We start from the raw sequence: 144179 nt of genomic DNA, 5'->3' as shown, positions 1-144179 counted from the left end.
GATTGTTTTGAGAATCAAATGAGAAATTTTACCTAGAGCTCCTGGCAAAGAACCTGCCCAACATTATAATTTAATCAAAATTAATGTATTTTTTGTTTGTTTATATATAAATGGAGAAGATTTAGAGCTGGGATTTCAAATTGATTCTATGGCCCCAACCTCAAAATTCTTTTGGTAATAACTTAGCTGTATCTGATCCTAAGGCTGCCATAAATAAAGGATGTGACCTTCTGTGATTTTGTTTTCCTCTGAGGATCTTTCTTACCTGCACAATGGGCTGTGGAGACCTGTGGCTGTACTTGATGAACTCTGAGATTACTTCTAGCTCTACAATATCATTCATTCATTTGTTTATTTACTTCCTGGTGCATTCCTTCCTGAATGTCCACTATGTAAAATGAATGGCTCAAGGCCATACAGGACACAGAAATGGTCCATTTTTATCTTAGAAAAGATGTGTGAAGGGCACCATTGCAGGAACAGGTAGAAAATAAAATCTGCTATTAGAGGGAGAAAAGGAGAGACAAGTGTGGAACTCTGCAACTTCAGAAGGGGGTAATCTACTTTCAGAATTAATTAAGGGAGATTAATTGGAAAAGATAATTTTCAGGAAGGACCTTGAAAAGTAAGTGGACATGGGTACATGGAATTTCAGACAGAAGGCTTTCCATCCATGAAAGGACAGAAATCCATGGAAACCCTTGGCTCTTGTGGGAAGAACAATGAAAAATGAACCTGGAAAGGAAGCAAGTCCTACATCATGAAGATTCAAATGCAGGTAAGGTAGAATTGCATGAAGTGATGCTGAGAAGGGGTGGACTGTCTAGAGCTGCCAGGCCTGGGCTAATATGGATCTGTAATAAGGGAGGACGAGGAGAAAAAAGAAAGAAGAAAAATTCAGAGAGACTCTTTTCTTCTGACTGGGAAGCCTGGGGCTCGGGAATGTGCTAACACTGTTTGTGAGCCCCAAGGAGGCGCAGACCTGAGAAAAAAGGCACAGTTCTGCCAAGAACCTATGAACTGTGGGTGTCCATGGGACTTAAGGCTGGCAACAAACAGGAGCAGAACAGGTAAAATGAGCTGAATCACTCCAGGGAGGCCCTGGCCTTCCTCAAAATTCAGATTTTAATTTAGATTCACAAGACTATTGTGAGAATAATTCAGAAACTTTCCACATACTCTACAATCACTTTTCCCCAATATTAACCTCATACATTAATGTGATCCATTGCCACAACCAATGATGTACTGTTGATTCACATTTGTAAACTAAAGTCCATATTTTATTCATTTTCCCTTGATTTATACAAATGTCCTTTTTCTGTTCAGGCCCCCATCCAGGGCATTGCATGATATTTAGGCTTCATGTTTCCTTAGTCTCCTCTTGGCTGTGACATTTTCTCAGGATTTCCTTGTTTTTGATGATCTTGACCATATTGAGAAGTAGCAGCCAGGTATTTTGTAGACTGGCCCTCTTTTGGTATTTGTATGGTGTTTTTCTCATGGTTAGATTGCGGTTATGGGTTTAGATAACAGGGCTAAGTGTCATTTTCATCCTATCTTATCAAGGGTACAAACTGTCAACATGACTTGTCACTGTTGATGTTGACCTTGACCACCTGGCTCAAGTAATATTGGTCAGATTTCTCTGATGTGAAATTACTAATTTTTCCTCCTTTCATACTATAGTTTTTGGAAGAATTTCACTATGTACAGCCCACAGTTCAGGAATGAGAATTATGCTTCACCTCCTTGAGAGTCAAATATCTACATCATTTATTTGAATTCTGCAAAGAAAATTTGTTTCTTCTCCACCATATGTTTATTTATTCAGTCATTTGTTTACATCAGAATGAACTCATGCATGTTTACTTTATACTTTGAGTTATAATCTGGTGCTATTTTATTTATTTTTGTTGTTCACATTGTTACAACTTTGGCCATCAGGAATTCTTTCAGATGGCTCCTGTGCCCCTTTGACATACCCTCATCATTGTAGCTCTGTTATAACATTTTCTCATTTTCTGGAATTAAAAAATACTCTAGGCTTATCTTGTATGTTTTCCCAGTCTTTAAACCAGTTATTTCTCCAAGGAACCTTGAATACATTTGCTGATTTGTTGGAGAATATTTTCAGAAAACAAGTTGTGGATACTAGGTATGCTCACTCACGCCGGGATATCCTTATTTCCAGTCCCTTTTAGCTGAAAGAACAAGAAAGTATATATTTGTTTACTAATATGTTATCTCTCTCTTTCTCTCTCTCTCTCTCTCTCTCTCTCTCTCTCTCTCTCTCTCACACACACACACACACACACACACACATACACACACACATACACACACACACATACCTATGAATAATAAATTGTGAATATAAATAAAAAACCTAGATAGGGAAGAGGGATGGAAAGGAAAGGGGGGGCAAGGGGTTAACAAGGATAGTGGAATGTGATGGACATCATTATCCAAAGTACATGCATAAAGACAGGAATTGGGTGTCAACCTACTTTATACATAAACAGAGATATAAAAAGCTGTGGTATATATGTGTAATAAGAATTGTAATGCAAAAAAAAACCCCAAAACAAAGTACATGTATAAAAACATGAATTGGTGTGAACATACTTTACATACAAAGATAGGAAAAATTGTGCACTATATATGTAATAAGAATTGTAATGCATTCCACTGTCGTGTATTTTTTTAAAAAATCAATAAAAAATCAATTAATAAATATAAAATCTATAAATAGTAGGTTGTAGATTATTCTTATGTATCTCTGTATATCTATATTAAACTAAATATTAATTCAAAGTATTTCCCCAACTCTAGTCCATTACCACATGGATCATTTTAGCCTCCTCCCAATAACCTGTAAACTCCCACTCCAGTTGTGAGGAATCTGGTTCTTACCGTCTACATTCAGCAAAATTATCCTTCAAAAGTTAAGCAGAAAATAAAACCTTCACAAACAAATCTAAAGAAATCAATCACTGTTAGATATATCCTACAAAAAAATGTTACAAATATTTTTTAGGTGGAAGGGAAATGATATAAACAGGAAACCAGGGTATATATTAAAAAGAGAGTTGAGGAAGGAACACATGAAGGTAAAATACATCTTTTTTTTTTATTCTTACTTGATCTAAAGGACAACTCTTTAAAATAATAACAGTAATAATTATTGGGTTGTTTTAGCAAACAAATAAGTGAAATAAATGCCTGGTAGAGTAATCTCCTATAAAGGACCGGGATCTCCTTGACCATGGTTTGGAGCACCTTATTCTCCACGGAGAGCTGTCTCTATGGTGATATTAGCACCATCTGATAAACTCTGGGGCCACCGGCACAGGGACTTTCCGCTGCTGGATTTCTTCCCAGTGTACACCATAATTTTTCTGGGACCACTTTCTGAATTCACCTCAGCTGTGGTTCTCCTGGTATCCTCAATTGAATGAGTGACTTAGAGTACCGCCCTTCAAGTTCTTTTACGTTTAAGAGCTGAAGCCATGCAAATCTTAAATCTTTAATCTTAAATTAAAGGATGGGAATGGTTGGCCCCAAGGATGTTCTACTAGAGCAGTTGAAAAAGAAGAAACTGGTCTAACCTCACTCAATCCATATCATACAAATGTATTCCTATTGGTGAGTAGATAAAGGAATGGCCACAAAGAACCCATGCAGCTATTTGGAGCCAAATTTCGTTGTACGGACTTTTACTTCTGACAAAACACTGAGGACTAGGATGAAATATCTCGGGAACCTGAAAACAAATATCTCTTCTGAGATTCACATGTCATACATTGAAGAAATGCTTTCTTTTTTTAGGCAGTTGTTACAAGAATTTTTTACTCAGAAGGGACTTTGCTTTTGGGGGGGAGATTAGTTTTATAAGTCCACTGAGGCGATAGATTCAAGCTTCCAGGACCTGGGTTTTGGGCTGGTGCCTAGTTTCCATGAGGAAGAGAAAAACTTCTCTGCTTAATAAATAGAAGTGGGGGGGATTTGATGTTCCTCCAGAGAAAAATACGGGAGGCTAAGTGAGGGAGCAAGAATGATCAAGTCTCATGGGAAGGATGACTGAGAACAAAAGGCTGCTCTGGAGTAACAGCAAATCAAAAAAGGGCAAAGGGTGTTTTGTTTTGTTTTGTGGGTCTGGTGAGTTTTTTTGTTGTTAGGTTTTTTTTTTTTGGTGTGTGTGTGTGTGTGTGTGTGTGTGTGTGTGTGTGTGTGTGTTTGGTTCTCTTTTTATCATGATGAGGTTGGATGATAAGGCCTGCCATTGTCTTGACAGAATTTCTCCTGCTTTGGGGTTGTAGACATCAGGCTGCACCTGGGCAACTGATGCGCTGGACTCTCTGCAGATGTCCATGGGAGGACCAGCTGGTTTGTCTTTTGTTTCTTAATCAAGGCAAGATGGGTGAAGCCTAAAAGACCTTTTAGTCTTGACTGAATGTGAAAAACAGCTGCCACCATTATGAACTTACCGATGTGATCCTAAGTATAAAAATTCAAACAGTACCAGCATGTTTCTCAGTGCTTATGAGAGGTTAATAAATTTTCTCTTACATTAGGGAAATATGTGATTGGCTAATTTATCCATGGTGGATGTCTTCTTTCATGTCCCTGTAAATAAAATAGGCTCACCCAGAAAAGGAGAGGTGAGAGCCAGAGAAAGCCATGATTTCAGAATGGAATGGTCTCATTCGAAGCAGTTTTCATAACAATTGAAGGTTAAATAATTTTTCCTTTATCTTTCAAGGAGTTGGACCTTTAACAGAAATATCACCTGAAATTTATTGTCAATGCCAATTACTCACCACCAACCTGAACCTACTGAATCAAAAACTCTAGGAATAAGGTCCAGAAATCTGGGGTATAACAAGCCTTTCTACCATAAGTTAGTGTTTGAGAACAGATGCTCCAAAGAAGTGACTCTTAAATTGGTTCCAATTTAGGGATTTAGGAATATGAAGGGAAATGTACATACCATTATTTTTACTAAGATTTAACTGAAAGTTAGCATTCCCTTCTGTTGAAAATATGTAGGTAGTCCCCTACATATGATAGTTGGACTTTAAAGTTTTCAACTATATGATGAATTTGTTGGAGCATTAAATGAATTGTTTGGCTTATAATGTTTTCAATTTATGATAGGTTGATCAGGATATAACCCATGATAAGTTGAGGTGCATCTGTAGCCTAAAAGCACTAAAGCACTATGGTATTAACAGCACCTGGAATTATTAATTTTTTCAGAACTGAGGATTGAAGTCAGTGGTGGTCTGCCTCTGAGCTTCATCTCCAGTCCTTTTTATTTTTATATTTAGAAACAGGATCTTACTAGGTTGCAGAGGTTGGTGTTAAATTTGTGATTTTCCTGCCTCAGCCTCCTGAGTTGTAATTATAGGCCTGAATCACCATGCTTTGGTGATTATGTCAGGATATATCCTGGTGCTGTTTATAACTAAAAAGAATATATAATATATAGTGAACAATCTAAACATAGCAATTAAAAAACAGAGATTTTTCAGAATGAAGAAACATATGACCCGACTATATTCTACCTACAATAATGATATAAATACAGTATAAAGAAAAAGATGGAAAATATAGGCCATGGAATGGCTATATTTACATTAATATCAAAGCAGACTTCAGAATAAAGAAATTACCAGGAGCAAAGAGGGACATTACTTAATAAGAATCCAAATAATATTGGACAAATTATATTGTTATACTGTGTGCACATATGAATATGTAACAGTAAATTCCACCATTATCTACAACTATAATGAACCGATAAAAATACGGGGGAAAAAAGCTAAAAACAGAGCTTTGCAAAAACATCAATCAAAGTTGGAAACTTCAATATTCTGTCAATAATAAATACATCTAATAGAAAGTCAGCAAAGATATAGAAGACCTGAGGATAATGTCAACCAAATAGAACTAATTGACATTTGCAAAAATTTCCAAACACAGACAAATAGGCATATAAGGGGAACAATTTTGAACTGAACAAAAATGAAAGTACAATATATTCAATGTGTGGAATGTAGATAAAAGAGTGCGAGAGGGAAATTTTGAGAATGAAATGCTTACATTGGAAAAGAAGAAAAATCTTGAATAAATTGTCTAATCTTCCATCTTTTTGTTTGGAAGAATGAAATAATCCCAGAGGACCTAGAAGGAAAGAAATTAAAAGGCCAGACCAGAAATCAATGAAATTTAAAACAGGTAACAGAAAGAAATCAATAAAACCTGAAGATTGTTCTTTAAGATAAACTTCTAGAAAGACTGACAAAAATGAAAGGAGAGAATATATACATTATCAATCTCAGAAGAAAGGGGTTATCACTCTAGGTAACACTGTGTGCATTATAAGAATAAAAAGGGAATATTATGAACAACCTTGTCCTCATAAATTTGACAATTTAAAAGAAATACATCAATTCCTTGAAAACCAGAAATTACCAAAACTCACCTAAAATTAAATAATCTGTATAAAAACAAGCTGACTTTTAATATAAACCCTTCTGAAAAAAGAATTGCTCACATTTATTTATTTTTTATTTGTTCTTTTATAGACATGGCAGTAGAATATATTTTGACATATTGTACATACATGGAGTATAACGTCCCATTCTTGTGGTTGTATCAGATGTGGAGTTACACGGGTAGTGTGTTCATATAGGAACATAGAAAAGTTATGTCTGATTTTTTCTACTGTCTTTCTTATTCCCATCCCCAACCCTTTACAGCTATTTCTTCCTTTTCCAATCCCCTGACCCTGCCTACTGTGTCAGCATCTGCATATCAGAGAGAACATTTGGCCTTTGGTGTTTTGGGGATTGACTTATTTCACTTAACGTGATAGCCTCTGGTTCAAATGGCAAATGCCATAATTTCATTCTTTTTTATGGTTGAGTAATATCCATTGTGCATATATATCATACTTTTTATCCAATCATATATAATTGCCCAGCTTTAAATGGTTTCTAATAAGCATTTAAAGAAGAAATAACACCAAGTTCACACATTGTCTTTCAGGAAACAGAAGAGGGGCAACATTTCCAAACTTATTTTATAAATGGTGTTATCACCAGATCCCAAGGTTGTTCCTGGGGAATAGGACAGGACAAGAATTTTTTTTTTTTATTTTTTGAGTCTTTTTTTGTGGGGAGGGGGATTTTATTTTAATTATGTACATACATTACTTTAATTATACTTGTAATTACATATAAGCATCTTGGTTATAAGCCAAAGAAACACCCAGCACAGACCTATGGGTTGTATTACCCTGGACTCTACCCTAGGAAACCAGCTAATATTGCTATCATTTTCACCTTTGAAAATCTTTTTTTCTTTGCAACACCAGAGCTATTCCAGGGTACTTTCAATTGAAGGTCACCTGGCATGTCTCATCTTAGGTTTTATTAATTTATTAATTTCCTCCAAAAGAGGTCCTTGATCCACCAAAATAGGACGAGTTCAGAGTTTTTTCCACAATCTGCCTCAGGAGAACAATCAATAAAGTTTTCAGAAAAGAATGTGCTTTGAGGAAACCCCCTTTGAGCTGACTGTCCATGAACTCTAGTTCTGCTTGTGGTTCTGTGTTTGCCAAGCACCCAGTGCATATCAGGGGAATCAGAGATAACATGCGGATTGCTCAGGGGAGGTCATGCACCATGAATTGTGAAATGCACTGGCTGGCTGTGTGCTTGGCCTTGGGAAAAATCAGTTTCAGGTAGGTGAGAGGACCCTGGCCATGCTATGTGTCCCACTTGGGAGAATGATGACAGCATGGGGGCAGGATGGAGTTAAAGGTTCTTAGGGCATGAAATAATCCCGTGGCTCTTGCACAATTTGGATGGAGCCTGGGATAAAGAAGTCAGAGCCACAGAGAATGGACCTAGGGGTTTTAAAGGGAGGGGCATTGGTTGGCAAAAGTCTAGTCTTTGTCAAGAACAAGATGTTTTGAAAAACATTCTGAGCCTTTTTGTTCAGGCCAGATGTCTCTGGACAGAGCTCAGTTATAGTTCTCACTAGCCTTTTGCAGAGGCTTATGGGGCCTTTCCCAGGTTTTTACTGTTTTTCTGATTATCTGAAATATGTAGAGACGGTTGTAGGAGGCAGGAGTGTCTGTTGGTTTCACAACTTGAAACTGATCTCTCCCATGTCTTGTCCCAAAGTTGACTGTTGGACATGATCCGAGGCCCTTGGGCATCTCTCTGTGAGAACCCAATACCAGCCACACCACCAATAGCCCAGTGAGCATAGAATGACTCTTGGCATTCACACCATTTTATGGTGTAAGTCCCTGTCTCTTCTGCCCAGGAGCATCCAGAAGGCACAGCACAAAGAGCCGACCTTTCTTTCTCAGACCTCCCAGTGGATAAAGAGCAATCACATCTGAGAAAAGAGTGGACAGGCTCTGACAGAGCAGCAAAGGCCTGCAGAACCAACAACCATCCTCCTCTTCTGCAGCATAGGCAAGTTACAATATAGAAAATTCACAGTTTTTGCAGCAAATACATATAGGCTGTGTGTACCCTAAACTGTGACTTTTGGAACTCTCACAACCCTATGAATTGTTTCTATCACCATCTGTTAGATGTGAAAACTAAAGAACACAGGAGTTCAACTTGCTAGTAAAATCCCTCAACTAATACGTGCATAGCCAGAGTTCAAAACATAGAGGCTGACATCCATGTTTATAGAAGCTCAACTCATAATAGCTAAGCTAGAGAAACAACCTAGGTGTCCTTCGATAGATGAATGGATAAAGAAAATGTGGTATATTGTACAGTAGAATATTACTAAGCCATAAAGAAGAATGAAATCATGACATTTGCTGGTCATAATTTCATTATGGCACTGGAGAATATCATCCCAAGTGAAATAAGACAGTCCCAAACTAAAGGCCGAATGTTCTCTCTGATTTGTGGATGCTAACCCAAAATAAGGGAGGTTGTGGAGGGGAACAATAGAAATCCATTGGATTAGACACAGGGAAGTGAAGGGAGAGGAGGGGGGGCAGAGAGGAATAGGAAAGACTCTCTCCCTCTCACTTTTTTTTTCTCTCCCTCACTCCTTCACTTCAAGTGCACAACATCATTTTTGTTTCTTTACATTATCATCATTGGTCAGTGAGTGACCCTCTTTATTTCATTAGTCATAACTTTCCCAGCCTTGTATTTGCATACACAACCAGGGTAACTCCACATCATGTATGACCACAAGGGTGGAAACCTAAATAGAATAAATTATAAATAGAATAAGTTATATTTTATGTATGTATATTCTGCAAATACATTCTGCTATCATGTATAACTAAAAATAAAAAGATTTAAAAAATTGAATGGGCTGGTCCCAGAGTCTGCGTACTACGCCTGGTCTAAATGTCCTCTCTCCAGTTCCCTCTAGGATGTTCAAAAGCTCCTCTCCACTAACACCGTGTGTGTATGTGCGTGTGTGTGTGTGTGTGTGTGTGTGTGTGTGTGTGTGTAGAATTATCACATTGTAACTTGAGCGATGTGGTAGTACTTAAGAGAATACTTTCATTCAAAATTATTGTTCCCTGGTGATGCTCAGGCATATATGAGCAAACCTTTAATCTCAAGTGGTATTTAGCACTATCGCTGCACCCTCAAGACTTGCCGTATATGTTTTCTGTCCCTCCATCAGAGGGCTGGGTTGGAAGTAAGGTCATGGGACAGGATTCCAGGGCTTAAGTGTTCTAGGGAAAAGCTCCGATCCGTGTGGGTGTAAGTCAGGGCAGATGTGAATGCCTGAGTGGAAATACAGAGGCAAGAGCGTAACTGGGAGAGCAACGAGTGCCAAGCTTACAGCAGAAACACATGCCCAGAGCTGGGAGGAAGAATGGACAGACAATAGTCAGTCAATAGCAACTCAGAAGTTCAGGAAATGAGGAGCGAGTTGCAAACCAACGAGATGGCTGGTTCTCAGTGTCAAGGCAGTCCAGGCTCAGAGCGGCCTGCCCAAGGCCACCTTCCTTACATTCTGTGGCCAGTTGGACTCCACCACAGCAAATACAAACAGAATTTAAATGATGCCACCTTCTTTTACATAATGATCTTTAGCTTTTCTCCCCACCCGGGTGATTCTCCTTTTCTCTCTCTTCCTCTCACTTTCTTTTTCTCTCCCTCACTCCTTCACTTCAAGTGCACAACATCATTTTTGTTTCTTTACATTATCATCATTGGTCAGTGAGTGACCCTCTTTATTCATATGTTTATGTATTTAGTTAGTTTCATATTTTTATAATTTATATAAATTTATATGATTTTATTACATCCACTAAATACTATCTAACATAAAAATCAGGACCTCTTCAATAGCCTACATCTGCTATCCACCCCATTCTTTTACTCAGTACTTCATCCAGACTTTGGTGGGCTATTAGCAGTTTGTTTTGCTGAGTCCCTTCCACTGTTAAAAATTGTAAATGTGCATATAACAATATGTAATGATTTCAAGATAATGTATATAATATGTGTGGATACACATAAAGTTATATTTTACAACTGCATTGTTATAAAGATGCATAAAGGGAGTAGGGATGTAGCACACTAATAGAGTGCTTGCCTAGTATGTATGAGAGTTTCTAATTTCATTTTTGAGCATTGTCCTAAAATATAAAGTTTAAAATAAGTAAAAATGAGTAAATTCATGCTGAGTTCATTATCATGTACTTTTCTTCCTTCTGATCTTAAAAGAAATGGGATCCTAATATTATTATGGGCTCTATTGTGCTTATTGAGTTTGATGAAGAAGTTCACCCTATTTCTACCTCATTTAACCATCTTCCGATCTCTGGTTTAATTATAAATTTCTTGCCTTCCTTTTTAAAAAATATTTATTTATTTGTTGACGAATATCTATCTATCTATTTATTTATTTATTTATATGTAGTGCTGAGAATCAAATCCCGTGCCTCACACATGCTAGGCAAACACTGTACCACTGAGCTATGATCCCAGCCTGCCTTGCTTTCCTTTAAATTTAACTTTATTTACCTATTTGAATGTGTGTGTGTGTGTGTGTGTGTGTGTGTGTGTGTATGTGTGAATAGTTATGGATAAAGGGAGCATGTGGATTGTCTGATAGGTACAAATGTTTGGAAATTATCTCCGCTCTCCTGATGACAAGAAGAAATCTGAATAAATTGAAAATTAACAATGTTTCTTGAATGTATTAGAGAACTGAAGACACAGAGCAAACTGCCACTCTGAAATCTGGAGGGTCCAGAAAGTATAGAGTCACAGCTGAGATTTGCTGCTAGAGCCATGCGCTGGTAGGCACATGTCAAGGATAATTTTGATCAGATTCTGGAAATTGAATGGGGACTAGTGTGAGAAACTCCTAAGGGCACTGTCTTGAGAGGGGTTGTCGCAGTGGTTTTGTTGACTTTACCTCTTGTGACCTTACCAAGTCTCACAGTGAAGGGGCAGGAAAGCTGTAGTAGATATGGCAGAGGAAGGGAAAGAGTAATCATGTAAAAGAAATCCCAGAGAATTCTCCAAAAGAAAGGTCTTCTCTGGGGTAAAAGACTATCAGAGCCTAATCCCACGTGGACAGAGGATGCTTCTCCAACCCCAGTTTCTCCAGCTTTTCTGTTTCACATGTGGGCAGTGGATAAGTAACACTCTTGAGGTTTTAAACCAGGGACACCAGCCCCAAAGAGACCAAGGTTTAGTCACAGGACTTTAGAATGCTTCGGCCCTCCTACCACACATACCTCACCCCCACACCAATGGGCTGCAGTATAACAGCGGAAAGAACTCCAAGGCTCCAGCTCCATCTGAGAAGCAGATCTTAGAGGAGCCAGAAGCCAACAGGAAGGACAAAAGCAAAGATCCCAGAGGAATTATCAGTCCCTGGTACCTATAGCTATAGAAACCATCAAACACAATCTAACTCCTAGCCAGATTAACACAAAATCTCAAACTAAAAACTTATTCCTCTCAGCTCCTATTATCTAATACGACATCACCATCTTTCAACCAAAAATTACAAGGCATACTGAAAGACAAGAAGATAAGTCTGAAGAAATAAAGTATCAGAATCAGACCCAGATGTGACACAAATTTTAGAATTATCAGATAGAGAACTTAAAATTACTGTGATTTGGGGATGTGGCTCAGTGACAGAGCACTTTCCTAGCATGCCCTAGTCCCTCAGCACTGCACACATGCATACACATGTGCATGCACACACATACACAAGAAAACTGTGATTAACATGTCAAGACCCATGGTGGAAGTGTAAACAACATGAAAGAACAGATGGGTAATGTAAACAGAGATGGGAACTCAAAATAAAGAAAAGAAATGCTTTTCCCAAGGACATTTGAAGTACCAGTGCATAACTGCATCCACAGCTGGACCAAGAGTAAACATTAAAGCATCCAGTGTGTGTAAATGAGGTCTACAGAGGTTTCCATCCTTACCCTTATGAAGATAACAGCCAGGAAGAAAAATTGAGGAATATTTGAGGAGAAAATCCAAGGGATGTGTGGAACTGACATCATAAAGCAGTTCATGGAGAGAGGGGCTCAACAGGAATTTTTGAACACAGAATTAACTCAGGGCCCTGTGATATTGGAGGATAAGGTTTAAAGGAGAAATGAAGAGACACTGTAAGAGAGAATAAATTGAAGCTGGTTTGGTGGTAAAGTGAAACTGACTGTCCACAATTACAAGTTGAATTCCTGGTTACATACAGGAGAGAGGCCTTGCCACTGGGCCTAATATTTTAGGCCTAACTTTTCTAGAGCCTGGGATGTAATCAATGTTCATCATAAGCTTCCTACTTTCATTAATTCAGTCATCTTTGAAGACATAGAGCTATACACCCTTATAACCTCATATGCCATCTGTCATAGCAACCCAAATGTATATCTTCTTTGCTCAATATTAGATTGTAAGGGGACATTGTGATTAATTCAGAGCCATGACACTTAAAATAACTTGCAAAGGAACACCCACCATCTCTTGTGTCACCTTATGAAGGACATTTGAATTCTAACTCTGGGTAGTGTGGCTAATTTTCCTTTCTGTTCTTGGACTGGGTTGATTCACAAACATGAACTAATTGTGACTCTGTTTAGAACAACATCCTGAATATTGTAGATGTTGGTTAATTGTAAGCATAAAATAAAAACTCTGGCCTGAGCAAATAAGTTATTTCAGTGGTTTAAACACATTTTTCAGTAGTGACTAACTTTTTAAACACAACTTTAGGGGAAATCCCATTATTATCATAAGAACTAATATATTTTGCACAGTAACTCTATGCCAAGGGTATGATAAGAAGTCTTTTCACTAATCAATTAATTTCATCTTTACATTGGATTGTTGAATCCCATGAAATAGATTTCTACTGTCATTTCCAAATTAGAGTTGTAGAAACTGAGGCCATAATAAGTAAACTGGCATGCCTTAGGATGCCTAGACAGTAGGTCTGAATGAGAGGCATGATGTTTCCCAAGCCAGCACTAATAATCATTATACACTACTCTCTGTCCTTTACTAGGTGTATTAGTCAGAATTCTCCAGAGAAGTACAGCCAATTGGAGAGAGAGAGAGAGAGAGAGAGAGAGAGAGAGAGAGAGAGAGAGAGAGAGAGAGAGAGAGAGAGAGAGCTGTATATAATATTTAAATTAGTTATAGGTCTTATTTTTTCTATTGAAAATTGAGGAATGAAAATACACACACACACACACATCCTGATAAGACTTTCATAAATTGAAAATTATAAATTGAAAATCCATTTAAGATACCTAAACTAGGGAAGGTCCTTAGCCTCACCTATCTCCTTTCACATTCTTAGAACAATTATATTAGCCTACAGTTGGATAAAATCCTCTAATTTTATAAACAGTATGTTGAATACCTCAGGTAATTTATTAAATACTCTATTGAAAATGAAAAACAGCAAGATACATGACTGCTCACCATGAGCGTACAGGGCAAATGAACGTAGGTGTTTTATGAACATGATGGGACATGAAAAGAAAACAACAACAGCAACAACAACAACAAAAACCCCAGAGTATCCAAAAATGCTGGCATGCTGCCACTCTTCATCATCATGAGAGTATTGTACAACATATTGGTAAAGTAGGAAAAGATTAAAATTCAATATTTGGTTTTTACTGCTATATTGATTTTGCTACCATTTTAAAGTTAAAAAAACATTAGCCAAACCATCAATCTGGGGACTATGCTTGTGTGTGTGAGTGTGTGTGTGTGTGAGTGTGTGTATGTGTGTGTGTGTGCGCGCGCACACAAGCATTTATTTCAAGGAATTGTTCCATGCAATTATGGAGGCTGACAAGTGCAAAATCTACAGTGTGGACTGGCAGGCTGGAAACTCAAGAGACTTGGGAAAAGATGTCCAAGGGCCATCTAATGGAGAATTCCCTCTTGCTTGAGTAGGACAGTGTTTTCATACTGTTCAGATCTTCAACTGATTTGATGAGTACTACTGACATTACAGAGGTTAATGGGCTTTATCCCAAACTCACCAATTTATAAGTTAATCTCATACAAATATACCTTCTAAGCTGACAAATAAAATTAGCAATCACACCAGCTTAAAGTGATAAAGGGGTTTCATAGGTGGTTCAAGTTCTATTAAATAAAATGTATTTTTCTATATACAGAAACCTAGAACCACCTGCCTGGAATGTAGGTGCTATTTCTCTTCCTTTCCTTCTACTCCCATCAGACTCACTTTCCATTCTGAATGTCTTTGTCTTAATCTTTTACAGTGCTTGCTTTTCTGAGCTGGGCTGCCAAGGTCATTTAGATTCACGGCTTCCAAACTTTCTGGTCTCTTATCAATATCAATAAAAAAACAGTTTGGAACATACACTCCTACTACTTCTAAATATATAAAAATACTCCCTCCAAATGTCATAAAGTGTACATTAAATAGAGAATAATGAAGAAAGAAACAGTCTTTTTAAATATCCAATTCTGAAGGTCTTCTCTCAAGCTCAATACACAATTGGCTAGAGGGTCACTCTTAATGAGGGTGTATTTTAATCATATTTCAGTTTGACTTCTTGATGAATTTAAACAAATTTTGGTTAACTATATGTCATATATGATTATATCTTTATTGTTTTACTTCTAAATATGGCTGATAACGAGCTCGTCTGAGAAGTATAAGAAATGACAGCTCTGACATTTTCTTGTTTGGTTGGCATTTTCAGTCCACAGGGTCTTTATCCTTGTAAGTGTTAGTTCATTTAAAACTGGATGATTTTTATCTGTAATTCTACTTGTCAGGATAAATTGTGAAAGACTTTGCAATGGGCAAAAAAAAAAAAAATTACTGGATATCCTGCCTAGTGCAACATTTCATTACCATTGTACTATTTTACATGTCTGAGTTGTAAAATCCTGGTAAGTACACATATGGTTCTCTTCTACAGAAATGCAAATGTTATGTCCAATAACAAGCACTTGATTATCAACCTAAAGATGTGAGTCACATAAGTTGTAAAATTTGTTTCAGAAAATTTTTCTGATGGCCTCTGTATGTGTCTTTTGAATTCTTCTTTGAAGAACTTTGAAAGATCCTAGGTAGAAGAGAAAATGGTTTGGTACCCAGGCTGGGAGAGTGGTTCTGCACCGGATATCTGTACTCGTCACCTGACAAAGGAAGCATTCCAACAACGGGCCATTCTTCTCCCAGATCAACTGGACTTCCTACAGCCATAGCAGGTAAGCATGACATTGCTAGCAAAAGTAAACCATGTGGTGCCCCGCCATAAATCAGCACCCCTCTTATTTCCCACACCTTTCTACCAGACATACTGAGGCTGCTGGAGAGCTGAGCAGGCCTGAGAGACCTGGCTACCCCAGGCAGTCTGCTCAGTAGGCCTCTGAGTCCCATGGGAGGAGACTCCCTTCCCACTTAGAGATACTGTGTGGATAAACTGAACTGGAGGAAGATACCTAGGTACAGCAAGCACCCAGTCCAGGAGATCTGTTGATCTCTGAGGACCTGAGACTTTCAAACTTACACATCACACATCGTGAGACATCAGACCAGACAGGAGAAGAACCCAGACATAGTATGTAGATAGAGGTCCAAGAAACCTCTTGGTTCCTGCAGTCCTGAGACTCTCTTCCTCCCTGCTGGAAGGTGTTGGGACTATGATAAAACATCCTACCACACTTCTTCCCATCAAAAAAATTCCTCAGTCCTGCCCTGAGGAAATCACACCTACTTTCTGAAGCAGGAACTCAGGAACAACAGGATAAAAAAAAAAAAAAAAAAAAAGAAGAAGAAGACAACACTAAGAGATTCTGAAAATGAAATTGCATTTGGAACTGCAACCCAGATGTTAACCTAAACAAGATGATGACACACTAATAAGATTTAACCAGGATTCAGAATCCCCTAACATAACAGATAAAACTCCAGAGTATCTATCAATATTTATCTATCTCTATTTACCATTACCCTTCATGCCAAGATGTAAGAAAATCATAACTTGAAGAAGAAGAGACATCTGTCATGGAGATAAACCATATGTTGGCATTTATATGACAAGGATTTTAAAGCAATGGTCAAAAAAATGCTGCAATAATCAATGAAAATTTTTCTTGAAATGAAATGGTATGAAATCTCAACAAGAAATAAAAATTACAATAAAAAATAGAATTATTATACTGACAAGCCGAATAATATGTTTTAATTGTTGAATTGGCTCAGAAGTACAATGGAGATATTGGAATATGGAATCAGTGTATTTGAGGGCATGATATAAACTTTATCTAATTTGAACAACAGAGAAAATGAATAGGCTGAAAAATGTGAACAGAGCCTCAGGCATCTGTGGGACATGTGATGAATGATTTGGCATTTATATCATTGCTGTGTAAGAAGAAAAGACAGTAGGGCTGAAAGAGTAACCCGAAAAATAGTGGCTAAAATTTTCACCAAATTTGGTAAAGGCAAAGTCTCGGACCAGAGCTTGCGAACTTAAATTCAGGCAAACTCAAATCTATGCCAGAACACATCATAACAAAACTTTTGAAAACTAAACATAAAGAAAACGTCTTGAAAGCAGCCAAGGGGGGAGGGGGAAGAAAATACATTTCATATAGGGAAACAACAGAGTTCAGAAGGAAGTGCCAACTATTTCCCAAGTTCTGAAAGAAAAGAAATATCAACCATAAAATCTATTTATAGCACAACCGCCCTTCAGAAATCAAGTAGGAAGAAACATTCTCCTATTGAATAACACTAACAGAACTTCTTACTGGCAGGTCTATCTATAAAGATGGGCCAAAAGGAAGCTCTTCAAATAGAAGATAATAAAAGGGGAGATCTTGGAATAACAGGAAGGAAGGAAAAAAAATCACAGAAAAGCAGAAATAAGTCAAAATGGGCTATCTCCTCGAGAGATTTACACAAATCATACTTGATGAAAAACAAAAATCTCGACACCTTCTGAAGCCCAAGATACGGTGGGAAGACAAAGAAATGTAAGTGGAAGGAAAGGCTCCACATTTAATCTGGGGTGATAAGATTGTGATACCGACAGGGTGCTGTGGGCCCCATCTGAAGCTTCTAATTCTCAGAGAAACCACTACATAAAGGTGCAAAAACACAGTGAAAATCCCTGTGAACATATCCAAGGGGAATCCTAGAAAATGTTCAAGACACCCAAAGAAAGGCACAAAGGGAATTGAGAACTTGAGGAAAAAGATTGAAAACAAAAATAAAATTGTCCCAGACTTAAGTGTTCGTGTCTCAGTAATTATCTTAAATGTAAATTATTTAAATACACCAATCAAAAGACAGATTTCACCTGAAAACATCAACTAATTATGGGATACTTAAAAGAAACTCACTTAAAATTCAATGAAATAAGTATGTTGAAAATAAAAGAACAAATGAAATATACCCTGAAGACATTTTTTTTTTACAAAAGAATCAATTACACTGATAATTAATAAAATTGTCTTCAGAGGGAAAAAATACTAGAAAGAGGGACATCACATAATGATAAACACACATAATGATAGATACAATCCCAAAATGTGTGTGCTAAAAGAAGCTTCAAAATATATGAAACAAAACCTGATAGACCTAAAAGGAGAAGTAAACCAAATCACACTTGTGTTGAGTATATAACATCTCCCTCCAGGCAAGACGGGAAATCAGCAAATATAGAGAAGTGCTGAACAACTCAATCAAAAGAATTCAGCTGATGTATGTAGGACACTCCATCCAACAGCAGCAGCATGCATATTTTCTTCAAGCGCCTGTGGAATGATCACCAAGATACAAGTTAGTATTAAATAAAGCAATAAGAAATTCTCTAAACATGGATGTTAAATAACACATTACTACATAATCAAAGAGGAAGTCTAAAAGGAAATTTAAAAACACACATAACTGAATGAAAATGAAAAAAGTAACATGGCAAAATATAGGAGATGTAGCAGGGCTGCTGTGAGGGAAATTTATAACACTAAATGCTTCTATTAGAAATAAAGAAAATGTCATTCATAGGTTTCCATCTCAAGATACTAGAAAAAGAAGAGCAAAATAGGTCCAAACCAAGCAAAAAAAGGAAAATAGTAAAAATCAGAAAAATAAACAATTAAAAGAGAACATTAGTGAAATAAGAAGCTGCTCCTTCAAACATATCAATAAAATAGAACTATGTAATGTTTTGAACAACTAATTAAAAAATAAAATAAATAGCCTTCCAGCAATACTGACAGAAATAAAAACAAAAGATCATCAATATCAGGAAAAAAATTAAGATTATCCTCATGGAACGTTTAGTCATTGAAAAAACAGTTACACTTTTTAAAAAATATTTTATTTGTCAATGGGTTTTTATTTTATTTATTTATTTATATGTGATGCTGAGAATCAAAACCAATGCCTCACACGTGCTAGGCAGGCCCTCTACCACTGAGCCACCATTCCAGCCACTAAAGTTACATGTTTGCACTCACAGATTTGATAACTTATTAGAAGTGAAATTCTTCAAAAATGTGAAACTACAAAGCATGTAAAGAAGATTTTTTTTTTACCATGACTGTTATGGTTTAGATGTAGTGTCCCCCAAAAGTTCATGTTTGAAACAAGGCAAGAAGGTTTGGAGGAGAAATGATTGGGTTAGAACCTTAGCCTAATCAGTGAACGAATCCCTGATGAGATCAATTGAGTGGTAACTGGAGGCAGGTGGGGTATGGCTGGAGGAAGTGGTTCATTAGGGGTGTAGCTGTGGGGTATATATTTTGTATATGGCATGTGGAGTCTCTGCTTCCTGATGACCACGTGAGCTAGCAACACTTTTCCTCCATGATGTCCTGCCTTGCCTCAATCCCTGAGGACTAACGCTTCCTGTCTATGGATTGAGACCTCTGTAAAAGTAAGCTCCCAAATAAACTTCTCCTTCTCTACAATTGTTCTGGTTGGGTCCTTTTAGTCAGCAGTGAAAAAGCTGACTAAAGCAATGACCAAATGGGAATATACCTCAAAATGTTTGACATTAAAAAACAATATAATTAATCATGTCAATAAATTAAGACAGAAAACTCATGTGATCAGATCAATCTCATGATTTGCCTCATTAGATGATTTCGAGAATGAAATAAATTTGTGAATATATCTGGTAATGAATGTTAGCTATTATTATTTACCCTTGAGTACCACTCTTAAATGGGCCTGATGGTGTTCTCCAGAAAGGAAGGATTGATTAAAAAGAGAGATTAAAGCAATGCTTTTGTGCAGAAATCTCCAAGAAGGGAAAGGGAGAACTACCTCCAAACTCCCAGTTCTCACCAAATTCTTAGGCCATCCAGAGAGCACACAGCTAATCGGCCCATCTGTAATCTACCAGTAAAATGCAGAGATAGAATATAGCATGGAAAACCCAAAACTTCACCATACCAGAGGGACTGCAGATTGGGAGGAGAAAAAAATGGTGATCTTGGTATAATCATTTAATACCATCCAGCTTCTCAGGGGTGACATATGCATTTATAGTCTTTGGACCCTGGAGATAGACCTCAACAAAGATATTAGGAATTGTCCAACAGAGTAAAAACACCAACTGCTATGTTGGCACCAAGGTGATGTGGTAAGACTACATCTCAGAACTTCCCAGGGATTTTTAGAATTGGGTTCAAGGGTTGTACAGTTGGGGGTGTAACCAGAGGAAGAAAGAAATGCTTCCGTTTTGTAAATGCAGCCCCAGTTCTACCTTAGATTGACCTGGCCTGCAGAATTGCAAGTGACACTTGGCATTTGCAGTCAAAACTAACCTGACCACCTCTGTTTCTGTAAGCTTCTCTTCTTACAGGCCTCCTTCATTTCCTCTTGTCTTCATATATATTTTTCAATAGGATCAATTGAATTATTTTCTTCATTTCATTTTGAGACTTTCCATTGTGTGTAGGTAGAAATCAATTGATTTTTGTATTCTGATCTCATATCTTGTAAAACTTGGCTGAATTTGTCTACAAATTCTAATCATTTTTATGTGAAATTCTTAGTATTTAATGGGTATAAGATCATACCAATGGCAAGGTGGATACTTTTACTTCTTCTTTTCCAATTTGAACACATCTTATTTCAATTTCATGCCTCATTGCCCTTGTTGGAACCTCCATTACAATGTTATAGAAGTAGTAAGAGTGAAGATCCGTGTCTTATTCCTGATCTTAGTAAAAAGCATCCATTAGGCACGATATTATCTGTGCATTTTGCAAACTTCCTTCATCAGAAGGAACTATCCTCCCGTTCTCAGTTTACTGAGTGTTTTTGTCATGAAAGGACATTTGGATTTTGTGAAATGTTTTTTCTGTGTCTATGACATAAATTATTTGGGTTTTATGCTTTAATCTATTCATATGGTTCCTTATGTTCAGTTTTATTTGTTAAAAATAACTTGCAGTTCATGGATAAGCCCCACTTGATCATGGTGTACTGAAATGGAAAAATAAAACGAAACAAAAAACCAAAAACCAGAGTAATACCATTTTGTTCTGACCTGACTCCATTTTATGCTTGCTTAAATGTTTTCTTTATGTTGAGAGTACAGTAGGACCTTCCTGACTATGGCCCTGATGTATAATAAAACGACTCTAAAATGCATAATCAAAATAATTCTCTCATGTAATCAAAATATCTGTCTCAACAGGGTCTTTCTGACCTACAGGTGTCTCCATTGTTCTTGTGGGTTTTGCCTTTATAAACTCCGTACTTTTAAGATTCAGGTGCTGGGAGTTCTTTGAGGTGCTAGCCTGCTCCCAGCCACTTGCCTGACTTGCTCATTAAAAGGTCTTTTCCCTTTTCAATTTGGCTCAGTGAGCATGGTGGTCTGTAACTCTTGTGCTCTCTGTGACAGTGCGATTCTTTTTACATGTTGCTGGATTTGGTTAGCTTGTACTTTGGTGAGGATTGTTGTGCCTATATTCATAAGATGTATTAACCAACAATTTTCTCTTTTTTTGATATCTTTGTTTGATTCTTGTATCAAGATAACATTGGCCTCATAGAATAAGTTAGAAAGTGTCTGCTCCTCCTATTTGGAAGAGACTGTGAAGGATTGGTTATCAATTCTCCTTCAGATGTTCTGTAAAATTCCCCAGTGAAGTTTTTTTGGGGGGGGTGGGGGTGGGGGGAGGGGGGGTGAAGTTGATAAATTGTTAATTCCGTTTCTTTATGTGTTACAGGACAACTTTGATTTCCCATTTTTTCTTGAGTCACTTTTAGTAGTGCATATCTTGCTAGGATTTTGCCTTGTTATCAAGATTGTCTCATCTTTTTGGCATAAAGCTGTTATAGGATTTCTTCATGTTCTTTTTTTTTTTATAAGTTTGTTAGTCCTTATGCTTGCATTCCTAATATTAGTAAATTGAGTCCTCTCTTTTTAAATTTTGGTTAATGTAACTAAATATTTTTCAATTTTATTAATCTTTTGAAAGAATCTGCTTTTTATTTAATTAATGTTTTCTAAACATTTCCTATCTTGTTTATTTCTATTCTAATCTTCATTATTTTCATTCTTTAGCATTCTGGGCTTAGTATACTTGTCTTTTCTAATTTTTAAGGTGGAAGTGTAGATTATTGATTGGAGACTTCTGATGTTTGCTTTAGTTTTATCCCACCATTTTTAATGCATTGTATTTTCATTTTCACTCATCTCAACCTATTTTCTAACTTCCCTGTGATTCCTTTTCTGATCCATTGGTTATTTAGGAGAGTGTCACTTAATTACCACATTATTATGAATTTCCCACTTCTTCTGTCATCAGTTTCTGATTCTATTTCATTTTGATTTTAGAATCTACTTTGTATGCTTCATCCCTTAGTAATTACTGAGTGTTTTTTTTTTTAATGACCGGATAGATTCTCTGATAGATATCTCCCTGGAGGATATTTCATGTGCATTTGAGAAGTACATACAACCTACATTTCTTGAGTAGAGTGATTTATAGAGACCTGCTATGTCTAGTTGGCTTATAATGTTGTTGAAGTCTTCTTTTTCCTTTTTATCTTTTTGCTGTACTGGTCATTTAAAAAGACATGTTAGTGCTTCTAACTGTCGACCATGCTTGAATTATCTATTTATTTTTTTAGTTTCCTTAGGTTTTGTTTTATGTATTGGGAGATTCTGTTGTTAGGTACCTGTATATTTATAGTTTTGTTTCTTCTTGATAAATTGACACTTGTATCATAAAATGTTCTTCTTTACTCTAGTAACATTTATTTTATTGAAATCTATTTTGTCTGTTATTTGTGAAACCACTTCCACTCTCTTTTAGTTTCTATTTCCATAATATAATTTCTGCATACTGTTATTTTCAACCTATATATTTGTTTGTTGTTGGTTATTGAACATAAGCACGTCTCTTCTAGGGAACACCTAGTTGTCTTATGTGTTTTTAAAAATCTATTTTGTCAACCTCTGCATTTTATTTATTTTTTTCCCACATTTTTTAATTGGTGCATTATAGTTTTACATAATGATGGGATTTGTTGTTACATGTTCCTACATGAACACAATATAACAATACAATTTGAACAATATCACTCCCCAGCACTTCCTACCCACTTCTCCCTCTCACATCTTGGTCTCTTTCCTCTACTGATCTAATCTCTACCTTTTAATTGAAACATTACAATTATTTATGTTTATTTGCTTACAATGTCTCTTTTTGTTCCTGTATTCCTCCATTATTACCTTCTTCTGTGCCAAATAGATACTTTTCCATTATGTTATCTTAATCTTCTTTTATTTTATTATGTATTATTGAGTTATTTTCTTAGTGGTTGTCCTGGGGATTAAAATTAACAGGATAACTTGAAATAATATAGTTTGAGTTTACAAAGATGAAGAAATTAGGGACAATTTAATGGATGGTGGTAGTAGTTGTATATGATACAAATGCATTTAATACCACTCAACTAATTTGAATTAATGTGACTTTGCAGATTGAATCAAAACCCCTTCCTGGGTGTGTAGCAAACAGCCTTCTGATGTTATTCATACTATTGGTTAAGTGACTTTTTCATAAAGTCTCTATTCCACATGTGGAGACTGAAATCTCTACTTAGTTGACATCTTGGGCAGCTAAAATTTAGAAGTAGAGTTCTTTAAATGTTTCAGTCAATCAAGTGTTCAACCTTTTGCCAAAGTATGTTAGGGCATGCCTTCAAAGATCCAGCATCTAATGACACTTACCTTCACTTTCTGATTGCACAGCTCATCAAGGTCAGCCAAAGGTGAGAGACAGGTCCTTCTCAGGTCTTTCCTGGGCATGCAGGCAGCTCTGCCCAGGCACAGGCCTTCTAAGTTCCCAGGAATGTGTCAGAGCTTTCCAAAGCCACTTATGGGTATCTTTTGAAATTTTTTAGCTAGCTTTGCATTTGTCACAGCTATCATTCCTACCTTAAGTTTCTTGGATGCTAAACAATTGCAATTAATTTTTTTTTCAACAAATGCCCTGGGGGATTGGATTCTATTCACTGAGTTAACCCTGAATTGGGCCAAATAAAGTAAAACTTTGTTATTGGAACTTTGTCAGAGAGCCATCGAGTCAAATAGTAAGAATTTTCTCAGAGGGTTTTTGGGGAGCTCCAAAACAATTTTTCCTTCATGTGTGTTAAGCACCTGTTTTCCACATGTACCATGACCCCATATCTTCTGGCTTTCAAGGCTGCAGTGGACTTTAGTACAGAAGGATAGGAGCAGGGCAAATTACAATGCTCCAAAGCTTACTGTTTTGATTGAGCTTCAGACATTTTTAAAATAAATACTCCTTGGGTAGTTTCAAGCCTTTGGCTAATTTCCAAAGTTCTGAAAAATGTTAATTTTGACATATTTTGCCAATATTCTAGTCTATCTTAGTAGAAACATATTTTAGGTGATATTTCTACATCATTTTGGATACGTTTTATTAAGAATATTTATAATAATAAAAATATTAATTTATTAGGAAGAAACTGTAGTCATTAATATGAGTTTCAAAATACAAGAAACAAAAACTGAATCAATTAAAAGAGTAATGGAAAAAATCACAATAATATTTGAGGTTTTTCAACATTGTACTTTCAGCAATTAATAAAGCAATGAGGAAAAATACAGTCGGTACACTTGATTGGATGGACTTTCCTAGGCTAATTCATCCAACAGTTGCTGAATACATTTTTAAAAGCACACACAGGACGTTTAACAAGAGAGACCATCTGTTGGATCCCAAGTATTACTAAGTGTATAAAATTAAAATACAAAATACCCAACCACAACAGGATTAAATTAGATAGAAAAAACTTTGGAAAGCCTCTCAATAGTTGACAATTAAACAACAGCTTAAAAGTAATTTGTAATTGGAGAAGGGAATTTATAATGTGCTTGCACTTTTATAACAATGAAAATATAATGTATCAACATTTGTAGATGCAGCAAAAGCAAGGAGTTGAGCAGAATGTGTAGCTTTGGATGGCTATGCTACAGAAGAAGAAAGATACTAAATGAATTCTCTTACTTTTACTTTAAAAAGTCAGAAAAGGGAGAAGAGCCAAGTAAAGCCAAAAGTAGTAGGCAGAGTGAAATAATAAAGAACAGGAATCCATGAAACAGAAAATAAGCACACCGTAGAGAAAACAAAGTCAAGATTCGTCCTTTGACAATATTAATAAAATTAGGAAGTTTCTGGCAAGACCAGAAAGAAAAAGAGAGTCAGTACAAATTGCCAATATCAGGCATAACCAAGAGACTATCAGTATAAATCCTAAAAACATCAAAAAGATAATAAGAAAACGTAATGAAAAATATTACACTATTAAATTTGATAACTTGATGAAATGGGCAAATTATGTAGAAAATACAACTTGCCAAAAGCAACAAGAGATAAAATAGGAAATCTAAATATATTCATATATACGTTTTAAAATTGAATTAATCATCAAAAAATTCCCACTGAGAAATTTGAGTCTTGATAGATTCACTGATAAATTCTGTCAAACATACAAAAAAAAAAAAACTTACTCAAACTCTGATAGAAAATGAATGTGAGAACACTTCCCAAGTGTTGAGGCCAGTGTAACGCTGATACCAAAACCAAAAAAAAAGACATTAAAGAGAAGGAAACCACCATGTCCCTTATAACACAGACACAAAATTCTTAACAAAACTGAAAGAAATTAATCCAATAATATGTAAAAAATATAACCATAATTAATGTGGTACTATCCCAGGATTTTGGATTGGTTTAATACTCAAAAATCAATCCATGTAATTCATCACATTAACAGAATAAAAGAACATTATCCTGGCAGATTCAGGGAAACAATTGGCACAATTCAGCTGTCACTTATGATTTAAAATTGGACTCAAAAAAATAGAAAAATAGGTAAGTGCATCAATATGAAAAAAAAGGCTAATGTAATATTTGATGGTGAAATGTATCTGTTCCTGTCAATTCTAGTCAAAATGGTTCAGGAGGATCTATCATGAACAATAAGACAATTAAAAGAAATGCTTAACAAAAAGAATGGATAAGGAAGGAAAATATAGTGATCCATCATTAAACAGGATAGTAAATGGATATTGCTTTAAAAACTAGAGAATCAGATATTGTTCTTATGAAGAGTAATTTGGGATACTAATCAAATTTAAATGTACTTTGACTTTATTATTTATTTTTAAAATTATTTATTTTTAAAATTGATATGTAAAAATGGTACAAATTTATGGAGTATCGTGTGATGTTTCAATAAAAATTACACTTCTAAAAGTTTTTCCCAAAGATATACTTGGAACACATGGGAAATGCTGTATGTATAATAATACCATTGTTCTTTCTCTAACTCCAGCTCTTTAAATCTAGCAAATGTTTGGAAGCAAGCTAAATATTCATTGCCCTGGAACTGTCTAAAATATATTAGGAGATAATCTGCAGCTGTAAAAAGAATAGCAATAGGCACCTCAATGTGTTCTGATATGGAACAATCTGAGAGACATTTTTATGGCTTAAAAAAAATCCAGTTGCAAAATAGTGAGTAGATTCTGGCTCACTTCTCATTGAACTATGCACATCTAGTCCAGTAAGACTTAGTAGAAACATATCCTCTCTCCATCCTTGCTCTCTTCCCCATATATTGTTATGCATACCTAATAGGTGAATGAATGAATGCTATAAATCCTGTTTTATTCCTTCTCCCACAGGGTTCTGGAATGTTTCTGCTTCATTGTTCACAATCAGCTAGCAACTATACTTTCTCTACAGCTCACGGCAACAAATGCTGTGCAAAGGCAGTGTGACGACTCGCCAGAGGGCAAAAATGCTCTTCTGTTTTTGGCTTGAGTACAACATGGAAATGTGGTGTCCTTTTCTGTGCTTTTGTTCACACATCTGCTCAATGGGTGAAATGACACCGTAGGGATAAAATATAGAAGCCAGTGAAATTTTTCTTAAATGTCTGGTTTTAGATTATACCCTAAGTACTTTGAAGTCATCCCCAAAGATTCAGAAATGCTCTTAGAAGAAACAAAGCATTACTTCTCAGTTTGTTGGGATGATTAATCCACCATTTAAGTTAGATGTGGCTTTCTTTATTGCTTAGGGTTTTATTGCAAAACACAAGTGAATCAACTTCTCTTTGCATTGAAAACTCACCCCACATTCATTTCAATGAAGCTAGTACCTGGAGGATTGACTGTGTACTACTTTTAGGTGAAATGTAGGGCTTGGTACTATAGGAATGTCAAGGTAAGTGAGGAAGACATAGGCTCAGTTTACAAAAATCTCCTAGTAAGAGAGAGGCCCATGACCTAAATAAAGGCAGGGTCTGACAGCTGTAAGAGCAGTAAGAGGCACAGGAAGTCTCCATGCTGAGGTGAAGGGAGGGATTTGAACTCCATTGAGGGGAAGTTCAGACACTGGGTGGAGGACCTAAGCTCAGCCTCACAGTCAGACAGGTTTCAGGAGAGCAGCTTAGCACTATGGCAACAAGGAACATATCACAGATGGGAAATCAGAAAGTGTATTCAAGGTCTGATACTTGGAGTACCAGGGATTGAACCATTGATCTACATTCCCAGCCATTTTTAATTTTTTTATTTTGAGACATGGTCTCCCCAAGTTGCTTAGGGTCTTACTATTGCTGAGGCAGGCCTTGAACTTGTAATCTTCATGCCTCAGACTCCAAAACTGCTGGGATTACAGGCATGCAACACTGTGCCCAACATGTGGAACACTTTAACAGATGACCAGGGCATGTGTGGGAGGGAAATGAAAGATAAATCTAAGATGGACAGGGTTTTAGGTGGAGACTTCTGTCAACTTTATGAAAAGCATTTGATTAGATCTATGACATCCAAAAGTAGGAAAAAGAGTCTCAGAGAAAAGGTTTCAAATGATTAACCATATTTGCTATATTTTCTACCATACCACCAGTACCTTTGAGGCTCCAAAGGGAGAGAAAATAAAATATCTCTTATGATCATCATTGTGCACAGTTGGCATTTAACAAATATTTGTGAAATAAACCATTAAAAAAATAGAAACAAAATTTGAGAGAGAGAGATCTGCTCCTTAGTGTCATACTGTGACACTGAACAAGGCTGTCACTGCTGGAATCCATGGTTCTCCCCAAAGTGAGCAAAGACAGGATGAGTGGCAGAGGCAATTTTAAAGGGAAAAATTTGATCATAACATATTTGGTCTTCAAATACAATACTGCAGCAGAGAGTCTGTTTGAGAGGAAATACACCGAGTATCCTGGAGCTCTCTGGATTGTTGTGCCAATGTCACTCTAGAAGTTGGAAATGAACAGAAGGAGGCCAGCAGAGCTCCATGCTCTCCTGTTTTCCACATCCTGGTAAAAAGGAAGCAAATGATTGATTGCTTCATTGAGTACAGTCCTCCTTCATATCTTCAGGGGATTGTTCCAGGATCCCCACAGACACCAAAAATCTGCAGATGCTCAAGTTGCTTATAGGAAGTGGTTTAGTGTTTTTATATAACCTATTACTTTAAGTCATCTCTAGATTACTTATAATACCCAATACAATGTAAATGTTTTGCATACAGTTATTCAATGTATTTTAGGGAATAATAAAAAAAATATCTGTACATGTTCAGTCCAGAGTGTACAGATGTGGAAGGCTAACTATATTATTTTTCCCAGTTAAAATAAAAACTTTAGTATCTCTCATATCACTAGAGCTTTGTGGCTTTTTAAAGTTCTTTTCTAACATTATTTCATGAATTTTCACAATCCACTATTTGTGGTAACAAGGGGAGGAATTGTTTTCATTTGGTTTGACAATGCAGAAGCTGAGGCCTAAAGGAATTTCATGACTCTTCTATAATATAGTTGCCAGATGGAGAAGGTGAGATTCATCCTGGGTTTTTTTTTTATTTAGTAGCCAAAAGAAAACTGTTTCTTCTACATTAAAGGCTTCTGAAGAGACTGGATGTACCACATGTCCTGATTCAAAGACTCAGAGTCCAGTGGGAAGATTCTAGTTCATGAAACTGGAGGACAGAGGTAATGTGTTGGATATTTCCAGTCATACATGCAGAAAAATATTAGATAAAAAACCAAAATAAAGTTTTTTTCCAGACACATAGCCTAGCCTTGTGAAAGAAAGAAAAATCCCCATATGATAGGAATGAAAAAGAATCTAAAACTAGAAAAGTAAACTTGTGGTCAGATGCTTCATTTGACAGGGAAGTGAAATCTGGATGCAGGTTCTAGCAGCCAAAGATGGGAATCAGATGCCTTTGTTGGGTGGAAGATGGGGTGGAGTATCTGCAGAAAGCGGAAGGCTGAATGAAGATGTCTCACCAAGAGCCTGAAAATCTGAAAAGACTGATGTCCTTCCATAAAGGACAAATCAGAGCACAGAGGTGACAAAGAAGCTTATTGTCAACCTAGGGCTCTCAAAGGGAAAAAAAGAAAAAAGTGTTCATTTTGCATGACATCAACACATCAGACCTGTACCATATACAGGGGTGGCATAGAGTTCAAGTGCATAGTATGGGAATCCCCTAGAAATGAGCATGAACTGGACCTGGGCAGGTGCCCTGCAAAAGTGAAAGCCAAGCCACCTCTATGAAACTTTCCATAGTCCAGGGTCCCTGGAGAATCCATAGATAAAGAAATCATGTACAAGATGAAGTTTTAAACAGAATTATGATTAATACAAGAAAACTTTCGACTATTAGTAAGAATCATCAGATACAACCACCAAAAAATAATAGTATGCATGACCTTGAGAGATGAAAAAGAATAAAAGTCAGCATATTTCAAAGCATTAAAGAGTGAAGAAAGGACTGGAAGTCTAAATGGAGTAATAAATGTAGAAAAACAAAATCAATAACTGAAAGTTAAGTAAACTGATTTTCCAGAAATAAAAATCTAGTAATCAAGATAATGAAAAGACAATGTACTAATAGGCTAGATTTAACTGAAGAAAGAATGAATGTTTGCGTGATTGAAGGAGGACTATATCCAGAGATAGAAAAGAGGAACCAACACGTGAGACATATGGAGTGGAGAATGAGAAAATCCAAAATACACCTAACAGGAGTTCTGAGTATAGACAAGATCTAGAATATGGGAGGGGCCGTATGAAAGTTGTTATACCTGAGAACTTTCCTGACATCATAAATCCTCAGTTGACTATGTATCCCAAATCTTGAGGATAATGAACACAAATCCACACATAGCAATGTGATAGTAATACCATCAAACTCTACAGATTTCCAGGTATGAAGAGGAGATAGTTAAAGGATTAGTAGATAATGAGGTACATGGTTAACCCTCAAAGAAAGGAGAGAGCAACCTCCAGGGGTTATCAGGAACAAGCTGTCAGGTTTCCATTACTGTAACAAAGTGACTGAGGTGATCAACTTAAAAATGTACAAAATCTATTATAACTCATGATTCTGGAGGTTTCAGGACAAAATCAGGTGGATTCACTGTTTTGGGGTTCTGGCAGGGATGGCAAATAAGAGGGGAGTATGCGGCATAGGAAAGTGCTTATGTCATGAGCCAGGAAGCAGAGGGAACAAACAGAAACAGGAGAGAATGAGGTCTTACAGTCCCCAATGACCTAAGGACCTCTCACTAGACCCCACCTCCTAAAGGATCTACTACATCTCAGTAGTACTACCCTAGGGAACAGATCTTTCTCAAAGGTCCCCTAGGGACCTTTAGGGGATATTCATCCAAACTGAAGTCTAGGCTCAGTGAGACGGGTACTCTAAAAGCACACGGGAGCAATGTGGGAAGCACATAGAGCAGGGAGTTGGTCATGGATAAGCATGACAGGCTTAGAGGAAATGCAACCTGTCGGCATGCATGTGTGACAGAAGTGTCCATGGCAGGAAAGAAAGCTGTAGGGGGAAGTGGGACTCACCATGGGGCATCATCTCTTTCTCTAAAACAAGGAGAGTCACCTTTTAAGCAGAACAGGACAGGGTAACCTTCACATTTTAAAACTAATCTGGCTGCTCTGTGGAGGATGAACAGGAAAAGGATAAAGATGGCAGCAGGGGCAGGAGGGGAAAACAGTTTCCACAGTCCAAGACCAGGTGTGGATGCTAAGGGTCAGAATACAGCCAGCAGCTGTGGGGGAGGGGGCGTGAAGAAAAGGAGCCAATCCTGGAAGGGGCTGGTGGACATGCAACATGAAGGATGCAGAGCATGTGGGGAGAGGGGACAGGGGCCGAAGAATGACTTCCATGTGTCTGGCTGGGAGCAGGATGCCTGGTCCCCTGCACAGATCACACAAGCTTCTGATCTTCACAGACATGAGTTTTATATGCTACTGCCTCATCACTATTTCATTATTTCTCTTTTTAGTACCCAATGCCAAACATTATTGATTGACAAATGATTAATGCACTATCATGGATCATCTAGAAAGATAATCCATGTTTAGTTTGACTATGATGTTCATTTTAGGTAACGTTACATGAACAGGTAGCAGCAGAATGTTTAAACTGTTTATTCATTACATAGGGATACCTCTTTAAGATGGAAAAAATGATAATTCTTATAAATATGCAGAATCCCAGAACAGGAAAGCAATGGTATTTGTGGTGGAGAGTTGTGGGGAAGATGATGTTTATAATCATAGCTATTTCTTAGCATCCTTAGGATTTGGCTGAAATCTCATCTGTTCTTATCAGAGCATGGAGGCACTGTGTTGGCCCTGTCCATTCTCTCCTGGCTTCCTGATGGGCTCATGGCAGAGGCTGGTTCTTAGTCCAGGAGTAAGAGGAAAAACTAGTCTTTTAGCTGTGAGAAGTTGCAATGTCAGAGGTGGACAGCACTGCTGAACTCCCACGACGTATTAGAGATTCTTCACGTACAAGTCTAAAGGAACTGCATTTAAAGACCATTATGATTTTTAACTATTTTAAAGGTGAGGAAATGGGATTCAGAAAAGAACCTTGGCCAGACCCCTGAGTGGGGAGAGATGCTTTGAAGGCAGGAATGTGGAGTTCCTGCTAGGACCCTACTCTGAGTCAAGTGCCCTGGCATTGGCAGTGTGGCGTATGGCCCTCCAGCCAGCCAGCACTTCTTCATGAGTGAACTCATGGATATGGTCAGTGGAGTTCACGGCAGGGGCCAGGCCTGGCTCCTCCATATCCTCATTGTGTGGTCTCCAAAAATCAGTTAACCTCTTGCTGCCTTGTCCTCCTCATCTGTGAAATGGGGATCGGATTACTTCACTGCAGGTCCCTCTGCCCATCTGAAGTTTGGATGATTAATGGTATAATGGAAGGGATGTGTCAGCCTCAGGGCAGACCCATTTATTATAGAGCTGAGTCCACTTTTCTTCTTTCCTCCACACTCTGTTAAAGACGTTAAAAAAAAAAAAGTAAAATAAGCTAAGGGGGAAATTTTCCAGAATCTCATTGCATAACATTTAATAATTACAAACTAATTTAATCTAAAACCCATTATCTTAGTTAATAATGTCAGATTACTCTGAGAAAAACTGACTTGGTTTTGGCACTAGCATGATTGTCAAGAGCTTAACCAGACTTAGTTCTTTTTATTCCCTAAATAAAAGGGATTATGTGCAAAGTGACATTTCAGATTACCATAGTTTCAAAACACCTATAGGGCTCTGAGGTTTAGTCATTTCTCTAGGGAGCGTGTGGGGAATAACTTAAACAATTCCAAACCAACTTCAGCTTGCTATGACATTTTCCATACATTAAGTCTGCATGAATTTGTATGTTTCTCTTAAAAGTTAAAGCTAAGAGTTAAGCACAAGGCAGTGTTATCAATCATTAAAAATATTAACAAATACTCACAAGAATCATTAAATTGGATACTTAGTCATTGTTCTACGTGAGGTGAGGTAAATGCTATTTTTCTGAGGTTAGTTCAGAACCTAGAGGGACATATATGCATAGGTCCCCATTAGTGTCTATTGGGGTGTTTTTCTAGACCTCAGCCAAAATACCAAAATCTGAGGATTCTGATGTATTATTTTTATATAACTTACATTCATCTTTCCATATACTTCAAATCATCTCTAAATTATTTGTAACACTAAATACAATGCAAATGCTATGATGAAAGTTAAATATATAATTTTAGGAAGTAATTTAGGGAGAAAAAAATGTCTGTACAGATACCCTTTTTTTCCCAGTGTTTTCCATCCTAGTTGATTAAATCCGCAGACATAGAATTTATAGACATTTAGTGTTGACAGTAGACAGATCATATCAATCCAAGGTGTATGGTGCCCTAAGGACAACTCTGCTTTAAGAGGGCAACATGAGGTTAGAATTCAGGGGGCTCCTTTGTGTGTGATTTTGGTCTGAGAACCTATTTTTGCAAATAGTATCTGATACTTTCCTGGATACCACAGATTCTCTCAAACATTTAACACACTCAATGGAAGCCCAGCTGTGTGCCAGGGCTGGTTGTGGAGACCAATAAGGCACTGGATTGCAGAAATCCCAGAAGCCTGCAGGTGGGATGATTGGTGGGGGCTGGGCAGGGGCACTTCTTGTGAAGAGGACAGCCCGTTTCTGTGCTGGCAACACCACAACCAAAGTGAAAAGTGCTTCGAGAGATCGCAAAAGTTTAAAGTTTTCTATGAAGCGACCCGATTTTCAAATATGGGTAATAGATAGCAAAAACGTAATTCTTTCAACACCGTGCACTGTGTTGGGCTAAATCAAGCTACTTAGGGACCTCTGGATGCTATTCCTGCCCACAAAAGCTCTACTTCCATCAGGATCTCCCATCATTACTCACCAGCGGCCATTGGGCCTCTGGGTAGAGATGCTGCACGTGCATCTGAACACATGATAACTCAATCATGGTATTATTTGATGACATAGCTGCATTATTTCTTAAAGAGAGCGATTCTGTTATTAAGTAAGAGAAGGCATTCTAATCTGAACATAGTATTTGAGGGAACCAAATTCAAAATGAATATATTTCATCAATCCAGCCAATGTATTCCTGTGCAATATCTTTTAGTTTTTCCTTCTTCCTGCCACGGAAGCCCATAATGCACTATTTAATCTCTCAATCTGTTCATTCTAAGAGCTTTTTCTTTAAAACAAAATGGAAAGAAGGGAGTTTGGAGTCATTATTGGAAGATGGTTTCCTGTGCGTTTCTGTGTTATTTCCCTCTGTGATAGACAAATGGAGAGGCAGAGTCCTCACCAGCAAGTCCATGTCCAGAATGAGACATATGTCCCCTAAATGGCAGTCTGACCCACTGTGGCAATCCTGGTATTCTGATGGTCTTGGCTTACCATCTGTCAGTGACTGTGCCTGCCCCAGTGTGGCCAAAGCAGACAAATATGCTGAAGGACACTGCACACATCTTCCTAGTATCCAGTTAGGTCAATTTGTAAGTTTTGTGTTGGGATGCAGAGAAGCAAAAGATTTAGTAATTCTATAAATATATATATATATATTTTTTTTTTTTCTTATTCTTGTGCTTATTTAGATACACTGGGCTGGATACCCTGGGAGGGTATAGCAATCTTCCTACAGCTCATAAGCTAATCAATAGTAAATGCACTTGAAGAAGTCTTATGCATATTCACAAAGGAAAGTCTATGTGAGACAGAGAAAAACAGAAGGTATTGACTGTGTCTCCTTTGAGATGGAAGACCACCTGTCTCATGGAAACACAGCTGGTCAAGATCTCTGGCTTGTCTCCTGATGGGTGTCTAAGTTTGAGGTGAGGAAGAGCAATTTGCAAGATGGCAGCAGCTTAATGTTAGCAATTCTTTTGAAGGAGAATATTTGCTGAATTGATGCTGTCTTTCTTTTTGAGTAACACCATCTCCTGCTTTGAGAAGCTGTGGGTAGAAACAAGAGTTCAGAAATATTTCAAAGCAGTGAGAGTTTATTTGCATGTTAGTGAAACACAAGAATATATATTCATATTTGAGAACCACAAACCTGATTAGCCTAATTTTGAAGTCATTTGGGCACTCACTATATAACCACTGCAACTGAATATAGATATTGACAGAAACCTCTGAGAAACCAAGGCTATCTGCCACAAATGCAGAAACTACTCATGGTTTAACCAGTTTCTCCAGGAAATAGGTTTACTTACAGGAGCTCTAGACAGTTACTTATTTTCTCTGTCACTCAGACATCTTTTTTCTTTTAGTTTTAGCAGGAAAAAGCCAATGATATTGATATTGCATTTACCAAATATTGTTAGCTCTATTATAGAGAATCAATAGCAGATTAAATCACAAACCAGACTATTATCAGTCTTTGCTTAAGTAATGGACTTTACATAAAATCAAGCTACTCATTCATATGTCAATCTTTAGTAGCAAAAAATACACACACACACACACACACACACATATATAAATGGATTTTAAGGTCTTTGGAGGATTAATGCAGGGACAGAAAGATATGTGCTTATTTATGGTATTTCTGAGTATGCTTTTAAGAGCGAATGCCCAATCTTTGGCAAAATCCCTTACTTGGGGGATCTTAATATCTTGTGGTTTCAATCTCTCACATTCTACTTGCCTAAGTCCTCCTTAGGGTCTCAAGTTTCCCAGTCACCACACAGCTACGACAGCTCAGATTTAATCAGCAGCAGATGCCCATGAGGAGGAAGGAAGGGCCATCCCTGCCCTCTGGTAGCCCTCCCATTAATGAAATATTCACCAAGAAAACAGTGTCCGAATGCAAACAAATAGCATGGACCAAATCCTTGCTCCACTTCTAACCTCCTGTGATCTTTGGCTTCTGTTCAGTAATTGCATTTATTTTTACTTCATTAAAAAATGTGAGAGATGGAATTTCATTGAGGTCTAAAGTTCAAAGATTTACAGCTCTGATACAGCAGGGAGAGTTGTCTTGGCATTTGTATCAGTTTGGGGTTAGAAGCCCTGGTCTATTTAATATGTGTTCTTGCAAAGGAGCTACCACTTCTCATATTTTGTCAGCAATTTACCAAAAATTTAGAACATTCCGTCACAATCATTTTTCTCACTTGATCTTTTCAATCACTCTGAGTTAACTGTGGTCATTTTCATTTTATAGATTTCAAGTCACCTCATTTTCCCAGACTTTGTAAGATTAAAGATAAAGTGCTTCTAAGACATCCCAGATTGAAATAAGCAGCTATTTCCATTCATAGGTGTCTATAAACTCAGAGTGCCCCTTCTTTGTACCAAGTCCTTCAAGCTTAGCTGACAAATACAAATATTTAAAGCCTTAAGCCCAAACTGTGTTATTTATAATGGACACGTCAAAAAAGAGGCAAGACATTGACAATTTTACTATTACACATTAAATTGAAAATCCACTTTGAAAATAATAATTTACAAGTTTAAATTGTTAGATATAGCTTAAAAACTATAATATATATTTGTGAATTTTTATTTTCAAGATGAAAATTACCCTTGCCAGGTATCTCCCATTCTGTGTCCCCCTATTTCCACATGTAATGGAGCAATGTCTCTATCATTAAATGGGGAATTTATCCTTGTCCTGAGTCTAATTCGGCAGCACTCTATCACCAAAAGGGAACCAGACTGTTGCCCCTAACAGTATGGCATTCTGAAGAAATTACTGTATCATAAAATAATGTAAAATATTTACCAAAATCCCAAACAGAGATGACAAAACTAAGGTTTAGAAAGATTAAGTATCTAAACCAAGTTAAGATTACTATATATGACAGAAATGAAGGGTATTTAGATTAGCTTGATGATGAGTCAAGAGCACAAGAGAAAACCACTGAAAACCACCCTAAGATATCATCTCACTCCAGTCAGAATGGCAGCTATTATGGAGAGAAACAACAATAAGTGTGGGTGAGGATGTGGGGAAAAAGGTACACTCATACATTGCTGGTGGGACTGCAAGTTGGTACAGCCAATATGGAAAGCAGTATGGAGATTCCTTGGAAATCTGGGAATGAAACCAACATTTGACCCAGCTATCCCTCTCCTTGGTCTATACCCAAAGGACTTAAAAAAAAAAAAAGCATACCAGGGACACAGCCACATCAATGTTCATAGAAGCACAATTCACAATAGGTAAACTGTGGAGCCAACCTGGATGCCCTTCAGTGGATGAATGGATAAAAAATGCGGCATATATACACAATGGAATTTTACTCAGCAAGAAAAGAGAATAAAATCATAACATTTGTAGGTAAAATGGATGGCGTTGGAGAAGATAATGCTAAGTGAAGTTAGCCAATCCCCAAAAAACAAATGCCAAATGTTTTCTCTGATATAAGAAGGCTGGCTCATAGTGGGGTATGGAGGGGGAGCATAGGAGGATTAGATGAATTCTAGATAGGGAAGGGGGATGGGAGGGAGAGGGAGAAGGCAGGGGATTAGCAATGATGGTGGAATGTGATAGATCTCATTATCCAAAGTACATGTATGAAGACTCGAATTGGGTGTCAACATACTTTATATATAACAGAGATATGAAAAATTGTGGTATATATGTGTAATAAGAATTGTAATGCAAAAAAACCACAAAAGTACATGTATAAAGGCATGAATTTGCATGAACATACTCTATATACAAAGATATGAAAAATTGTACTCTATATGTGTAATAAGAATTGTAATGCATTCTGTTGTCATGTATTTAAAAAAATCAATAAAACAAACAAATAAATAAATAAATAAAATTTTTATAAAGAATTGTGAAAAAAAAAAGAAAAAGAAAACCACTGAAATTGGACTTGAGATGTGTTCTGGGGACAAGAAATAGGCAAGTGCTAACCACAGCAGATGCAGACACTGAGTACAATGAATATATATTGAAAATATGTATTGTTGTATTGCAGCAAGTGTGAGATACTTGTTGAGAAAAGAAGGATGCTGCATCATGCAAGAAATACATTTTGTGAGCTTGTATTTTAAGCATCTTGATGTCCTCAGCTGCCAACGGAGTGTCTGGCTCAGAAGGGCACTGATAACAAAGGCCATGAATTCTAGGTCAGCTGAATGGCCAGGACATCTGGGTCAGAATTCTTTCTCAATAGAAGCAATGCATGTGCTTTTAGATCTTTCCCCATTATGGTCATGAGACTGACACACTCAATGATCATTTTATCATACTGAAATTATTATTACCAACTATTCTCTCCTTAAAATGTTTACCTTTTCTTTTCACTCTGAGTTGAAAGCAAATTCTCTAAATATCAATCTTAACATTTTTTTCTTGTTAATTATTTATATGGCTTCCAAGAGTGGCTCTGAAATTCAGTACGAAAGTGATTGTTTTTCATTTCCTCTGCTTATTTTTATCAGATGACAATTTTAAAAAAACCTTGTCCTTACTTGTCCAGATTGAACAAAATTGTTCAGATCAGGCATAGTATTAGCACCAATTTACGGCTTCATATTAATGCATGTCACACTTAGGATGACAAATTTCTTTGAAATTCAGGACTGTGTGAGACGTAAATAATAGTGTCATTGGTAACTTGTGGAGATTGTCAATGTCTCACCCCACGAAGCTTCACAAGGTTGAACTTATTGAGACTCCAGCCAGAGGGAACTGGCCTCATTATTTCTTTTCTCTTCACATGGACAACTCTTTTACCATTTCTCCCACAGTAGAACTTTGTAATGACTTACATAAACATAAGAGCTGGCACTTTAGGGAAAAAAAATCACAATTATAGGAACATACTTGGCTAATATAAAAGAAGAAATAGGGGGAATAAATCTAAAAAACTAAGAATGTAAAAGAATTTTAACCATACAGAGACCTCACAATTTAAAAAAAAAGAAGAAGAAATCCAAATTAACATGTTTTAAAACATTTGTGAAGGGAGCTATTTCCCAGGAAAAGAGAAATGACTAAGATTAGCTAAAGAAACATAAAACTTGAAAGAATTATAGTAATAGAGATAAGGGTGACAAGAACATGGTAAGAATGTCTCTCTGGTAGCAATATTGATAATTTAAAAAAAATACTGGCAATGTTTGCATTATATTAACTGTTCCAGAGAATATAGAAATGTGTAAATTTTCCCAAATTACTTTTCATGTTAGCATAACTATGGTATCTAAATCTGAAAAAGTAAAACAAACGAGAAAACCTCAGGCATACTTCAGTTATAAATGGCAAAGCACAAATTTTACATTGAAGACTAGCAAATAGCATTCAGCACAGATTTCCAAAATAACACCCATGTCTCGGTTTTCCTCAGGAATGCATTGCTGACATATTAAAAATAAATCCATTAGTAGACTACTTACTGTAAACGGGCCGAAAGGGAAATTATACAAGTTCATTTGAAAAACTATCAAGGGTCATTCAATAAATTTCAACATATATTCATATGAAAACTGTGGGAAAATCAGCAACGTGAATGGAAAGCAATATGTAATGAAATTCTACATTATGATGGGAACTTCTTGAGGCATTGCTTTTAAAATCAAATGCAAGGAAGACCGTCTATTATTATCTACTGTCCTTCTGGAAGTTCCAGACACAATGTGGAGACATGCAGACAAAATAAGAGATACAGCAATCACAACATCAGTAAAGGTGAAAGTGTTTGCAAGGGTTAGCTCATGGATCACAGTGGCTCTGTGGTTGTCATGGTCTGTTTTCCACTGCTATAACTGAACACTAGAGAGTGGGTAATTCATAAAGAATAAGACTTTATTTGGCTCATGGTTCTGAATGCTGAAGTGCAAAAGCAGGCAACTTTATTTGGGGGATCCTTCTTGCTGGAAGGGACTACACTGAGTTCCAAGGTGGCACAAGACATCAGATGGAAGTTAAGTGTAAGTGCTTGGGTCTCTCTTTCATTGCTTCATCTTATAAAATCTCTAATGGAATCATGGAGCTGCAGCCTCATGACCTCAGCTGATTCTAATTCCCTCCTAAGGGTCCCACCTCCAAATACTGCTAACATATGACTTGGATGCACTTGGATCAAGTTTCTAATACATGGAAGTTGAGGGGCACATTTAAGCCATAGCAATAGTATGAACAATTATATATATATTCACATATGATATTTCACGTCCGTGTGTGAAGCTGGTCATCCTAGTCCTTTCCCCATCATGGGGAAGTAGACAAGGAAAGGCAAGTGGTGTCAAACTCCTGTTTACCTTTGGTAATGATCTAAATTGTGTTTTCTCCAGGTTTCTATATTAAAGACCTAATGCCTAGTACCTTGGAATATGATTGCATTTTGAGAAGGGAGTCTTTAAAAGAAGTAATTAAGTAGAAGTGGGATTATTACAGGGGGTCCTAATCCAACACGAGTGGACACAGACATACACAGAGAGGAGGCCATGTGAAGACACAGGCAGAAGACATCATCTGACAGCTGAGGAGAGGGGCCTCAGGAGGAACCAACCCTGCTACACCTTAAATTGGACCTCCAGCCTCCAGAACTGTGAGCAATAAGCTTGTTGTCTTCAACCCTGTCTGTAGGGCTTTTTGTATGGCAGCCCAAGCACGTGAGTCTATCCATTTCCCTCAGTGTGCCTATGTGTTGTCCATAGGTGGTGTTCAGTATCTTGGCTCCAGCTGCTCTGTGACCCAGTGTGCTGCACAGACATTTGGTGGCAGAGCCGTGAGATGCTCTCAAGCTCAGTGATCACCAGCTGGCCCAAGAAGTCCAGGTTCAGAACTGCTGCCACAAATCTATTGAGCCGCGTTGATGCTTTTTTGTTGTGTCACAACCATGATTCCAATGAGAGTAGAGAAACAGTCTCTTCCTTTCCAAATTCACACTGCCCTCTGTAATTCCAAATTTTCTGTCAGAGTCATCTGGGATGACTTGTGTGTGGTGGCAAGCATCTGGTGGCTGCAGTGTGGTCAAAGTCGACATGGGTTAGTCATTTGGACTAGTGTCTTGTCAAGCTCCACAGGTTCTGTCTACTCCCTGACCCCATACAGTGGGTTCCGTCAGTATCTCAGGGTCCTGAAAGCTCCTTGTGTTTCTGGAATATCTCTGACACTGATGGTGTTAAAAAAAAAAAAGTATCTTTAAGTTCTGACTAATGCACTGAAAACCCCTCCCCAAATGAGAGACAATGTGGTCCTAACGAGGAACAGATGAAGGGCACAAATGTTTTAGCGAAAACTCCGAGAAAGTTGAGAAAGAGGAAAATACCAATATTGCCAAATCTTTTTGAGCTACAAGTTCAAAAAAACAGGTTTCCTTCCGCTATTGGTTTACATTTGGTAATTCAATAAGAATAGCATGCTTTTATAATTATGTCAAAATGAATTCTATTCTCATGTATAACTAAAAAAAAAACAATTAAAAAAATAGCATTTCCCCATTGAGGAGTGCTGAATCAGGTAGAGTCGAGACAGAATTTAATCAAGAAACTACCACTCAGACACGTTGAAGAGAAGGTATCTTCATTTTTTCATGGAGCTTAAGGTTCACTCTTAGAAAAACTGCAGAAATCCAGATGAAAACCTGTGACTAATCACCATGTTTTAGCTGGGTGGGAAAAATACAGTGTAGCAAGATGCCAACTGAGAGTGTGATGTCTTTGTTCAGACAATGTCACACATAATTGCTTTGCCATAAGAGCTCTGAGCTGTGTAGGATGCTCCAAATAGACATACAGCAATAGATTCCTTCCCGTCTCTCTTCATTTGCTTAGCTTTGCCGAGCCGCCAATTCTTGTTAGTGCTTTTCCCTGTGAAAGTGTGAAGCATTGTTGCTGGAGGGGTTCTGATGACAACAACAACAACAACACAAAAATAACAAAAGCTGTGAAGTTTCTTCTCCCAGCTCTTGTGCAGGATCACAGAGACATGTACATAAATCTCTATAATGCAAAACCCAATCGTTGGATAGTCAACAACAATTCTGGTTTTTATCAAATGACAGAGGAGGAAGTGGTATCAGAGATGTAGGTTTAGGGATGAGCATGTGGCTCAGGGGTAGAGCACTTGCCCAGCACTGCAAAATAAATAAATAAGATGAAAAGATAAAAGGGAGGATGGGGGGGGCAGGCCCAAGTTTGCCTTTATTTTTTTTTAACCTAATCCCACCTCTTCTTTTTCACCAGTCTCTCTACCTCAATTCTCACCCTGAATTTTGAAAAAAATTTTCCAGAAGCTATAAACATTGGCTTAAAATGAATTGAAAATATTTTTAATACATTTATTTTATTTAGTTATATGTGCTGCTGAGGATCGAACCCAGGGTCTCACAAGTGCTAGGCGAGCGCTCTATCACTGAGCCACAACCCCAGTCCATTGAAAATATTTTTTAAAGAAAATGTTTTTCAAACACTTCTTAATGATCCAGATCCTTTCCCCTTGTAGTACATATATATTTTTTCTTTTTTAACTGATATGAAAAGAAATCAAGTTCATTAAGAAAATGAGAAAAATATAGAACAGCAAATGAACAAGAGTAAACAATCCTATAGTCTCACTCAGGTGGCTGACATCCACTAGGACTCACATTGTGCATGTCCATACACAATTTTCTTATTAAAATTAAATTACATAGATTGGATTACTTGTCTGAGAAGAATGTTCCAGAAAATGTGCTGAGGGACATCATTTGTTCTAGCTGTTCACTACTTAAAGTTTCTACACAGCAGAGAGAATTAGCTAAAATGTAATTATAGACATCAGGGAAAGTTTCTGAAAAACCAGCAAAACTCTTTAGAGATTTTGATAGTGTGCAATATGTATATTTGGTCTTCATCTCAGTTTCCTGGCATACAACTCCTAAAATCTTCAGACATAAGTTACTTTTATATGCTAATGATGGACTCAGGGCTGGCAGCCCTTAGGTAGCTTTAAGATGTGGTTGGTCACCAGAAAGATTAGTAGGATTAGAGAGCTGGGACTTTAAGCCCTGCTCCCAGACTCAGAAAAAAAACAGTGACTGAAAGGTCAATTGATCACCAATGGCCAATGATTAATCAATCTTGCCTTTCTAATGAAGTCTCCATAAATATGAAAAAGGACAGGGATCAGAGAGGGTAGCACCCAGAAAAGATGGGAAAGTTCTGCCCCTTCCCACATCACCTGGCCCTATGCACCTCTCCATCACGTGATATTCCTTATTTCTTGTGTTCTCTAGTAAATTAATCAAATTGGAGGGGGATTACAGGAGTGCCTATTTATAGTGAATCAGTCAAAAGCCTAGTTAAAACAACCTGGGACTTGTGATTGGCATCTGAAATGTGTTGAGGCTGGTGTTGGAAACTGAGCCCTCAATGGGTGAGTTCTGATGTCATCTTCAAGTAGGCAGTGTCAGACTGAATTGAATTAGAGGACACATACCTGGTGTCCGCTATGGAGTGTGTGTGTGTGTGGAAAACCCCCATGTATCTGAGGCCATACAAGTATGGGAGAAATGGAGTTGGGTATTTCTATATTCTCAGAGTGATGGATCAAGATTTATAAAACTACCTACCAGGATGCATCCAAAATGACCCAGTAGTTAGATGTTTGTTCCTGACCCAGGGGTTGTTTGACTAAATTGTGTTTCTAACTTGAATAAAGCTGGTTTGTTAGGCCAACCCACCTAAAACTGAACCAATGTTGCCAAAATTGTGTGCAACACATCCAAGAGGCTTTCTCAATTTTTATCTTAATATTCTTTTCTAGAAAATTTGATCTCCTTTGTCACTGTCTTCTCCTTGGCTCCATGGGAACATCCCCTGATTCTTCACCTGGCTTTCTGTTTCAATTTATGTGTCTTCAAAGTCCCTGCTCCGAGAAACTCAAATCTGTTGGAGAGAAACCTAGGGTTGTTTGTGAAGTTTGTAGTACTAGTAAGTACCAACCAACACCCCCCCCCCAAAAAAAAAAAACAAACAACAATAGGATGTACCTACTGTTATTAGTCTCTTTTTCAAGGATACATATAAGGTACTTTAAAAATCTCTTTTAGAATTTAAGAATCATGATTTGTAAGCTCCTTTTCCTCACATAAGAATTGAGGTTACCAAGATGAAGAGGGTGCATGTGATTTGCCTGTGTACAGAGGTAGATTTGAAACAGGTCTAACTATTAGAAAGTTGTTTTCTGTACAGAGCTGGTTGCACTATTAGGATATGGCAGGCGGTTTTTGTATGACAATGAAGGAAATTTTGAAAACTAGGCACAAGGTTAAAATCTCGCTGAGTTTTCAAATTCAACTATGGCAAGTTCTTTCATAAACCTTAAATTTACAAATGTAAATAACATTCCTCTGGTCACTGCAGAGCTATTATTTAGTAGTTAAGAAAACAGACTTCCAGAGAGGAGCAATTGTTTTTGTGAACTTGGTTGGCACAACAGTATGTGTTTTGTAAAAAGTCAAAGAAACATTATTTACAGGGGGCCTGTTGCACAATGTGGCTTCATATGTGTGTTCACCCAGTTGAGGTTCAAAGGCCAGGGAGAAAGTACCTAGATCAGGATTGGAAGGGACCAAAGTGCCTCTGCTAGACACCAACAGCTTTGGATCTGTGCTAATAGATAGTAATGAATGATAATTAATCTGAGGGGCTGTTATTACTGGGTGCACTTCCCTTTCATTTAATCCTCAAAACAAACCTGTAGCACACATCTTTGTGATTTTTGGAGATGGAAAGATTGAGGCACAGAAAGAATAAGGACCCAGCCCAAGATCACCAGCTAATCCATAGAGCTGAGCCCAGGCAACCTGGTTTAGAGTCATTCTAAGACATGGCTTTTTCTGTGGTCCAGTGTTGTCAGATCCAACGCCAAGAGTATTAGTCCAGAAAAGCAGTCCCTCTAGTTCTTATAAATAAAAGAAAATGATTTTGGCTAAAAGAGTCCATGTGAATTCAGTGGCAAGTCCCAAGCACCCTCTTCCAACTGCATGGTCAGTAGAAGGGAGAATGGCCCTCAATTGAATCCACAAGTGTGGCCCCTTGGCCTATCTACATCATCAGATCCATACCCTCAGTCTCTGCATTTTCTGACCTGTACCTGCCTCTTCTTATTCCTCTCACACAGGAACCCCCTTCCATACCCAGAGTATGGTTTCACTTGTTTACAGAATCAGAACAGAAAATGCTGGGAATACCACTGTGGTTCCAGGAGGAAGCCCCACCTTCTGCTGGGGAGGGTCAGGGAGAGCTGCCTGAAGAAGGTGACTTGGTCCTTGAATGCAGGTATGATATCCATCAGGCAGCCGTGAGTAAGGAGAGATTTACTTTAGGAAGAGCAAAAAAAAAAAAAAAAAAAAAAAAAAAAGATCTCATGAGAAGAAATCCCAGCTCTGAAAGATTGGCACAGTCAGAAACAGATGCATGAGAGCTCACAGGAGCCCAGGAGGGTAGGAAAGGGCTCATTGAGAACAGTGGAGCCAAGAGTGATGTGGTTTTCAACCTGTCTTCTGCATCCTGCCCTCTCCAAACCTACATAAAGCATATGCTTACATGCTCTGTTATGGAGGGTTCCTTAACTGCCTATCCCCTTCTAAAAAGGTGATGAGGTTAGGAAGGCACACAGTGGAATAACCCAAATGCCAATCCAAAAAGTTTCAAGATCTTATAATAGGAGCAGCACGTGTGTGGCAGGGGGACTCCATAAAGTCCTTTGTCCCAAAGAGTGATACGATAGAGGCAGGTATTAGTAGACCTGAGGCATGTGAAATAAATAGAAAAGGGAGGAAGGAAGAAGAGGAAGAGAGGGGAGAGGGAAAGGGAGGTAGTAAAGGAGGGAAGGTAGGAAAAAAGGGATAGGAAGGAAAGAAGACAGTGAGGAAAGGTAGAGAGGAAGGGAAGAAAGAAGAAAGGAAGGAAGCCAGGAGCCCTGTGCAGAGGTAGAGGTCATATTCAGGCAGTGGAGAGAAAATGGAAGGCACCAGAATCTTCTGGATGCTTCTCTCTAAACAGCTCATCCCTTGTGGAAACTGTACTGTCCCGGGTCACCCACTCCACTTCCATGTTCCTCTCCACATCTCACAGGGGGAAAGGGAAAATTTGATATTTTGCAAAAGAATCAATGATCTCATAGGAGGGAGGCCAAAATAAGTGTTGAAATTGGTGAAAGATGGGTCGTCAAGCAAATGCTTGAGAAAAAAAAGAGATTATGTTCCATCACGAATACAATGAATGCAAATCCTGTGAGGCTATTCACCGTTTTCATTGTCTTGAAATATAAAACAAACACACAAAAAAAATCCGGTTCATAGCCTTAACCTCTGTCTTGCCCCAGCTTTGTGCAGATGTTATACTAGGCATGACTGGAAACACAGTGATGAATAAGATGCAGGCCCTTGATTCATGTAAAAAAAGGGGAAGGGTTCTCATAAGTGGTGGGAGAATGAACCTCTCAAAGTCCAAACACTGTCAATACCCACTGAATCCATCCCCTCATGTGTAGTGTGGTTTTATTGTGGGTAGGGATAGAGAACGTTTTGAAATATTTATATAAGACAGTCTGCAGCTTTGCAACCTTCACCTACATATTTGCCAATGTTGGTCTGATCCTTGTGTTAAGCTAATTGCACGTGAAGGCCTCTGGCGAGACATTCCAGATCCAGTGTCAACCGCTGGCAACAGCACAAATGTTGGAGAAAAACCCCAGCACAAACGTCGTCCTTTGCTGTCCATGGGAAGAGGCCTTTTCAGAGAACTGGAGGGGACAATGATTCTGGCCAAACTCTGGGAATATGTTGCAAGACAGGAAAGAGTCTGCAATTCCAGCTGGAGATCCCACCACCTTAACCCAGGATTATGCTGGTTTCCCATTTCAAATGCTGGCTTTTGAATTTTAATAAGGATGTCCAAGCCTAGAGGATTGTTTGTTCAATGCAAAGCCCAGTGTCCCAGGCTGGGTAGATCTGCTCAGGAAATGGACATCACCTTGCAGAGGCTCTTCCAACTTACCTGGAAGAGGAGGTACAGAGTGGGCCTTGCCTCTTGTTCATGGAGCATCATTTATTTAAAAAATTTTTTAAATAAATTTTTAAAAATTTCCCTTCTACATTCACATTGTAAAGGGAAAAGTTGGCTTTGATTTCTTTAAGAAGGAAAGTCTGGCTGCAACCAATTCAGTAACCCGTTGTGAAGTTGTTCCTTCAAACAAAGGCAATGGTGATCTTTGTACATCTCAAGGTCATGGGCTCACCTAGGCAATCCTTTGGCCAGTGGGCCTTTCTTCTTTGTTTTAACTTGAATAAAGGAAGTCCACACCCATAAACAGGCTGAGTGGTTTGCTATTTGTCAGTTTCTTGATTGCATGAGAATCCTCCAGTACCACACATATACCCCTCCTAGTACCCATCTTACAGCATCATGGTGTCTGGAAAGCAAGTTAGCTTAAGGCCAGAGGCAAAAGCACCATTAGGGGCTCTCTACCTGCATCACCCATCACCAGAAGCTTTATTTTGAAAAGAATCTTAGGGAAATGGCAAGGGTGGGGATGCTCATTGGCTCTCCAGAGAAAGATGGTTTGTGCAAAGAGAGGCAAGGCCTGACACTTTCAAAGAGGCTCCACAACCTCATAGAGTCACCTTTCCCATGGAACACTTGGTCTCCATGAGCTGGAGACCACAGATGCTGGGTATCCCCTCTAATGAAGGGCATTCTGAGGCCCTGTTGCTGGTAGGGACAGGGTCTCTAAGGAAAGGTAGAGGGACAGAGTCATTGGGCAAGGTCCCCTCAGACATTTCCTACTGCAACCCAGCTTTACCACCTGGTATCTTTATAGGGCACTGGCTTTACCAGTTACCCAACAGTGGACTCCTTGTTCCTTCCTCCCATCATTAGCCCACTTTTCCCTACACTCAAATCTATACAGAGCATCATGGTGCATCAACTACTAAATCTCCCTCAGGAAAACATGGATAATCTGAATCTGGAGGAATTGAATGTGTGGTGAAAACCTTTCCACAAAGAAAACTCTTGTTCCAGAAAGCTTCCCTGGTGAATTCCATCAAGGAAGAACTAATACCCATTCTATAAAAACCACTTTCAGAAAATGGAAGAGGATGTAGTTCTTAACTCAAACTCTGAGGTCAATGGTGATTCCAATCCAAGCAAAGGCATGACAAAAAGAAAATGAATCTGCATATCAATATTCCCCAAGAAATAAGATACAGGGATTCTAAACAAAATGTCAGCAAACAAAATCAAAGATATACAAAAAATATATACATAGTAGTCAAGTAAATTAAGGTTCATCTCAGGAAAGCTGTGTTGGTTAGTGTTTGAAATCTATCAGTGTAATTTGCTATACCAACAAGAGAAAAGAAAAACCATACGATCATTGAAATGAATGCCATATTGTTGTTTTTGTTACAATTTCTTACCCCTCTTCCTGATAAACTTTCAACACACTAGAATAGAAGGGAATTTCTCAATTTTATAAAGAATATCTACAAACCTCATGCTATTATTATACTAATTAGTGAAAAATAAAATGAGCTTCTTCTGAAATAAGGATAGGAATCCCTGTCTCACGAGTGCCACTGAGAGCTGTAAGGAAGTTTCTAGCCTGTGCATCCTTGTTGAAAAGGAAGAAGCACAATCGTTTGGTTTTGTTTAGTTTAGCAATTTTACACACAATCTGACCATGTAAGTAGAAAAATCTAAGTAGTAGGAATCTATTCAAAGCTACTAGAACTATTAAGTGAGGTTAAGAATATTTGTTTAAGACAATATAACATACCAATTGTAAAAATCTAAAATATTTCTATATACTACCATGAATAATCAAAAAAATTTTTTTAAAAATTTAAAAACAGCACTGTTATACTACAGTAATGCAGCCACATTCATGTTTAAAGCAGTACAAGTCACAATAGCTAAGCTACTGAGCCAACCTAGGTGCCCTTCAACAGATAAATGAGTAAAGAAAATGCAGTGTATATACACAATGGCATATTACTCAGCCATAAACAAGAATGGCTTTATGACATTTACCAGTAAATGGATGGATCTGGAGACTATCATGCTAAGTGAAATAAATCAATCCCCCAAAACCAAAGGTTGAATGTTTTCTCCAATATGTGGATGCTGACCAACAATAAGGAGGCAGGGAGAAAAGAAGTTCAGTAGATTAGACAAAAAGGAATGAAGGGAAGGGAGGAGGGATAGGAAAAGGAAAGTAGGGGAATAAATCTGATATAACTTTCCTATGTACATATATGAATACACCACAATGAAACTCACTATTGGGTTCATCTGCAAGAATAGGGCCCTAATTAGAATAAGATATATTCCATGCTTGTATAGTTATATCAAAATGGAATCTACTGTCATGTATTACTAAAAAAGAATCATAAAAAGAAATATTCTATATTCTAAAGATTCTATATTCTAAATTCTATATTAATTTAAAAAAACAGCACTCTTTATAAGGGCATTGAATAATGTCAGTGATAAATCTAACAAAATATATGAGAAATCTATACACTGAAAATTGTGGAGAGGTGTAATTTGTTCATATTAGAAGGTTATATATTGTTATAATTTCAGTTCTTCCCAAAATTGATTCATAGATTCAAAGTAATTCCAATAATAATCCAAGAAGTTTTTATTTTTTAAAACTTTACAAACTAATTCTCATGAACTTATGGTAACACACAGGATCTAAGATTTTTCAAACACAAAAACACAGGTGGCTGGCCAATGGAAATTAATTTGAAGAATCATTATAGAGGTAGAGTAATCAAAAGAGTGTAGTATTAGAAAAAAGATAGAAAAGTAGTTCAAATGTAACAGAATAGAGTTCAGAGACAGACTGAAAACTATAGAAACAACTGATTTTTGACGTAATGTGTAATGTCAATTTGGATCACCTCCTACAAACGGTGCTGGAATGAGTGGAACCGTATAATGCAAACAACTTTGATCCATATACAAAAACTAACTCAAAATGGGTCATAGATCTAAATGTAAAACTCCACATTAAAAAATTTAGAAAAAAAATTTTTGTGAAGTTGCATTTTGTAAAGCTTTCTTAGGTATAACAGCAAAACCCCACCCCATTAATAAAAAGAAAGATAAATTAACTCCCTTAATATTAAATGTTCTGTTATTCAAAAGAAGAGAATGAAAAGACATACTATTACTGGATGAAAGTACTTGCAGAGCAAATATCTGATGAAGGAATATACACAGTATATAAAGGACTCTCAAAAGTTAATCATAAGTATGCAAAGAACCCAGGGAAAGGATAGGTAGAAGATTTGAATAGATTCTTCGCCAAAGATCAAATAACACAAGAAAAGATGCTGGACATAGCCATTTGGAAAATACAAACTAAAGTCATTAAAATCCACCGTAGGCAGAGTAGATGGCTCATAGAAAAGAGTGACTGCACCAAGTGCTGGGTACATGTGCAGAGGCCAGGGCTTTCACACACTGCTAGGTGTGAGATGATGAGACTTGAGAAAACAGTTCCAGTTTCATACAAAGCTAAACACAAATCTTCCAAATGATTCAACCATTTTATGCCTAGGTATTTGCTCAAAAGAAATGAAAGCATATTTCTATAGAAAGATGTGGATAGAGCTTTATTTGTAGCAGATAAACTGCAAACAATTCAACCCTCTATCAACATGTCAGTGGATAAGCACATTATGGTATATCTGCTGGGTAAAAACTACATTGCAGTAAAAAGGAATCAACTATTTACCTGCAACAACATGGATGAGTTACAAAATATGCTCTTTGCACCTATAGTTATTTTTTAAATATTTTTATTAGTTGTTGATGAATTTTTAAATTTTATTTATTTATGGGATGTGGTGCTGAGAATTGAACCCAGTGCCTCACACATGCTAGGCAAGTGTTCTACCACTGAGCCACAATCCTGGCCCTGCACCTGTAGTTCTTATGCCTGGAGTACCCTCTTCAACATTTTTAATTCTATCTAGGTCTATAGGTCAAAGGTCTATATTATGGACATGAGAGTCTTTCCTTTCTCCACTCCTAGGCTGCATTTGATTGCTCGACATCAGCCACAGACTTCAGTTTCTGATTCAACACTAATTTGAAATCACAGTACTGCCTAAATACAGAAGATGAAACTTGGCCTTTTCATTTCATCTCATTTGCAAAACCACCCCAAAGTGTCGTGGAGGTCTTTGAGTAAAAGCCAATACCAACCTGCATGGCTGCCTGACCCTGTTTTGCATCAGGCCCCAGCTACCCTTAAAAATAACACAGTGAACACAAAACTTGCAGCAAATTACCTGCCCTGCGTGGTTGTGACCTCCAGGGCAAGGAATTCCCTAGATCCTCCTGACTTGCTGGGTTCATAACCAGGTTGCTGCCCATTGCATTATAATGAAATGAGTTACTGTAATTTTGAAATCTGAGTGCAAAGAGCAGCAACTTCAACAGTGAAACCCGAACTCAACACAATTCCCCTTGGAGGCTTGTGGGTTCTTCTCTAAAATCCAAGAGCTCAGCTTCCTGGCTTTGCCTTGAGTCTGTCTATAAATTACTTTTATAGGAATGTTATCACATTATTGAAAAATAATAAAAATCCTCCTAGACATGTAATTCTTCTGTTTTTGTAGTCTTGCTGTGGATGAAAGCCTATGCGTTGCCTCTCCTGTCCTCATCCAGTCTTCTCAAGCCTTTTAAAACCTCCTTCTATATCTTTCCCATAGTCACCTTTTAGCTAAAGAACATAAAGTATGCTCCAAATGAAATCATATTACCACCAGATTATTTCTATACCTCAATATCTATATAGGGAGCTAACAGCTGGATCAAAGAATGCAATAACATGTGGATTTTATTTGAGAGTGGATTCTTATCAACAGGGAAGCTGCTACCCTCTTTGAGTTGCTATAAAATGGTTTTCAAATGCTTGAGGTCTCCAGCGCTCTTCCAGCTTTGCACACTGCTTTTCTTTTTCCTTATGAGAGTTAGAGAATCATCCCAGGATTCTATCATTTCTAATCATTCCTAGGAGCTGGGCAAGTTCCCTGAGAGTGTGGTTGCAGAACCCACCTGCATGTCCTCCCCTGGACTCTTTAACCTGCTACTCTGGGAAGCAGTCTGGAATTAGAAGGGCAACATGGCCTGTGGTCATCACAGGCACCTAGAGCATTATTTGTGACTGGGACCATTGGAGCCATCTCCCCTGAGGCATGCACTTTGAGTCTCCACACAGAAATCCAAGTCTCTCTGGCCAGAGTGAACTGCCCAACACTAAATCTGACCATGTCACTCCATACCTAATATCCTCAGAACACCTGCTGTTTGCAGGATAAAATCCCACTTCTTTCTTGATGCATCAAGACCTGGCTCTGCCTACTTCTCACCTGACTCTTGACCCACTCTGTCTTGGATATCCCAGGCTGTGAGGCTTGTAGTGACCCCCAGCCCCTGCCAGGCTGACAGTGCCCTAAGTGAAACACACACACAAATTATATCTATATAATATATATAATTTTCTGAAATATATCTTATATATTTCCTATTATACATATAATTTTTCACACTAGAAGAGAATAGAAATCCATCCAGGTGAAAATGAGACTGAGTGGGTAGAAGTCTTGGGCAGTGGAGAGACCTGGAGGCCCAGGAGCATTTCCACTCACACCTCCTGCTGTGTAATTTGGAGTGTGTGAGTCTGCCATGACCATGGCACCAGCGTGCCATACACTAGGTGGCCTTAACATCACAAATTTATTTTTTCACAACTCTAGAGTCTGGGAAGGCCAAGATTAAGGTGTCAGCAGGATTGGTTTTTCCCAAGGCCTCTGTTCTTTAATTACAGATGGTGTTTCCTTGTGTCTTCACATGGTCTTCCCTCTGTATGTGTCTGTGTCTTGATCTCCTCTTATAAGGGCGCCAAGTCATGTTGGCTTAGGGCCCACCCATAGGACCTCATTTTATCTTAGTCCTATCCAAATCCAGTTACATCCTGAGCTTCTAGGGCTTCAACCTAGGAGTTTTGTTGTTAATGGTGTTGGGGGTGGTGGTGGGCACAGTTCTGCCCATAATGACTCTATGTATATAGGTGGGTCCTTTCTTCTCTCTAGTTTCAATTAAATCTCTTCATCTATAACATGGAAGAGACAAATATACAGGAAATCTTGTGGGTCTTTTACATCTTTAGATTTTTTCTGGATTAAAAATCAAACAATGTGAAATAGAAGTTTACATATTTAGATTCTTGTGTGTTAGAAAACAAGCCAGGTGCTTCAGACCCAGTTACTTATGTAGATGCTTAAATTATCTTCTTTTCATATTGTGTAGTTTTTCTGTTCGTATGGAGAGGCGGGGGTGGGGGGGTGGGGAGAGAGAGAGAGAGAAACAGAAGGTGAAAGGGCAAATGCTTAGATTTGCAGGTCATCCACAAGCAGGAGAGCCAACCTTTTTTAAACCGTGAATGGCTAAGAGATACAGAGCAAGTAAAGGAAAGAAAGTAACAGTGCCAGCAGTGTCCATGTCCCAAAGGGACCACAAAATGCCATTTGAGATCCACAGTGGCTGGAGAAGTAAGTGGCCACTCAAGAGGGGCCATAGTCATTTCCTTCCTTTCTCCAGTATTTTGGGATTGCTCCAACATATTCCTCTGTCAACAGTAGAGAGGTCCTCCGTCACTGCAGCCGATGTCCCTCTGGAGTGCCTGAGGTTGCAGGGCATGGGCTGGGGAAAAATCTCTTTTTGGATTTCTCTGAGTCATCCTGGCAAGGTATCTGCCTTGGAGAATGTGAGGCATGGAGCCCAGGGGCTGTGGTGTGCACTTTGGGATGACAAACACCTAACTCTGCTTTTTAAAAGATTTCTGGTGTATTTACTTTGGAAACTACCTTGTAGTCTATCCTAGAGGGTTGGCAGTAACTTGCTGGTTTTGAAAACAGGTAGTACTCTGCTTCCACTTCAGGTCTAACTATAGAAACATGTTTCTTACAAGGGCCAAGGGAGTGACGGTGGATTCTGGATTCTGTCAGGAATAGTATTGATATGGCCACAGTCACATAGATGCCCATTATTAATTCCCCTCTGTTCAAGCCCATATGTGAACTAAACACAGAATATTCTGCTAAGGTTATTTATACAAAGGAAAGGCTAGCCTGGTACCTCCTGAGGTTTCCTCTTGGGGGATACTCTTTGACCCTTCCCCCAGCTTGGACAAGCCGCTCTGCCTCTCCTGTTCCTTTCTGAAGTCTCCGTGTATAGTAGAGGGGACTGTGCACATAGCACAGTCCATATTCATGTATCAGAAATATGTACCATGAAATGAGTTGTTTTTCATGGATGCAAGTTACATGTCTGTGACTGGGGCAGGGGTAGTCTAGCCAAAGTAATTAATTCTAACCAAAGTATTTATAGGCTGCGTATAGGGCTGAGTACCTGGTGACTTGCCAGTCTCCTTATGGACTGTGAGCCCAGCAAGCATCAGCGACCTGTGCAAGAGTCATGGTGAGGTCCCAGCTTGTACCTAGGGCCTTGGGTGAAACAAAGAGATTGACAGGGATCTGAGTAAGAGTTCCTGAAGTGAGGGCAGGAGAGGGAGTGAGTGGGGCTCCCAGAGTTGGTGTGAAAGCAGAGGACAGAAGGCCTAACAGGGTGCCTGAAAGCATGGGACAGATGTGTGACTTCCAGCAACATTCTCACCTTTGGTGTCCTTGTGTTCCCTCGTTTAAGAAAAAAGTTCAAGAATAGCAACTTTGGCAAGAGGGTCTATAGGAGAATCAATTGAGCTCATAGTTTTTTTTATTCACTGCTCATTTTACTGAAATTAACAGTATGTATTAATTGTGTACAACATGATGATTTGAAGCATACAAATTGTAGAATGACAATAGTAACATATGCATTACTTCACATAGTTATGATTTTTATGGTGAGAACACTTTGCATTTTTCAAGAACACAATATTGTATGTTGTTATTAACTGTAGTCACTGTGTTGTCCAACATTTCTCTTGAACTTATTCCTTCTGTCTAACTGAAAGTTTGTATCCTTGGATCAAGTTTTTCCCAGTCCCGTTCCTCATAACCACCCTACTACTTGACAACCACCATTCTACTCTCTGTTTCTATGAAGTCATTTCTTTAAGATTCCACATATGAGTTAATATTTCTAAAGTGCATAAAATACCACTTGGCATAGAGATGGCAGGATACTAGTGTTGAATAAACAAATAAAAGGAAAAGAAAAAGAACATTAGCCTTGACGATATAAAGTTAAGCAAGAGCTAATATGGAACTGGAAGGTAGTATGGAGTGGGGAGTTTAAGAGAGAGGGAGGTGGAGATGCAGCTTGCCCAGAAGAGCCTTTGAGGAGACCCCAAAGATGGACTTAGCTTTCCTGGGCATTCATAGCCTCCAGAATGGATGTCGATCTTCTGTGCACAGGCATCACCACTACTTCCCTTACTGGGGCAGGTGCTAGCTAAATAAACTTTTTTTCCAAATGCATTTAGGTAAGAAACTTAAGGCTATCTGACTGTAAAAGGCCACTTATCTCCCTGAGTCTCCTGGTGTGAGCATAGCTACTACCTCCTCACTTCCTGTGGTCTTCTTCCTGACCACTGATATCACTCATGTGACTTCTGGGTTTTCCGTGTAAAGAATCTTGCAGCAAGCCTACCCCTGAACAAACCAAATTGCTAGGTCTGAAGGCCAAAATTCATGTAGTTTATGAGGACTGAATTTTCTAGTTTGCAAGAGGTAGATAAGAGGCAGACACAGATGTGCCAGGAATATTGTGAGAACCAGCAACTGTGGCCAATAAATCTCCTTTTTCTGCCCCCAGGAGGCTGGAAACCATGCATGACCCTGCAGGATGCAGCCAGAATGTCATGAAAGCAGGGCATCATAGCAGTCTTCGGTTCTCTCCTTGAGGATATGTACCATTTTAACCAGGAAGTCTCCCTCCATCCTCTTCTGTCTCAGACACTCCATGCGTTCTCACTCTAGAACTTCCTCTAAAGAGAACAGTCTCTGTCTTTCATAGTTGAGGAGATTCATCCTTTCTGAATGCAGTCGTTTCGTCTTATAAGGCAGCAGAGGAGAGAGGTATCCTCCGACCGTACCACTGTGGGGCCCAGGCTCAGGGCAGGCCAGAAGCTGGGGCTCTGAAGAGCAGATTTGGCCTCAGATCATACAGGGTGTCTGCTTAATCTTTCAGAGAGTTCCTGGGTACATGCTAGAGTTTGAATATGGGTTGTCCCCTCCAAAAGTCATATTGAAGTTTAATTCCCATAAGAGAGAGTAAGAAAGAGGTGGGTCTTTCAAGAGGTGTTTAACCCACTCATATGATTAACGGATTGATAGGTTAGTGGATTATCTTGAGAGTGGATTTGCTAATAAAAACAATTTGGCTAGGTCCCTGTGTGATTCCTGCCTCTTGCCATGATGCCCTGTGTTGCCTCAGGACGCTTCTAGCATGAATGCCATCACCACATGTGACTCTTTGACCTTGAACTAGAAACAAGAGCCAAAATAAACCTCTTCTCTTTATAATTTACCCAATCTGTGGTATTGTGTCAATAGCAATAGGAAACAGGCTAAGATGGGTTGAAAGGGGCTTTGTATACCCACAACCATAACCTGTTTTTGAAATACCTAAGTTGTTTTAAAAACTTACATTGGGGAAAAATGAAGGAATACTATAAAAAAAAATACCCAGGGGGTTGTCAAAATAAAAAATAAAACCCATGCTAGAGCCTGGTTCATTCAGTTCTGTACGGTGCTGAATACAGCTGTGTGGGTGAGTGGGAAGGGTTGTGTCACACAGACTGAATAGGCCAGAAAGTCCCCACTCATCTTGCAGGAAATGTAAGAGACAAATAGCTTCCAATATCACAAAAAGCACAATCTGTGAGTGGGGACAGCTGGGTCCTAGGTTTAGCAGTGAGAAAGCAGTCACTAGCCCTGGAGCTCTTAGCCAGGAATGTTGTCCCTGGGCTCCAAGCCTGTGCCTTCTTGCTTAGGGAGGCTGGGGACATGGGGCTTTTGCCAACCTTTGAGCCTGTTGTGAATGATAGAGTTTAATATTCTGCCTGATTAATACCATGCTTCTTCCTTGCACTTCCTCTAGAGCAGTCTGGAGGTCTTCCTACTTCATAAGTGGATACGTAGGACTCCTCAGAGATGCTGTTCTGGCCTTATTTGACCTTCCCCCAAGAAAATGGCCACCCATGGCTGACCTTTCCTCCTGTCTCACCCAGCGATCATGCAAACAGTCCTTGGTGAAGAGTGAAGATGTGTGCAAATGTGGGTAGTGACCTTGCCTACCTCCTGATGGCTCTCTCTCCTCTTGCTTCTCCCAAAGGTAGGATCACAGAGAGCAGGAAGGGAATAAGGACACCTTAGCAGAGCTAAGGCAGATCTTCTGTTTTCAGTCTTGAACAAGAAATCCCCTGACACCTCTTTAGGTAGCACATGGATAATGAGGACATTATCCATGTGCTTCTATGGGAATGGGATTCAAACTCGGGACATAAAAGATCCCCTCTTCCACCCTGACCCCCTCGCCTTTGGCAACTCAGCCCAAAACCAAATGAGCTTGGAGACAGGACCATTTTCATAAAAATAGTGGCTTTTCTGTACTTAGAGAATTCAGCCAGTGTCTGGTGAGTACAGAGCTGGCTGGTACTGGGTGAGTAGGTGTGCTTGGGGTTGGAGTCATTACTCTGGGGGGCTCTGAGAGGGCTGGAGCAAAGCCTAGAAAGAGGGCCTTTGGTATTAATTTGTCTATGAACAACTTTATCTTGACCATGAGTTCTCCACTCTAAGTGAGCATCTCCACTCCAAGAAGGGCAGCCCTCCTCATGGAGTGTTCCCATGGTACCTGGCTGGGGGACTTCGTGGCAGAAAAAAGACCCACCCACCCATCAATAGTAATAGTGTTTGTGGTGCCACGATGTGGGCCCTGGGGAAAATGAGACAGAGAATGAGTTAAAGTCAAGTGGTAGAAAAGAGGAAAGAGGCACCAGCAGATGAGAAGAAATGGGATAACCCCATCATTACATGCAACCTCCTCCACACCTCTGTTAGTCCAAGGTGGGTGGCTGCTTACAAAGAAGGTCCTACAGAAGTTGGAGCCACTAAAAAATGAGGCAAAGGTGCATGTGAATTCCTCGGATGGGAACACAACCCTTGAACCGAGTGCATTCATCCTCTTCTACCTCTTGGTTCAAGGCAGTCAGTAGCTCTGCCAGAGTCAGGTGGGCTGATACAGTGAGAAAAACCTGCAGTTCACAGAAGGAGTTCTGTTCTTCATCATCTAATCCTACGACACATCCATGTATAACATAAGTTGTGTTTTCCCAAAATGAAGTTTAGAGGAATCTAGTTAATCAGTAGGTAAAAAAAAAAAAATCAGGGTTTGAGATGTTGGAAGATGCAATTCTCAGAATTCATCAATTCTCAGTGATGTTTTCTTCTGAGACTCAAGACTTCACATGATGAATAGATGATGGCTGCAAAGGGTGGAGGGGCTTGAGTCACAGAAAAAAATCATTCCTGGATTTTAGGTTTTGCTTATTTCCAGAGACCTAGAGCCTGAGGCAATGAAACAGGATTAACACACAAGGGCAATATTAAGGGTGACATTGCATCCTCCCTCCAAATTTATATGTCAAAGTTCTAATCCCCACTACTTCAGAAGACAGGGTCTTTACAGAAGCAATTAAGTCAAAATGAGGTCATTAGGGTGCACCCTAATTCAATATGACTCTTCATAAACAGGTGAGCTGTGGACATAGAGAAAGATGTACACAGAGGGAAGACATCTCCAGTTCTTAAATGGCTTTTAGCAAATAGCCTTTATTATTGTTATCTGAATCCCTCTCTTGTAGAACTGAGTAGTTCACAAGGTTCAGGACAATATGCATAGAGTCCATTAGAATGATCTGGAAAACAGCTCTCTCTGCCACACTGGATCATATCCTTCCTCCCAGTTGTCATGGTCCACTCACCATTCACATGAAATGGAAATAAACCTGCAGATGCAGTCGTTTAAGGGTGAATCAAAAAACGTTTTAAACAGGCTTAGCCTACCAAGTTGGAGCTATTATTATTATCTCTATTGCAAAAATGAAATTCAATACCCACAATAAGAAGAAACAAAAAAAAAGTTGTTAGAAGTAGAATGTGTAGAGATGATAGGACTCAGTGCCTTTGGATAAGGAAAAAAGTGAAGGCTGAAGGTAAGACAAAGCAATTCCCAAACCTTGTGCATTTGTTTATTTCTTTGCACAAAAATAACCTTATTTGGACTTTATGCAAAGTATACATGAATTGAAACATCACATGTACCCCATATATATGTATAATTTTTATGTATCAATTTTTTTAAAAAAGTAACCACATAAGGAGATGGATGTGTTAATTAGCTCAATTTTGGTAATCACTTTACAGTGTATGCATGTATCAAAATATCATGCTATATGCTGTAAACATATACAATATTTATTTGTCCATTATACATTAATAAAGTCAGAAAATACAATTTTAAAAATAGCAGTAACCATTTATTAGTTCTCATCCATGTTACAGGCTCTGTCTTAGGAATTCCTCCATAGTTTATACTTAACCTTTACGTGATGCCAGAAGGAAAACGTTATTATTAACATCTTGCAAGTGAAGAAAAGCACGGCTTACAGAAGTCACAAGGTTTGTCCAAAGCCACAATTAGTAAGTTGTGGATCCTGGATTACTGTGGCCCTAAAACACATCTGTTTTTCTTCACACCCTTCAATAAATGCTTGCAGAACGAGTTCCCCTAATTCCAGATGGCAGAGTGAGAAACAATGGCCACTCTTGCTAGAATCTAGGAACTGCTACACAGGAGTTTTAGCTTGAGGAATCTGCAATTCAAGCAGAACCTGTGTCCCTGTGGATTGTGACAGTGAAGACAGTTCAGCATAAAGCCAGGCAGAGAGCACAGAATTTACAGAAGAGTGTCATTGAAGCTCAAACAACACAGGACCTTGGGAGACTGCCACTTTGCTCAGAAACCTAGCATGGTACCACTGCCTGAATTGCACAGGGCCAACAGGGACATCAGAAGGAGCCTGGCCAGCATAAGCAGCTCTTATTTTTCTAGTAGCTAATGTTTCAGTGGGCCTCAACAAATGTGATGAGCCTTGTGTGCAGTCCATACCTCTGTCCCTATATTTAAAGTGCTAGGTACTAGCCGGGTGCATTGGTGCACATCTGTAATCCTAGCAGCTCGGGAGCCTAAGGAAGGAGGATTGTGACTTCAAAATTGGCCTCAGCAAAAGCAAGACACTAAAAAAATCAGTGAGACCCTGTCTCTAAATAAAATACAAAACAGGGCTGGGATGTGGCTCAGAGGTCGGGTGCTCCTGAGTTCAATCTCAGGTACCCGGCCCAAAATAAAAATAAATACATAAATAATAAAGTGCTAGGTACTTTAAAATATGGGAGGGAGAAAAGTTTGGGAGCCTGGAGTACTCAGGTCCCTGAAAAGATTTAATGCTGATACTGGAAAATTCAAAAAGGGTGCAGTTGGTGCCCTACAGTTAAAAAGAAAATCTCATGTCACATATTTCAGCACATAGCATCTTCAATCCCTGTTGAAATGCTGTATCACAAGCTGGAAGCTGAGACTCAGAGAGATTTCAGTAGTTCGCTCAAAGTTCCATGGGCTGTCCATGCCTGATAGAGAATAGCAATTTCTCAAAGATGATATCAAACTGTAAACTGGACACAGCTAAGGAATTTCTCCTGCTACTGGGAGGTACCCCTCAGAACAAAACTAGTTATTGGAATGAACCAGCTAAGCTTGCTTTTTCTTACTTTGATTCATAAAAGGTGTAGTGAATCTGGGGTAGAAGACAGGACAAGCCCTGTGTCTGGGACTCGGCATCAAAGATAATGGAGTCCTGTGAAACTCTGTGAAGAAGACTAGCAAACTGTGAGCCCAGGGTTGTTGTGAGGAGAGCAGGGCTTCTGGGATGGTCCAAAGGTGGGAATGTCAGCTCTGCAGTGTCCAGGCTGCAGGGGTAATATAAGCAAATGCATGACCTCCAGCAAATTCTTAAACCTCTTTATGCTTCCATTTTCTTCTTGTAATTGAGAATTATTATTTATTCCTGATTTGTGTATGGGAAGATTTAAATGAATTACCTTATACTAATATAAGTATACTAATACAGTAACATTTAAATTTATATATGAGCTGACAACCCTAACTTTTAGGTCCTGCAGTGGTGAGAGGTGGTGGAGATGGGACTCGAACCCTGGAAGTTCAACTCCATAATCTGTGCTCTTTGCTTCTATTAGTTCTGCCCTAGGCCCAGGCTTTCCCTTTCTGTGTCAGAATGAGCCAAAGATGGGCAGAAGAAAGTGTCCCAGAGGCTTGCATTGCAGCTGACCATTGACCACAGTTGGCATATTTGAGGAATTGGGCAGAGTGGAATTTTAAAATTTAAAATTTGAATTTTAAAATTTTAAAATTCAATTTTAAAAACTGAAATTTCAAATGCTGCATGGCACAAAGCTATATGACAGGGGAAGGGAAGTTCATGTTCCTTGATCTACGCATGCAGCTAGAATTCTCATCTGCTGCTACCTAGCATAGAACTTGAGTGAGGGTGGAGTATCTCTGCAACTCAGTCTGCACCTGTCAAGCATGCTGATATCCAACCTAAAAGGTCCCTGATAAGATGAAGGGAATGTGTGTACAAAGTAGTAGTTACTCCTGACATGTGACAGGTGCTTGCTTGGTGAATTCCTAAGAAGCTAGCTGCCTCACTTCTTCTTTTTTTTCTTCCACATCTTTTTTCCTTTTATTTAAAAACAAAATTTTAGAAAATGGCAGTTAATAAAGGGTACAAACAAATCAACAGAGATATAGTAGTGGAAAATAGACAATATAAAACTCAAAATGCCACTGACTTCTTCAATTGGTTAAGAACCAAAAGTTAACAGGCAGGTCTGCTTTAAACAAAGTTAAAAGCTGTATATATATATATAGTGTGTGTGTGTATAACAGGCAGGTCTGATTTAAACAAATTTAAAAACTGTATTTTGTGTGTGTGTATGTGTGTGTGTGTGTATGATTTCACTCAAGTCAGATATACACAAACCCACAACAATGGTGTGTGAAGGAAAGCTCTCATACACAAGAAGTTGTATCCTAGATTCTTCAGGGAAACAATTGTTGAAACATAAATTAACATAAAGTCAGCAACAGGTTATACAATTTTAAAAATTGAATTTTCAAATGCTGCATGGCACAAAGCTATACGACAGAAAGTACTACTAAGTACAAAAGAAAAACAATCTTGTATAGCTTTAGCAAGAATGCTTTTCCAAAGCATGTTAAAACAACACAATCTGCAGACCAAGGAAGCTATAGCTAGACGAAAGAACTAGAATGTCTCATATCTGTGCTAGAAAATTCTATTTTTCCAGAATAGATGACAATTTCAGGCCATAAAAGGGAAATTTTAAACATTTCTTATTTTATTCATTTTAAGTTCTGTTTCTTTCCCCACCCATACAGTAATTCAGCATGATCCAGAAGAAAGAGACTGCTTTTAGAATTGGCTGCTTTATTTTTCTTTCTGTGGCAAGACTGTCATGGAGCCTGGATATTTTAGGCTTGTATGCATTCATGAACAGTGTCCTGCTGTGGTCAAAAACCTTAGCAATGAACTTGGTGAATTCAGCTTCCTGCTGCTGCTTTGTTCTCCCACTGATGAAGGTCAGCTTCAGGGTATATCTGTCATCAAACCCTTTGAGACTGGAGCATAGTGGCCAAATATCATCAGGATCCATCCCAGTAGGAGCCTTCCTGTGAGCCACAAGAAAGGTACTCTTCTCCTTATATGAGGTATGAATGGTCAGAATCCCCATCATCGCAAAATAGGATATGACTGCATAGAGCCAAACTGGCTTAGACTCAGAAAAGGCGTGCATATAATCTCCAGTCAAAACCGCTATGGCAAAGAAACAGGAGATGGTACAGATGGTAAGGCCACTGTCAGTTACCCCCAAATTCTCCACATACTTGTACCTTTTTGTAGAATCATCCAAAGAGTTTTCACAGCTGATCTACCCATTTGTCAATTTTTTCAGGCTTATCATCAATCTTCCACTTATCCAACAAGCTGCTGTGGCTGCTGCCTGTTCTGCAGCTGGGGCCACCACCCCTTCTCCCACCCTGTGCAGCCACCACCCCCTCCTATCTTCTGCATCTCCCTCCCTGCCTCACCGCTTCCCAGCATCCCTGCTCCCTATTCACTAGGAGCATGGGGTTTTCTGCCAATTATCTTTGCTCACTTCTGCCCAGGAAATTTCCTCAATGTTCCCACCCCCTCATTTGCTCTCCTCATTCGCTCGCTTCCCTCATCTCTTTCTCAAGTGATGTTTGCAGGCTCTTTCTCTTCTGTTCTTTCTGAACACTGGGGTTTCTCTGTGTTCCACCGTTGGCCATCTTCTCTAGTCCCGCCCTAAACACATTATGAGGGGTCACAATCTGCACATCCGTATCCTGACGGCTCCTGATCCCACACGCTCAGCCCTGTCTTCCTGAATGCCTTACCCATATTTCCCATGGCCATTGCTACTCTGATATCTTCTTTGTTATGTCGGAATGGAGACCCTCTTTTTAAACCCCTGTATTAGCAAAGTTCTCCAGGGATAGAACCATAATAGGGGACAGACAGACAGATCAATAGAGAGATGGAAAATGAAAGTATATTTATTAAAGGAATTGGTTCACTTGGTTATGGAAGCTGGGGAATCTCACGGTACGTCACCTGAAAGCTGGAGAAACACGGAAGGTGGTAGCCTGGCTCCATGATGGGAAGCAGGTTGTAGAACTTCAGGTCAAGACTGATGGCCTAAGAACCAGGACAGTGGTGCATGTCTCTGGTCTAAAGGTCAGAGAATCTGTAGTTCTTGTGTCTAAGAAAGGGAAGGCTCCAAGAGACAGCAGGCAGTGTGCACTGTGGGCCTGCTGGCCAGGCAGCTGGGGCCTCTGGAGGGCATTGAAGCTCTGCACCAGGCAGAGTCTGGAGGCTTCCCTGGGCATTTCACTGTCTGATTAGATAATATCTCTATTACCTTATTACATTTTATGAGTAATAAAATGCTTTAAAGAAAAGTTTTTATAGATTTTTTGTTTTTAACTGCATGTCTTTTCCTGGTTTTTGGACAAGGGAGCCTTCCTTGGCCCCACAAATAATGTAGATAACCTTACTGTCTAGACTTGAGAGAGTAGTTTAAACTTAAAACAATTTTTTAAAAACCAGCAAAGAATTAGAAAGTGATATGAAAGGGTGGAGTGACTTTGCAAAGGCTGAATAGAATAAAGGAAAATAAGTAAAAGTTATACTGTGTGAGAAAGACAGGCTGTATCCATAAAATGGTTATTGATTAAATTTTAATAGTAGTGATAAAGAAAGAGACAGTTTTTAGAACTGCAGGATCAGCAAAGAGCCTATGAAATAATAGAAGATACTGAGTTTAAAAAACAGCCTAGTGTGTGACCTTGGATGTTGGAAAATAAATTTCTTAGTTGATTTCACCAAACTGAATGATACCTAAGGGATAGGAAGAATGAGTTGTTAATAGATTATTTCAAAAAGGAGAGAAACCTGGGGAAGGAAGAAGTAAGGGGAGATACACACACACACATACACACACACACATACACACACACACACACACACACACACACTGTACTCTGTATTGTATTTACTGTACCAATCTGTACTCTGGTTGATTAAAAAGGGAAAAAGAAAAAGAAACTAGTATTTACTGCATAGTCAATATTTGAATGTGTGTTTACTTAAGGCATTTAAATATATCTGTAAGGATTCAGATAGATAAAGATACAAAAAATATTTATAAACATAAAGAATATTTATGTATATATATCTAGAGAGATCTTTATAAAGATCTTTATATATATAATGCATATGCATTTGTCCATGTATATACATGAATATATGACTCAAGATTAAACAAATAAGATATATTTAAAATTATAAAATTGATAAATAAATGTGTGATCTATGCATAAGCTATATGAATCAATTTGAGAAATATATATAAATTTACCCATGTATAAATAATAAAATGGAACAAAAATTTATTATTTAATAAATTGCCCTATATGACCCACAGAAACTGGAGTTGAACTCAGGATTCTCTGGTTCAGAATTCTGCAATTTCTGGTAATCTAGCTCCTTTGAATCTTCCACAGGAACTTGATAGTTTGACTTCATTGTTTTATTTTTTTGTGTGTTCAGATAAAACTTTATTCTATCAATTAATACTGAGCTCATATATTTTTTAGAAGAGATGATTTCAATATTTTGGAAAGTTTCAGTAAACAGATGATTTTTAAAAATCACCTAATTTATCTCAAGTAACTGGAATATTGAAATACAATGCAATTTAGAATTTAAAACTGAGAACTCGAAAACAAAGATAATACTAGTCATACCTCCAGGCACAAGAAAAGGAGAGGAGCTGCATGAATGAACAGCCAAAGGAAGGGCTCAGGGGAAAAGATGAAGCAGAGACACACTGTGGCTGAGCCTGGGGGAGCTGGATGGTTAATGGGCTGGAAAGGCCCAGGCTCTCTGCTGAGACTTCCTAAGCACAGTCCCACTTCCTGCCCTCTCCACATGACTAAACTTGAAAAAGATTTCTGCCTTTCTTTTCTTTCTACTCTTCAGTTCCTCATAATTGGCCACACAAACCTGCTGAAACTGTCCTTGTCAATGGTTCCAGCAATTTTCATATTCCCAAATTCAATGGTTAAGTTTTTTGCCCTTGTCTTATTCTGTGGCATAGCAGTATTTGACAGAGCTGGCTACCTCCATGTTCCAGAAATGCTCTCCTTTCACAGCCTGTGTGATGCCACAGTTCACATTTTTCACCTGTTCTTGTCTGGAATCTTTCCTACTTAATCCTGTTTTCATAAAGGTTGCTATTCATTCCACCCATTTGCATGACCTTAACCAGTATTTGTATGTCAATTTTATAGCTGTAATTCCTTCATATTAATAATCATATTTTGTAGAATCACATTGGTTACGCAGTCACATGTACAATCAGAAAAATGAGAACTTATACCCCATCTATGGATGATATATCAAGTGCATAAATGCCATGTATAACTAATTAAAACAAATTTAAATTTTTTTTAAAAATCATATTTTCTAATTTGTTTGTTTATTCTTATTACTTATCTTTTTCTCCATGAAAATATCAGCTCCAACAAAAATTTGACTGTAAACTTGGTCACTCAGAGGTAAAATAAACAGGTTCAAGTTCTTAAAATTAGTAAGTGGCTGAGCTATAAATGGATCACAAATCTTCTTAATTCTAGGGTTTTTGCTGTATTTTACTCTGCCACTCATAAAACAAAAATTAGAGGGGATTTCTGTGTTTGACCATACAGAGTAGCTTAAAGTAGACCACTACTTCTGCCAAGAAAAATTTAAAAATCCAGATACAATGCAAAATAAACAGCTGTTGAATGCATTGAAGGGATGCCAACATAGCAAAGAATTAAGTGGGAAAAATCCCTGAGAGAAGGAAACCACATAAAATAAGCTCAACACTTGGTGGTTTTCCCCTTAAGGTATCTGCTGAAATCTTAAGCTGTACAAGTCAAGAGAGTATGAAGCAAAGCAGAAACAATTGGATAATAGAGAAAAAAATGAGCACTGATATTGGACTAAGGAAACAAAAAAATGTAGTTCAGTACTCACTAAAGATGAGGAGCTCTGGAAACACCTAGTCTCTATCTTGAGACAAATGGAAGGCTACCAAGGAAAGGTCGGAAAACAAATAGATTTGACAATGACTGCAACCCTGTCTCATGATAGACACTCTATGGTTGAACTAAATTATTGTATCCTCCTCTAGTTGCCTGTCTGTGGAAAGGGTGATTCATTATCTCTGGGAGAAAATGGCACCATTCAGAATATCTTTAGTGTTTTATATTAAATGTTTTTTATTTAACCAGATTGTCAGATATATCAAGAAATAAGACCAAGGAAAAAACAATTAATACATTGGAGTTAACACAGATTTTAACATACTTGTGATTAGCACATTCTAAATAAATAGATTATAAGTTGGGAAATGCCATTAGACAACTGAAAGTTGTACTTAAAATGTGTCAAAACAAGATAAAATTAAACACTTCATGGGATAAAAGCAGTTTTGACACAGTTGAAGAAAATATTAGTGAACTGGAAGATAGATCAACAGAAAAATGCTGGTAGAGAGATCCTAAATTTAATAGAAGAAAAAAATAGGCCCTAATCTCCATCATGTGGGATTAGGCTTAAACTTCCTTAAGAAGACTCTGTGGTGCAAGAATGAAAATAAAGAATCAATAAATGGGATGGACTCAAACTAAAAAGTTTCTTCTCAGCAAAAGAAAAAATCTGTGAGGTGATTAAAGAGCCTACATCTTGGAAGCACTATTTACCCCTCACACATAATCTCTAGGGTATATAAAGAACTAAAAAATCTAAGCACCCAAAAACCAAAAAACCCAATCAATAAATGGGCCAAGGACTTGAACAGACACCTCTCAAAAGATGATATACAATCAATCAACAAATATTTTTTTAAAAATGTTCATCATTACTAGCAATTAGAGAAATGCAAATCAAAACTACTCTAAGATTTCATCTCACTCCAGTCAGAATGGCAGCTATCAAGAATACAAACAACAATAAATGTTGGTGAGGATGTGGAGAAAAAGACACACTCATACACTTCTGGTGGGGCTGCAAATTGGTGCAGCCGATAGGAAAGTAGTATGAAGAGATTTCTTGGAAAATTGAGAATGGAATCACCATTTGACTCAACTATCCTTCTCCTCTGACTATACCTAAAGGACTTCAAAACAGCATACTACAGGGACAAAGCCACACCAATGTTTATAGGAGCCAACTCACAATAGCTAAACTGTGGAACCAAACTAGATGCCCTTCAAAAGATGAATAGATAAAAAAAATGTGGCATATATACACAATAGAATATTACTCAGCAATAAAAGAGAATAAAATTATGGCATTTGCAGGTAAATGGATGGAGTTAGACAAGATAATGCTAAGTGAAGTTAGCCAATCCCCCAAAACCAAATGCCAAATATTTTCTCTGATATAAGGAGGCTGATTCATATTGGAGTAGGGAGGGCAAGTGTGGGAGGAATAGATGAACTCTAAATAGGACAAAGGGGTGGGAGGGGAAGGGAAGAGGTATGGGGTTAGAAATGATGGTGGAATGCAATAGACACTTTTATCCAAAGTACATGTATAAAGACACGAATTGGTGTGAATATACTTTATATACAATTAGAGATATGAAAAATTGTGCTCTATGTTTAATAAGAACTGAAATGCATTCTGTTACCATATATAACTTTAAAAATAATTAAAAAGAGGAAAAATGCCTGTAGTACAAAGAAAAAACTAGATGTAAAACACAGAAAGACTCAAAATATACATGTGGACTCAATATAAAATTTGGACCAGTGGTGTGTTCACTGGCCCATACAAGCTGGTGAAAACCAACTGGTGATTTTTATGAATTTGGTGAGTTTCTTATTAAATTGTTGATATCTTGAAATCAGAATGGAGTATATGTAGCCAATGTAACTAATTGTAATCTTTTTTTTTTCTTTCAGAAAATCATCTGGAAATATTGCTTATTGGTAAAGCACTAGGCTAACATTCCAAGGTCCTAAGTTTGACCTCTAGCACTCCCCCCTACCAAAAATATAATGCCAAAAGCAGAAATAAAGTAAAATTATTTCATATGAAAACATTTAATAGAGGAAGGTATGGAAAGTAATGTAAGGGGTAGATGGATATATGGGCAAACACAAATGAAAATTGACTATATAAGACAACAAAATAAATAATGAAAACACAAAAAAGCAAGTAGAGTGCAAATGAAAAAAAAGTGATCTAAATTCTAGCATTGTTGGCAATTGAGAAAATTTTGTTATATATATGAGAATCATGTTAAAGGTGTATGTGTTTTAATTTGTAGAATAATCACTAAAAAATAATGAAAGAATGCATAGCAACAAAATTAATAGAAGGAAAAATAACCTGAGCATAAACTAAGTAGAATAAATAAAAAAAGAAATAGACAATTAACACAAACCCAAATGTATTAGTAATGATGATTAATGTTAATAGTTTCAATAGTACATTTAAAAGACAAAGATTCACCCTGGTGTCATGCCATACACCTGTAATGCCAGCTATTTGGAAGGCTGAGGAAGGAGGATCAGAAGTTTGAAGCCAGCCTGGGCAAGTTAGTGAGATCCTGTCTCAAAATAAAATCACAAAGGACTAAAGTTGTATGTCAGAGGCAGGGCACTTGCCTAGCATGTGCAAGGCTGACAGATGATAGGTTTAAAAAATCTGTGTGCTACAAAATTGAGATATATCATATAAAATAAAAAGAAAGTTTCAATCTTATTTTATGTATAGGAAGTCCATCAATGTTAGATTAGGTTGTAACTCTAAATCATTATAACTTCTAGAAGAAAATTAAATCAACTCTTCATAAAACTGGATTGAGAAGCATGTCCTAAAACAGTATACACTGGTGACCAAAAAAGTAAAAGTAAATGCTGAATTGATCTGTGAAATATGATTAAGAATTTATGACTAGAATATACCATTAGCCATGGGTATTTCTTTTTTGCTTGTTTGTTTGCTTGTTTTTGTGCTGGGGATTGAACCCAGAGTCTTGTGCATGTGAGGCAAGCACTCTACCAACTGAGCTATATCCCCAGCCCAAAGCCACAGTTTTAAGAACATTTTCACTATCTATTTATGTATCTGACAAAACTCTCATATCCAAAAATACATAAAGAACTCATATTTAAGTAAGAAAAGAGAATCTAAAATTTATAAAATTGTTTAAAGTCTTAAAAAGAAGAGCTTCACACACAACAATTAAATGGCCAATAGACATATAAAAATGCACTTAGCTTTATTAAAATAATAATATCACTTCTAGGTCTAGCAGAATTACATATGCATGCATATATATCTTAAGGATATTTATTGCAACATAATTTGCAATAGTATGAAACTATAAACAAAACTAAAAACTAAAAAAGTATAAACTAAACCATCAGTAGCAGAATAGATAAATAAAATGTGATAAAATCATACAAAGAAATACTAGGTAGCAATAAGAAAGACTGAAATATTGCTACATGCACCAATATGCTTGCATCTCAAAGACACAATGTTTGAGTGAAGGCAGCCAGACCCCAAACAATATGACCAGTATGATTTCATTTTACATAGTGGAGAAGACAGTAACTGGAACTCACCCCAGGACTTTTAGGGTCCTGGCAATGTTTTTTATTTTTCCCTTTATCTTGGTAGTGGTTAAATAAATGCATTCATTTTGTGAAAATTCCATGAGTTGAACATCTATGATTTATACATTTGTAATTGTGATATTCTTCAATGAAAATTATTTCTATAAGTGTAGAAAAATTAGAAAAAATATGGAGTCACAACATTTTTTCCAAAATCTGGAATCCCGGTGGTAAAAGGCAAAATAATTCCATACAGGTGCATGCATTCAGCATATGCATTTCTCCATTTATAGAAGCAAAGGCATAAATGATGAGCATCTCTGAAAACATGAGTTGAATTCTGCAAATGAGCATTTTTATCTTTTAAGTTTTAGCTCTGCTACATATTTCATATATGCCATGCCTTTGTCAGAGCAGGAAAAAACTCAGGCTTCATCAGGTAACCTTTTTCTTATCAACATCACAGAGAAGAACTGGTGCTCAAGTACTTACTTGTCTTTCTTCTCTTGAGATACACAGAAGGAGGATAGGCTTTCTCCCTTTAGAGGCTACACTACCATTAACACACACCAACACTATGACAAGTGTGCAAATGAAAATGCTTATCTCGAGACAATTTTCTGAAAGTCTAGCTAAAAACAATCTTTCTGGTAATGAGTATTGGAGCTGAAAAGGTGAGAGGAGAAAGTTGGATAGAGGATGCTTAACAGGTAAGGGAAATGCAGTTATATAGAAGGAATAAGCTTTAAGGTTCATAATACAGTAACTCTGATTGACAACTTTTAATTATGTAATTCAGAATAGCTAGTTGTTATGGTTTGGATATGAAGTATCCCCCCACCCAAAGACTCATGTGTTGAAGGCTTAGTCTCCAATGAGCAATGTCCAGAGGTCAAGTTTTTGGGAAGTCATTAGACCAATAGGTCTCATCCATAGCCTTATGAGTGGATTAATGCATATAGCTGAAGGAACTGCTGGGAGATGGTGGAGGCTGTGGGAGATGGAACCTGGCTGAGTCGGTCACTGGAGGGCATGCCCTGGAAAGGTATTTCTTGTCCCTGACCTCTTTATTTCTCTGCTTCCAGGCTGCCAGGAGAGAGTTTTCCTACATCATGCTTTTCCACCAAGATAGTCTGCCTCACCTTAGGTCCAAAGCAGAGGAGCCAGCCAAACATGGACTGAAACCTTTGAAACTGAGCCAAATAAATCTTTTCCTCTCTAAGTTGTTTTTCTCAGGTGTTTGTCACAGTGACAAACAGCTCACCAACACATGAATAAAAAGGAGTTTGAATGTCTCCAATATAAAGAAATGATACGTGTTTTGAGGTGACAGGAGTACCATTACCATAATGAGCTGATCATTGCACATTTCATACATGTATTAAAATATCACACCATACCACATTGTGTATGTGTTTGCAATTGCACATAATGTGCAATTGTTATATGTTAATTTTTTAAAAATTAAAAGAAAAAAAAAACTTTTCCACCATTTGTTCTCATGGCCAGGGCCTTTGAGACAATCAGGTTAAACTACATTTCAAAACTCATGTGGGTTTTTGGGAGTTGGAGACAGTGCTAGAAAAGAGGTCCTGCTGTCACTCAAGTGTTGGGTATTTGGCAGGACAGACCAAAGTTGAAGCTCTTGAGCTTCAAAAATGGTGAGGATGACCCTGGGGGGCAGGGTGGGCATCTTTCACTCAGCTGTTTCTCATGACATGTTGTAATAGTTCACGTGTTCAGGTCTGAAACCACCCGCCGTCCCGACTGTTTTGTACTGAGCAACTTCAGTTGGTCTGGTTAATGTGATATCCATGTCTGGCCTGATTTTGCTTGTGTGACTTCTATGTCATGTCTGAAACTTGCCATCAAAAAAGGTCCTGGTGTGACCCAGGTTGCTCTCAGATCTATTGTCAATGAAACTTTATCCTAATGTCTACTCCCCAGTTTGTATCTGGGTTGTTGAGAGCCACAGCCAAAGGGGCCCCAGCAAACTTCCAGCTGCCAGCAAGCTTCAGACTGCCCCAGCAACATCTAGCTGATTGGCTCCTCTGCGGTGATGTTCATTGGGCTGTTTCCCTGCCCTTCAGACTGCCAGCTGATGATTGGCTCACAGCTGCCCCAGCAACATCTAGCTGATTGGCTCACAGCTGCCCCAGCAACATCTAGCTGATTGGCTCCTCCACGGAGCTGCTCATTGGGTGACTTCTTTGGCTCTGCCCACGCAACCCAGCCAATCGGCCTCAAGAGGAGGAGGATTGTGGGAGGTTGAAAGGCTGGTGTGGGGGAGAGAGGCTTGTGGAAGCCGGTGGTGGCAGTTGGGCTCTGAGGGTTTTTCCCTGGAGCTGTTTTGTTTGGCGTTTGTAGTTCTAAAAATAAAGTTAGTTTCCTTTTGACAAGTGGCTCCTGATTTGTGCCAAGCCAGACTTCGGCATTTGGTGGCTCGCACGGGGAGCAACTGAGGGTAAGTAAACTGCTCGCCCCTGAGGGCAGGGCGAGAGGATGGGGAGCCATTCTAAGTCTCCTCTTTTGTTTTGCTTCGTTTTTGTTTTAACTTTCCTGTCCCTGGAGATGAGTAAGAGGGAAGAAAAACCACTCACATCTGAGGAAAAACTATTTGCGTTTGAGGAACAGATAGGGAGAAAGGACGGATACATATGTCAGGAGGATAGAAAGGCTGTTATAATGATTTTGTGTGGTTCCCTTTTTATTGGATTCTGTCTCGGTTTTATTTGCTGTTATCTTGCTGGGTTGTATTATAGTAGAAATACGGGATCAGCAATTAGTAAAAAACAAACCGAAAGAGTGTTAAGTAAATTGTTAAAGGAAGGAAGCTTCCCAGTAAAATCAAGAGCAGTCAGGGCATACGTTGATATAATACAAGAATATAGCCCATGGCTTTTTAAGGAGGAGTTGTTAGATATATCACAATGGAACCATCATGGTGAAGATTTAAAAAGAATAGAAAAGAACAGCCCAGGGACTCTGCCAGTTGGCACATTGACATTGTGGACGTACATATCTGATTTGCTTAGTCCAAAGCCTTCAGTTCAGACAGAGGTAGAGGAAGAAGAAGACATATTGATTCAAGTAGAAGAGGAAGTCTCTCAAGTTAGTCAGACAGAGGAAAAGATTCAAGTAAAAGCTCGAGCTAGTCAGAAAGAGGAAAAGATTCAAGTAAAAGAGAAGGTCTTTCGAGATAGTGAGACAGAGGAAGAAAGTTTAGAGCAGAAAAATCTATCAGGGGAAAAGTTAAAACAGGAGACTGCTAATAAGACCCTTTTATTAGAGAGCGTAAGTGTCCAACCAACAGCACCGCCTCTACAGGAGACTGCTACTAACAGCATTCTATCACCAGAGGGCGTAAGTGTTCAACCAACAGCGCCACCTCTACAGGAGACTGCTACTAACAGCACTCTATCACCAGAGGGCATAAGTGTCCAATCAACAGCACCACCTCCATATGCTAAGAGACTCCCAACCCCCGCAGTTGATAGTTTGGATCCTGAGACAGGATCTCAAGTATGCCCTGTATTTGAGGTAGGAGGGCAGCGAACTTACCAGGGTTTAAATTTCAAATCAGTGAAGGAGCTAAAAGAGGCTGTAGCAACCTATGGTCCTCAAGCACCCTTCACTGTAAGCTTGGTCGAATCCATTACCAACTTAAGCATGACGCCAGCAGATTGGGCTAGTTTGTGTAAAGCTGTGCTAAATGGAGGACAATACCTGTTATGGAAGGTTGCCAATGAGGAATTTTGCAAGGAGACGGCTAGTCGAAATGCAGCAGCTGGTTATCCTCAGAGAAATCTAGATATGTTGTTAGGAAAGGGACCTTATGAGGATCGGCAGCAACAACTTGCATATGATCCTGGTGTATATTTACAAATTGCTGTAGATGCAGTTAGGGCATGGAAGACTTTACAAGAACCTGGAGGTTTACAAGGTCAATTATCTAAGATAATACAAGGAGCTAATGAACCTTACGCTGAATTTGTAGATAGGCTTATTCAAACAGCTACCAGAGTTTTTGGGAATACAGAACAAGCAATGCCATTTATAAAACAACTGGCTTATGACCAAGCGAATCGTTGGTGTAGAGATATCATTAGACCATGGAAACATGAAGATTTAAACACATATATTAAATTATGTAGAGACATTAATGAACAAGGGCAAATTGTGGCAGCTGCAGTAAAACAAGCTTTAGATGCCAGAGACATTAATGAACAAGGGCAAATTGTGGCAGCTGCAGTAAAACAGGCTTTAGATGCCAGAGACATTAATGAACAAGGGCAAATTGTGGCAGCTGCAGTAAAACAGGTTTTAGATGCCAGAGACATTAATGAACAAGGGCAAATTGTGGCAGCTGCAGTAAAACAGGCTTTAGATGCCAGGCCAAGAACATGCTACAATTGTCAACAAACAGGACATTTTAAAAGGAATTGCCCCATAGGAGGAGGGTTTAACAAAACTAGGTATCAAACAAGTAGAATACCGGGTATTTGCCCACGATGCCGTAGAGGGAGACATTGGGCTAATGAATGCCGTTCTCAAACCACCATAGAGGGTACTCCATTATATTGGGCTAATGAATACCGTCCTCAAACCACCATAGAGGGTACTCCATTATCAAAAAACGAACAAGGACAAGGTGTTTATCCACAATATCGTGGACAAAGGCATCGGGCTCCGTTGCCAAAAAATGGACAGGGGGCCCCAATGCTCCGGGGCCCCAAACCACAAATATACGGAGCACTGGAGGAACCCAGCAACCCCAGCAACCCCATCAGGGTAGTGCCCAGCACATCAGATCCCTCATCAGACAAACCAGAGGGAGCGCAGGGTTGGACATCTGCGCCTCCACCAAATCAGTACTAACTCCAGAGATGGGAGTTCAAATCATTCCCACAGGGGTAAAAGGACCTCTTCCCAAAGGAACAGTAGGCTTATTATTGGGACGCAGCTCTTCTACTCTAAAAGGACTTTTGATAAGCCCTGGGGTAATTGATTCCAATTATGAAGGTGAAATAAAAATTATAGCCAGTTCTCCAAAGGGTATATCAGTAATTTCACCAGGAGATAGAATAGCACAGTTACTAATAATACCAAGCCTACATGATAAATTTTCCAGTCATGTTGTAGAAAGAGGTTCCAAGGGATTAGGCTCCACAGGTGTAGATTGGGCTATGCTTTCTTTAAATTTAGATTCTCGCCCCATGCTAAAACTAAATATTCAAGGACATGAATTTAATGGGCTACTGGATACAGGTGCAGATCTTAGCATCATCTCTCGTCAAGAATGGCCAAAACATTGGCCATTACAACAAGCCACTCAATCGCTTCGAGGCCTAGGAGTGGCGACTAATCCCGATAGAAGTGCAATGCTATTAGATTGGAAGGATCCTGAAGGATGTGAAGGAACTATACAGCCATATGTATTGGATCATCTTCCCGTAAATTTATGGGGACGAGATGTCTTAGATCAATTAGGTTTGACATTAACAAATAATATCAATCAAAATGCACCCACTATTATGGCTAGACAAGGTTTTAGGAAAGGAAAAAGATTAGAAAGACAAGAACAATGTATAGCAGCACCAATACAAATAGATCAAAGAACAGACAGACATGGGTTGGATTTTCACAAAGGGCCACTGAGACAATAAAAATTACATGGAAATCAGAAAGACCAGTATGGGTTCCTCAGTGGCCCTTGACTAAAGAAAAGACACAAGTAGCCCATGATCTGGTCAAACAACAATTAGCGGAAGGACATATACAACCTTCTGTATCTCCCCATAATACTCCCATTTTTGTCATCAAAAAGAAATCTGGTAAATGGAGATTACTGCAAGATTTAAGAGCCATTAACAATGAAATGGTCATTATGGGACCTGCTCAATCGGGGATTCCTCAATTGTCTGCTTTGCCAAAAACCTGGTATGTTTTAGTTATAGATATTAAAGATTGTTTTTTTTCAATTCCAATTCATCCTGAGGATAGTCCACGTTTTGCATTTACTATCCCTGCACTAAATCATGAAGGTCCTGATCAGAGATATGAATGGAAAGTACTCCCTCAAGGGATGGCTAACAGCCCAACTATGTGTCAAATTTATGTTAACAAAGTAATCCAGCCACTTAGAAATCAAAATCCTGAACTACAAATATTTCACTATATGGATGATGTGTTATTGGCACACAAAGCTAAAAACACATTGCTAGAATGTTATGCCACACTTACAAACTTATTAAAAAATTATAATCTAGAGATAGCAATAGATAAAGTACAATTAAATTTTCCAATTAATTATTTAGGAGTTCTATTATCCTCAACCATGGTCCGTCCACCAAAAATTCAAATACGAGTTGATCAACTCAAATCACTTAATGACTTTCAAAAGTTATTAGGAGACATAAATTGGATAAGGCCTTATCTAGGTATTCCAACAGGAGAATTGGGACCTTTATTTGATATCCTAAAAGGTCCATCAGATCCAAATTCACCCCGAATGTTAACGCCTGAAGCAAGAAAGGCATTAAAAATCATTGAAACATATATGGAAAATATGCATTTGGATAGAATTGATATAAGTTTGCCTTTATTATTTATTGTACTACCAACAAAAAATATTCCTACAGGAGTATTTTGGCAAGAAGGTCCATTATTATGGATACATTTATCTTATTCTCCTAACACTATTCTTACTAGGTATCCTGAGGCTGTAGGACAATTAATACTCAAAGGAATAAAAACAGCAAAGGCAGTGTTTGGAATTTCTCCCCATAAAATTATTACTCCATATACTATGAATCAAATTGATGAATTAGCTAATGAGTTAAATACTTGGGCAATAATAATGTGCAAATCTAATGTTTCATTTGATAACCACTTACCATCTAATCCTTTATTGTCTTTTTGGTCATTGCATCCTGTAATTTTTCCAAAAATGACAAGAAAAACACCTATCATGAATGCTCCAAATATATTCACTGATGGGTCAAATAATGGTACAGCAGCAATAGTTACACCTGATCAAACTTTTACATTTTTAGTACCCAAACAAAACAGCTCCAGGGAAAAACCCTCAGAGCCCAACTGCCACCACCGGCTTCCACAAGCCTCTCTCCCCCACACCAGCCTTTCAACCTCCCACAATCCTCCTCCTCTTGAGGCCGATTGGCTGGGTTGCGTGGGCAGAGCCAAAGAAGTCACCCAATGAGCAGCTCCGTGGAGGAGCCAATCAGCTAGATGTTGCTGGGGCAGCTGTGAGCCAATCAGCTAGATGTTGCTGGGGCAGCTGTGAGCCAATCATCAGCTGGCAGTCTGAAGGGCAGGGAAACAGCCCAATGAACATCACCGCAGAGGAGCCAATCAGCTAGATGTTGCTGGGGCAGTCTGAAGCTTGCTGGCAGCTGGAAGTTTGCTGGGGCCCCTTTGGCTGTGGCTCTCAACTAATCTACAGTTTCTGCAATAGCCATCACTGAACTGCTTACAGAACTTGCACTGAACTGCTTACAGAACTATGTGTCATTTGTATGCATTGTGAACTATCTGTTGGTGCAGCGACTTGTGGTAGTGTTGGGGTATTTTTGCTGATGATTTCATCGGTGGTACAATTTTCCCAAAAGGAGCCGTCAATTGACTTGGTATATCTTCCTCCCTTCTGCTTGTCATGATCATTCAGCTAAAATTTGAGGGTCAACAGAGGTGAGGCAAAGAACCTCACCCCCCCCCCCCCGCTGAGACCTCTCCACAGGTGTGGCTGTATACTGGACCGGTAGTCAATGACGGGTAAGATCCAATTACAATGGTACCAACCTAAGACAGGAGGCTGACGCCCTGAGGTCAGCTCATCCGAAGACGGGTAAGGACCATATGTATTGGACAACCTAAGGCAGGCACGGTCCCTAAGCCACATGCTTGTTGTTTAAACAGAGAGGGGGAGATGTTGAGAGCCACAGCCAAAGGGGCCCCAGCAAACTTCCAGCTGCCAGCAAGCTTCAGACTGCCCCAGCAACATCTAGCTGATTGGCTCCTCTGCGGTGATGTTCATTGGGCTGTTTCCCTGCCCTTCAGACTGCCAGCTGATGATTGGCTCACAGCTGCCCCAGCAACATCTAGCTGATTGGCTCACAGCTGCCCCAGCAACATCTAGCTGATTGGCTCCTCCACGGAGCTGCTCATTGGGTGACTTCTTTGGCTCTGCCCACGCAACCCAGCCAATCGGCCTCAAGAGGAGGAGGATTGTGGGAGGTTGAAAGGCTGGTGTGGGGGAGAGAGGCTTGTGGAAGCCGGTGGTGGCAGTTGGGCTCTGAGGGTTTTTCCCTGGAGCTGTTTTGTTTGGCGTTTGTAGTTCTAAAAATAAAGTTAGTTTCCTTTTGACAAGTGGCTCCTGATTTGTGCCAAGCCAGACTTCGGCACTGGGTTCTTAACTGAAACTCATTGTCCTTATCCCAACGGGTAGATTTGGGTGCTCTTTTAATCTGGCAAGTTTAAATAGTAGACTTTATGAAGGGGAAGAACTGGGGAGATCATCTATCTACCATATGCTGGGCGCTTTGTATAGGGATTGGCTATTTCAACATTTAGCATTTTCTGTATATCATACATGTTGTTAGCCCCAAATTACAAAGAAGGATAAACTTTACAGTGGACGAGTAGAATAGCTAGGAGATGCTAGCTGGGATTTGAGCCCAGACCTGGGTAAATCTAAAGCCAGTTTCTCTACTGTACTGCCTTGCTATGCCACTAAGAAGAAAATCTGCTGATAGTTGAGACCTTAGCTGAGGCTTCCTCTCCCTCCTTCCCATCGTATTTTCTGCATTCCTTAGAAAGACTGCTCTGTGAAGAGAATTAAACTATCATGAAGATCTCATCTTTGCCTGACAAAACCTGTGGTGCTGCTTGGAAGATTCATAATGTTGCTGAGGTTTGAGAGTGGCCTCTCCTACGGCCCACAGGTAATGCTTAGGTCTGGCGTTAATAAGTACCGGGATTTAAAACACATGGTGAATGAGGTCAAGGCTACACCATCATCCCAGCCAGAAACATTGCAAAATGTTCTTCCAACAATCATGCTGACTCTGAAAAGTTGACAGCAAAATAGCTCTGGGAGTCTGCTCTACTTGGGGTGGTCAGTACCATCACTTTCATGCTCTAAAAGCAAGCACAGCCTCGTTTCAGGACTTTCTCACCAGGACTAGGCAGAGAAGGATTGAGTCCCAGAGGAGGTTTGCCTGCCTCTATCCCAGATGATGACCCTGGGGAATCCACTCTGACAGTTGAGGGAATGCATCTCAGCCCAGATTCCTAACATCTGTCCAGCTGTGTGGTCACAAGGGCCTTGAGCTGCCAGTCACATGGGAACTTCAAAGCCTGCGTGACCCTCAGATAAACAAAGCAAGAGTTGATGTAAGAACAAAAATCAGGCAAATATTTGCCATAGGAACTGCTTCTGAACTTTGCCCTGTTGTGTAGGTCCTAGTTTGCCAGCACAACCTGACCTCAGCAACCTCGCTCTCTGCTCCGTATTTTGAGATAATTTGTATTATTGCAGAGGTTTTCTACAGGCTTAGTCTGAATCAACAAGTGATGTTTTGACCCTAAAGCATGCCATTTGGAGATCCTCTACAGGGAGTACAGCAGCTCCTGAGCAGATTGGTAATGGTTTTGTCTTTTTTGCTAAAACTTGAGCTCTTATATGTTATGAAGGTTGTAATAAACTAGAAAATGCCCCAAGGAATTTTTTGAATGATAAAGTGGCTCAAATGAATAAACTAATATAAAATACAACCTATCTTCATTAATTCTTGGTTCTTACACTGTAGTTCTTAATTAATTAATGTCCTTGATTAATCAATTAATTGATTAATGTCTACTAGAAAAAAACCTTGATCCTTAAAGGGTGTGAGTTTATTATGAAGATTATCATTAAGAAGAAGGAGGGCCGGGAATGTAGTTCAGTGGTAGAGCACTTACCTAGTATGTGTGAGACCCTGGGTTCCATCCCCAGCACTGAAAAACCAAACCAAACCAAACCACAACAACAACAAACTAAAAGCAAAACAAATCCCAGAAGAAGAAGATTGGGAAGATGAAGAAAGAAGGGTGAGGAGGAGAGAAGGACACGAAAAAGGAGTAGGAGATGAAGACAGGAGGAAGGAAGTGGAAGAGGAGAATGGGAAGAAGACAACAGAAAGGGGAGGAGCAAGAGGAGGAGAGTTAGAAGAGGAAGGTGGGGAAGAAGAGAACAATTATTTACTGAGTGCTCAATCATCAAAACAATCTTATGAGTTAACACTAGTATTTCACTTTTTCAGATGAGAAATTCTGTCCTAGAGAGGTTTGACAACTTCCCCAGGCCAGGCATGCAGGAGTGCTGGGTCCGGAGATGCAACAGCAGGATGCTGTGAGTCCAGAGCTGCACCCCTGCCCTGTGCTTTTCCTGGCATCTCCCTCTACACAGGATGGCACTGTAGGGGCAAGATCACCCTGAGAGGGAGAAATTAATAAAGGGGCACACAGATCCCCATAATTATAAGCTGGGTAAAAATGAAAAGTAGACCCACCAAGAGATGGAGGGGACCCACAGAGAAGTGGAAGGATGAGGAGATTGTGTTATTGCAGAGATAAGAAAGGATATTTCCCAAAGGCTGAGGGCAGGAGGGACATTTTACTAATCTAGGAACTAACAGCTATGAGGACCTCTCTCTCACATCCTTTCTCCTGAGTAAGGCCTACTGAGCTCTCAGTGACAAAGTTTGAATAGTTTCATTGAAATGGATCTGAAAAATACTATAAGAAATTGTTATGTGTGTTGAAACTACTCACCAGAGCCTTAGAGCTGGTTATAGCATAAGTTTCTCTGCAGCCAGATAAGGTCTTCCAAGGCAGGAAGACACTCCTCTTAGGTAGGAGGCTTTGGGGACCTTGGACTCCTGCTCTCTCCTCTACCTTGAGTATCCTTGAGGTCACCAGCTCTGACTTCCTGAAGGACCAGGGTTGCGGAACTTTAAGAAAAATTGAGTAAATAGAACAAAACAAAACAATGGATAAGAAGCCTTGTGAGATCATCAGGTTTATGATGGACAATTACTTGTTGGCCATCCGTTTGGCACACTTTAGGTGCATAAGGTGGAGATTTCTACTTTTTAAAGGCAAGACCCCAAGTCATGGTGCTTGTGAGTGAAGTTAGAATCCAGGTGAAGTTGTCTGCATAATGGGCTCACCCTTCTGATCTACCGTGCTGTGACTCAGAAGTGAATAAGCTGTGCTGAAAATCAAGCTGTGGTTCCTAAGTGATAGGTAAAGATATTGAGGTATGCCTGGGTCAATTCATTTCTAAAACCATGCCTTGAGCCCCTCTAGCCAGGCATGTTGACATATGATCAGCAATATGGACACAGAGGATAACTCAGGTGAGTCACCTTCTGGATGACAAAGACAGTAAGTTAATGGGCAAATGATTTCAGAATGTGGTAAGTGCTATGAAACAATTAGGGTGAGGTAATGCAAAGTGACCAGATCGAAGGGCTATTAAAGACTTAGCTGTTTAAGAAAGTCTCTTCTTGGACCCTAGCCAGAACAAGACATGAAAAATTTACCTGAAAGATCATCTTTTAGACTAAAGAGGCCCAAGTTCTAGGAATCGACCCTGATGCTCTAGCATCTTGGAGCTTCCTCTGGGCTGTTGACTTGTTCTGATTCATTAATGCCGCATTCTGATGCTAAGCCCTAGCAGGAGTGTTAGTGCCTGGCCAGAGTCCTGGGGTCTTCTCACCTGTTATGTTTACCACAGGGACTAAATGGATTTCATTTCTAAATCAAGGTAAATACTACAACAGTCAAACAGAGCTGACCTATAATAAAGAAGAGGTAAATTTATAATAAAAACAATAGAATGTGTTGGCTTATCCTTAATCATTTCCAAGCTCTTTACACCAACAGAACTTTCAAAAACATCTTACTTCTAAGATATTGACTAGAATAAGACATTACACTTTTACTTTAAAGATAGTCTTGGAGACCAAAGAGACCCAGTGGCTATATAGTGCCTTTTAAGCAGAGATGGCACCTGTGAGAGAAACCGTTTCTCTGACAAAAATCCATATGCAGGGGCCAAAGCTGAGATGGTACCTCAGCTAAATCAAGAAAGCACAGTGGATTGGAGTCTCATGGGGTAGGAATGATGTGTAAGGAAAGAGGGGAGATAATGATTTCAGATAGCAGATCCTTCTGCAGAGCTCAGTGCAAATAGAGTATTTTCCCTCCTGAGTTTCATGGGGAAGAAAATATAAGGAAGGGAGATGAGAAGAGAGGAGATTAGAGGAGAGGAGAGGAGAGGAGAGGAGAGGAGAGGAGAGGAGAGGAGAGGAGAGGAGAGGAGAGGAGAGGAGAATGAATTCTCAGCAGATCAGAGATGGCAGAATGGGGAAAATTCTGACTTTAATGGCATGAGCTCAGAGAACCGCAGTGATTACTGGGAGAGGCAGGGATTTGTGGGAAAGCCTTGTGCTTGCTGATGAGGAAATTGGGTCTCACACACACTTGGCCCTTGAAGGAAGCTCAGCAGGTATCTCCTCTGTGGATGAGTCTCCTAGGCACTCAAGTCCCGGGAAAGAGCCTTCATTTCTTTGGGATTGGAGATGTCCTGGCAGGACTCAGGCCTGAGGTAGTGGGGAGGGAACTCTTGGTCCAGCCTGGCCAAGGGCAAGGGTCATCTGTGTGGAGGTGGAAGACACTGGATAGGCAGGATTTGAAGACTAACCAAAGTTCAGGTCTCCTTATCCCCCTAAGAAAATCCCCTTCTAAAATTATTGTCTCTCCTGAAGTGGAATTCTATTCTTTCTTTAGATAGAATTCATCTGTCCTGGTACAGGTGAAGAGGTGTTTCCCAGGACTTGAGGGTCTAAGTCATTGCAGCTGGAGGAAGTGAACAGAGTGAGCAGGCTCTCAGTGCTGTGGGAATGCCTGGAAAGGATGATGTCAACTCTTCCCTTCCAGGCCTGGCAGGTTTCCTGGAAGAAGGGCAAGTAAAAAAAGTGACAGGGTCCCTGGACACTGCTCTTAGATCTGCTTTTCTGGGGACTGTATCTGGGGACTGTATCCACCTGTTGAGGGAGCACCTGGAAGGAGGAGGTCCCACTGTCTCATGTGGACATTTCAGGCCTGGCACAGAGAGGTATGTTAAAGCAATCACAGGCTCAGAAAGTCCAGGGATGTCCTGATTCAGCCCCACGGGCTCAAGCAAGGTCTCACCTCGATCTCTCCATCTAGAGTTGGACTCATGGTTTTGTCATGGAGATAAGTCATTGCTAAATGGACCTACCTCTGCCTGACCCAGGAAGTGCTCACAAATGCAACATGTATAGCTGCATCCTTCCTGTCCCCACCTGGAAGTTTGGATGGAAAGTTGCGTGTTTCTCTGTGTCATCTGACTAGTGGTCTTGCTCACCTTTCCTCTCCCACGCTTTCTCCCTGACTCCTCAGACCCCTGTTCTCTGACCTCACTAACCTTGCAGGGGCTGCTCAGGTGTTCCACTGATGCCTCACAGCCTCCCAAGTATGCTCTTGGGTGTCAGCCAGTCTCCAATTTCTGAGGTCCTGACCACCATCTCTAGCTTTTTACCTCACAGTCCGCTTGTATTGGAAAAGGTCTTTCCTCAATCGTGGTGGGTAACTGATTGTGACCCTGCTGGCCTTCCTCCTGGTCAACTTCCCCCTGAGATCTTTCCTTGAAGTCTTACAGTTGGTTCTACTGGGTTATTAATTTAACATTTAACCGACACTGTCTTTTCTCCTTCCTTAAATAGAACCCTCTTGAGATTAGGGTCAATGATCTCATCTTTAAGTCATCAGCTGATTGCCCACACGACACATCTATGGCACTATGTCAAGAGAAGGATCCCAATGAATGTGACAATCCCCAGGAGAAAGAAAACAATACGTTCTAGAAAGTTTTAAGTTAACAAATGAAGATTCATATTAAGAAGTTAGGAATATTTGTAGAAGAAAGAAAATAATGCAGAACAGAAGTTAATGAAATAGAAAAATATACCCTAGAGAAGAGAAGTAGAACCAAGGTTGCTTTGAGAATACTAAGAAAAATGATGCATGCCCGCCAGATCGACCAAGGGATCAGTGAGCATCTATTGATGGTTCTTCAACCAAATGCCATCCAGATGCTGGGCTTAATTTGTCAAAACAAGTCTGAAATCCCTGAAAGACATTCCAATGGGAACCTGCTGGTTCATTAACATTTACTTGGCACTCCTCTCCAAGCATCATCCTACTGCTCCAGGGACTCAGGCTCACAAATCCAGTGTGCTGAGGAGAAGGAGGGGTAGGAAAAGGAGGGGGGAGGAAGAGGAGAAGAAAGAAGGGGATGAGGAGGCGGGAAAGAGAAAGAAGAGGATCAACAGGCAGAGCTCTGGAGCCTATTAAGCTCTAACCTTTCCTGGTTTCAGAGATCTTAAGCAACTTGGAAGGTAGAAATCCATCCCCAAGTCCCTGAATGACTACAGGTCATGAGAGATCAGAGAGGAGCCAAACAACTTTCAAGCAGAGAATGTAACTCAACCCCACACTTGAACACAAATGCATGCAGGCAGGCATATGAGGAGGTGATAAGCTGAAATGCTCCTAGAAGACAACACTGCCTTGGAAAGAGGAAACCAAGATCAGAGTTCCAGCCTGCCACCAAACTGAATAATGAGCTCCCACTGGCTGAGCTATGGAAGCAAAATTTCAAAGCTCTTCGTTCTAAACAGATAACTTGAACTAGAGAGACATTTGCAAGTTTTGCTAAACATTTATTGACATACTGTGAGCATCTACTCCAGGACTAATGGAGATGTTTCTTAATTGGTTAAAAGTAAAATAAAGACATATGGAAAGAACAACTCTAGTAAACTTCTTGGAAGTAGGTAATGTGAGAGTTAAACTTCAAATGGGGCCCTTTCCTTCCACTTGGGAAACTGTCTACCCAGTCAAAGAGACCCTGAAGTCCCTCTTCTCCCTACCATACACAGAAAGCACAGAGGAAAGGACTTTCTGAGTGTTCAACACTAATTCCTGACTTTCAGCTGAAACTAGGACATCTTGCAGTTCAGCTGGGGGCTGGGGACACGAGATGAAGCAGGTGTAAGTCTTGCCCTTGAGCAACTATGGTCCATCTGGGAAAATAGTCATCTTAACACAAATGTAAGGGCTCAGGGTAGAAGAACACAGGTGTCCTTTATAAGTGAGTAAATGAAGGAATAAGTGGATGGATGAAGATTCTGGCACAATGTGCTTTTCAGTGCCAGAAGACAGGTTCATGTCTTCTCCTACCAAGGAATATTGGATAAAGTGAGCATAAAAATTAACTCTCACAACACTCTTTTAAGAGCAAATGGAGTGAAAGTGGAAATACAGAAATACAGGAGAGCATAACATAGAAAGATTCTCTCTCTCACTCTCTTTCTCTCTTCCCCACCCTGCCCCCTCTCTTTGAAGTGCTGAGGATCTAACCCAGGGCCTAAAGCATTCTAGGGAAATATTTATACCACAGAGCTATACTCTCAGCCCTATTTTAATTTTTTTAAAAGTTTTAATTGGGAAAACATATATAATATAAAATTTGCCATCATAACCATTGTTAAATGCATTCATTGTTCAGTTGTGCTAGGTACATTCACATTGTTGTACGTCCAGTCTCCAAAATGATAACTTGCAAAACTACACCTCTATATCCCCATTTCCTCCTCCTCCCAGACCCTGGCATTCACCATTCTATTTTGTTTCTATGACTTTGACTACTGTAGAAATCTCATGCCAATGTAATCACACAGTATTTTTGTGTGTATGTGTGTGTGTGTCTGGTTTATTTCACTTAGCGTCATGTCCTCAAGGTACTTCTACTGATTCTTGATAAGTATTAGCACAGCATCAAGTTCACAAATGCCATGACATCACTGAGAACTAAATACTGAAAGTGATTGCATCATTGTTATTCTCAACTGATTAGATTTGGTTTGGGCTTTCTTTACTTTTATTTGTTGCCAGTGGGCTATCTATGTTTCAGGAATTCCTAGACTCTTAGGGTACAAGTTCCATTGTGGAAAAATTCAAGTTGTACAAAGCTCTAAATATCTCATTGTCTAGGGACTACTTAAAGAAAGACCAATCAATGCTCTGGGCCTGACATGTTGGACCCATGGACATGCTCTGGTTTTGATGATAATTAGTATGTGGGAGATTTTGTTTGTTCAGAGACTCCTAAAATTTATGGCTCATGCCTATTTTTATAAGTTCATGTAATCCTTTACTTTACTATGGATTGTATGACTCTGTTTTATTTGAAAGTATAATGTTTCAAAGAGCAAGTTACAGAAATAGTATATAAAACATGTAGATAGATAAATAGTGTGATTGAATATATATTTATAGGTCTGTAAAGTTACAATCTCAACTATAATAGTACCTAACTCTAGGGAGTTGAGGAGTTTTTTGAACTCCATATCATTTTATACTGTTTTATGAATAACTACATATTTTAAATGGAAAATCTATACAAGGCAGTCATTTGGAGCCCAGGATGCACTTACACTTGAAACCATTCACTCACTCATCCAATCAGCCAACAAATGCTATGTGCCAAAGTCTACTCCAGATATCAAAATGCGACAGGAGAAAAATAAACAAACAAACTTGCCATGGAAGAACTGACATTTAAAGGGTGGGATTAGATATAACATTTTCTTAAAAATCAATTTAAAAAGTTTTTCACTTAAAAATAATAGCCAATGTTTTCTTCCAGAATATTGAAAAAATAAAATTAATTGATAAGGATCCTTCATTAGAATTTTATTATAGAAATAATAAAGTTTCAAAATCTGAATAGAAGAATAGTAAGCTAAGTCTTTTGAGAAAATAGAGAAGATTTTTGAATTTATATTCTGTTGAGTAAATTGTAGTTAAGACCTGTGCTTATAACAAGTATTATATAGCAAGTTTTCAAAAACAGAGCTGTCTTAATTTTAATAATAGTATTGAAATTTCCTACCCCAATCAGTATAAAAAATATTTCATACTAAATTAATTCTGCACAGAATTATTAGGAAGAACTATATAATTATTGAAAAAAATCTTAATGAATACTGATTCATTAAGATATCATCAGTTCATCTGAATCAACAAAATACTTGAATCCCTACATATTTATTTTGTAAATATGCTTTTGACCTCTTTTTATATATTTGACCTCTTTAGTCTTTAAGATGTGTATACATTTGAAAAATTTGTTTGGTCACAAACAGAACTAGTAAGTATTAATTTACCCGTACTTAAAAAAATTCTCATTAGCTGCTATGTAATATTTTTATCAATCAGCATTTATTACACATTCCAAATTTTCATATATAACTAGTTTGTTTGAAGTAACACAAGGGATAGATAATAAAGGAAAGCTATTTAAAAATATGTTTTAAAATTTAACTTATGAGAGTGATAAATGCTATTGAGACAATAAAACAATTTAATGTGGTGCAAAGTAGCTGGGGGTGGAATATAGGGAAAGAATCCTTTGGAGAGTGTTAGAAAAGAATTTTCTGAAGATGTGAATGCAGAAGAAGTTAGTATATATCATCATTATACAAAATACATGTATGAAGATGTGAATTTGGTGTCAACATACTTTATATATAATCAGAAATATGATAAATTATGGTACATGGTGTATTAAGAATTGTAATGCAATAAGAACTATTGCTTTTATTTTCTGATTTGGTAATGAATATATTTCTGCATTTATTTACTTTTATTTTGTAAATTGGGATTTTGTCAACCAAATTCATTGTACTTATAACTAAGTGAAATTATTTCTTACATCAATGTGTAGAAGCAATATAAATTAAAGTGTTTTCACATTTTTGAAAGATATAACAGTTTTATGTTATAATAATTAAGTGGATTTCTGATTTTCAGTTTATTATTAAAGTCTAATGGTTTCGCACAAAAGTTTGTTCAGAAAAAAAAAGAATTGTAATGCAAAAATAAATAAATAAATACAAAGAAGTTAGTATATGAAGACCTGGATGAAGAACATTCCAGGCAGGCAAAATGGTGTGCCTAATGTCGAAGTTAGAAAAAATTGGCATGGGCTAGGACAAGTAGGGGAGAATCTGGTGAGTAATGAGTGGGTCCCTGAGGGAGATGGAGTTTGTCTGAGGGATGTATAAGGAGGACAAGGACTAGGGATCACAGAGAAGTGGTGGTTTAAGGATCCAAGTCAGTGGTGTCGTGGATGGTGCCTGAAATGGGATGGGGAGGCAGGGGCAGGACAACTTCATGGTCCTCCAGTAGCCAACACTGGAAACATCAGCAGTTTGTGCACTTTTCGTTTCCATGAGTATTTAGCTTCCAAGCTTGCTGTGTTGCTCTGTTATCTAGTTTTTTCTTTAACTTGAAGGTGCCTGTACCTGAAGCACACCAGCTGCCCAGTCCTGGAAGGCATACTGATTCCATTGAGCTGAGCATGTGATCTCCTGAGAGCTTGGGGCTTGGGAGGGGAGGTGGAAAGTGGATGTAATGGGAAGAATCCTGGGCATGGGTTTGAATCCTGGCTTTGGGAAGTCACCAGTCATATCTGTTTTCTCATTTATAAAATGGGAGTGATCATCATGTACAATTTACAGGGTGATGGCGAGTTTTAAGTGAGCCAATGTGTCTGCAGTGCTCAGCAACTAATTTCTGATGCTAACGCTTATTTCTCAGGAGAATAACTAAGCTGTGGGTTCGGAGTGATGGTCAAACTGAGGAAGTTTGCTGAACAAATGTGAGGAGACTAAGCTGTTCTGTTCTGTTCATGTTGCTCTGTTCATATTTGTAAAACTTCAACAGGACTTCCTTTCCCTGGGAAATAAAACCAAATAGCCATATAGAGGTCACTAGAAACCTGGTACTGGAGAAATCTGGCTTGTAGCCATGAGTATTGCAGATGAACTAAAGTGATGGATTTGACTTCACACTTGTATATTAATTTTGTTTTCTTAGCTTACATTCACCCTGGCTCCTATGTTGCCTCAATATCTCTATATTCTGTCTGCATTTGGGATCATGAAAAAGCTGTCTGCTAAGAGAAAAAGAGACAGGGGTTCTGGTTGTCTTCTGTGTGCACGGAAAATAGAGTCAGGCAAAGGAAAAGTCCATGGATGAGTGAATATTCATAGAAGAGATGTGTTCATGGAGAGGTGACTGTCCACAGGAAAGCATAACTAGGAATAAATTCAGAGCAGAAATTACATTCATAAGAACGATTATTTTGGCTCTTTTAACTTATTGGTTTGTGTCTTAATTGAGTTAATTAACAGCATGGGCCTTGGTTTCCGAATCTTTAAATGGATAGCACCTTAATATTTTGTCATTGTGAGTGTTCCTGGATAATTATCTCACAGTTCTTATCAGAGTGCTGGCACTCCAGTAAAGTCATGTTATCCATAACTCTGCCCATTTCATACCGTGGTAACATGGACACCCTTATCTTTGCTCTAGATGAGGTAAGCTTAAGTAACTTTCTAGCATAGAAAGCTGCCAGGTGGCAGAAGCAGGTCTTTAGCCAGAAGTGTCCCCAGTCCTATGTTTTTTATGTGGGTCATGTCTCTCAAACTTGAATTTAAGCACTAAAAGAGAGGGAAAAATGTGTTTTAAGGTGATATGATGAAAGTGCTTCAGATGTTGTGAAGCCGTATGCATAAGTAGAAGGTAGGCATTGCTTCTAATCCCTACCAGTACAAGGTTCTTTCTGCAAACAGAAGGACCTCCTGTTGATAGATGGACATGAAGTTTACATACAATCTCTAATGCTGCTTCATTATGGAAAAATACCAAGTGGGGAATTTTTCTCCGATCAGGTTGTCCTGACCTCACCAATTTCCAGGACTGTGTGGATCAGGGGCTTGCTCTCTATATGGGTAACTATATGGGTTACTCTAATAGCCTCTGCTTCTCTATGACCTGACCCTGAATTCTTAATGCTGCTAACACAACTCAGTGTCTTACTCAGTAGCCAGCCATAGCTGATGGAACTTTGCTCTCCCCCAGCAGCACCCTCCCCACTGTCTAGCACACACATTCAATACTTCTCAGAGTGACTTGATTTTCCTACTTGTACTCTTTTAAAGCTAGACCTCCATGCTTAAAAAGTTCTTCCCATCCAGTGGGTATGGGCTCTGTGGTTGGTTTGTTAATCAAATAATCAATTAAGAAAAAAACCCACAAAAATAATATTTGGGTATCATAAATGTTTTATTTTACTTGAAAATATATACATGAACTTTCGTTCGGTGTTCTTTCGACATCAAGCCAAAGCTTCTTCTTAGTCTATGGTCCCTGGTGAGGATCCCAGGGTGTCCTTCTCACATAAATCATATCTCTAATGTATCCTGTGCAAATTCTATTGTTGATTTCTTTAGAAAAGGCTTAGAGATTTAAAACTGATGCAACATATTCGATGTGGAATCTTAGAGGCTTTTTACTACTTTATTTTCTTAATAGTTTCTAACCACTCAGAAACCATTCAATTCAGTAGCGTTATTTTTTCACTGGTTCAACGTCAGCATCTCTTTGCAAAACTGACAAATGAATTTTCACAGAAATATCAACTCTTTTTGTGTCCATGATTCATCAGTTTGAATAAATTCACTTAAATAACTTTAATAACCAATATGACAGTTATAAACAGATTTGAGGAAAATGTAAGACTGGTCCTTGACAAGCATCCCGCTTAGATTAGGGAAGATGGGGTGAGTACTGCCTATGAGCAGTGGCTCTCCATATGCCTTCTTCATGTTTGCAGTGGGAGTGGGTAGGGTGTCCATGGATCCAGAGAACTGGTCGAGGGATAGGTAAGAAAAAAGCTCCTAGTGTCCATGCTGATCCTTTTCTTAGAATATACCCCACATTGACGTTCTAATCTACTGTTTATTCTTTGGTTTATACAACATCTCTGTTAAATCTTTCCTCCTCTTCTGCCAGGACTGTTTGTTCTAGATACATCAATTGCACCCAGAACTTTCCATTATCATAGAATTTAAGACACCATTTGCAATTGTTTTTCCATTTGCTATCTCCACTACTAAATTAGAATTTTCTTCAGGTCATGCCCTTAGAATATTTTTTATCACTTTTTACATGGAGTTCAGCATAGTATCAATTTCCAGCAAATATAAAGGTAAATTGAATGAATAAACAAATCTAAAATAGTGGGGTCTTACTCAGCTCTGGGAATACACACACACACACACACACACACACACACACACACACACACACCTTAGACTAAGCTCAAAAGGTTGGTACATATGACTGACCCAAATACATGTACTCTATATTCAATACAAGAAATGCTGCTTCACATTTTCAGAACCTTCTCTCTGGAATCCAAAATAATTCCATCCAGTGAGTTTCCTCTTGACTGACATCTTGGCTGCAGGTTGTATTAATGAGCTCACCAGAGCCTACCCTTTGACTGGTGCTGGGGTCTGCTGTGCCTGAGTGTCTGGATTGAATCCATGCTTCTGTATCTTCCCACTTGGGGAAGATTTAGGCAGGAGAGTGTCTGGCCTTGACCTCCTGACTCAAGCCCACGTGTAGCTGACCCAGCTGATGTGGGTCTATGTGAAGACTGATGAAGGAAGGCTGGAGAAGTATTTCTGGTGATCTTACACAAGTATCCCTGAAGCCAGTCCATGTTTTGTGATATCTTTCCAAAGTGGGGCTGCTTAATAGAAGTTTCTCTTGATTCTGAAAACCAAAGTCCTAGAGGACCAAATAGGAGTTTCAAAATTTCCTATATCGAGTCTACCAAAAGATTGAAGAACTTGTTTGCTAAAAAGTCTTATCTCCTATCCTGTTATTTCAGGGTTCTTACGATGGAGTTTCAGATCCTCATCGTAAGTGGACACTGCAGTTAATATTTTCCACAAATGGATCAATCAGGTAACTATGAATATAATGTGATCAGGTTATGCAGAAATAATTCCTTGTAGCAAATATCAAAGCCTAGGCAATCACATTTTTGTACAATCCAGGTGTTTAAATTTGATGAACATAAACCACAAGCTAATACCTCTCATATTCCCAATAGGCAACTTTCCTTCTAATTACCCACAGGCTTGTGTGTATTATTGAGTTCTCCATGTCCGTCACATAGCATGTCTAATTTGTGTTACTCTTGACTTCTTAGATTGGTTGCTTTTGGTTAGGATGTTGGCCTTGAGGCAGTTATAAATGTCTTGTAATATAATCAGGTGTGAACATCTGGAAAATATTTTCCGTTTTTAATTGTCAGTGGTTATGCAAATAATTCTCTCGGTTAAAACACTCAAGCCAAGATTCCCATTCTCATTTGCATTCTGTTTATATTTCACAGCAACCTAGTAACCCTCAATCTGAGAAGTTTTGCCCTGAGCAAGGGAGAAAGGAGAACCCTCAGCAAAGGATCTAAGCCTGGGTACCTCTCCAAAAAGGAAAGCGTGTCTGATCTTCCAGATTTCTGCTTGACACATTTATAATCCCAAACAAAAACAGAATGAAAATGAGCAACACACATGCGCACACACAGAGACAACTGTAACAACAGCCTCCATGAGGGAAAGCCATGCCTCAGTGAGCAGGTCTGTGGACCGTAGATTAGACAGAAGCCTGGTCTTCAGTCAATCATTGCCTCTCTTGTACCCGCAAGATACCTGTGAGCAGAAAATTCCACCCACATGGCATCCACAGGCCCAGCATAGCACCACTGTAACAATAAGGGCTCTGCCACGTGTGCACAACTACAGACCAATGACACCTGGGGAAGAACAGGTTTCCTTGCGTAGTGGAGAACTTGGGATAACAGAGGGACTGGCACAGAGTCAGAAGTACCACTAGGACCTCTTCTGGAGGTGTTAACTGGCCTAGGTCCATGAGCATCTCCTAAAGACCATGAGATCTGCTTAAAATTATTATACTGATAAAATAGGAATAAGGGTTAACAAGATAGACCACATACTTGCCTTAAAAGAGGAAAGATCAATTTTTAATTTTTAAAGTCTATAATAGAAAAAAAAGCTTCCACATCAATAAACAAAAGATCTTTTAATTTTTTTTTTAGTTGTTTATATTATTTACTCACCTCTTTAGATTTCTGTCCATTATGAGAAGCAGTTACACTGGTCAAAGTCTAAGCTATTTTTCCCTGTAAGGTTCACAGAACTGGTTACTAGCTGGACAGATGGGTGTGGCCCTGGTCTACATCATCTCCCTCTGTGGAGGCTGGAGCCAGGCCTCCTGCCCTGTGTGGATATTTGTCAGCCTCTGGAGAGCTGCTCCTGCAGATTTGCTCTCACTCTTCACTTTCCCAGCTCCCACTCAGTACACAATTCTCTTTTAAGACCCCCCAGCAATGTCAAGCCCAGCCCCTCCCCAGGTTTCCTGTGTTGAAACGCTAGACTCAGCATTCACCTGTGGCCACATGTGCTCATTGTTCACAGTTGGCCTCTCTCCTGGTCCCATAGAAGGAGGCTGGGCCTCAGCTGTGCAGCATGGAGTATTGAGAAGATGGGCAGACAGGTAGGTTTGAATCCTGAGACTCCAGGATGGGACAGAGTGGAGAAGAAAGAAGATCTCATTTCCTGGGCTTCAGCTGCTCATTTAGTAACTTAAATTAAGCACACTTCATACTGTAACACTTCTTAAACTTTTAATGTATTTGTAGGTTTACATGCAATCGTAAAAAATACAGAGAGATCCCTAATCACCCAAATGCTAACATCTTTCATAAGAATAGCGCACTGTTGCAACCAGAAAATTTACATTGATGTAATAATCATGGACCTTATTCTGATTTTACTATATTTCAGGGTGTGTGTGTGTGTGGTGTGTCTGTATGTGTGTGTTTATGCACCTCTTTTACATATGGATTTTTTTCTGTGACTACTACAAGTGGAGATGGAGAGCAGTTCCATTGCCACAAGGGCTCTTTGTGTCACTGTTTAAATAGGGCTTTTTTTCAGCCAGACACTGAGACCTGAGAAGTGCTGTGTGTCACAGTGTCATGGTAAAATGTCAGCTAATACATGGACCAAAAGTTTATGTCTCCTAAAAATTCATAGGTCCAAATTCTTACTTCCCCAAGGAGATGGTGTTAGGAAGTAGGGTCTTTGGTAAGTGATTAGGTCATGGGAATGGAGTCCTCGTGGATGGAATTAGTGTCCTTTTAGAAAGAAACCCAGGTGAGAACACAGAGAAAATATACCATCTGTGAATCAGGAAGCAGGCCCTTGTCAGCAAGTCTGCCAGTGCCTTTACCTTGGGCTTTCTAGCCTCCAGAATTGTGAAAAATAAGTGTCGGTTGTTTGTAAGCCACCCAATTTACTTTCTGTTACCACAGCCCAAGTGGACCAAGATAGCACATGATATTTCCTCTCTTCCTCTGACGGAGCTTCCTCAGGGGCTGAGGAAGAAATCAAACAGCCACCCTTCCTTTCAATATTAGCCTACAAGAGGGCACAGGTGAAAGGCAAAATTGGTTGTCAGGATGTCAGTTAGAGTCTTCCCTTTTGCCACAATATGTCATTTGCTTATGGAAAGTCACAGAACTTCCCAGACTGTTTCTATACCTCTAAAATGGGCATAAGACCATACCCTATTGCAGAACATGGAGCTTCTGGGGATAGCTGGCACCGTGGGGCAAGCAGGGGAACTCATTCTACGTTCCAGAATGACCCATCCAGCTTCCTGAGAGGCCTCCTGTAGGTTCCCGGTTGCCTCTGCTTTCTTTCTGTGTCCTGATTGAGAACCAGAGTGCCTCAACCAGTCTGTAACCCAGTGATATGCAGATTTTTCCTTCAGGCTTGAGCTCAAACTAGGACCTTGAACACTCCTGAGCACTGATTAAAGTATTTAGATTGTTAATGAAAACACTGAAAGAAAACTGGAACCACCCCTAAGCCCCAATTCCACAAATCTTCCTATAAACTCCATACCCAAACCTCCCTGGGGACATGCCTAGGTAGAACATCATTGTATCTTGTTCTTTGTGAGGATGAGCTGCAGCACTCTATAGCTTCCTCTAATAAATTTCTTGGCATTTAGTGTTTCTTTGGAATTCCATCCAGCCTCAGCCTGAGACAGTTTGGGGTGTGCCCTTGTGGGAAGCCCCTGCTACCATTTTTTAGTTGACTGTAGCTCCAGGTTTGGCAGGATGAACCAAACTCAAAGCTGATAGGCTTTGAGCCTCCAACCCATCACCACCATGCACTGGAGCATATTCACTTGGTAACAACCATGTACCATCCAACATGCAGATAGAGGGCTTTTTATGGAGGTCTTTTTATGTTAACCCAAGGCTTCCCCAAGACTTTCTGAGACCAGTTCTCAGAGACCTTGGAGAAGGAGGTGGGTGGGGCAGGTAGCCAGAAGGTTTTTCCCAAATGCAGGACCTCCCTAATATGAATTTTGTAGGAACTATTCTATGAGGTCCCAGCCCATGATGCTGAGTGAGCTCCTGCTCACTGGTATATTGTGATCTCCACAATGACTGCATTACCATACCACAGGCTCAATGCTCTTTACAGCTGGAAGCAAGCAAACACCACCCCCTGGCATAAAGAGGTCAGATATTTAGTTTTTACAAATGCCTTACAAGGTTTGATCTTTCTAAACTTTGGGAAGGTGCCAAGAAGTGACATGGCTATCCACACTACAGGTTCAGATGGAAGTTATTTCAAAAACACACTGACTCATGGTGAAGTAACAATGATTGTTCTTCACCTGGGCAAGTCTTTGCCAAGACCCCAAACACTTTCCCATGGGGTATTTAATTGAGTCCAAGTTACATAATTTAGAGATGTTCATTCCTTTCTCAGAATTGTCTTTTAAAAAATCAGGTGCTTGGTTATACCCTTGAAGTTCTTTGGGGAACAAACAAACGCAAACCTCTTTGGAGGCTGAGTCACACTCTTATGGGACCCCCAAGAAGTTTTGGGTAGAGAAGATGCCATTAGCTCACATGGTTAAACAGTGGCCACCATCTCTTAATTCTGCCACCCATTCCCTCACAGCTTCTGTAGTTTTGCTCTGGCCACTTCTCTTAGTATTGTATTCTGTTCACCCAGAATATCAGTAGCCTTCTGACACCCAAACTACACCTCGGTGTATTACTTATCTGAGCCTGCACAATGAGGATAATGCAGAGCTGTCTTCTTGCTTTGCTGGAATATAAAAATGTTGGGACGCTTCCATGAGAGCCAAGGTTCTTTTCCTTGTTATATTTTTGAGAGATAAGCTATCACTATTTGAGGTACAGTATCCCACAAAGGTTCCTTAGATTACATTTCCTTTCTGTGTTGACTAATTTCCATACACAGCCTTTACATCCATTCTCTTCTGATATATTTATCTTTGTTAGATTTATTTGTGTGCTGGCCCAAAAGAAAAATACATGGTCAGAACAGCAGCCAAGGATGGTGTGAATGATCCCAACAAGGCAAGAAGCTGCCAAGATACCAGCTCTGAGCACGTATGTGTTCATCCACTAGTATGTTCCACGTGTAGGTATATGAATGCACACATATGTGTGCACAGACATCTTTGCATGTAGATGCAGGACTCAGTCATAATCAGTGTTAATTCTAAATCCAATCTGTAATCCACATTCCTCTAGAACTCCACTGTCCAATATGGTAGCTACATGTGACTACAAACATTTAACCCTGAACTAGTTAACAACAAAATCAAAAAAAATTTGGCTATGAGAATTTCTAACCTTCTAGTCACACGTGGCTAGTGGCTATACATCAGGTACTGCAGGTTGAGAACAATACATCACTAAAGAAAGTGTTTTTTTTTTTAATAGCGTTTTTTTGTGACCTTCTTGCCTTTAAACACTTTCATCTAAGGTCTATGAGAGAAAATTTGTGTGCTTATTGGCTTTTGAGTCTTGCTTTTTCTCTTAGTGTCTTTATTGTCAGTTTTCACTAATCCTTGAATCTATACTGTATAGTCTACGGTGCTGACATCCACTCACCTTGGTCACTCAGGTAATATTACAATTGCAGATGCTTAAGTTTATCCCTACCAAGCTTCGTCTTTAAAGGAACTTTAGGGTATGAAGTGGCCAGCCGTGAACCCAGCTCTTGATTCAACATTAGGCTATGTAATCCCAAGAATAAAAAAAGAACAGACAGGAAATACATTTAGGCTTTAGGAAAGCCTAAGTCCAAATACAAAGTAAGCATCTCCTCTAGAAAAAAACACTCCTAATTCTTGATGTTACTGCAAAGAACACCCTGTGGAGCCCCAGACCCCGGAGAATTTAGGCCTCCTGAAATACTTGCAGCTGAGCTACAGGGGCACAAAGAGCACCTGACCTTTTCTTTTCATATGGTTCCCAATCCTCTTCCTTAGTCTGGGGCTCACAGTGCCTTCTTGTGGCCTTGTCTCTGTAGTTTCTCCCTGTGACCACAATGCCAGAGTGGCTGGAGCATCTGTTGACCCTCAGGCTGGGACCCACATAAAGTTGTTGGCTCCATGCTCTTCAGCCATCATTCCCTCCCCTGCTCTCTCCTAAGCCCAGAACCCCCAAGGCCAGCACTGCTCTTTTTTCTTGAAAACAATTCTGCTAGTTGGCACTATCTCCTGTACTGGCATTTAAAAAAATTGTCCTTCATCTCTGATTCAGCTCCATATAACCTGCATCCTAGATTATTTATGTAGAACCAGACTGCGCTCTAAGCTGCGTCTGTGTATTCTCTCAAATCCTAATGAAGTAGGTGCTTTCATTATCCACATTGCGCAGATGGGGAACACTTAGACACAGAGACGTGAAGCAAGTGATCCTGATTATAGAACTAATGGTGAGTGGAGCCAGGATTCAAACCCAAAGAGTTTGACCTAAATTATGTTGATCAGTTATGTTACAGCAATGGTTATTAGTTGCTTCAGATTCTCATTCAAAATTATGGGTAAGATATATGCTTTTTTTCTTTCTCCCACTGACAACATCTTAGTCTATGTGTCGCAATTTTGAGAGAAAACTAAATAAGCCAAAGGATTCTATCACCCTCCAACCGCACATCTCAGCACAGGGCAAGGCCCTGGAGGGCAGCCCCACACAGAATTCAGTGAAGAATCCTAAATGAGCATGCAGATTGCTCCCAGAGTGTGTGTACTTAGCCCAGAAGCAAACAGACACGTGTTCTCATTGGAATTTCTGTACCTCTTTCCTAAAAACCCAAGCCAGGACTTGTAGCCTGCCCAGAGCCAAGCCTGCTCAAGCTGAGCTCTGAGATGGGTAGGGTTCAGCTGCCTGAAGAGGAAGTACATGTTCATGTGAGACCTCAGTCTGCTGCCCTTTAACCAGGAAGTCTGCTCTGAATTTGCTCCTAACAGGGTATCTACCCATACCCTGAGGAAAAGGCTCCCTGCTGCTGACCAAGCCGACTCAAAACCTCAAAACTGACACATCCAATAACACTGAGATGTGCTCAGAGAGGGGCTTCCATGGCCAGAGCTGATGAGCTCAGGTGGATGGAATGGAGCAGTAATAGTCTGGGATAAAAGTAGCTCTGAAGCAGGTAGACAGCCTTCAGGGGCAGAAGGAAGGTAATAGGGTAAGTTTGTGACTCTCCAAACAGGTCCAGAGTGTGTACACTGGTCAGAGAAAATCAAATGCGGGTGGGGAAAAAGTGGGGTGGCTCAAGCAGGGTCCCAGGTCTCTCCTAGTGACCTCTGTCAGTCTGCTTCCCTCTTTCTAGATGCCACAGAGGACTCCCATTCTGTCTCAGAAATGTGGGAAGCAGCAGCTGTGTTGACTGTGCCTTGGAGCCTTCATCCTCTCACCCTCTTGATGGGGTATCATATCTTTTCTGTACCCCTCTCAGCACTCCACTTCTGCACCAGGGATGAGGTGACTAATGAGTAGGGAAGTGCCTCATGAGCTGGAGAATCTGATTTCTGAGTTGTTCCCACAGACCCCAATAGGCGCATCATCCCAGCTGGTGGTGGCGCCAGGGAACGCATGCATCTTGCTTGCCACACACCTGGGAGGGTAGGAAGAATAAGATCCCCAGCTACAAGGTTCAGACAATTCCAGAGCCTTCTTCTTTTAAGTGCTAGAACCTCTGCAGAATTCCATTGGCTGAACCAAGTAATTGAGTTCAGGATAGATTAAATCCAGACACATGTCGTGTTTAGTGCCAATTATTCACCCAGGCAGGGGCGGGTAAGGGGTCTGGACTATGTCACATCATGCCTTCTAGCGGACTGACAGGTCCTTTGAGCTCAAGGTGAGCTGACCTAAAATAATAATAGTCATGGTCTTAGCTTTGTTTCCCCTGGAGCTGGCACTTAGCTTGGATCTGCTACTGCTCAGGAGGACAGCTTCTCCTTACCTTGTTTACAGTGGATGACAGAACATGCAGGACCATTTGTCCCTGCTTCTGTGCTCTGGTTCAGCAAGAGAAGTGGGAAGTAGGGAGTGGAGGAACTCTACCCCATCCACCTCCTTCACCCAGGCACACAGCACAGGCTGGGTGTCTGGCCTCCTGTGTGCCCTTGGGATTCCCCATCACTGTCACTGTCTGGAGATGGCTGTGCGGATGTAAGCTTGGGAGGGCGGGAGGATGCAAAGATGCTGTGATTTGTCATCTAGCGCTGAGTTCAGAGCTTGGGAAGACAACAACCCAGGCTTAAAACCCTGCTTCCCACTGTGAAACGACTTAAATTAAGCCATGGCTTTCAGCCCAGAGCTGGGAAGCCCCAGCTGCACCCTCCTCAGGACCACCTGGCCTTAGTCTTCATATCAACCTCAACTCACATTCTTCACTCAAAAGCACAAGAAGGAACAAGGCCAGTGAGAAAAAAAGCAAGGAGTCCAGAAAAGAGCACTTGGGGTGGTGAGCTCAGAACTTAGAGTGGATCAAAACACGAGTCAGAACCTGGAAAGGCATTGGGAAGAACCTCAGAATGAACCAGGAAGTGGAAAAGCCCCAGGCAATGAATCTGGCTGTTTGGAAACATGGCTTGTCACCCACAGAGAGGGAAAGGATTCATGGGTGACCACAGGATAATTGAGACTGTGACAACGGATCAGATGAGAACCCTGTCTTTGAGTACAGACAGGCAGGATAGCACTTTGGCTGGAATTTTTCTTCTGTTTCAATGCAGCATTTTCTCACTGTTATTAATTGTTCTCTTAGCAAATAAGGGCGACGTGTTAATTATTTATTGCTGTGTAACCAATTGCTGTAAACTAACTCAAACATCAATCAACAGACATTTATTGTATCACATAGATTTCCAGGGTTAGGGATCTGAAAGTAGCTTGGTTGTGTGGTGGTGGCTCAGGTCGGTGGAGAGGTTACAGTGAGGATGAAACCAGGGCTGCAGCGTCATTGGAAAGCTTGACTGGAACTAAAGGTCTTGCTCTCAGGAGGTTGTCTGCTTGGAAGCCTTGGGTCCTGGCTGACTGCTGACAAGAGACCTCATTACCACCCACGAGGACTTCCCCACAAGACTCCTTGAATGTCCTTGTTTTATGGGAACTGGCTTTCTCCAGGGTAGGAGGTCTTGATGACCAGGGTGATAAAAATTCTGAGATGATCTCCTTGATCCTAAGAGAGAGAGAGTATCCTTCTTGGTCCTCCCTATTCAGGTGATCTCTTAATATAGACTAGAGATATTTGAAACCATGAATGTTTTTGTTGGTCTTAAAGGAGGAAAGTACCATATTGTGGATGAAGCCCAGGTGTCAGACCCCAAGTGCAGCCTCTTTGGTGGAGTTCAGATGACAGCCTCTAAAAGTCAAGAGTATCCACAGTCAACAGGCTAAAAGATCTCATCCCTATAACACTAGGACCCCAAACTTCAGTGCAGATCTCAGTCCTGGCCAGTGCCTGCATTTCGGCCTTCTGAGACTCTGAGAAGAAGACTCAGTCACACAATGCCTAGACTTCTGGCCCACAGAACCATGAGATAATCAATTTGTGTAATTTAGGATAAGTTCATGGTAATTCGTTATGCAGCAATAGAAAATGAATATGCTCGGTTTCTGAAGTTGCACCCATCACTGGTGCCTTTATTCTATTTGTCCAATGAGTCATGATGTCCCCCCATACTTAAGGGGAAGGGTTCACTTTTAAAGGGAGGGTTTAAGAATTTTCAGACTTATTTTGACCTGGCACAGACGAGTAATGTGTGCCACAGGGCCATGTCGATACACCCACCACAGAGAAGAAGCCCATGCTTCTAACATCCAAAGCGAATTCACACGAGTTGACTTCACAGGCTTTTAGGTAAGGCGAGGGAGAGTTTTCTTTAAGGGAGTGACAATCCCAGCTAAAGTGTGGGAGGTGGGTGCCCATTTCCCCCCTTTTTGATGTTCCCTGGTGAGCAAATCTACAGAGTAATTGTGTAGAAGCAGGACGAGGATGAAGCATTCCTGTCTTTAATTTGAAAGTTACAACGTGTTAATCAGCCCCAGTCTGAACCTTGCGGGAGTGCTAAATTTGGGAATTATTAGCATCTTCCAGATGGGATGGTGTGAGGGGGGACTAGGGTGGAGTTCAGATGACAGGCCACAGACAAAATATTTTAGGACATTTTTAGCAGGACAAAGCTCACTATCCTCAAAGATACATTCTATTTCTTTGCTCTAAAACAACTTGGGTCTTTTTGACGACCCAATCTCTAGTGCTTGTTTTCAAGTCAGCCCTTGAAGCAACTGGGTGTTTTCTGAATCAGCATGGACCACGAGAGATCATCCTGAAAAAGCACAAATGCTACTAGGAAATTCCTTTAATTTCCACAAAATTTTCTATTTTATAGCTACACTCTGCTCTGCTTTCTGTGCTCCTACAGGCTAAATACATCTGAGGGCTGAATTGAGACGTTCACTGTGGTGGGTGACAGTGGCCTAGAAAAGCCATTACCTTGTGAACAGACAGGGTCCCCAAGCCTGAGGCTTTATCTTCCCAAGCAGCAGAGAAGGAAAGCAAAACTGAATAATTTAAGAATGTGTCAGCAGTTTGGCAAGTCAGAGAAGTCAAAAAGCCATATGAGTTCATAAATAAGCCACAGACCCTGGCTGGAGTTAGTCAAAATCCCCAAAGCCTTTGCCTATTGACACCAGTTTAGTTGGGTTTTATTTCATTTTTAGCTGTGGCTAGCAGCCTGCATAGAGCTGTGGGGGTAGAAGGGTGAATTCATGCAGACTGCTGTAGGCAGGGGGTAAGAATGGAGACCCCCAAAGGGCCTCAGATCTGTAGGTGGGAGTCAAGAGGAACTAGACCACCTCTTGGGGCTGGGCCTGGCCTGGAGTCTTAATGAGGCTGCATTATTGTTGATGATAATGGTGATGGAGCAAAACAAAGAGGCCCAGGGGCCAGGGCATGGGCTTTAATTATTTGATCCAAGCCCCACAAAAAGCCATTCCTACTGGTATACCTATCCTTCAGATCTTGGTGCAGAACAGAGTGCTGATGGCCCCACAGTGCCCTGCTCTGGTCTATTCTTGCACATGTCTTAGTATCTTCGTTTATTACAGACACAGGAAACATGGAGAGGAAATCATCTTGCACCATGAGGCATCTATCTATCTGTCAGAGGCAAGTTTCTTGATATCAGCATAGAGAGACCTCTGATTTTTGCCACTTTCTCAAATTGGGCAGAGGAAGGTAGGTGGTGCCAGTTGAGTTGTCCCCAGAACTTCCTGAACCAAGTTGGAAAACAGTAGAGAGCTGAGGCTTGACCTAGACTGCTCTATGAACAGTAGGTGTCAGGACAACCAGCAGCCTATCCTTCTCCTGTACCCTGACCTGAGCCATTAATTCTCAGCCAGGGCTGATGTACTAAAAAGTTGAGGTATTACATACCTGCATTTTATTGTTGAATCCTTGAAACAATCTCACAAGCTAAAGGTTCTTCTGTCCCCTTAGCAGGTTAGAATTCCAAGCAGTGAAAGTCTTGTCCAAGGAGGGAGGTCTAATAAGTAGCTGAAGCAGGACTTGAGCCAACCACATCTCACACACTAGCACCTTCATATCTATCCACTTCCCACAATAGGAGTATAGACCGTTGCCTGAGGAATCTCTGGGATGAAACCTGGCACACAGATTTCAAATTGGTCTAGCAGGCAACCTTAGGAGCCAGGGCAGCATGGAAGAATTGAGTCTATGTGACAGAGAAATAGCTAATCTGGCTGCTGGTTCACTGCTGGACTTGCTTATCTTTAGAGAATTTGTATAGGTTGTATTTCTGCCCCCACCCTGTTTGAGCTACACCCCAGCCTGTGGATTGTATTTTTGACACCCTTTCAAAACTTGATTGATTTTTAACACTTGTCCTTCACTACATCAATACCATATGTGGTGCCCTGGGGCAAACAGAACTCCCCTCCAAAGATATATCTGTGTTTAATTCCCCAAAACCTGTGAATATCACATTATATGGCTAAAGACATGATTATATTAAGGACGTTGCGATGAGGAGCCTGTTCTGGGTTATCCAGGTGCCTAATGCTATCACGGGTGTTCTTGGAAGAGAGAAGCAGAGGAAGTTTTGTCTCAGGTCTACACAGGGAGAAACCCTTATGAAGATGGAGGAAGAACATTGGTGTGATGGGGCCACAGCCCAGGAAGGCTACAGCAGCTGCTGAAAATGGAAGAGGAAGGATTCTTCCCAAGAGTCTCCTGAGGGAGTATGGCCTTGCTAACACCTTGAGAGAATAAATGTCTGCTTCCAAAGCTTCTGAGCTTGTGGTCATTTATTATAGCTATTCATAGAGCTGGCAAAACCCACTTCTCTACTGAACACTCACCTGCTTTTAACTTGACCCAAGAAGGGAGATGTGCTGGCTGACGACTGCTTGCTTGCACGTGAGTGGAGCAGTGAGTGGAAAGAATCAGGAAGTGGTTCTCTAGGCCAGCTCTGAAGACTGCCAATCCCAGCCCAGAGTCAGAGCAAACTGCCCTGATATTTCTGCTGCAGAAATTTCATGGAGGTGCTACCAGGACCTTGTTCCCAGTGTTTAGGAACCAAGATGCCCAGAAGTGGGGTTTGGGTGGAAACTAAGGAAATAGAATCCTTCTAAATATGCTGTCTTGCAACTCTGTTTTAAGATTGACATTATATGTGGGACCATTTCCCACTCTAGAGCAGGATATGCTCTGATTCCTTGCACCAGCTGTATAGTATCTCATTGCAGGAAATCACAAGGAAGAAGAGAGGGAAGGTTCTGTTAAAGCTGATGTTAAAGTTAAAATTCTGATTCAAAGCTAGTGTTGACATGCGGAAATAGGCCTAAAATAATCTGAATGACAGCCTTTGTCCAAGAAGAGGGTGTATCTCATGAAAACTGGAGAGAACACATTCTGCCCAGAGAAATGCTAATTTAATCAATATGACATTGAACTGAATTTTTTTTTTAAAAAAAAAAAAAAGGTGCAAAAGAAGCCAAAGCCCCAGACCACACATGAAAAGGAGTTACTCAGGAGGGTATGGAGTTACTCCGGAGGGTATCAGGTGATGTGTCTAACTAAGAATGGCAGGAAAGGAATGTTTGCAAATTCACAAGGGATAAAAATGATTAGGATGTGAATTTGAAATAATCCTCACCCCTCAGGTACATAAGTGCCTGTACATGAAACCAGAAAGGGAATGGGAGGCTTGAGACCATCAACAGGAATAAAGGTAAGCTCAAGCCTTGCTGAGACTGGTGGAGTGGGGGTGTCAACTGCAGGGGCATTGGCAGGGCTGAGAATCAGAACCTGCACGTTGATGAAAGGTGGGGTTTTGTGGGTGAAAAGCCTGCATGAAGGAGTCGCCTCAAGGGCCCCTGGCAAACTTGTTCCACCTGCTGTGGTCTCTGAGCCCCACCAGACCCCCAAGATCCTCACCTCTGGCTGGAGCCCTGCACTTGTGCCTGCAAAGAGCCAGCAGTTTCTACAGCAGAGGAGGGAGGGTGGGGGGCTGTTCCCAGGTTCTGTGAGGTTTACTAAACCCTGTCAGGTTTACTTTCTGACAGGGCTTCTGATGGATCCAGCCATTATGGGCCCCTCCCAGTCCCTCCTGTATAAAAAGTCCGCTTTGGTCTCTTGCCCTTGTATCTTTAGTCCTTGAGGCTGGTTATGACCTATCTCTTGTCTGTGGCGTGTTGAAATGGACTTCTCAATGTTGTCTAGGAGGAAATTAGGGTTGTTTCTCAGTATCCATGTGGGATTGGCTCCATGATCCCAAAACCGGTACCAAAATCTCAGGATGCTCAAGTCCCTTGTATAAAATGGCAAGATATTGACAAATCACCTACCCACATCCTCCTGTATACTTAACACATTTCTAGATTATTTATAGTATCTACCACAGCGTAAATGCTATGTAAACAATTGCCATACTATATTGTGTAGGAAACAATAACAAGGAGAAATTCTATACATATTTATATATACACATGATATTTTTTAATATTTTTGGTTCATGGTTAGTTTAATCTGTGGATTCAGAACCCAAGGATATGGAGAGTGGGTTGTAAAACAGGGTTTCTGTGGACTCCTGGGGTGCCCTTCCTCCATAGAGGCAGAGCCAAGAGAACCCTTAGAACCTGCATGTATGATTAGTCAAACAATTATTCTGTACCCCCATGGTCCCATTTGTTTGAATTGTGGTAATAAATCTTATAAAACTAATCAAAACATTATAAACACAAATTGAATGTTTAGTCCAATTGCTTATCTTCCTTTTGTTAATTCATTACCTTCTCTCTCAGTTTTAGCCTTTCCCCATTCAAGCATATTTATTTTATCAAGAAAGGGATGTGATAAGGCAGGTACAAAAGAAAGCAGATTTTTTTTTTTTCTGGACTTGGTCACAGCGCCAAAGAAGGCAGCTGAGCAGAGCTGAATGGAAAGGCCTTGATGAATGATGTAGTTGCCATGAGAGTTAAACACACCCCTTTAGAATGCATGAGGAAGGTGAAAATATCTTGTAATCTCATGTAAATTTTCCTAATTCCCAGAACCACCATTAGCATTTGGAACATGTTCTTTGAGACTGCATCTATGCAAATGCTATGTTTTCTGAAGAAATATGTGTGGTACTGAAATTTAGTTTTCATTTAAGATGTCAGTGATATTTTATCATGGCAATCCATATAATTCAATCCATTTTAGTGTTTTCAATGGCAATATTTAATTCCACATTATTCTCGCTTGATTGTAGGCAGAATTTGTTGAATAAATCCCCTCTCATGGAAAGTTGTATTTTTGCAAACAAATTGTATGATATATCTCCTGTATAGAGCATCTTCCACGTACAATTATTTGTGATTTTTCAATTTTACCATTGTGCAAAAAATGCAGTGTTCAATATATTACATGAGATATTATAAAATGGGCTTTGTGTTAGATGATTTTGCCCAACTGTGGCCTAATGTAAGTGTTCTGGGCACCATTAAGGTAGGTGAGGCCAAGCTATTGTGTTCAGTAGGTAAAGTGTAGTAAATGCATTTTGACTTTAGATGTTTTCGACTTAAAATGGATGTATCAGGTCATAACCTTATCATAAGTTAAGGAACATCTGTATATATGTTTAAGTACCTGAGAACATGTTTCTATATTATAAATTCATAAGGTAGAGCCTTAGTCACAGTATATTTTATTTTAATAGATGGATGACATTTCCCTCCATTAAGTTTGTATCAGTTCATAGCCCCCCTCAGTGTATGTAAGAGTTTCAGAATGACCTTTTCAGAAGTTCAGAAAACCAAAACCAAGACTTAGGAACTTGCCCAATGCAGATGAAGCCATCAAAATCCTTGGATGACCCATGTGTGAGGGGATTTTCCTAAGGGGATTGTAAGATTTCAGGACTAAATAGAGACTGAGAAGAGTAAAGGGTGTAAGGATTGAGTGGCTCAGGCAAGAAACGTTTAGTTAGCTAACATGACAGAAGGAAAACACGCCTGCGACTAAGTTAATTAAACCAAGCTGTATTATTTTTCTTGGCATTCTTTGCTTCCCCTTTATAACTAGTCTTTCTGGAAGGCAGCCTGTGCTCTGTCCCTTGTAAGAAGCTGATATGTCACCCAGGAAGGGGGCACCGGCTCCCCCTTTCCCCCTTGATGGTGGATTCACCCACCAGATTCCTTGATATTTTTGTAACTGGTTTTTAAATTTCATTTCACACATGCTACAGAGGGTTTTACTTTTTCATATGTCTTTTATTAAAACGATTTCTGGAAAACATGCTGAGCTGTGGCTTTTGGAAACAACAGGGGTGGAATGCCGCCTGCCTCATAAAAACATAACCAAAAGCATGTTGATGAGTAAAAGGCTGGGCTTCCAGGGCTGGCCAAGTGCATCTTTGGAGCGGGTCCTTCAGAGCAACTGCAGGATCACTGTTATTGGCCAATGTGGTGTTGATGAAGCAACAGCAAAACATGCATTTTTTTTTCACGCCTGACAGAACCAACTCTTTGACAATCATCTTTTATAAACTTGTCAACCACATCAAGAACCCACTGGCAGAATTCATAATGTCTTGAAGGTTGTGCATTGTGCATGATACCTGGACTTGGTAAGCACTTTCTATTCTATTTTCTTCCATGAAATATGTTGGTGATCAATAGACACAGCTAAATGCATCACAGAAACCCAGGCCAGGAGGGCCATGGGCCCTGGACTCTCCTTCACTGCTGGATACACAATACCTTGGATAAGGCCAAAACACATTGCCAAGGTTCCTGCTTGGCAGAGCCAAGAGAACCCTTAGATGATTTTCTGGACCTATGTTAAATAATCTAAAACATAGCAGGAGTGCCTGTCAGAGCTGCATTTCTGCAGGCTAAAGGAGAGGCCACTGGGTGGTGTCACAATGAAATGGAGAACCATTGGCAGAGCAGAGCTAAAAATCTACAAAGGAGGCAAAGCCAGGTGGGATGATGAGAGTGGGAAGAAGAGAGCAGGGAGAGAAGGAAGGAAGGAAACAACTAGCGGTACTACATGCTGCCAATGGCAGAGATGAGGAGAAAGGAAAAGGTTTCCTCTGTGGTTAGCAATTAGGAGGTTACTCGGATGTTGCCAGGAGTGACCTCAGTGGATGGTTATGGCAGCAGCTCTCTGCTACAGCTTGCTCCTGTATGTTTTTTGTGCCTTCTCCTGTCCCCCACAGAGGCCTCCTGGAAATGATGCTGGTCTCTGGAAGAGCTTGGTTCATCAGCATGTGCCACAATGAGCTACTGAAGACACAGTTGCAGGGACCCCATACCTTCCCTTTGCAGCTGACTGGGATGGTTATGGGGAAATAAGTGCTTCAGTATCTTGCCTTGGGACCCTCTGTGCATAACAGGACTCTGATGGGGACTAGTGAGTTTGGAACTTCAGGCAGGATGGCTATCCACTGCCCAGTTGTAACACACTGTTTCTCTCTCTCTTCTCTAGAGTGTGGGGACCAATCCTCTATCCCCTTCTCTCTCACTTCTTTTCTCCACTTCCCTCGGGTCTTCCTGCCACAGAGAAGCATTGAGAGGAAGCTCCCCTCCCTTATCAAGTTTTAAACTCAGTCCAGAGACCTAGTTAAAGGACAACAGACTCCCAGAAACCAGGATGGTGCTCTGAGGATGCTGCAGGGATGTGGAGGCAGGCCCTGCCTGTCAACACTCAGACCGCATTCTGAGGCTCTGAGGGCCTCTGGAAGCCAGATCGGAAGCTGAGGACATTTGAGTTCATTGTCTGAGGGTCTTAGAACGGAGACTACAGATCGTCTCTGCTTATGGTTCAACTTAGGATGTTTCAACTTTATGACAGTGCAAAAGTGATAGGTATTTGACAGAAACGGCACTTTGAATTTTGATCTTTGCTTGGGAGTAGTGATGTGCAGTACAGTATTCTCTCAAGATCTGGGCTGATGTAAGTGTTCTGAGCATGTGTAAGGTAGGCTAGGCTAAGCTGTGATGTTTGGTAGGTTAGTGTGTTAAATGCATTTTCAACTTGAGGTATTTTCAACTTACGCTGAGATTATCAGGATGCAAACTCATCATAAGTGGAAAAGCTTCCATGTGAATGATCGCTAAACTGATGCAGCACTTACCATGTACATGGTTCTAACTATGTGTATGCATGCTTAAGTTAAACCTCACAAAGGCTAGAGATTTATCTATTTTTGCCCACTTCAGTGATGAAGAAATTGAGGCACAAGTGTAAAATTGACTTGCCTGAGACCTTTAGCCAGTCAGAGGCTGGGCTGTATTCTTAGGTATTTCAGCCTGTGAAAGATCATGGAGGTAGTAAAGTCTTTACAGTTAAACAGAAATGGGTCTCTGCCTGGCCCCCAGGACTGACAAATGAGTTATAATATGTACGGGAAAGCCTTGTGTGATTGCACTTCACTTACTGCACTTCCAACACACTTTGATAGTATTAGTCAGCATTTTGTCACAGTAACCAAAATAATCAATAATTTAGCAGAAGAAAAATTTATTTTGAGATCACAGTTTCAGAGGATCCAGTCCATAGTTGGACAACTCTCTCTCTCTGGATCTGAGGTGAGGCAGAGCATCATGGCAGAAAGGCATGGAGGAGAAAAGCTACTCAGCTCATGGCAGCCAGGAAGTAGAGAAAGAAGGAGGAGTCAGGGTGGCAAGATTTAATTCCCCAGGGCACATCCCCAGTGACCTACTCCCTCCAGTCATGCCCCCACCCGCCTAGAGTTACCACAGAGCACAATAGTCCTTTCAACTTATTAATCCCTCAAATGAACCCATCAACTGGGTGACAGGTCTTTTACCTCCTTCATTAACATAGGAATTTGGGGGGACTCCTCATATTCAAACCATAAAGGTGATTTTTTTTTCCAAATTGAATGTTTCTGGAAACCATGTTGATTGTTTATTAATGCCATTTTCTAACAGATAATCATTAGCATTTTTCATAATGAATTAATGTTTTTCAGTACTGGGGGTTGAATCCATGGCCTGCACAAGCTAGACTAATGCTCTACCACTAAGCTACATCTCAGGTCTAATGAACTATTTTTTCATTAGGTCATGAACATATTTTTAGACATGATCCTATTGAACACTTAGTATACTATAATACAGTGTAAACATAACTTTTGCTGTGCAGGGAAAGAAAAAATATTTGTGTGACTCACTTTATTTGATAATCACTTTATTTTGGTGGTCTGGAATCATATCTGTAGTGTCTCTGAAGTGTGCCAGTATACACCTACACTATGTATATTATAACATGTTTGTTACAACATAAAGTTTATTGTATATGTGCTTAAGCATATAAACATTTCCACATATGAATATCACATTTTAAATCTTTCTCATCTCCCTTAACTTGGTACTGTAGTGAGACCTTTCAGGCATATGTATATGCATGCACACGCATGCCAAGGACAGGGGAAAGCACAAAGCCCAGCTTCCCCACTCTATACCATTCTGTGTTGCTGAGAGTGAGTACATCATACCCTCAAAGACAGCCTTAACGGAAAAAGCATCTGCAGGCCTCACATGCACCTCAGACACAGGTGACACAGAACTTGGCTTTGACTCCCAGTTTTCCTCTATCCTTCCCAAAAGGGAGAAGCAGATGAGAGACATTAGACATGTTGATATAATCAAGTGATTTTCCATGCAAAACCAACTACTTTTCACTTTGTGGTTTGTGTCTTGGAGAAGCTAACTCCTCAGGGCAAATAAAATAAACTCTGAACCATAGGCAGCCAGGAAGTCTACAAATGCCATCCCACTGGGCCAACTTCCTTTCTCAGAGCTATGTCATGTCCTCTGGGGAACCCAGCCCTGCACACTGTCCAGCCTTTTGCCTTAAACACAGATCTCCTGGCCTGGTTGTGACTCCCATAACCTCCTGTGGAGATTTGCTTCCTGGCGTCTTTGACTCTGGTAGCTTTGACTTTGCAAAGTTGCTGTGATGGTGATGATGTAGTGTCACAAAAAACAAAGAAAGCAGAAGATTCCAAAGACCAGTGCAAGTTGCTAGGGGAGCCTTTGTTTCCCTGGGCCACAATCTCATCCAGGCCCAGAGAACAGGCAGGTTTAGCAGGAGACCCCTTCCTCCCTGCCTTAGCTCTGCCCACAGTGTGTTCTGTGACTTGACAAAAGTAATTTTTCTTCCAGACATGAGTTTCCCATCTGTAAAAGTGGAAACACAGTCTGCAACATTCCTGTCCTGAATGCTGATGTTCTAGAACTTTGAGAGCCAGTGCCCAGGGGCAATATTACACACTCATGGCAAACAAAAACTTTTCTGTATGAATTCTAAATTAAAGGATGAAATCCTTGCTTAAATTTTACCAGTTTTATATAGATTTTCCATGTAATAATGTAAAATATAAAGGAAGTGGCTTCATGCCTTCTGGGAATACATGTCTTTTCTTCATCTTCAGAAGCAGCTACAAATTGACTTGTATTAATTAGATTTGCAGCTGTATGTTAGCAAAGGATGGTCAGTGGTGGTTATCTTATCTCTTTACCCTGGGACCAGTTTTTAAAACAAAAATTATAAAGTGGATATAGGAAGAAATTGGAGTTTTATAATTCTTTATTATCACTTTTTATCAAAGCAAATCATGAGTAGATCTAGATTTTTGTGAATAATCATTGTAATCTGGAAACATACTCAAGATTTTCTATGCATTTAATCTCATTTGTTCTTTATGCTTACCCTGTGAGGAAAACTCCATTATTCTAGTTTATTGGGATCCGCAGTTAAGTAAACTGAGGCATGACCAGGTTTGGGACCCTGCTCAAGATCACACAGTTAAGAAGTGATGAAAATGTGCAGAAGTAGAGAGTAGATAGAGGGCACCAGAGGGTAGAAAGGGTAAGGGAAAGTGAGGATGGAGAGAGATTGGTTAAATGTACAAAAACATAACTAGATAGGAGGAATAAGTTCTGGTGTTTTATTACAAAGAACAGTGTTATTAACCGCATTATATTATATAATATGATATAATTAATAATATTGTATTGTATAAATCAAATTAGCTAGAATATTTAAAATAATATTCTAAAGAATATATTTATTTCTAAAATAAAGATATAAATGTTCAAGATAACAAATCCAGAGTAAATTACTACATAAAATATACCTGTATCAATATGTCCTACTGTACCCCATAAACATGTATATATGTCCATTAAAATAGATTAATTTTTTAAAAAGAAATAATGGAGATGGACATCAATTCCAAGTCGGCTTGACTTCAGCTCAGTGGTTTTCACAGTGCATCCCCAATCAGCAGGGATAGCATCACCTGGGTATTTGTTAGAAATGCACATTTGTAAGACCCACCCAGATCCCATAGAATCAGGAATGTTGCAGGGAACCAGCAGCCTATTTCAACAAGTTCCCCAGGTGATTTGGGGGCATGCTGAAGTTTGAGAAATGCTGCTCTAGAATCAAGGCTTTTGCCATTAAACAAGTCACTTTCCCAGACATATACTCTGTGGAAATCAAATCATGCTTAGTTGTACTTAGTGAGTCACTAAGCTTCTGCATCTCTGAGCAGATCGATGAGCTCATCATCCTGGGTGTGGGCTTCTTGTATCCAGATGCTTTGGTTTGGATATGGTTTGTCTCCCTAGGGTTCACTGCTGGAAACTTGTACCCATTGTGGATCATGTGGAACATGATTAGGTCATGGGTACATCACCCTGAGAGGAGATTAATAGAGTTCTCACCAGGTGAATTTTCCCAGGAGTGGATTGTTATAAAGAGAAGCCACTTCACACTAGGTCCCTTATGCAGGCAGTTGTTTCTTTACCTACTATGTTGTGACAGCCAGCAGCCCTTTTCAGAATGCTGGTGCTATATTGTTTGAGACCTCCAGCCACCAGGGTCATGAGCTAACAGATCTCTTTGTTTTATGTTAACCAGCCTCAGGTATTTTGTTATACTTACATTAAATGATCTAAGACACTAACCAAACAGGAAAATGAAACATCCTTCCCTGCCCTTTGCCAATTACATTGACTTTCCTCAATTTTAGCCATCTTCATTTGGCCAAATTTCATGGATAATTATGTGAATTCTACCTGACTTTGTCTGTGTATATAAGATCCATATCCTTAAATCTACTTTAATTAGTAAATAGTTAAGAACCAGTCTCTAACTTAATGTGGCTGTCACACAGAACAAGCAACCTGAGAGCAAAGGAAGATTAGAAACAAATATTTATTGCTAACTGAAAATTTTCAGTGAAGGTAACCTGCTGTATCCATAAAGCAATTAATCCACTATAGAAAAAATTCAGTAGCCCTAAGAAATTAATATGAAACACATCTTAAAGCAACAAACAGGAGAGAAAATAGATAAAGATGGTACGGTGCACACCCCTTTTGCTTCCATTCCAAATCCTGAAAAATTCCAAAGTAAGCATTTTATAAAATCAATAATACAGCTAGGAAAAAAAGCACAACAATAGAGTAGACTAAAAACGATGAAGAATCCTTAAAAGATGGAAAATAGATGGGATCAATTTGATGAAGGAAACTATCAGCCAAATTAACCTAGGAAAAGACTTTTGCAAAAGGTGGGTACAATACACCAGGTGTTGGAACCCAAAAGGTAGCAAATGAAGAAGCAGGAAGGGATCCTGGGACATAGGCAGGAGATATATTGGGGCAGCAAGTAGGGCAGCTGGGAGGACAGACCTGACTCCTGCCCTATTGCTGTAACTGGGTGGAGATAGTCAGTTGGGTATTTGGGCCCAAGATTTAGGTAGTGACCTAGCATCTGAATACCCCCAGAAGGAGCTAGATTGCATCTCCCACAGGAGCATAGTGTGTGAGCACCTGGCCATTGACCCATCTCGGACATCTGCTATATCATAGCAAATAGGTCTTACCATACAGTGAACGCGGAATTCAAAGGTGAGCTGACACCAAGAATCACCAAGCACTGAGGAATTCAGTACCAGTAACAGAGGAGCCAAGGTCAACAAATAGGATGTTCAGGGCATTGTACCACAATATTTCACATTCCTCAGGAATCTGAGATGATATTGATCTCCTGAAGCAAGTACAGGCTACTATGAAAAAGAAATGATTACAGTTCTTCGAAACATGTATGTATGTAAGTACATGTAAATACGAACACACACCCATCATCATCATATACTGATATACTAAGTATACCACATTGTAAATGAGACTAAAAAAATTCCTCCTGAAAAGACAACAAAGAAAAAAAATGGGCATGATAATTTGAAAGTTAAGGAATGTAAATAGATGTCTACGTTCTCCAATATGTCCAGAAGTTCAAAATATGGAAAATAAAGAGCAGAGAATATGCAAATAAATAATTGAAGAACATTCTCCAAAGTTAGAGAGGAAAGATCACTTATGTTAAAAGATTTCAATAAATGTCCAGCTATAAAGAAAAAGTTGCTAACTTTAATAACATAAAATTTATAATTTTAATATGACAAAAGCAATCAGAAAGCAAATCATAAACTGGGCAAAAGATGGGGCAGACTACATGAAGAAAGGAAAGCCAGATTGGCAAGAAATACAAAAGAAAATTCAGGCTCTTCCAGAACCAAGGAAAGGCAAATTGTAACAGCAGCAGCAGAACATTGTTGTGCCCATAAGATTTATAAAAATTAAAATAAAGTTGGCATTAGAAAGGATGCAATTGGTGGTAGTAACAAATGGCCTTTGAAGAGAAATTTGACATTATCTGTTAAATTTTAAATTTATTTTGCCATTTTAAATTTTGGTTGACATTTTAAATTTTAGCTAGAAACTTTGGAGAAAGTTAACATGTACACAAAGAGACATTCATAAAGATGTTCATCGGTGTATTGTTTAAAATAAGAATAAAAGAAAAAAAGTAATTATCCTAGAATGAATTGGAGTTCTGTAGATACCCAAATCCATGGATGCTCAATCCCTTCTACATAAAAAGATGTCATATTTTCATATGCCCTATGCACATTCTCCTGTACTTTTAACTATTTCTAGATTACATATGATACACAATACAATGAAAATGCTGAGTAGCTATTATACTATATTGTTCAGGAAATCATAACCAAAAAGTCTGAATATATTCAATACAGAAGCAACTGTATTTCTTTGAATATTTCTGATTGGCAGTTGTTTGAATTTGTGGATGCACAACCTGTGGCTGTAGAGGCCTGACTGTATTCAAATAGTCACCAACAAAAACAGTATCACATGGAATTCAAATGTACCTGCACCATGAAATGCAATACAACAGTTTAGTTAAGCACCTCTTATTTACTGACCTGGAACTATTTCTATGGCACAGGTAAAAAAAAGAAATTTGGAGATGATGTATGATATGATATTAAAAAAGCTAAATGTTTGGTGTGTGAAGATGTATATAAAATGATAAACATCTAACTGATAATCCTTGAGGATGGAGACAAAGAATTAAAAGTGGAAACTTTTATTTTAGGGGTGATTAAGAGTATTTCAGATATAACATATTGAAAACAGCATATTTCTGTATTCATGTGATTAACAAGATAGAAATCATAACAGGAGGAGTCAGAGGCAGCAGAACAGGTCTAGGAGAGCTGCTGTATTTGTTTGTAGGAGCAAATCTGAGCCTAGGCCTTCAAGGCTACACCAGAGTGGGCAGTGCCTCCTGTCTCCTAGGAGGTCCATCTCAGGTAGGCTCAGGTGTCCTCTATACAGCCTTGCTGCTGCAGAAATAGAGTGTGGGGTTACCAGCACTTACCTCTGTGCCCCCTTGAAAGAATGCAGCCCCCTGGAGCTGGCCTTGGGAAATGTGAGGCAGCCAGAGGCTTCCCTACCTTTTCACTTTGTCCCTTAAATGGACACACTAGACTTCCCTAGTGCCACTGGGCCCAGTGAAGACCAGACTCCTAATGGCTTGAGATTCATGAGAGAGACGACGACAGAATAAACACACAAACCAAGTGACACTGAGGATATAGAATCTACAGTGACATGCTTCCATTTGAGGCCTATCAAGTCACACCTGCTGCTATAGTTTAAATTTGTCCCTCAAAATTGGTATGTTGTAAACTTAGTGCCCAGTGCAACAGTGTTGAGAGATAAGACCTTCATAATGTGATTATATCACGAATTAATGCTGTTATTATGGGGGTGGATTTATCATGGCAGTGGATTTATTAGAAAAGCAAGTTTGGCCTTCTCTTGTTCTCTCTCTCTCTCATATGTACTCTCTTGACCTTCAGCCTTCTGCCATGGGATGATGTAGCTCAGAGGCACTCACCAAATATGAACTCCTGGAACTTATGCTTCTAGCCTCCAGAACTATAAGGAAAATAATGTTTGTTCTTTACAAGTTACCCAGTCTCAGGTATTTTTTTTAATAGAACCTCAAAATGGACCAAGATACTTGACTTACCCTGGTCAACTTTTGCTCTCCCATCACCCAGGGAGAAGGTGAGTCTTTGGATACCTCCCTCCTACAGTGTCTCCAGTCCCACACAGCTGTTCTTATACCTGTCCCCTAAAGCCACCCTCTGTATCTTGCATCTTTGCAGTCATTATAGGAGAAAAATCCAACAATTATTAGGAAATAAGTGAGTCCTCCTTTCACCCATTGAACCTGGATATTGGACTCCAGTCAGCCCCTGGATAACTAACTCATCCAAAGGCCATGGCTATTCACTCCTGAGGGGTTTGTTTGCTCTGAAGAGTGCCTTCTGTGTGTACTGGAAGAAGTGGAAGCTGGCTAGATTCCAATAGGACCTTCCAAGTAAGCTGTGAAAATGTATCTTGTTATTCTTCCTACTGGCTCCTGGTGTGCAATGCCATGACACACATGTAACACATGAGCACACACAGGCACACACACACACACACACACACACACACTACATCATGCATGGATATACTACACAATTATGTACCATCCATACCGTGCTCACACTGAGTATATCACACACTTACACAGGCCATACATACATACAATATTATATGTAGTATGCACACCAGACACACCACACACGTCACACATCTTACCATACCAGACACACACAACATAAAACATAGCATATCATATATACCACACATATTAATGCCATACCAGATACACTCATCATATGAACATACATGCCAAACACATCACAGCATACACCCACAAGTATAACTAAACATGCCACAAACCATGCTATATCACATATGCTATTGTATGTTATACCATATACACTTACAAGGCATACCACACCCACCATAACACACCCTGCTCCCCACACAAACCATCTCAACATACCACACCATATACACACATCATATATATATGCACTTTACATGTATGCATGTGATATCACTTACAAACACATATCACAAACATTCTCATGTCCAACTCACCACACTAGAAACACCACACACATATCATAGGCACACATACTATCTACCACATCATACATCCACATACCACATATAACTGCACACAACTTACACATTCTCTGTACCCATCACAGACATACGCACACATATATACATAGACACATACATTACAAATGCACCCCACAGCTCCACACACTCACCACAGACACATACCACACACATAGACACAAACCACAGAATGCCACAAAGAACATATTCCAAATACCTAATGTGTATCATCTATACCACAAACACATACTCACAACCACATCACACAAAATTTCAAAAACAAATATCTTTCCTAATCTAAACTTACATCAGTTAAAAGAACAAATTAATTCTAAAAGAAATGACATTGAAATATGTTCACTTTTCCTCTCCACCAAATAACTGCCTTTTATGTTATCATGTGCTTAGTTTCTCATTTTTCTTTCTTAAATGGGGTCTTGGAAGCCCAGACAAAGCCACACTGAATAAACTTCTACACACACACACACACACACACACACACACACACACACACACACGAGCTAATTTAATCTTCTCCCTGGCCATGTCTATGACTGTGGCTATCCAGATGGGATATGGAGAGGTAGGTGGAGGGAAGGAAATCCAAGATCTGTCTTTCTCTTCAAATACTTGTTGTATGGACACCACTTTATTTTTTACAAATAAAGCAAAATATAAGGCCAAGATTGTTTTATTTTGTGTTTTGTTTTTAAAAATAGAAATGTTACCACTGGAAAATATAAATTCGATGGATACCTTGCCAAATTCTGAACACACAAAAATGTACAGATGTTACTGGATCAACCCACTGGAGGAAACAGATAAAACAGGAAGTGTCAGATATATGATAAAAGTAAAAGATAAGATAGCAAGATATGACTGAACATATCAGTTACCAGGATATAGCCAGCAAATAGGTGGGATAAATATTCTTATCCAAATGCAAATTATCATACTGTGCTTTAAAAAGCAAAACCCAAACATATCCAAAATAAATTGAAGCAGAAAGTTTGAGGCTTTGACACCTAAGAGATGGGCAAAGATCTAACAGATAAATTCAAATATAAATATAGAGAGGTAAGTTATACTAATGTCAAATGTAGAAAAAGGCTAAACATAGTAAGTGGGGCTGTTTTTATTAATAACATGCAATCTACAATGATGGTGATACAGTCCGAAATATTTTTATTTTAAATACCAATCTCAGACGAAATTATGCAAAATATAAAACATTTAAGACAATTAGAAAAAACTGTTTGGTTTTGAAGAATTTTAGCACATTGCACAGGATTTTGCAGATAAAAAAAACAAGAGGACTTGAATAACATAATTAACAAATATGAATACCTTAATAATACAATTAATGAATTTAACATACCAGCTACAAGAAACATGTTGTAATTCATAAAGAGATAAATCACATTCTTTTAAAATATTACTCTATAAATACAATCTTTGTAAATGTTGATCTTGAACCCATCTTTATAAGCTCTATTCAATCTTCATAAGCTCTATTTTAAATAAAGCAGACATTTACAAGCTTTCTTCTCTGATCATATGTGATAAAATTAGGAAATAATAAAAAAAGAATAGCAAAAAAATTTAAACACATGGGGTTATAAATCTATTCTTTCTGCCAAAGAGCCCCGATTTCAGGGAGGATGAACTTTTTCAAAATGCAAATTACTGGCCACCCTCCTCCAGTCCTCTTATATATAATCCAGGTCATACATAATTCTATCAGACATTGATGAAATAATTAAGGCTATTTTAAAGGTCACAAAGCATAGAAATCTTAACTATTTTCTTACACTGATTAGATAAGACTAACATCATATTTAAACTAAAATTCAGCAAAAATAAAAGCATCTTTAGAGCTTCTTTATGAATGTAGGTATACTTGGCAATACTCTACTTTCACATCAAACCCCGGAAAATTTCAGAGAATAATATAACATCAGCTACCCAAGATTTAGTCCTAGGAATGTGGATATGTTGTTAGTATGAAATACAGTAATATAATTTTAAGTTATATTAACATAAACTAAATTAATATAATTAATATAAATTAACATGATTGAGTTACTAAATTTATAGTAATATAGTTTTTAATATTTTCATGCAATTAAAGGAGAAAATCTAGGTGATTCTCTCATCAGTTGCTTAAGTGGCAGATAACAAAATTCAAAAAAGGCTCCTTGCTGTCTTTTTCTCACATTATGGAAAATTTTAGAGAATATTCATCAGAAATACTCATTGATCATTACCACAAAGTGAAACATATTAGGGATCCATGGGATAGACAGGAAGGAAATAAGGATGTCCACACACAGTATTGCATCTCAGCCATGATTTAGCAACTTCAAGAAGGAAAGAGTGGATTAGAGATGTAGCTCAGTGGTAGAGCAATTTCCTGAAATGCATGAGACCCTGAGTTTAATTCCCAGTACTACAGAAAAAAAAATCATATAAATAGGGAAAGGAAGAAACAAATTGTTTACTGTATTTAGATAATGCTACTATTATAATACTCTGCAAGATAACACACAAATTTAACAAAATGCCAGTTGCATCCCAACAGCATATATTTCAAATTTCATCTGGAGAAATGATTTTCTGAATCAGCATGTGAATGCTAAGGCAAGTACAAGAGGCACAGAAGGTTGCCTGAGCAGCTTCACAATCTCTCACCATGCTGTGATGTGTTAAGGAACCACCAGGAATACCACAGAGAGCTTATATACATGCAAACATGTCTCTTTAAATCTATGGGAAAGGGACTGATCAGCCAGGGAATGTGTTGTGTCAACCTCCTATCCATCTTAGGGGAAAATAGTGTTACATTCCTACCTTATACCAAAATGAATTCCAGATGGGCTAAATATTTTAATGTTAAAAAGAAAGAAATCATAAAGGCAATAGAAGAAAACAGCTAGTAAAAAGCTGTATGAAGATATAGTTATGAAAGTCCTTTCTGAGCACACAACCAAAATTTGAAGGAATATAAAGAGAAGATTAATAGATGTTAATACATAAAATTTAAAGTATGCTTTGCAATAAAACAAAAACCTGCCATGTGCAAGATTAAGAGATAAAGAATATTGGAGGAAAGAGTGGGCTGGGAATTGGAAATATAGAAATAAGGGAATTGGAAATATATACAAAAGGATTAATATTGCTATTACATAAAAAGATCTTACAAAACACTAAGTTAAACATGCTTGTTTTAAAAACCAAGAAGAGAATACAGACAGGTGATTCAAATAAAACAAAATGTAAATTATCAATAAATATGAAAAAGCATCAGTGAGATATAATTCATGGCTCTGAATCAACTTCAATTAAAAAGAATGATAAATGTTTTCAAGGATTATGTATATTGTTGCTCATTAACTGCTGATGGGAATAAATATTAAGATTGATGTGCAGGCAATGGGTATGAATTCAAATTTCAAAGCAAGCACTCTGCTGATTATAGAAACCCCAGCCTCAGAAACCAGTTCTTGTTTTGCTTTTGTTTTTGTTTATTTAATTTTGAAATGGAGTCTCCCTACATGGTCCATATTGGCCTCAAACTTCTGGGCTCAAGTGATCCTCTCACTTCAGCCTCCAAAGTAGCTGGGACTACAGGTGCAGTCACCATAGCATGCTCCCAGGCACCTGTTCCAAGAAAGAATTCTACTCTGCACAACTACACATTCAGGAAAATGTCATGTGCTTTTTTTCCCCCTTTTTTCTTCTTAACTAAAAAAAGAAAAAAAAAACATATTTAAATGGTCATTCGCTTAGGATTAAGGGGAACTTGTAACTTCTGTTCTGTAAAATATTATACCAAATTTACATATGAATACAATTCTATGCTTACTGACACGAAAGCTCTCTGTAATGACTATTAAAGAAAGGCATCTAGTTAGGGGCTGGGATTGTGGCTCCTCAGTAGAGCACTCACCTAGCATGTGCGGGGACCTGGGTTCGATCCTCAGCACCACATAAAAATAAATGAATGGAATAAAGGTATTGTGTCCAACTACAACTAAAAAAAAATATTTTTTTAAAAAAGGAAAGGCATCTAGTTAAAGAACAGTATGTATAAGTAAACAGTAGTGCGAGCATGTTTAGAAAAGTGTGACCCTAAGTATTAGCAATGTTTAAATTATGACACGCCACAATGCTAAAAGCGTTGTTAGCCTATTGCTTTAAGGAAATGTTCATTAATGTAATGTAAAGCAGCAAGTCAGTCATAGAATGTGATTTATTTCTAGTCTCTATCATCCTCAATTTCTCTCTATACACAGTATGGATTTAAAATGTTAATAGAAATTTTCTTTGGATGGAGAGATTTAGAAACATTATTTCTCTTTTTCAATTTGTATTTCTTCAATTTTCCATGGTAGGTACAGTAGTCATCTAGGACTGCCATAATTAAATACCACAGTCTGGGCAGCTTAAACAACAGAAATTTATGTTCTCACAGATCTGGAGGTTGCAAGTCTAAGATCCAGGTATCAGCAAGGTTGGTTTCTCCTGAGGCCTCTCTCCTTAGCTTGCAAGTGGCAACTACTCTATGTCTTCACATTGTCCTTCACACGGTCCTTTCATGCACATACTCATTCCTGGTGTTTCTCTGTGTTCAAATTTCCTCTTTTTATAAGGACATGGGTCATATTGGATTAGGGCCCACCATACCTACCTCATTTTAACTTAATTTCCTCTTTAAGACTCTTGTCTTTCCTCTTTAAAGATTATGCTTCCAAACATAGTTTCATTCTGAGGTCCCTGGGGGTTAGGGCTTCAGTGCATGACTTTGAGAAGAGGGTACAATTCATCACAGTGGGCATATGTCAATTCCATACAGCGGTCCTCTGTTCTCCTCAATTTTACTTTGTGGTTTTGTTACCTGCTATCATTCAAGGGCCAAAAATATTAAATGAAAATTCTGATAAATAATTCATACACTTAAAAAACTTTTATTACAGTATATTGCTATAATTTGTTCTATTTTAGGCATTGTTAATCTCTTACTGTGTCTTTGTCATAGATACATATGTACAGGAAAAAAAACAGTACATAGAGGGTTTATTACTATCTGTAGATTCAGGAATCCACTGGGGGTCTTGGAACATACACTGTGGATAAGGCAGATTACTGTAATCTGAAAAAAAAAAAAATGTTCAAAACGAAAGAAGAAGGAAGAGACCAGGGGATCGGGTTGGAGCCTTCCTGATATCAGCTCCCATGCCCTTCTCCCACTGCAGAACTGCAGGCCCTGGAGTCAGGAACGCTAATCAGGGCACATGCTGTGCCTGAGCAATGGAAGCAGGTGCATGGCTCAAGCCGTGCTGTGGTGTGCAGCAGCCATTGCTAACACCCCTATGCACCAGTGGCATGAGCCTGGTGGCCTGTGCCAGGAAGGCATCTGTCCAGAGTTCTGACCATGCTTTGAACCTTTTCCCAGAGAAGCCTTGGCATCTTAGAGAGAAATTCCTGAGGCATTCTTCAGAGCAATCCAATTCTGAGAGGACCAGTTCTTTAGAAATGTATGTATTCACAAGGCTGTGGTCCTAATTAGAATAACATATTTCATGCTTATACAATGATATCAAAAGGGACTCTACTATCATGTATAACTTAAAAGAACCAATAATAAATGTATGTATTCAGGTAGAATCCTCCAGATGAGGCAAATGTGCTTTTAGTTCATCCCAAATAGCTTTTTTATTTCTGTGCCACATTACACACTTATGCAGTAAGATTCCTTACTGAAATGTTCTAGACATGGGCTCTGCTAATATTGTGAATTTTGCTAAAGCAATTTTTCTCCCTTGGAGTCATTATGAAGTCCATCAGCTCTGGGGATGCTCTGGGCCTGGCGGGATAGTGGGAGGCCACTCTGTGATGTGCACACCCCCAACCTGACTTTTGGTCAGGAAAGAAAGCCAGGGCTCTGCATCTTTCTGGGTTTCTTTTTGGGTTTCTGATGCTGGATAAAAATGAGGCCACTCAGCTCTACTGGCAATAAAAAGAATAAGTGATGCAGAGATCAGGATTAACATGAAGGAACATATCCAGAAGCATTATTCTTGAGCTTCTCAGTGGCATGGTGGTGTTTGCATAGCCCCTGATGTAATAAATAGAATCATGGCATTTTGACCATATGCCATGGGTCACTGTGTTTATATCATGGCCCAAGAGACTCTGAGTTCCTGATGTGGAGGGCAATCTGTGTAGCACAGGACCCAGCATAGTGCTTCCCTCATGTTTTGAGCTCAGAGAAGTCCATTGGATGAAAAAAAAATGAGCCCATGCATAACAACATAAATAAATAAATAGAGGTGTTTTAAAATGCAAATCAATTATTATCATTCATGTTATTATTTGAGCTTACCTCACCCTGTATTCATCTGGCTACTTTTTTCTTCAGCAGAAGATGCCTAATTGCTGGAAACTATGTTACTCAGCACCTTGCCAGCCTTAGTGACAGACGTACCCTCAGGCTGGGGCCCTGGCTCTGTTCCCTGGAATCATGTGGGCTCAGTAGTTCTGATTCACCAGAGCTGGTTCATTGACTTGTCCTTCTTGACTTAAAATTGTGCCTGACCTAATAATGGACCTAACAGCCCATTATTCTTAGAGTTAAGACCCTGTGGCTATGATCTGAGGAGTTGTGGTGGTCATCATGATTCTGAGAATCTGTTCTATGTGCTCATTTACATTTGATCATAAAGAATAGCCCATAGATTGCCACATCCCTCACAGCCACCTGCTTCCCACTGCCCTGGACCTAATTAATCTCCCTGTGTCAGAAATCTGTTGGTTCTGAGCCAATTGCAGGGGAGAGTGATGCCAACTCGTTCAACCATACAGAACTGAGAGCTAGCGGCCAGCATAAAGGTATCAAGGCTTGGACAATGAAAAGAGGAAGAAAGGCAGAGTACCTGGAATGTTCCTAGACTCTGGGGTAAATCAGTAAGTATCAAATGGGTGATCCTTGAGAGAAGAACCAACCTAAGATTTTTAATTGCCCAAATAAGGAAATAAAAATGTCTACACCAAAGGTGGCCAAGACAATGTCAATGTTTAAGACAGGATTTCAGAGCAATACTTGGAGATGCTACAAAGTGGGGACATGTTGCCATAGTGGTGCTCAGAGTTCTTATCTGAAGGCACATGGATCCTTCCAGATCACATAAATATGCCTACACTGTAGTCACTTAAAAATCCTTGCTAACACAGCACATCAAGAGGAACATGGCATTAGAAAATGCACCAGGAAAAACCATCTATTGTGTGACACACATGCTACTTGGCATATCTCCAGCTTTCTACATCTACCATCAAATGAATTGAAAATTGAGACATAGAGGTGTTTCAAATAACCCACATTTCTCTTTTCTGCTCCACCCCCACCTCCCAACTCCTGTAAAAGCCATAGCCCAGGTGCCCCTGTGCTGTGAGGGTAGGGGTATTTCTGAGGAGGTGGTAGAAGGGAACTAATAGGATTATGCGCCAGAATGGTTGTCTGCCAAGAGCAATTCACTGTGAGAGAAGTGCTCCCACCGCCCTCACCATTTGCACTAGCATTTTCCAAAGGTGGTGAAATGGTTTTAATAAGTTATGTGTAATCAAGTATGATTCAATAAGTTATGCCAATCAGGGGCTCTGCTTGGGTGGGCCTCAAATCAGCCCCATTTGGGGGTTCAGCCTAGGCAATGATGAAGTGCATCCCGTCAGAAATATCATGTGCCCTTTGGCACTGTCTTCACCCCAGGTTGTTGGATCTTCATGAGTCTTGGTTCCTCGTGTGTAAAATGAGAATAACAGAGTAATTGTCCGAGGAGCTAACAGGTGCAAATCCCTTGTCTTGTCATATACAGGGCACCCGCTCAGGTTAGCTGTTACTGTCATTGCTATTATTGCTGTCATTAGGTGGTCACTTTTTGAACAGGGTAATAATCCAAAGTATCACCTGCCTAAGTTAAATCTATCGAGTGATGAATATTTGGAATAAAACAAAAACAAGTATAACATTTCTCCAATAAGTAGGATTTCAGTCCCCAAAAAGAGAAAATGAATCCTGGTGGGAAATAAAAAAATAAAGAGAGGAGTGCTGAATGCTGAATATAAAGAGACCCAGGTCTAAAATAATCTTTTCTAAACTTTGTCAGTGTAAATCCAGTCCACATATAATTGTATTTCTGGGTTAGTCAAGGTTTTACTGCAAATCCAGTAAAGGGATTCAAAAGCAACCGCCAAGACTATTAAGAAAAAGAACATATTGCATTTTATTATTAGTAAATGAGAACATTTTACTTCAGGGAGTTAGTAATTTCTCCCTTTGCCCATTTCAAGTAACTTAAATTCAAATACACACATCAAAGAAGCATGAGAAAGAATGCTTATGAGAGTTGTGTGATGGGATGTGACATGAAAGGTACTTGCACAGGTCATTTCTTCCCCAGCAGCAGTGCCCACAGGACCTCGCTCCCTAAGATGCCAGGAGGAAGGTCACTCTTGAGGAGTTGCTATGCCTCTGGGAGGACAGAGCAAACAGTCACCCTCCTTCCCTGGGGACTGAAGCATGGGGTGTAAATATGTTTCACCCATGTGGTCTCAGTCCATCCCACTTCACCTCATTTTACACCAGAGAAGGAAGTTGCATGAAGCAGCCTTGGCTTCACCAGATCAGGCAACTCGTGCAGGAAGGCAGAGAAGTCGCCAGTGGAAATTGGCCTTGGTACCCTCTGGTCTGTCCAAGGGACACATCGACATTGGATTTGCACTACTAGCAAGAGGTATGAGCTAGGTTGTATTCATCAGCACTAGTAAAGAGGCCAGCAAGAGGTGGGATGGCAGGGGAAAGTTGAAGAATGGGAGAAGAAAAGTAAATGGAAGTGCCAAGAAACTAATAATGTCACTTTACCAAGTGCAGTGTTAGGAGCAAGTTAATGGAACAAAAATAAAAGAATGAGCATATTATTTAAAATTACATTGTTACCAACAGAGGGGCTAGAAATAATCTAATTCTCAAACATTTCAAAGTACAGAGAAAGAGGTTTGGTTGTAAGGAATCAAATCTCCTACCTCTGTGTAAATAAATGGATCTGTAGAGATAAAACACATTATTGGTTATGAAAGTATCCTTCAGAAAGAGTGAAAAATCTCTGTACAGATGCTCTTTGACCTCTGATGGGATTCTCCAAAATAAAGCCTTGTAAACTTAAAGTATCATAAATTAAAAATGTATTTAATGCTTCTACTTATAGAACACCCCAGTTTAGCAACCCAACAGTGTCGGATGTTCATCCCAGGATTATGTGGCTGATGGGAGATGTGGTCGCTGCTGCCACCCACTATTGAGAGAAGATTGTATCACATATGACTGGCCTGCAAAAAGACAGACATTCAATTATTGAAGTACAGTTTCTACTAAATGTGTATCACTTTCACACCATGGTGCAGTTGAAAACTCCTTGAGCCAAACCAGATTAAAACAGGGCCCAACTAGAGTGCGGTTATGAGCTATGGGAGCATCTAGGAATATGCATTCTAAGCCTGTCTTAATATTTGATTTGTTATAATGACCGTGCATTATGTTATTTTACAAAAGGGACATAGGACCAAATTGCTGTGTTTTTAGTCCAGAGGTACTTGCTGTCTTCTCATGAAGAACATTTAAAAGAGAAATACCCACAAAAATTATAAATTGCAGGCTTGTCATTCTGAATGTCAATTGTTTGTGGACTTTGGTTTTAAAATACAGTCTTCGCTATTATTTAGGCTTGGAGGAGGCAAGAGATCAGGACACAACTGCCATTGGAAAGTCAGTTTGTTGTTCAGAGATCCCAAGAGGAGAGGGCCCACGATGCCAAGGGGGGCTGCATGAGGAAGACTCAGGGTTAGATAGAAGGCAAGGAAGGAAACTAAGAGCATTTTCAGTGCTTTCTTTGGGAAGGAATGGAAAAGGCAGAGTAGGCAGGTTCAGGATCAACTAGTTTGATGATTTCAGAGGACTCCGGGGCACAGGCTGTTCCAGTTGGTCTGTCTGCACTTCAAAGGTGCATTGGCAGGTGAGTGGTTCTAACACTGGGAAGCGCAGTCCCTCCAAGATCAGCAAGACCTCAGGATATCAAAGCATCAGAACACAGAAAATTAAATACATATTTAAAACACCTTTGGAAATAGTTTCTCCTGTTAAAACACACCCAGTGTCCATTGCCTAACATCAGCAAAATAACACTAAAAAGAAAGAAGTGATTGCTAGATACTGTCAACCCGGACAGTGGTCATGGACCATTAGCCCATTTGTTGTCAGCTGAGCATTTCCTGTCATCCTCTCATCTGCCTCTGAGCTAGAAGAACATGTCTGGCCCATCCATGAGTAGCCCATCCTCCAGAGTGTAACCCTGCTGGTCCTAAAGCCTTGCACAGATAGCAACCATCTGGCTTGGATTTGGCCAGCCTAGACAAGAGAAATGCCAATCCTGTCCACAGGAGCATGAGACATCTCAGATCACATTAACAATTAATGCTTTCTCTTTTCTCTTTCTTTGTTCTTTCTTTTTTTCTTTTTTCTTTCTTTGTGTGTGTTGGGTATGGAACCTAAAGCCTTGCACATGCTAAGCACATACTCTACCACTAAGTTACACCCTAAATCCCATTTTTTTTGTATTTTTTTTATTACCATACCCTGACTTCCATTCCAGAGCCATCTCCTAGCTCTGTCACAAATGGGGGATATCATCTGTATCTCTGAGCAGTTGTCCCCACTAAGCTTCTGTAGTCTGTCTGAACTTTGATCGCTGTCACTTCAATGTTAATAATAATTTCCATCAACCCCCTGGCCATATGGTAATTAGAAAAAGCTTGAAGACTGGATATAGAGAGCAAAGGTCTCAACACCAGCAGAGGGAAACTAAGTGACAGCCTTTGTTTGGGACCTAGCTAGCTTAGTTAAATTTTCATAACAAAAATAATATGCTGTTGGAAAAAAAAAATCTGGGACATATCAGCCTTTTTCACTTTTCCCAGTGAATGGTTGGCAAAAATCTTGCAAGTTGTTTACTTAATAATTTATTTAAAAGTATAGTTTTGCAACTGCGTGTTTTGTTTGCTTTTTTCCCCCCCACTCTGAGAATCAAGTGTTATAATCAAGCATTGCTTGTTATGATGGAAGCCGTGTGGACGATTTGGACTTTGAGTGATGTCCACCCCCTGGCCTGCAGACAATTGCCTTGCAGGACTGCTCTGGCTCCCTTCTTTACCCTGCCTCTCGCCTTTGGCCTACTCTCTGGTTTACACAGCTCTGCCAGCGGGAAGGGGAACCACTGGACATAAACAATCGCACTAATCCAGGTACAAATGAGTTTTGTGTTGCTGCTCATTTGGGGGCTGCTGGCTTCCTAGGAAAAGTGAAATAATGTGAGTTTATAACAAGAAGTCTTATGAACCGCGTTCTCTTTTAATCATAAACAGACAATTTATCCACTGGGAACATCACATGACTCAAAGAATCAGAGCCTTTGGAAGAGTGATTCATCTGGTTTCATATTAGAAAAAGAGAGGGAGAGAGGAAGGGAGGTAATGGGGGGGGGGTGTCCAGAAAACAAAAATACTAGAGTCCTCCAGAGAATCAAAATCAACAGTGTGTGTGTGTTTGTGTATGATTATATATAGATATAGATAGATATATAAGAGGAAATTTATTATGGCAATCAGTTTTCTTGATTATGGAGACTGAACAAATTTAGGACACACTAGCTGGCAAGCTAGAGAACCAGGAGAGTGGGAAGTGTAATTCAGTCCAAGTCCAAAGAACAGAAAAACAGGGTTGGGTTGGGGGGATCAACTGGCATATGTCCAAGATTCTGAAAGTCCTTGAACCAGGAACTCTGATGTTTGAAGACATAGATGCCCCAGCTCCAAAATGGAGAGAGAATTTGTCTTTCTTCTTCCATTATGTTCTACCTGGGCCTTTAATGCATTGGAAGATGCTCACCGTGATGGTGGGGTCCTGACTTCTTTACTCAGTCCACTGATTCAAATGCCAATTTCTTCTGGAAACACCTCATAGGCAAACTCACATAATGTCTTACCAGCAATATGGTTATTGCTTAACTCAGTCAATTTGACATCTAAATTAATCAGAGTCAAATATCTATCTATTGAGAGGTGGAGAGAAAGAGAGTACCCCCAAGACGCCCTAAGCAGGTAATAATGCACTTAGGGGATTTTCATGTGTTCTACCTTCTCACCAGCTCCTGATCCCAGGAGAAGCCACCTGGACTGGCTCTGCTTGTGTGAACTAATCACTGATGATTCTGAACAACAGAGAAAAGTCCCCTGGTTACTCCATCCACAGATGAAAGCCTGGAGCTGGCTGTGCACTTTCATAAGCTGGATCTCTCACAGATTGGCAGGTCACAGAAGTGCTGTCATTGCTGATCAGTGGGGATATGATGGAGGAGGGTGGATAGAGAGACAGAGGGGAAATGTCCAGGTTTCAAAACTCTGAACCATGCCCAGACATCTCTGTAAAAGGCTGGCTGCCTCCCGTGGCAGAGAGAGAGAGCAGAGACTTGGCCCTTTGGCTGTGGGCATCAGTTTGTCTTATCCGTCTTTCTCCTGAGGGGAAGGCAGTTGAGATTGTTGAATTTGCTAGGCTGGTAGGGAGCAGCCTAACAGAGCAACCCATTTATAACGCACAACAGAGTTTACCCTATGGAAACCTGTAGGGAAATTTTCACCTTATTATGTGAAAAGGTAAAAAGCCATTATGGGTATGGAGATTTGGCATGAAAAATAGGACTTTTTGTGTTTGTTTTGTTTTATATCCAGGGCTGGTTGAGTTTCATATCGTCACCAGCTGAAGCACTCAGAGCCCTTGGGTGGCTCATTTCTGAGCAGCTGATCCCCAAGGGCAAGGCAGAAAAAGGGCCCTCTGCTCTGTCTATCTCTTGGCTTCACATTGGTCGTCTCTTGTAAGATGAGAAGTGAGCAGATGTGCACAGACCCCAAACAAGAGGCCAGGAGAACAGGTTTGGTCGAGGGAGGAACCATCATGAAGGTGTCAGGGAAAACTCTAAGCACCAAGTGGGAATGTGAGAAATGCCAGCGCTGTGGTCTAACCAGTGTTCCTGACACAGAGGAAGGGGCAGGGATGGGCTGCATTTGAATGGCCATTGTGCCCTCTGTAGGGGACCGTTCCCTAGGTAAGGTCCACAGCCTCTCTCATCCCGCCTGCCTCACTTAGCTCCACTGCCAGCCACCTGCAAAGCTTTGCATTTGTACTGAGAACCTATGGTTCTCAGTTCAAGCAAACATCTTGCTTCTCCCCACACCTTGCCCTCTTTCTCAGGTTTCTACCAGGCCCCACCACCAAGCCCGTGCCATCTGCTTCGACTGCAAGTCCTCTGCCAGCACTAGCAAGTCGCCCAGGCAGCCGGCCGGCGCCCATCGGCGAGAGCGCCCTCTGCTGGCTCTATTAGGACTGGCAGGATGGCTGCGTCTCTAGGCTCAACCCGTGGCAGGATGCTATGAACGAAACCGCCCACCCACTCTTGAATCATCTTATGCCATCCGTGGAAAGTAGCTATTCAGGCTCTGCTGGAATATTTGCAGTGACAGAGCTTATTAGCAGTCCACTCCGTTGTTGTCAACACTTAACTCTAGAAATGGCTTTCTTATTCAGAGTCCTTGGTCTCTTACTCCACATCTATCTCTGCCCTTTCAGATCACCCTGAGCAAGGACTGCTCTACTTTTCTTGACAACCCTCTGCTATTTGTTTGTGGCATCATCTTCCCACTTCTTATGCACTCTGAGTTTATGTTCAATTTTAATCCCCTTTATATATACTACTAATTAGTCCCATCAATTCATCCAGTCAGCAAACATTTAATTCTCACTATGTGCCAGGCACGTGCTATTACTATTTGTTCAATCTAAGAGTATATCTTCATGCTTTGTGCATTAAATTTTGTCCTGTTTTATTAATTCCATAATTTTATCATGTCCATAATTCTTATCCACATTCCTAATCCAAAAATCCTAAATCCCAAATGCTCCAAGATTCAAACTTAATTTTGTAGCATTTTGGATTTTTGGACTTTGGAATATTTTGGATTTCAGACTGTCAGAGAAGAGATGTTCAACCTGTAAAGTCTCTTTAGATATTCCAAAATCTGAAACACTTCTTGTCCCCAGAATTTGGATAAGGATCATTGTACGTAGATTATTTGTAGAACAAATGTGTTGATCTCAATTCGTAGGTCAATCAAAATCATGTTTTTATATAACCAATATATCTCCAACAGCTTGCAGATCAATTTAACTGTAGTGTTGTTTTGCAAAAATTTTATATCCTATTGCTTCTGAACACCACAGCCCATCTTAACATTCATTTAAAGAAGTGGAGGAGAACCTATAGAGCTCCCTGGGGTCTCTTCTTTGTGAAAGATTGTTCAACCAACTGCTAAGTCTTTTAGAAATTACCCAAGAGGATTTTGCCCCATCATCTTTAGATTGATCAAAAAGCTTTCACCTTGTCACATGTGAAGAAATCCAAAAACACCGAGGCCATCATATTCCCCTGATGTGCAGACTGGTAAGTCCATTAGCATTCTCCTTGCCTTGCTGTGTGGTTTTGACATGACACCCTTCATTGCTTCTTGTAGTCTCTAAACCTGTTGCTGGCTGGGCTGGACATTGAGGTCCCATTGCTACATGCAGAGTCATTCTCCATTCTAGCTCAAAAAGTCTGTTCCACACTCCTGATTCAGGCAGGAGATTGGGGCTCCAGCATTGTCCTTAAGCATCCCCCTGGGAGGTGGACACTTTGTTCCTCTCCTGGGCTCAGCAGTGCCTTGTCTTGGCTGAAATGCCTCAAGTCATGGGATTTCCCCTGTGTCCCTGGGGAAGCTACTTTAGTCTAATAATAGATGGCATTCTTAACAAGGACTTCCTATTAATTAATCATAAGTTATCTTGCACTGATTTTACGCTCTTGTTCTTGCACCTTTTGTTTTTAATATAACTAATCCCCAGTTCTTCAGGCTGTGCCTGAACATGTGTGTTATGTGAACAATAGGTAGAACAAGGGTCCTGTGCAAATATATTATATGTTATGTCCATGTGGAAGTCATAGCAATTTCATCACACTTTAAAATACACTAAAGTGATGACTGAGGCCTAGATGTATCCTTGGGGAGGGGAAGGAGTGTGTGAGAGCGAGAGGTTGGAGAGATGTGACTGCTCCCTCCTGCTCTCTGGGCCTCCTAATGTAATGATACTGGGACGGTATTTATCCAACTATTCCTCCCAACTCTCCCCCAACATACGGGGCTCATCACTCACACCAGAGACACATTTCCTCTGAGACCTGGAGTGGATGTTTATAGTAATATTTCAGGTTGAGTATCCTTTATTTAAAATGCTTGAGATCAGAAGTGTTTCAGATTTGGGACTTTCTCAGGTTTTAGAATATATAGGGATGGGACTCAAGTCTAAGGTAATTTTACACAATATTTTTAGTGCATCTGTATTTTAACTATGACCTATCACGTGAGGTCAGGTATGGAATTTTCCATTTGTGGTGACAAAAAAAAAATTTGGATTTTATAGCATTTAAGAGATCAGATTTTTGGATTAGAGATGCTGACCTGTACTATTCTACTGCTAATAACAGTAATTAATATTTGTTGAATATGCATCTGTGACTTTGGATTTGGCAGTTTGCTTAATTCTTCAAAACAAACCTATGAGGTAGATACATAATTCTCATTTAGTGCTGAGGAAGATTGAGGCCTGGTGTGCTTAAGTCACTTTCTCACATGAACAGTCCATTATGTGGCAGCCAGGAAGCCAGGTCTCTCTGAATCCATTATATTCTCCTGCCAAGGGCTGCCACATGGGGTGTCCACCTGAGTGGACAAATGGAACTTAGGACTGTGCAGTCCAGTGTCCAATATGGGAGCCACTAACCATATGTGCCTGCTAAGCACTTGTAATTGGTCAGTGTGAATTTAGAGGTGTTGTGTGAAATAGACACTGAATTTTACATAAATGTAAAATACCTCATTAATAATTTTTTTTATATTTATGCCATGTTGAAATGACATTTTTGATATGTCAAACCGAATTGTATATATTTTGAACATTAATTTTGCCTTTTAAAAATTCTTCTTGATGTGTTTACTAGAAAACAGAAGTGGCTCTCATTTATTATGGCTTAGGCTCTATGTCCATCAGACTGTGCTAATTGAGAGCATGCATTTAAAATGTGATCTCCATATTGTTGTCTGGCTTTTCAAAGAAGGAAAAGAGGGCAGAAATTCCAAAAGAAAAGAAAAATTTCCATCTATGTGATAAATCAGAAGGGAACATTATCTAGGTAACTTAGTTTCTTGAGCCCTTGAATAGGGTGATTTTGCAAGCTACATTGCAGAGAAATGTGGGGGAAAATATGCATTTTATTAAGAGTAAAGGAGAGAGGGCTAGTAGTGTAGCTTACTGGTATAGTACTTACCTAGCATGCATGAAGCCTAGGGTTAACCTAGGCTTAACACACACACACACACACGCATGCACACGCACATGCATACACACACACAATGAAGACGGGGGAAGAAGAAAAATCTTAAATTCATGCTAGCAAAATAGAAAACTTAAATAATTTAAAAACACAGCTCTGAGAACTGTTTCACATTTACTTTAGGAGTACACAGACTCTCATCCAGGGGACATGAATTCTTCCTTCACACAGCTCTGAGCTATCTGGTACCTGTAACCTCTCCCAACACCAGGAGCCAAGTCCTTGGTCTGTAGGTTGACCTCCCACCTGAACTTTTCTACTAGGCAGCTAGTGGCTGCTTCATGACAACTCCACACTTCAACAACTTCCAAAGAACCCAAACATCATTAAGCCATTTAATAGCAATCAGAGCTTGCTGGTTGCTCAGATGTGGTCCCAGAATTTCCTGTCTAGCCAATAATGAAAAAGGAGTCAAGGTCTCTGAGGGCCCAGCACAGGGCTGAGGGCACCAGCACAGTCCTATAGCCCAGCACAGTTCCTGCTGAAGCCTTGGCAATGATCCCAGTACAGTGTCTGGAGAAAGCTATGAATGTTCTAGAAGTGGGAAGTCTATTAGAGAGACTGCTGCTACTGTGTTTGCACAAAGCACCCTCTGGGCTGCTACATGAAATTCAATGAGTAGAACCACAGAGAATGGTCCTCACCTCGTAAAAACCACATGGAGATAATCCTGGGGTGGGGGAATCCGGAGGAGCAGTGGGAAGTTTCCTGATTAATAATAATACTGAGGTGTGCATGACTACAAGGAAATAGTATTTGTGGAAATAGTGCCCCATATAGAAAGGAGGACAGGACAATCCAGAACAACTTGGCTTGGTTAGGGACCAACAAGAAAAATCATGAGTTTCCCAGAGCAGTGCAGGGACCAGCTAAAGGAGGAACAGAGATATCCCTCTCAAGGTTGTACAGCTTTGAGAATGGATGTGAAGAGCGTGTGCTTCCTAGGTGTTGGCCCTGAGAGGGTGGCACTCAGCTGGCTTCCTTTAGTCCAAGCTCTAAACAGGAGGCTTATCAAGAATTATTTACATTCAGTTGTTTAATCCATAGAAAAACCTTGTGGTTCAAAAATCATTATCCCATTTTATAGATAGGAGAAATTGAGGCTCAGGTTCAAAGTCACACAGCAAGTAAGTGCACACACTTAGCCTTATTCTACTCAGCCCCTAAACTCTGCTAAAAACAATTTCAAAATTTTTCAACATTAAAAAAAACTCTGGAAGTAGATGGATGAATCTGGTCAGAGTCTTGGCGCGGCCACTTATTAGCTGTTTGACTTGAAGCCAAGTACTTAATTTCTCTAGCTCTCAAGTTTCTTGGTTTTAAATTGGGGGCAATAATAGGACATATACATTTCTTATAAGGATGAAATGAGAAAATGCACATAAAATGTGCAGTAAAGTGCCTGACACAGGGTGAAGACAGTAAACACTGACAAATGCCTATGTGCACACGCTTGTGGGCCCATGAGCAAGAACAACGAAGAGTCACTCATTTGACAAAGCACTTCCATCCCCAGGTGCCTCCAGCAGACAGCTCTCCTCAAGGAGCTCATAATCTTAAAGGCAAAACAGAAAAAATAAAGCGCAGGATGTAAATGGCATGAACAGAGGCCTGCCTGAGCAGGAAGAGGAAGTTTTGGACATTAGGGCTCCCTGGGAAGGTGAATGGTGGAGAGGAGTCTCCAGGAGTCAGTCTAAGTTTTTAGGCAGGAAATGCACCCCAGGAGCTACATATCAGCCTGTGACCCCATTTGGGAAGTGTGAGCCATCCTCAGGATGCCTGGTGTGGAAGGAGATTGTACAGTTTTGAGAGTACAGCACAGGGAAGCGCTGGGAGAGAACAGAGAAGGAGCAGAACAGCAGTAAGGAAGACAGTCATTTTCAAGCTGTGAAATGAGCAACAAAGAAGGTTTTGAATGGAAGGCTGACCGGGTTACATTTGGTCAGGAAAAATGTGATTTTTGCAATGAGGATTCACCCGGCCCCCACATGGGGTCCGTGTAGACTCTGATTTTAGGTTTTTTTTCAATCATGGCACCTAAAAACCAGGGAGAGGTAACCACACAGGGTCTATCTCTGAACGTCCTTTCACTAGAACCAGAGCCTCATGGTTCCTTGCTGTCTTTTTCCCCACAAAGATGGGGCTCTTTTACCTCCCCCTACCCATCTCCTTCTTAGGTTTCCAAACACATTGCTGTAACCAATGGGGACCATTCCCTGTTGGTGCTGGAATCCATCATGGATTCACTTCTGAGCACTACTCTGGAGATCTGTGTGGTGTTAGAGGGAGAGAGGAGAGTGGGCTCACACTGCTGGAAAAGGGGATCCCAGGAAGCCATGAGCTGAGAGGGATGCTGTTAGCTTTCCAAGGGAGCACCAGTTCAGGAGACAAGGATTACAGAGGCACCCAGGAGGCTCTCAGACAGGGTCCTCCCTGATTTAGATCCCCTGGATCCCTTAATGTCTGTGCTGGCCATACTGAACTGGGAGGTGACTCCTTAGGAGTGGAAGAAGGGCATGGCTGCTAGCAGGCTCTCTGCTTTCACTTCCATTTCTCAGTTGAAGAGACTTGGGCTCAAGGAAGTTCTGTTCTGCTCAAGATGACCCAGTTTACAAGGGACACAAGTAGGGTTCATATTCAATTTTTTGCTGCCTTCGAGTCGCAGCAAAATTCAGCATTTCTTTCATAAAACATTCAGTCATAAAACAATCAGTATCAGTTTGCCAAGCTTCCTCAACTTATTTTGAATCACTTCTCTATCCACATTGCTTGGAGACGCAACAAAAGAAAGGAGATAGGTTTCACCTGTTCCTCACACCGCCTCCTCATTACCTTTCTCCTGTAAAGAGATAATTGTCTTAAACCTGCTCCTAGACAGTCACTTGGCAGCTGCTCTTGCTACAGCCCTAGCCCCAGCCACCACCAGCACTGGCTCCTCCCACTATCTTTGGCCCCTCCCACCAGAACTGGCTCCTCCTATCGGCATCAGCTTCTCCCACAAGGGCCAACCCTTCTTACCTGCCTTGTTCCTTCATGTCGGTGTGGTCTCTGCTCAGTGGCATTAGACCCTTCCACAAGCATTGTCATCACCCACTGGCACTGCCCCTCCTGCTTGCCCTGACCCTGTCTACCAATACTGTCCCTTCCCATCAGCCCTGGCTCCTCTATGGACTTCCATGGCCTCTGACTTCTTCTTTGAACACTGTTCTCTGAAACCATGACCATAAATGTGGGGGAGGTGGATACCTCCCTTTGCTGTCTGACATCTGTGTCTGAGTACCACCTCTGACTACCACTCTAAAGGAAGCAGAGGACTAGAAGGTTTAAAGGCTTGAAAGGATGGGCAGGGAGAAATGCCAGCAGCATATAGGAAACAATAACATCGAATGTTTGCCAACATGTTTTTCAAATAATTCAGCCACCCTGGGAGTTTCTCACTGAACACATTTAGATGGGCCATGTAACTGTCCCTCCCTTCCTCCCTCCCTCTCGAACATACCATTTCATGCCTTCTCTGACCCCACATTCCTTTTTATTTACCAGATAACATGTTTTCACTACGTCTTCAGTTGTGTCTTTCCAAATATCATTTGGGGAGCTCCATTTTAAACGGTATAATGGCATAGATCACCCAAGTAACTCAGATGCCAGTCAACAAAATGAATGTGGAGTCATTTTGCTATTTTTACTCAATTATGCACTCATAAAAACAAAACAATGCTTTACTGCCTCTGAGAAAGATGTAGAGTGAGAACACCATCCAAAACCTGACCCATCATACATCCCTCTGGTGCCCTGGTCCCTAACTCTGACCTGAGGGGCATCACGGTCCCTTCTTGGTGCAACCTGAAGTGGCCAGAGAAAGAAAACTTTTCTATTCTCTGAAGTTTGGGGCTGTGGCTTTGCCAAGATCTGTGGACACTGGGCTTGTGGTCATTGGTTTTAAGAAGTCCTCTGGCTCCATCTTTTAAATGAGGCAGCTGCAAGTGTTGTAATTACTGTGACATGCTCCAACAACCTCCAGATTCCCTCTTTAAAATATTTTTTTAATTATAACTTGAGTTTATCATTTCATCATCAAATCACTTAATAGAAAATGCTACATTTGGGTCCCATCATGGACAATCGCCCCCCCCCTCCCAAAGAAAGGGTTTTATTCCAGTAAAGACGGAGTTCAAGAAAGTCTCTGGCAAACTTAAGGCTCTTGAAATCCAACTATCTTGGCAGGCTGAGCTGCATGAAGTCAACCTGGCCAGGAGGGAGTAGGCACTGGTTTTCCCTTCTTCTCTATCCCTGTACCCTAAGCCAGGAGCCCTGTCACCCTGTGGAGAGGAAGAGCGCTTCCATTTTCAACCTGTGGCTTCACTGCACACTGCCGCAGACCATGCTGCACCTAGCCCTGGAATGGTAGGCTCCCAGGCTCTTTGTGGCTGCAGTTTGTATTGGCTTCCTCCCTGCAGCTGTGAAGGGAAGCAAACCTGTGGAGCTCTCTCCTCTATTTTTCCTATTGTTGTCTTATCATTATAATCACTTCTGCCCAGAGAACATAGCCCATTTTAGGCGCGCATTCTCTGATCTGATACCCTATTTCAGTTCATGGAGACATTGACACACATGCATTTTGTACCCAGAATACGAACATCAGAGACCTAGAGCACAGTTCTAGCTCCTTGTGCCATGCTGCAGAAGGCAAAAATGGCCCCTATGTGTTCTACATGGTGCATCTTTATCACGAACTACATCATCTGCAGATATGCACAGTGCTCTAAAAGTTACCAACCATTTTCACATCTATTCTTTTTCTTTGCTATCCACATAACCTGTAAGCAGATGCAGTTTTCCCATGTCCCAGAGGGGGGAAATGAATTCTAAAGCAGATAAAATGCCTTTTTCATAGAAAGAAAGTGCTGGGTTTTCTGACTTGTGGTCTAAACTGTTTTAGCTATAACAGAATGTATCAAAGAGAATATATTTACATATTATTCCATTAAATCACAGGATATCATTATTTAGGCTTAAATATATCATACGTAATGGGGAAAGTTGTTGTCTGGAACTTTGATTATACCAACATAGCTTTGAACAGAGTTTGAGGTGTGAGAGGTCTAGCAAATAAAACTAACTGGTACTGAGAACCACACAAAGAGTTTATGCAACTCAATAAGAGGCATCTACAAAAGACTCACAGGATAATCATAATGGATGTGTTTCCCCTATAATCAGTTACAATGCCAGGATGTCTGCACCCATCATTCCTATTCCCTAGAGATTCTATCAGGGTGGCAATTTAGCAATAATAGTTTCTTTTAACAAAAAGGACTCCACTCAGGTTGGAAAGGAGAATTAAAATTATATGTGTTTATATATGTCATGATTATGTATTTAAAAAATACTGAGGAGCTTGCTAAAAATCTATTAAGACAATTATAAATGAATTGAGCAAGTTTTCTAGATATTAATGTATACTGACTAGAATATCCACCATTGCATTATAGTAAATAATTTCACTAAATCCTCTGTCCTCCTCTCCACTATCCCCAAGACCCCACGAATCTTCCCCCTTTCCTTACTTTTGTCTTTAGGCTGTCATCTAGTTGCTCACCAAGTCATATGCATTTATATCATATAAATATAATGTCTTTTCATATTTGTCTTTTCATATTTGATGGCCATTGTCTGGATGTACCACAGTTTTTTATCTAGTCACTTAATGAAGGTATCTTGATTGCTACCAAACAAGACAATTGCTATAGCAACTATAAATAAAAGTTAATTTTTAATGGAAAAGTTTAAAGTTCATCCCAATATTATACCTCTCATTCCCTGCCACCTCTTGATAGGGCAGGGAGTAGAGGAAGCACCAGAGTCCTGAATACCCATGAGTTAGTCTGCTATCTGCTAAATAGGCCATGATTGCAAAATGTTGAAAAAAATAGCTATGGACAACAGACTCATTCTTCATAATCCTATGAATTTCCATTGACATAAGGGTCAATGAAACCCCTAACAAAATGAGAGACATGCATTTTAGGAGAATCCAGGGAATGTGTATCTATGAGTTCCCAGGTTGGAAGTTTGGGTGTGTCTGGCTGGTTGTGATATGGATCTGTGTGGCTTGTGAACACAGTTTCAGTTGCACTCCTAGGTAACAGTTGACCATCACCATCCTGGCTCTTATCAGCTCCCAAGATTTCTACACCACTAGGCATGTACATTAGCCCAACATCATGACCTCCAAGGTCTGTCCTGGCTTACCCTTTAGACTTTCCTCTGCAGTATCCTGGAAGGTAACTTCATACTGACCCCTATTGCTGGGCATCTAGAATGGGAGGAACAAAAGAAGTAAGAGAGGGCAAGGATTCCAAACCAGAATCTCTAGGCATCTGGAGACCAGCTTCCCATTCACCAGCTGTCACGTTTTGTGAACCAATTAGTTTACTTGCTGGTAAAATTGGAATAATTTTAATATACTTGTTCTTCTGTGTTTTTTGGGATTAATTTCAGAATCTCCTGTGCCTGCCCAAATCCATAGATACTCAAGTTCCTAATATAAAATGTAGAAGTAATTTCATATAACCTACCCCTGATATGCTTTAAATCACAATATTATTTATACTATAATAATTATAATATTATATTTAAAATTAATATTATATTTTGTACAATGTAAATAGTTGTCAGACTGTATTTATGGCCTAAAATAACAAGAAAAAGTCTATACATGTTCAGAACAGAGACAGTTTTTTTCTGATATTTTGATTTGGGGTGAGTAGAATCCACAGATGCTAATACCATGGATATAAAGTATTGACTGAACTTACTAGGAGAATTGTTTTAAAGATTAAAAAAAATATGTGCACAAAGGACACAGAAATATGCCAAGTGCAAAGTCATCTTTAAGATAATCTCTAAATAAGATTCAAGAAATGCTTTCTCTTCTAAATGTTCAAAGCTTGGTTCACTGGGTAATGTCTGCTCTGATCCCTGAGAAAGGAACAGTCCATGGGAACAGTTGTATTCTTTGAGGAAATGTTTTGAGGGAGAAAATAGGACATTGTTCCCCTTTTTATGAACGGCTTTTAAAAATAACGTGGGCAATCTCTCCAAACTAGTCTTTTCTACATCCTCTGAAACCAACCAGATTTTATCTTTAAATATTTATGGATATTTACTATATTTTCTGGAATCTTTATTTTAGAGATAAAATGAGTGGAGGTCTAATTGTGTATATTTTAAAGTATTTTCCATGCATTTTTAAAGAAATTAAGACAGTTTACAGTAAAAGCCACATTTATAATTTCAATTTGTGATACAGAGGATGGATTTTTACATACACTGAACATTTTATGAAATGTATGTTGTTCTCTTATATATTAATGGTGCATCCACAGCTACTATTTTAGTGAGCTGTACTGCAAAATCCATTTTCCAGCAAGACTGAAAACTGGTTCCAGTTTGGCCCCAGTCTTTAAGTAGTTGTGTGACTTTAGCTTTACTTCTCCTGAAGTTCAATTTTGTTTTTAAAACTTGGCCCCAGAGAAAGCTCCATGATATCAGTTATCCTCCAAAATATTATAAGAATGAAGATCATTAGTTCAGATTATTGCAACAATTTCAAATTGCTAAATTCACTGTCTTCTTAAGACAGATTTTTAATCTCTTTGATTTATACATAAATATTTATGTATTGTGAGTTTGTGTGCACACACATATATATAGAAAGACTGGTCAGGAGTCCAATTCCAGGGTACTGTGGTCTATGTATCTCTGGTTTTGCTATCAAAATAAATTATTTAATTACTGGCTGTGGGTCATTAAGCAAATGACTTAGCCACTCTCAGTCCATAATGTAAGTGGTCTTTCTGTACCCTTATCCATATTTGTGTTCCATTCAACATTTTCTCCAAAGCCTGGTCACCAAAAATTGTTCATCTTGATTTTTACCAAAGCTGAACAAAGGCAGCCCAACACATAGTTGTTTTCTGGTGGCAAGGGATTTTACTTTCTTTTCTTGTCATTTGTTTTCTTTTCTTTTTATTTACTGCTTGCATTAAATGATAGGATCGTATGGCTTTTCTTCTTTAGTCTGCTGTTATGTTGGATTCCACTGGTTGATTTTTAAATGTTTAACCAGCCTTGTATACCTGCAATAAATCTAACTTAGTTATGATTTATAACTCTTTTTATACATTACTGGATTCACTTTGTGGATATTTTGCTGAGGAATTTTGAGTCAAAGTTCATGAGAGGTATCAGTCTGTTGGGTATTATTTTTATACAGACCAAACAGTGGTATTATGAACAAAACTAATTTCGTTTTACAAACCAGTATAATCCTACCCTCATAAAATGAATTGTGGTACGATCTTTCCTGTGGAAGAATTGTGTAAAATTAATATTAATTTTTCTTTAAATCTTGGGTGGAAGTCTCCAGAGAATTCATCTGGTTCTGGATTTTTTTTTTTTTTGGTCCGGGGGACTCTTAATTTGCAAATGCAATTTCTTTCCTGGGTACAGGACTATCAGTGTTGTTTGTCTATTTCATCCTCATTAAATTTTGGTAGTTTGTGGTTTTTGAGGAGTAGGTCCTTTTCTTCTAACTTGTTGAATTAACCAAGGTAAAGTTGTTTATGATATTTTTTATTATTCTTTTCAATGATTTCAGAATTAATAGTTCTGTCCCTTGTTTTATTTCTGATATGTGTGCTTTGCATCTTAACTATCCTTTGTCAGCTTTCTTAGATGTCTGCCCTATTGGTTTTAATAAATTATTTTAAACCACTGATTTTTTTCCTATTATTTTCCTGTTTTCAACTTTGTGAATCTGTGTTCATCATGTTTTCCTTTTCTCCACTTGTTTTGGGTTTATTTCAAGCTTTTCCCCCTCTAGTTTCTTGAGATAGATACCTTAAGTATTGAGATTGTTCTGCTTTTTTAAACAATTTAGGGCTAAAAATCCACCCTAGCACTACATTACTTCACCCCACATATTTCAATGTGTTGGCTTTTATTTTAATTTAATTATGTATTTTTTTATGTTTCCTTTGAGACTTTATTTTTGTCCCAAAAGTTATTTACAACTAAATATGTGGTTTCATTTCCATGTAGTTGGAGATTTTCCTGTTGCCTTTCTGTTACTGATGGCTAGTTTGATTCCATGATGGTTAGGGAATATACTTTGTATTAATCTGGTTATCTTAAAAATCTTAAGGTTTATTTTATGATGAAAGAGTATTCCATCTTGGTCAATGTTCCATGGACATTTAGAAAGAACCTTTGTTCTGTTCTTATTGAGTAGAGTGGTCTATAAACAGCCATCAGTTCCTGTTGCCGATGGTATTATTCAGTGTTTCTATGTCTCTGAGATTTTCTGTCTAGGAGTTCTGTTCATTGCTGAGGGTAGGGTATTGAAGTTTGTAACCATAATTGCAGATATATCTGTTCCTTCTTTTAGTTCCGTAAGCTTCTTATATGTTATTTGAGGCTTTATATTTTGGTACATGCATAGGTAGGATCTTTATTTCTTCCTAGTGGATAAACGTTTTTATCATTATGCAATTTTTAATTTTGTCTCTAGTTACCTTTTTTCTTTCCTCCAAAGCCTATTTTATCTGTCATTTATATAACTACTACTACTTTTTAAAAAATAATATTTTCATAGTATAACTTCTTCTATCCTTTTACATTCCATCTATCAAGGTCACTGTATATTAGATTCATATGTCATTGTACTTTTTACATACTTTTATTTTGAAGACAACATGTTTTTGGACATGTATTTTTAAACAATGAGATATATAAAGCTTTAGTTAATAATTTGTGAATAGTCATACTCTAGCAGAGTGCATTCTTTAACTCAGTAGAAAGCCCACAATGTATCTAGAAAAATCTTTCCCAAAGATTCAG

The 144179-nt window shown here is 39.5% G+C and overlaps 1 pseudogene; it reads right to left on the bottom strand.

Moving 5' to 3' along the window:
* Positions 1-62425: 62425 nt before the first annotated feature.
* Positions 62426-131140, bottom strand: LOC144367008 (signal peptidase complex subunit 2 pseudogene; annotated as a pseudogene).
* Between the last annotated feature and the right edge of the window lie 13039 nt (positions 131141-144179).

The sequence above is a fragment of the Ictidomys tridecemlineatus genome, chromosome 1, assembly GCF_052094955.1.
Source record: "Ictidomys tridecemlineatus isolate mIctTri1 chromosome 1, mIctTri1.hap1, whole genome shotgun sequence".
Lineage (NCBI taxonomy): Eukaryota > Metazoa > Chordata > Mammalia > Rodentia > Sciuridae > Ictidomys > Ictidomys tridecemlineatus.
Note: the sequence above shows the minus strand (reverse complement) of the source record. Positions and strands in the feature narration are given on the sequence as shown.